Below are 113494 nucleotides of genomic sequence, written 5' to 3' on the forward strand. Positions count from 1 at the left end.
GTTTTTTAATCGTGTGCTTTCCCTTGGCGGCTCCACTGCTCTGTCCGTTTGGAGGAAGGTTTCCTTCCTTTAAAAAACGACACTGTGGAAATAAAATCAGCCTTTCCGCTCCGTTACACATACACATCGTGTTGGTGTAAAATACAGTATCTGGAAGCGAAAGGACATTTAGCCTCGTTATTTACACTCTTAAAATGCACAACACCCATATATAAAGTAACCGCGTGCGGCATTTTAAGAGAGTAAATATTGACTCAAGCAAGATTTAAAAAGCATTACAAGTTGATCATGACCCTAATTCAGAAAGCATTAATTTTTTCCTGCAAAAGAACACAACCTCCAGGCTTTTTCAGCATTGTCAGTTTGTGCAAAGAATCATTTTCCACTACATGTACAACAGGTGAAAAACAAATTAAAATAAACACATTAAACCTCCCAAGTGTTTTTTGTTTAATTGCTATTATTTTTCATTTCCTAAAGATTAATTGAAAGGTCCATGGAGTTTGGAGGGTGAGGACCCAGGAAACCGCAACAAGGAGGAGAGGGACAGAAAATGGCAAGTCGCAAAGGAGGCCTTGGAGACCATGATGAAAATGTCCACCTCACTCAGGCTTTTTGCTTTAGACTTTCCATTCTGGACCAATCTATGTGCAGAAATGTGCCTAAAACCCTGAAAACTGTTAAACTTACCACAGATATTCACTTAGTGTCTATAATAACAACATTTAATAGTTTCATGAATTGTGTTCATCTCATACCCAAACCACCTTTATCAAATTCTACTCTAAATTCTGCTCTAATACAATACCAGTACTCATGACCAGAGTGCACAAATGCAACATTGTTTTTTCATACTTGACAACACAATAAAACACAAGAAAAATCAGAATATGTTTGAGATTAGGATTTTTATTTGATGGTAAATCAATTTTCTTAAAATTTCATTTTGTTTTACTTTGATGCTATAATGGATGATTTTAAAATTCAGTTAAATCTAAGATTATATAGCATCGCAGCAAAACAAGAGTCTCCTCAAGGTGCTTTATAATGTAAGGTGAAAACCCTACAGTATTAGCAGGAAAATACCCAACAATCAAAAGATCCCCTTTGAGCAAGCACTAGGCGACAGTGGGGAGAAAAAACTCCCTTTTAACAGGAAGAAACCTCCAGCAGAACCAGGCTCAAGAGGGGACGGCCATCTGCTGCGACCGGTTGGGGGTGATGGAGAGACAATATAGGGAGACAAGATGAAATATACTTCTGTTGGCCAATTACATTGTTTTTGAATAAATTATTAAATGCTTCGAGATCTTTAAAGAAGCATTGTAGTGTGTGTGTGTGTGTGTGTGTGTGTGTGGGTGGGGGGGGGGGGGGTGCAGCTGGTCTTTTAGTCATCGCTGCTGCCCCTACAGCAGCTCCTAAACGGCTTCATTAAAGCTTTTCCCACTGCTCGAAAGAACCTTGTAATTTTAGACTTCAGTGGGGGATTGAGTACAACCTCAATAATCATGTCCAGGAGATCCAGAAAAAGTTCATCAAAAGTGTAATCATCTGGTGTAAGAGCCGAATGTACAAACTGATCTGCAGAGTCAAGCTCCTTTATAAGGGCCTTACTCATTTTCTTTAGCATCCGCCGTTTGTTATTTTTAAGAGCACTCAGATATCCTGGGATTCTGACCTTATCTAGAAGCAGATCTGTAAGACGCCTGGTGATCGCTTCGTAATTTTCTATATTCAGATAGTTTGTGTCGAAAAGACATTTCTCCAGGAGCTCATCTAACAGACAGTTACTGAAGTCTCTGACAATTTTCTCAGACTCCTCCTGTAAGTTTTCAGAGGTTGATGGCTGACTTTGAGCTTCTGTAAGCCCAGCTTCAGTGATTGGTTCAGGCTCAGGGCTGTTTTCTGGGGGTGGGCCCTGCTCTAGTACACTCACGCAGGAGACTGTTTCATTTTTGGGAGGACAATCTGGACGTGACTCTGGTTCAGACAGTCTGTCATTTTCTTTTTGCTCTGTTGGAGTCAGTGCTCTTAAAATCACATCCTGGATGTCTCCCACGGCACCAGAAATCTTGTCACTTTGAACAGTTTGATCCAAAGCAACCTCAATAATCATGTCCAGGAGATCCAGAAAAAGTTCATCAAAAGTGTAATCATCTGGTGTAAGAGCCGAATGTACAAACTGATCTGCAGAGTCAAGCTCCTTTATAAGGGCCTTACTCATTTTCTTTAGCATCTGCCGTTTGTTATTTTTAAGAGCACTCAGATATCCTGGGATTCTGACCTTATCTAGAAGCAGATCTGTAAGACGGCTGGTGATCGCTTCGTAATTTTCTATATTCAGACAGTTTGTGTCGAAAAGACATTTCTCCAGGAGCTCATCTAACAGACAGTTACTGAAGTCTCTGACAATTTTCTCAGACTCCTCCTGTAAGTTTTCAGAGGTTGATGGCTGACTTTGAGCTTCTGTAAGCCCAGCTTCAGTGATTGGTTCAGGCTCAGGGCTGTTTTCTGGGGGTGGGCCCTGCTCTAGTACACTCACGCAGGAGACTGTTTCATTTTTGGGAGGACAATCTGGACGTGACTCTGGTTCAGACAGTCTGTCATTTTCTTTTTGCTCTGTTGGAGTCAGTGCTCTTAAAATCACATCCTGGATGTCTCCCACGGCACCAGAAATCTTGTCACTTTGAACAGTTTGATCCAAAGCATCATTCTCTAACCACAGAAGAGTGTTTTGCAAAAACTTTTGCACTGAGTCTTCTACAGTCACATAGAGGACCTCGGGCGAAAAGGGTAACTCATCTGTTGGCTCTGCAGACCTAGAGATGACAGAGTCTGAAAGACATTTTCCTGATAGCATCACAGGGAGTACATATCTTTCAGTTGACTGGAGATGGTCATACACTTTATCTGTCAACTCCCTGGAAAACATCTCAATTTCCTTTATCTTTTCCAGGGGGTTCCAGATACGGTTCAAATGTTCTGGCCCGTTTAATTTATTAAACATTTGTTCAAGAACAGGTTTGATGGTGTTATAATCAACTGGGGAAGAACTCTTAAACATGCTATCCATCACTGGTGTGTTTACATAGCTACAAAAAGAACTGTAGCTGTCCATACAATCTGCTCTCTGATCATCAAGAGACTTGACCGGTTCGTGGAGACAGATGAAGAACCTTTTGTTTTTCTTCACCAGGTGTTTTATCTCTCTGATCATTTTGTAAAACTGCTTTTTGGCAAAAGCGCAGAAGTGGTCTTTGTGCAGCTTTTGGTCATTGCTTTTTCTGGATGGGATGCATGACGTGAAAAAGTTTTTCACCTTTTGGATATTTAACTGCACATTAAAAGCAGATTCGCGTGAGTCACATTTCTCACTAGATGTGACATCTTCACCATCAAAAGACTGCAGATTATCAATTATTGTGATTACAATGTCAGCTGCAGCTATTTGTGCTGGCGTGCTGGGACGCTGGAGACTTTCAGCTGTCTCAGCATCTGTGCACTTCTCTATCTCTGTGTCATCTTCGGCATTCGAATACTTCAGAGTGTCAAGTATTGCACTGACAACATCAGCCACGATCACTTCACCTGTGGTGCTGGAACGACTTTCCGCCATCTCTCCAGTTTCACTTTCTTTTATCTCTACAGGCGTCATGTCATTTTCATCCTTATTGTCCTCTGTGATTCCTGTGTCTGTGCTCCATTTGGTGAGAGCGCTGCTCACCTCCTCAACAACCATTGCCTTCTCAGAGATCTTTGATTCAGTACTCTCTGAATTAGACGGGCTAGGGGAACTAGCTGCGCCGCCCTTTGACATGCACTGGCTGCTTAGCTTACCTGCACATTTTTCCAAACACGAGGCTGCGTGAGAGACCATGCGTCGAAGGTTTTTTGTGGTTGTCATTTTTCCACTGACATAAACGGCAGGATCTGACCGTAAATCCGGGTTGTTCAAGAGTAGAGTCACAGCTGAGTCGACCTTTTCTGAGATCTCCAATTCAATCAGTTTTGTCAGCTTCTTACTGGACTGACAGTTTTCATGGGGGATGTTAAGAGCGATGCCAATGCTGGTTGAAAGAGAGTCTCCCAGCGACGGAGCTATTTTTGCCACAGGTATGCTGATACCTGTTTGGGACAATTCGTCTGTCATTAACTCCTGAAGTGTGGGAAGTGCAGATTTCAGGATGCCGCTAGAAACTATCTGAATGATTTCGATTATCATATCAGCCAGTAATGCTTGGAGATCAGAGTCCCAGATTCCCTGTTCAATCATTCCCCATTGTACCTGGGAGAACTGATCGAAACACTTGGTTATAGCTGGTAAAATATGCTCGGGAATAATGGGGATAGAGCCTGTAGTCTGAAATTCAGCCATTGTGGACGTTTCTGTTTCAGTAAAATTATTTGAAGGACTTTGAAAATCTAAGATTCTAGAGTGCGAAGATCGCGGTCTGTACATCTCATTTACTTAACGCTAAGTAGATTGTGAGTCCTGGCGGGTTCTATATATAGGCTCAGTTGACTGTAACGTCACGGGCACGTCAAAGCGTTCGCTTACGTCACAGTCAGGCGATCAAAGCGTTCGCTACCTCACGTCACACGCATGCGCACTGTATGTGTTTTGAACTCCCACGCACAGGCTTCCCGACTTAAACCGCTAATAAATTCTTACAGATGTCACAGGGTGGAAAGGGACAAGTTATCTAAGTTTTTCTACTATGCATGTTTTGCTGTGTTTTACCTTTTTAATATTTTAATATTGTACACTGGCTTATTTTTATGAGTTTTACTGCATGTTTTAATGGTATTTATTTGATGACTTGTCCTGGAAAGACTCCGCCCCTACCTGATAATAAACTGATCACACCTGCGAGAGATCCCAGAGAGGCCAATAAGAGGGCCTGGCAGACCAAAGGAAGGGGTTCGACCGAGAGGCTTGAGAGACGGCCAGGAGTAAGTGATGCCAGGCGGCAGCGCCTGCAAGCCGAAGGGGCTGGTGGAGCTGGGCGTTAGGAAAGGACGGACAGCACCAGCGACTAGGGACGCGGAGCGAACAGGCGGACGGCAGTAGTAACGAGAGCCCAGCTTGTGCACTGCGGGAGAGCAGAGGCGGCGAGACAGCTGGTGCCGACTTGCAGTTTTAAAGAAGCGGCGGGCGGAGTTGAGAGCTCTGCCCACCCGGGGTAAGTCTTCGACTTAGCCCCTTTTATTGAATGAAAATTGCCGAAAAGAATAGTGACTGCCGCTCCCTCCCTTTCTTCAGCGTACCAGGACGCGGAATGCGGGGAGGAAGGCGAGGACTCCGCTGGGTTTCCCTTTTACATCACTTCGCTGGACTTTTTTAGTTCTTTGTGACTTTTATATCGTGGCGGATGCCACTGGACTTTTAATGTTGTGTTTTATTGCTTTTTATTGTGTTACCCCTTGGCCAAGGTTGTTTTAATTCATTTTGCATTTTTAACTATTTAAATATAATAAATTATATTTTAATTATACAGTTTTTTAATCGTGTGCTTTCCCTTGGCGGCTCCACTGCTCTGTCCGTTTGGAGGAAGGTTTCCTTCCTTTAAAAAACGACACTGTGGAAATAAAATCAGCCTTTCCGCTCCGTTACACATACACATCGTGTTGGTGTAAAATACAGTATCTGGAAGCGAAAGGACATTTAGCCTCGTTATTTACTCTCTTAAAATGCACAACACCCATATATAAAGTAACCGCGTGCGGCATTTTAAGAGAGTAAATATTGACTCAAGCAAGATTTAAAAAGCATTACAAGTTGATCATGACCCTAATTCAGAAAGCATTAATTTTTTCCTGCAAAAGAACACAACCTCCAGGCTTTTTCAGCATTGTCAGTTTGTGCAAAGAATCATTTTCCACTACATGTACAACAGGTGAAAAACAAATTAAAATAAACACATTAAACCTCCCAAGTGTTTTTTGTTTAATTGCTATTATTTTTCATTTCCTAAAGATTAATTGAAAGGTCCATGGAGTTTGGAGGGTGAGGACCCAGGAAACCGCAACAAGGAGGAGAGGGACAGAAAATGGCAAGTCGCAAAGGAGGCCTTGGAGACCATGATGAAAATGTCCACCTCACTCAGGCTTTTTGCTTTAGACTTTCCATTCTGGACCAATCTATGTGCAGAAATGTGCCTAAAACCCTGAAAACTGTTAAACTTACCACAGATATTCACTTAGTGTCTATAATAACAACATTTAATAGTTTCATGAATTGTGTTCATCTCATACCCAAACCACCTTTATCAAATTCTACTCTAAATTCTGCTCTAATACAATACCAGTACTCATGACCAGAGTGCACAAATGCAACATTGTTTTTTCATACTTGACAACACAATAAAACACAAGAAAAATCAGAATATGTTTGAGATTAGGATTTTTATTTGATGGTAAATCAATTTTCTTAAAATTTCATTTTGTTTTACTTTGATGCTATAATGGATGATTTTAAAATTCAGTTAAATCTAAGATTATATAGCATCGCAGCAAAACAAGAGTCTCCTCAAGGTGCTTTATAATGTAAGGTGAAAACCCTACAGTATTAGCAGGAAAATACCCAACAATCAAAAGATCCCCTTTGAGCAAGCACTAGGCGACAGTGGGGAGAAAAAACTCCCTTTTAACAGGAAGAAACCTCCAGCAGAACCAGGCTCAAGAGGGGACGGCCATCTGCTGCGACCGGTTGGGGGTGATGGAGAGACAATATAGGGAGACAAGATGAAATATACTTCTGTTGGCCAATTACATTGTTTTTGAATAAATTATTAAATGCTTCGAGATCTTTAAAGAAGCATTGTAGTGTGTGTGTGTGTGTGTGTGTGTGTGGGTGGGGGGGGGGGTGCAGCTGGTCTTTTAGTCATCGCTGCTGCCCCTACAGCAGCTCCTAAACGGCTTCATTAAAGCTTTTCCCACTGCTCGAAAGAACCTTGTAATTTTAGACTTCAGTGGGGGATTGAGTACAACCTCAATAATCATGTCCAGGAGATCCAGAAAAAGTTCATCAAAAGTGTAATCATCTGGTGTAAGAGCCGAATGTACAAACTGATCTGCAGAGTCAAGCTCCTTTATAAGGGCCTTACTCATTTTCTTTAGCATCCGCCGTTTGTTATTTTTAAGAGCACTCAGATATCCTGGGATTCTGACCTTATCTAGAAGCAGATCTGTAAGACGGCTGGTGATCGCGTCGTAATTTTCTATATTCAGATAGTTTGTGTCGAAAAGACATTTCTCCAGGAGCTCATCTAACAGACAGTTACTGAAGTCTCTGACAATTTTCTCAGACTCCTCCTGTAAGTTTTCAGAGGTTGATGGCTGACTTTGAGCTTCTGTAAGCCCAGCTTCAGTGATTGGTTCAGGCTCAGGGCTGTTTTCTGGGGGTGGGCCCTGCTCTAGTACACTCACGCAGGAGACTGTTTCATTTTTGGGAGGACAATCTGGACGTGACTCTGGTTCAGACAGTCTGTCATTTTCTTTTTGCTCTGTTGGAGTCAGTGCTCTTAAAATCACATCCTGGATGTCTCCCATGGCACCAGAAATCTTGTCACTTTGAACAGTTTGATCCAAAGCAACCTCAATAATCATGTCCAGGAGATCCAGAAAAAGTTCATCAAAAGTGTAATCATCTGGTGTAAGAGCCGAATGTACAAACTGATCTGCAGAGTCAAGCTCCTTTATAAGGGCCTTACTCATTTTCTTTAGCATCTGCCGTTTGTTATTTTTAAGAGCACTCAGATATCCTGGGATTCTGACCTTATCTAGAAGCAGATCTGTAAGACGGCTGGTGATCGCTTCGTAATTTTCTATATTCAGACAGTTTGTGTCGAAAAGACATTTCTCCAGGAGCTCATCTAACAGACAGTTACTGAAGTCTCTGACAATTTTCTCAGACTCCTCCTGTAAGTTTTCAGAGGTTGATGGCTGACTTTGAGCTTCTGTAAGCCCAGCTTCAGTGATTGGTTCAGGCTCAGGGCTGTTTTCTGGGGGTGGGCCCTGCTCTAGTACACTCACGCAGGAGACTGTTTCATTTTTGGGAGGACAATCTGGACGTGACTCTGGTTCAGACAGTCTGTCATTTTCTTTTTGCTCTGTTGGAGTCAGTGCTCTTAAAATCACATCCTGGATGTCTCCCACGGCACCAGAAATCTTGTCACTTTGAACAGTTTGATCCAAAGCATCATTCTCTAACCACAGAAGAGTGTTTTGCAAAAACTTTTGCACTGAGTCTTCTACAGTCACATAGAGGACCTCGGGCGAAAAGGGTAACTCATCTGTTGGCTCTGCAGACCTAGAGATGACAGAGTCTGAAAGACATTTTCCTGATAGCATCACAGGGAGTACATATCTTTCAGTTGACTGGAGATGGTCATACACTTTATCTGTCAACTCCCTGGAAAACATCTCAATTTCCTTTATCTTTTCCAGGGGGTTCCAGATACGGTTCAAATGTTCTGGCCCGTTTAATTTATTAAACATTTGTTCAAGAACAGGTTTGATGGTGTTATAATCAACTGGGGAAGAACTCTTAAACATGCTATCCATCACTGGTGTGTTTACATAGCTACAAAAAGAACTGTAGCTGTCCATACAATCTGCTCTCTGATCATCAAGAGACTTGACCGGTTCGTGGAGACAGATGAAGAACCTTTTGTTTTTCTTCACCAGGTGTTTTATCTCTCTGATCATTTTGTAAAACTGCTTTTTGGCAAAAGCGCAGAAGTGGTCTTTGTGCAGCTTTTGGTCATTGCTTTTTCTGGATGGGATGCATGACGTGAAAAAGTTTTTCACCTTTTGGATATTTAACTGCACATTAAAAGCAGATTCGCGTGAGTCACATTTCTCACTAGATGTGACATCTTCACCATCAAAAGACTGCAGATTATCAATTATTGTGATTACAATGTCAGCTGCAGCTATTTGTGCTGGCGTGCTGGGACGCTGGAGACTTTCAGCTGTCTCAGCATCTGTGCACTTCTCTATCTCTGTGTCATCTTCGGCATTCGAATACTTCAGAGTGTCAAGTATTGCACTGACAACATCAGCCACGATCACTTCACCTGTGGTGCTGGAACGACTTTCCGCCATCTCTCCAGTTTCACTTTCTTTTATCTCTACAGGCGTCATGTCATTTTCATCCTTATTGTCCTCTGTGATTCCTGTGTCTGTGCTCCATTTGGTGAGAGCGCTGCTCACCTCCTCAACAACCATTGCCTTCTCAGAGATCTTTGATTCAGTACTCTCTGAATTAGACGGGCTAGGGGAACTAGCTGCGCCGCCCTTTGACATGCACTGGCTGCTTAGCTTAGCTGCACATTTTTCCAAACACGAGGCTGCGTGAGAGACCATGCGTCGAAGGTTTTTTGTGGTTGTCATTTTTCCACTGACATAAACGGCAGGATCTGACCGTAAATCCGGGTTGTTCAAGAGTAGAGTCACAGCTGAGTCGACCTTTTCTGAGATCTCCAATTCAATCAGTTTTGTCAGCTTCTTACTGGACTGACAGTTTTCATGGGGGATGTTAAGAGCGATGCCAATGCTGGTTGAAAGAGAGTCTCCCAGCGACGGAGCTATTTTTGCCACAGGTATGCTGATACCTGTTTGGGACAATTCGTCTGTCATTAACTCCTGAAGTGTGGGAAGTGCAGATTTCAGGATGCCGCTAGAAACTATCTGAATGATTTCGATTATCATATCAGCCAGTAATGCTTGGAGATCAGAGTCCCAGATTCCCTGTTCAATCATTCCCCATTGTACCTGGGAGAACTGATCGAAACACTTGGTTATAGCTGGTAAAATATGCTCGGGAATAATGGGGATAGAGCCTGTAGTCTGAAATTCAGCCATTGTGGACGTTTCTGTTTCAGTAAAATTATTTGAAGGACTTTGAAAATCTAAGATTCTAGAGTGCGAAGATCGCGGTCTGTACATCTCATTTACTTAACGCTAAGTAGATTGTGAGTCCTGGCGGGTTCTATATATAGGCTCAGTTGACTGTAACGTCACGGGCACGTCAAAGCGTTCGCTTACGTCACAGTCAGGCGATCAAAGCGTTCGCTACCTCACGTCACACGCATGCGCACTGTCTGTGTTTTGAACTCCCACGCACAGGCTTCCCGACTTAAACCGCTAATAAATTCTTACATACACATCGTGTTGGTGTAAAATACAGTATCTGGAAGCGAAAGGACATTTAGCCTCGTTATTTACTCTCTTAAAATGCACAACACCCATATATAAAGTAACCGCGTGCGGCATTTTAAGAGAGTAAATATTGACTCAAGCAAGATTTAAAAAGCATTACAAGTTGATCATGACCCTAATTCAGAAAGCATTAATTTTTTCCTGCAAAAGAACACAACCTCCAGGCTTTTTCAGCATTGTCAGTTTGTGCAAAGAATCATTTTCCACTACATGTACAACAGGTGAAAAACAAATTAAAATAAACACATTAAACCTCCCAAGTGTTTTTTGTTTAATTGCTATTATTTTTCATTTCCTAAAGATTAATTGAAAGGTCCATGGAGTTTGGAGGGTGAGGACCCAGGAAACCGCAACAAGGAGGAGAGGGACAGAAAATGGCAAGTCGCAAAGGAGGCCTTGGAGACCATGATGAAAATGTCCACCTCACTCAGGCTTTTTGCTTTAGACTTTCCATTCTGGACCAATCTATGTGCAGAAATGTGCCTAAAACCCTGAAAACTGTTAAACTTACCACAGATATTCACTTAGTGTCTATAATAACAACATTTAATAGTTTCATGAATTGTGTTCATCTCATACCCAAACCACCTTTATCAAATTCTACTCTAAATTCTGCTCTAATACAATACCAGTACTCATGACCAGAGTGCACAAATGCAACATTGTTTTTTCATACTTGACAACACAATAAAACACAAGAAAAATCAGAATATGTTTGAGATTAGGATTTTTATTTGATGGTAAATCAATTTTCTTAAAATTTCATTTTGTTTTACTTTGATGCTATAATGGATGATTTTAAAATTCAGTTAAATCTAAGATTATATAGCATCGCAGCAAAACAAGAGTCTCCTCAAGGTGCTTTATAATGTAAGGTGAAAACCCTACAGTATTAGCAGGAAAATACCCAACAATCAAAAGATCCCCTTTGAGCAAGCACTAGGCGACAGTGGGGAGAAAAAACTCCCTTTTAACAGGAAGAAACCTCCAGCAGAACCAGGCTCAAGAGGGGGCGGCCATCTGCTGCGACCGGTTGGGGGTGATGGAGAGACAATATAGGGAGACAAGATGAAATATACTTCTGTTGGCCAATTACATTGTTTTTGAATAAATTATTAAATGCTTCGAGATCTTTAAAGAAGCATTGTAGTGTGTGTGTGTGTGTGTGTGGGGGGGGGTGCAGCTGGTCTTTTAGTCATCGCTGCTGCCCCTACAGCAGCTCCTAAACGGCTTCATTAAAGCTTTTCCCACTGCTCGAAAGAACCTTGTAATTTTAGACTTCAGTGGGGGATTGAGTACAACCTCAATAATCATGTCCAGGAGATCCAGAAAAAGTTCATCAAAAGTGTAATCATCTGGTGTAAGAGCCGAATGTACAAACTGATCTGCAGAGTCAAGCTCCTTTATAAGGGCCTTACTCATTTTCTTTAGCATCCGCCGTTTGTTATTTTTAAGAGCACTCAGATATCCTGGGATTCTGACCTTATCTAGAAGCAGATCTGTAAGACGCCTGGTGATCGCTTCGTAATTTTCTATATTCAGATAGTTTGTGTCGAAAAGACATTTCTCCAGGAGCTCATCTAACAGACAGTTACTGAAGTCTCTGACAATTTTCTCAGACTCCTCCTGTAAGTTTTCAGAGGTTGATGGCTGACTTTGAGCTTCTGTAAGCCCAGCTTCAGTGATTGGTTCAGGCTCAGGGCTGTTTTCTGGGGGTGGGCCCTGCTCTAGTACACTCACGCAGGAGACTGTTTCATTTTTGGGAGGACAATCTGGACGTGACTCTGGTTCAGACAGTCTGTCATTTTCTTTTTGCTCTGTTGGAGTCAGTGCTCTTAAAATCACATCCTGGATGTCTCCCACGGCACCAGAAATCTTGTCACTTTGAACAGTTTGATCCAAAGCAACCTCAATAATCATGTCCAGGAGATCCAGAAAAAGTTCATCAAAAGTGTAATCATCTGGTGTAAGAGCCGAATGTACAAACTGATCTGCAGAGTCAAGCTCCTTTATAAGGGCCTTACTCATTTTCTTTAGCATCTGCCGTTTGTTATTTTTAAGAGCACTCAGATATCCTGGGATTCTGACCTTATCTAGAAGCAGATCTGTAAGACGGCTGGTGATCGCTTCGTAATTTTCTATATTCAGACAGTTTGTGTCGAAAAGACATTTCTCCAGGAGCTCATCTAACAGACAGTTACTGAAGTCTCTGACAATTTTCTCAGACTCCTCCTGTAAGTTTTCAGAGGTTGATGGCTGACTTTGAGCTTCTGTAAGCCCAGCTTCAGTGATTGGTTCAGGCTCAGGGCTGTTTTCTGGGGGTGGGCCCTGCTCTAGTACACTCACGCAGGAGACTGTTTCATTTTTGGGAGGACAATCTGGACGTGACTCTGGTTCAGACAGTCTGTCATTTTCTTTTTGCTCTGTTGGAGTCAGTGCTCTTAAAATCACATCCTGGATGTCTCCCACGGCACCAGAAATCTTGTCACTTTGAACAGTTTGATCCAAAGCATCATTCTCTAACCACAGAAGAGTGTTTTGCAAAAACTTTTGCACTGAGTCTTCTACAGTCACATAGAGGACCTCGGGCGAAAAGGGTAACTCATCTGTTGGCTCTGCAGACCTAGAGATGACAGAGTCTGAAAGACATTTTCCTGATAGCATCACAGGGAGTACATATCTTTCAGTTGACTGGAGATGGTCATACACTTTATCTGTCAACTCCCTGGAAAACATCTCAATTTCCTTTATCTTTTCCAGGGGGTTCCAGATACGGTTCAAATGTTCTGGCCCGTTTAATTTATTAAACATTTGTTCAAGAACAGGTTTGATGGTGTTATAATCAACTGGGGAAGAACTCTTAAACATGCTATCCATCACTGGTGTGTTTACATAGCTACAAAAAGAACTGTAGCTGTCCATACAATCTGCTCTCTGATCATCAAGAGACTTGACCGGTTCGTGGAGACAGATGAAGAACCTTTTGTTTTTCTTCACCAGGTGTTTTATCTCTCTGATCATTTTGTAAAACTGCTTTTTGGCAAAAGCGCAGAAGTGGTCTTTGTGCAGCTTTTGGTCATTGCTTTTTCTGGATGGGATGCATGACGTGAAAAAGTTTTTCACCTTTTGGATATTTAACTGCACATTAAAAGCAGATTCGCGTGAGTCACATTTCTCACTAGATGTGACATCTTCACCATCAAAAGACTGCAGATTATCAATTATTGTGATTACAATGTCAGCTGCAGCTATTTGTGCTGGCGTGCTGGGACGCTGGAGACTTTCAGCTGTCTCAGCATCTGTGCACTTCTCTATCTCTGTGTCATCTTCGGCATTCGAATACTTCAGAGTGTCAAGTATTGCACTGACAACATCAGCCACGATCACTTCACCTGTGGTGCTGGAACGACTTTCCGCCATCTCTCCAGTTTCACTTTCTTTTATCTCTACAGGCGTCATGTCATTTTCATCCTTATTGTCCTCTGTGATTCCTGTGTCTGTGCTCCATTTGGTGAGAGCGCTGCTCACCTCCTCAACAACCATTGCCTTCTCAGAGATCTTTGATTCAGTACTCTCTGAATTAGACGGGCTAGGGGAACTAGCTGCGCCGCCCTTTGACATGCACTGGCTGCTTAGCTTAGCTGCACATTTTTCCAAACACGAGGCTGCGTGAGAGACCATGCGTCGAAGATTTTTTGTGGTTGTCATTTTTCCACTGACATAAACGGCAGGATCTGACCGTAAATCCGGGTTGTTCAAGAGTAGAGTCACAGCTGAGTCGACCTTTTCTGAGATCTCCAATTCAATCAGTTTTGTCAGCTTCTTACTGGACTGACAGTTTTCATGGGGGATGTTAAGAGCGATGCCAATGCTGGTTGAAAGAGAGTCTCCCAGCGACGGAGCTATTTTTGCCACAGGTATGCTGATACCTGTTTGGGACAATTCGTCTGTCATTAACTCCTGAAGTGTGGGAAGTGCAGATTTCAGGATGCCGCTAGAAACTATCTGAATGATTTCGATTATCATATCAGCCAGTAATGCTTGGAGATCAGAGTCCCAGATTCCCTGTTCAATCATTCCCCATTGTACCTGGGAGAACTGATCGAAACACTTGGTTATAGCTGGTAAAATATGCTCGGGAATAATGGGGATAGAGCCTGTAGTCTGAAATTCAGCCATTGTGGACGTTTCTGTTTCAGTAAAATTATTTGAAGGACTTTGAAAATCTAAGATTCTAGAGTGCGAAGATCGCGGTCTGTACATCTCATTTACTTAACGCTAAGTAGATTGTGAGTCCTGGCGGGTTCTATATATAGGCTCAGTTGACTGTAACGTCACGGGCACGTCAAAGCGTTCGCTTACGTCACAGTCAGGCGATCAAAGCGTTCGCTACCTCACGTCACACGCATGCGCACTGTCTGTGTTTTGAACTCCCACGCACAGGCTTCCCGACTTAAACCGCTAATAAATTCTTACATACACATCGTGTTGGTGTAAAATACAGTATCTGGAAGCGAAAGGACATTTAGCCTCGTTATTTACTCTCTTAAAATGCACAACACCCATATATAAAGTAACCGCGTGCGGCATTTTAAGAGAGTAAATATTGACTCAAGCAAGATTTAAAAAGCATTACAAGTTGATCATGACCCTAATTCAGAAAGCATTAATTTTTTCCTGCAAAAGAACACAACCTCCAGGCTTTTTCAGCATTGTCAGTTTGTGCAAAGAATCATTTTCCACTACATGTACAACAGGTGAAAAACAAATTAAAATAAACACATTAAACCTCCCAAGTGTTTTTTGTTTAATTGCTATTATTTTTCATTTCCTAAAGATTAATTGAAAGGTCCATGGAGTTTGGAGGGTGAGGACCCAGGAAACCGCAACAAGGAGGAGAGGGACAGAAAATGGCAAGTCGCAAAGGAGGCCTTGGAGACCATGATGAAAATGTCCACCTCACTCAGGCTTTTTGCTTTAGACTTTCTATTCTGGACCAATCTATGTGCAGAAATGTGCCTAAAACCCTGAAAACTGTTAAACTTACCACAGATATTCACTTAGTGTCTATAATAACAACATTTAATAGTTTCATGAATTGTGTTCATCTCATACCCAAACCACCTTTATCAAATTCTACTCTAAATTCTGCTCTAATACAATACCAGTACTCATGACCAGAGTGCACAAATGCAACATTGTTTTTTCATACTTGACAACACAATAAAACACAAGAAAAATCAGAATATGTTTGAGATTAGGATTTTTATTTGATGGTAAATCAATTTTCTTAAAATTTCATTTTGTTTTACTTTGATGCTATAATGGATGATTTTAAAATTCAGTTAAATCTAAGATTATATAGCATCGCAGCAAAACAAGAGTCTCCTCAAGGTGCTTTATAATGTAAGGTGAAAACCCTACAGTATTAGCAGGAAAATACCCAACAATCAAAAGATCCCCTTTGAGCAAGCACTAGGCGACAGTGGGGAGAAAAAACTCCCTTTTAACAGGAAGAAACCTCCAGCAGAACCAGGCTCAAGAGGGGGCGGCCATCTGCTGCGACCGGTTGGGGGTGATGGAGAGACAATATAGGGAGACAAGATGAAATATACTTCTGTTGGCCAATTACATTGTTTTTGAATAAATTATTAAATGCTTCGAGATCTTTAAAGAAGCATTGTAGTGTGTGTGTGTGTGTGTGTGTGTGTGGGTGGGGGGTGGGGGGGGGGGGGGGGTGCAGCTGGTCTTTTAGTCATCGCTGCTGCCCCTACAGCAGCTCCTAAACGGCTTCATTAAAGCTTTTCCCACTGCTCGAAAGAACCTTGTAATTTTAGACTTCAGTGGGGGATTGAGTACAACCTCAATAATCATGTCCAGGAGATCCAGAAAAAGTTCATCAAAAGTGTAATCATCTGGTGTAAGAGCCGAATGTACAAACTGATCTGCAGAGTCAAGCTCCTTTATAAGGGCCTTACTCATTTTCTTTAGCATCTGCCGTTTGTTATTTTTAAGAGCACTCAGATATCCTGGGATTCTGACCTTATCTAGAAGCAGATCTGTAAGACGGCTGGTGATCGCTTCGTAATTTTCTATATTCAGACAGTTTGTGTCGAAAAGACATTTCTCCAGGAGCTCATCTAACAGACAGTTACTGAAGTCTCTGACAATTTTCTCAGACTCCTCCTGTAAGTTTTCAGAGGTTGATGGCTGACTTTGAGCTTCTGTAAGCCCAGCTTCAGTGATTGGTTCAGGCTCAGGGCTGTTTTCTGGGGGTGGGCCCTGCTCTAGTACACTCACGCAGGAGACTGTTTCATTTTTGGGAGGACAATCTGGACGTGACTCTGGTTCAGACAGTCTGTCATTTTCTTTTTGCTCTGTTGGAGTCAGTGCTCTTAAAATCACATCCTGGATGTCTCCCACGGCACCAGAAATCTTGTCACTTTGAACAGTTTGATCCAAAGCAACCTCAATAATCATGTCCAGGAGATCCAGAAAAAGTTCATCAAAAGTGTAATCATCTGGTGTAAGAGCCGAATGTACAAACTGATCTGCAGAGTCAAGCTCCTTTATAAGGGCCTTACTCATTTTCTTTAGCATCTGCCGTTTGTTATTTTTAAGAGCACTCAGATATCCTGGGATTCTGACCTTATCTAGAAGCAGATCTGTAAGACGGCTGGTGATCGCTTCGTAATTTTCTATATTCAGACAGTTTGTGTCGAAAAGACATTTCTCCAGGAGCTCATCTAACAGACAGTTACTGAAGTCTCTGACAATTTTCTCAGACTCCTCCTGTAAGTTTTCAGAGGTTGATGGCTGACTTTGAGCTTCTGTAAGCCCAGCTTCAGTGATTGGTTCAGGCTCAGGGCTGTTTTCTGGGGGTGGGCCCTGCTCTAGTACACTCACGCAGGAGACTGTTTCATTTTTGGGAGGACAATCTGGACGTGACTCTGGTTCAGACAGTCTGTCATTTTCTTTTTGCTCTGTTGGAGTCAGTGCTCTTAAAATCACATCCTGGATGTCTCCCACGGCACCAGAAATCTTGTCACTTTGAACAGTTTGATCCAAAGCATCATTCTCTAACCACAGAAGAGTGTTTTGCAAAAACTTTTGCACTGAGTCTTCTACAGTCACATAGAGGACCTCGGGCGAAAAGGGTAACTCATCTGTTGGCTCTGCAGACCTAGAGATGACAGAGTCTGAAAGACATTTTCCTGATAGCATCACAGGGAGTACATATCTTTCAGTTGACTGGAGATGGTCATACACTTTATCTGTCAACTCCCTGGAAAACATCTCAATTTCCTTTATCTTTTCCAGGGGGTTCCAGATACGGTTCAAATGTTCTGGCCCGTTTAATTTATTAAACATTTGTTCAAGAACAGGTTTGATGGTGTTATAATCAACTGGGGAAGAACTCTTAAACATGCTATCCATCACTGGTGTGTTTACATAGCTACAAAAAGAACTGTAGCTGTCCATACAATCTGCTCTCTGATCATCAAGAGACTTGACCGGTTCGTGGAGACAGATGAAGAACCTTTTGTTTTTCTTCACCAGGTGTTTTATCTCTCTGATCATTTTGTAAAACTGCTTTTTGGCAAAAGCGCAGAAGTGGTCTTTGTGCAGCTTTTGGTCATTGCTTTTTCTGGATGGGATGCATGACGTGAAAAAGTTTTTCACCTTTTGGATATTTAACTGCACATTAAAAGCAGATTCGCGTGAGTCACATTTCTCACTAGATGTGACATCTTCACCATCAAAAGACTGCAGATTATCAATTATTGTGATTACAATGTCAGCTGCAGCTATTTGTGCTGGCGTGCTGGGACGCTGGAGACTTTCAGCTGTCTCAGCATCTGTGCACTTCTCTATCTCTGTGTCATCTTCGGCATTCGAATACTTCAGAGTGTCAAGTATTGCACTGACAACATCAGCCACGATCACTTCACCTGTGGTGCTGGAACGACTTTCCGCCATCTCTCCAGTTTCACTTTCTTTTATCTCTACAGGCGTCATGTCATTTTCATCCTTATTGTCCTCTGTGATTCCTGTGTCTGTGCTCCATTTGGTGAGAGCGCTGCTCACCTCCTCAACAACCATTGCCTTCTCAGAGATCTTTGATTCAGTACTCTCTGAATTAGACGGGCTAGGGGAACTAGCTGCGCCGCCCTTTGACATGCACTGGCTGCTTAGCTTAGCTGCACATTTTTCCAAACACGAGGCTGCGTGAGAGACCATGCGTCGAAGGTTTTTTGTGGTTGTCATTTTTCCACTGACATAAACGGCAGGATCTGACCGTAAATCCGGGTTGTTCAAGAGTAGAGTCACAGCTGAGTCGACCTTTTCTGAGATCTCCAATTCAATCAGTTTTGTCAGCTTCTTACTGGACTGACAGTTTTCATGGGGGATGTTAAGAGCGATGCCAATGCTGGTTGAAAGAGAGTCTCCCAGCGACGGAGCTATTTTTGCCACAGGTATGCTGATACCTGTTTGGGACAATTCGTCTGTCATTAACTCCTGAAGTGTGGGAAGTGCAGATTTCAGGATGCCGCTAGAAACTATCTGAATGATTTCGATTATCATATCAGCCAGTAATGCTTGGAGATCAGAGTCCCAGATTCCCTGTTCAATCATTCCCCATTGTACCTGGGAGAACTGATCGAAACACTTGGTTATAGCTGGTAAAATATGCTCGGGAATAATGGGGATAGAGCCTGTAGTCTGAAATTCAGCCATTGTGGACGTTTCTGTTTCAGTAAAATTATTTGAAGGACTTTGAAAATCTAAGATTCTAGAGTGCGAAGATCGCGGTCTGTACATCTCATTTACTTAACGCTAAGTAGATTGTGAGTCCTGGCGGGTTCTATATATAGGCTCAGTTGACTGTAACGTCACGGGCACGTCAAAGCGTTCGCTTACGTCACAGTCAGGCGATCAAAGCGTTCGCTACTTCACGTCACACGCATGCGCACTGTCTGTGTTTTGAACTCCCACGCACAGGCTTCCCGACTTAAACCGCTAATAAATTCTTACATACACATCGTGTTGGTGTAAAATACAGTATCTGGAAGCGAAAGGACATTTAGCCTCGTTATTTACTCTCTTAAAATGCACAACACCCATATATAAAGTAACCGCATGCGTGCGTGACGTGAAGTAGCGAACGCTTTGATCGCCTGACTGTGACGTAAGCGAACGCTTTGACGTGCCCGTGACGTTACAGTCAACTGAGCCTATATATAGAACCCGCCAGGACTCACAATCTACTTAGCGTTAAGTAAATGAGATGTACAGACCGCGATCTTCGCACTCTAGAATCTTAGATTTTCAAAGTCCTTCAAATAATTTTACTGAAACAGAAACGTCCACAATGGCTGAATTTCAGACTACAGGCTCTATCCCCATTATTCCCGAGCATATTTTACCAGCTATAACCAAGTGTTTCGATCAGTTCTCCCAGGTACAATGGGGAATGATTGAACAGGGAATCTGGGACTCTGATCTCCAAGCATTACTGGCTGATATGATAATCGAAATCATTCAGATAGTTTCTAGCGGCATCCTGAAATCTGCACTTCCCACACTTCAGGAGTTAATGACAGACGAATTGTCCCAAACAGGTATCAGCATACCTGTGGCAAAAATAGCTCCGTCGCTGGGAGACTCTCTTTCAACCAGCATTGGCATCGCTCTTAACATCCCCCATGAAAACTGTCAGTCCAGTAAGAAGCTGACAAAACTGATTGAATTGGAGATCTCAGAAAAGGTCGACTCAGCTGTGACTCTACTCTTGAACAACCCGGATTTACGGTCAGATCCTGCCGTTTATGTCAGTGGAAAAATGACAACCACAAAAAACCTTCGACGCATGGTCTCTCACGCAGCCTCGTGTTTGGAAAAATGTGCAGCTAAGCTAAGCAGCCAGTGCATGTCAAAGGGCGGCGCAGCTAGTTCCCCTAGCCCGTCTAATTCAGAGAGTACTGAATCAAAGATCTCTGAGAAGGCAATGGTTGTTGAGGAGGTGAGCAGCGCTCTCACCAAATGGAGCACAGACACAGGAATCACAGAGGACAATAAGGATGAAAATGACATGACGCCTGTAGAGATAAAAGAAAGTGAAACTGGAGAGATGGCGGAAAGTCGTTCCAGCACCACAGGTGAAGTGATCGTGGCTGATGTTGTCAGTGCAATACTTGACACTCTGAAGTATTCGAATGCCGAAGATGACACAGAGATAGAGAAGTGCACAGATGCTGAGACAGCTGAAAGTCTCCAGCGTCCCAGCACGCCAGCACAAATAGCTGCAGCTGACATTGTAATCACAATAATTGATAATCTGCAGTCTTTTGATGGTGAAGATGTCACATCTAGTGAGAAATGTGACTCACGCGAATCTGCTTTTAATGTGCAGTTAAATATCCAAAAGGTGAAAAACTTTTTCACGTCATGCATCCCATCCAGAAAAAGCAATGACCAAAAGCTGCACAAAGACCACTTCTGCGCTTTTGCCAAAAAGCAGTTTTACAAAATGATCAGAGAGATAAAACACCTGGTGAAGAAAAACAAAAGGTTCTTCATCTGTCTCCACGAACCGGTCAAGTCTCTTGATGATCAGAGAGCAGATTGTATGGACAGCTACAGTTCTTTTTGTAGCTATGTAAACACACCAGTGATGGATAGCATGTTTAAGAGTTCTTCCCCAGTTGATTATAACACCATCAAACCTGTTCTTGAACAAATGTTTAATAAATTAAACGGGCCAGAACATTTGAACCGTATCTGGAACCCCCTGGAAAAGATAAAGGAAATTGAGATGTTTTCCAGGGAGTTGACAGATAAAGTGTATGACCATCTCCAGTCAACTGAAAGATATGTACTCCCTGTGATGCTATCAGGAAAATGTCTTTCAGACTCTGTCATCTCTAGGTCTGCAGAGCCAACAGATGAGTTACCCTTTTCGCCCGAGGTCCTCTATGTGACTGTAGAAGACTCAGTGCAAAAGTTTTTGCAAAACACTCTTCTGTGGTTAGAGAATGATGCTTTGGATCAAACTGTTCAAAGTGACAAGATTTCTGGTGCCGTGGGAGACATCCAGGATGTGATTTTAAGAGCACTGACTCCAACAGAGCAAAAAGAAAATGACAGACTGTCTGAACCAGAGTCACGTCCAGATTGTCCTCCCAAAAATGAAACAGTCTCCTGCGTGAGTGTACTAGAGCAGGGCCCACCCCCAGAAAACAGCCCTGAGCCTGAACCAATCACTGAAGCTGGGCTTACAGAAGCTCAAAGTCAGCCATCAACCTCTGAAAACTTACAGGAGGAGTCTGAGAAAATTGTCAGAGACTTCAGTAACTGTCTGTTAGATGAGCTCCTGGAGAAATGTCTTTTCGACACAAACTGTCTGAATATAGAAAATTACGAAGCGATCACCAGCCGTCTTACAGATCTGCTTCTAGATAAGGTCAGAATCCCAGGATATCTGAGTGCTCTTAAAAATAACAAACGGCAGATGCTAAAGAAAATGAGTAAGGCCCTTATAAAGGAGCTTGACTCTGCAGATCAGTTTGTACATTCGGCTCTTACACCAGATGATTACACTTTTGATGAACTTTTTCTGGATCTCCTGGACATGATTATTGAGGTTGCTTTGGATCAAACTGTTCAAAGTGACAAGATTTCTGGTGCCGTGGGAGACATCCAGGATGTGATTTTAAGAGCACTGACTCCAACAGAGCAAAAAGAAAATGACAGACTGTCTGAACCAGAGTCACGTCCAGATTGTCCTCCCAAAAATGAAACAGTCTCCTGCGTGAGTGTACTAGAGCAGGGCCCACCCCCAGAAAACAGCCCTGAGCCTGAACCAATCACTGAAGCTGGGCTTACAGAAGCTCAAAGTCAGCCATCAACCTCTGAAAACTTACAGGAGGAGTCTGAGAAAATTGTCAGAGACTTCAGTAACTGTCTGTTAGATGAGCTCCTGGAGAAATGTCTTTTCGACACAAACTATCTGAATATAGAAAATTACGAAGCGATCACCAGGCGTCTTACAGATCTGCTTCTAGATAAGGTCAGAATCCCAGGATATCTGAGTGCTCTTAAAAATAACAAACGGCGGATGCTAAAGAAAATGAGTAAGGCCCTTATAAAGGAGCTTGACTCTGCAGATCAGTTTGTACATTCGGCTCTTACACCAGATGATTACACTTTTGATGAACTTTTTCTGGATCTCCTGGACATGATTATTGAGGTTGTACTCAATCCCCCACTGAAGTCTAAAATTACAAGGTTCTTTCGAGCAGTGGGAAAAGCTTTAATGAAGCCGTTTAGGAGCTGCTGTAGGGGCAGCAGCGATGACTAAAAGACCAGCTGCACCCCCCCCCCCACCCACACACACACACACACACTACAATGCTTCTTTAAAGATCTCGAAGCATTTAATAATTTATTCAAAAACAATGTAATTGGCCAACAGAAGTATATTTCATCTTGTCTCCCTATATTGTCTCTCCATCACCCCCAACCGGTCGCAGCAGATGGCCGCCCCCTCTTGAGCCTGGTTCTGCTGGAGGTTTCTTCCTGTTAAAAGGGAGTTTTTTCTCCCCACTGTCGCCTAGTGCTTGCTCAAAGGGGATCTTTTGATTGTTGGGTATTTTCCTGCTAATACTGTAGGGTTTTCACCTTACATTATAAAGCACCTTGAGGAGACTCTTGTTTTGCTGCGATGCTATATAATCTTAGATTTAACTGAATTTTAAAATCATCCATTATAGCATCAAAGTAAAACAAAATGAAATTTTAAGAAAATTGATTTACCATCAAATAAAAATCCTAATCTCAAACATATTCTGATTTTTCTTGTGTTTTATTGTGTTGTCAAGTATGAAAAAACAATGTTGCATTTGTGCACTCTGGTCATGAGTACTGGTATTGTATTAGAGCAGAATTTAGAGTAGAATTTGATAAAGGTGGTTTGGGTATGAGATGAACACAATTCATGAAACTATTAAATGTTGTTATTATAGACACTAAGTGAATATCTGTGGTAAGTTTAACAGTTTTCAGGGTTTTAGGCACATTTCTGCACATAGATTGGTCCAGAATGGAAAGTCTAAAGCAAAAAGCCTGAGTGAGGTGGACATTTTCATCATGGTCTCCAAGGCCTCCTTTGCGACTTGCCATTTTCTGTCCCTCTCCTCCTTGTTGCGGTTTCCTGGGTCCTCACCCTCCAAACTCCATGGACCTTTCAATTAATCTTTAGGAAATGAAAAATAATAGCAATTAAACAAAAAACACTTGGGAGGTTTAATGTGTTTATTTTAATTTGTTTTTCACCTGTTGTACATGTAGTGGAAAATGATTCTTTGCACAAACTGACAATGCTGAAAAAGCCTGGAGGTTGTGTTCTTTTGCAGGAAAAAATTAATGCTTTCTGAATTAGGGTCATGATCAACTTGTAATGCTTTTTAAATCTTGCTTGAGTCAATACCTACTAGACTGCAGCACTCTAAACCTTCATTTGTGTAATTTAAAGTACCACACAGGTTGACACACTGAATCAAAACATTGATTTGAGGAGAAATGTACAGCTTTCACACACATACAATTCCACCTGACATAACTCTCACGTTATTTAATTTTTTTTAAATCGCCTTTTAAAGTATTAACCTAAAACAACAAAAGGAACGGGAGGCAAATGTATATGCAATGAAGTGTCAATTCCATGTGCACGTAGCAGAAATACAGCTGGCCTGTAAACCTGGACCTGCATTTTAGCTGAGCCATATGTTCCAGTAACAGTTGAGGTCTTTCTTGAATGCAAGGTACATTTGGGGTGGTATGCACGCACAAATTAACTGATCCGCTGTACAAAAACCACTAAAAGATCCCGCCACATATCATTTTGGGGTGCAATAAGACACCACATGCACGTCTTTGTACCAGATCTCTTGATTCTACAAATGCTATGTGATCTGCTCTGTGATCTTTGAGAGTGACATCATAATGAAATGGCTGCAACCCTGCTTCTTAAACAAACTGACATAATGTGCTTTAAGTGACACAAATAGTAATACTGGGAAAATGTTGGTAGCTGTGATCATATGCTTGTCCATACCTGCTGTGAAAACATCCATTCTACACTCATCATAATGTGAGTACGCAGGGGGCTTCTTTCGTTCTAAATTGTTTAGTTAGTAGGGAAGTTACGTCTGTGTCAAGGCCTTTGTCGTTCTTCAGAATGTCATTTAACCAAGTACAACCGAAGCCCCCTTTCTCTTAAACAACGTTACTCCCTCGTTATGTCATTCAAGCTTTTGAAAACACATTACAGAATTCCAGGCAGTGTTTTATGTGATCTGGGTCTGAGGTGATTCCGAGGAGAATGCAAGCACATTATGGAGCCACTAAAAATGTTAAAATTATCAGCATTTTGTGAGCATGTGACATCTTCGCAAAACAATCGTAGAGTGGATGGGTTGTTTCATAAACACACACACACACACACACACACACACACACACACACACACACACACACACACACACACTGGACCTCATACTCATACGGGTATTCTGCAATTGATACATGATTAACGTTCACATACTCACTGATATATCACAGCAGGGCTGTTGTAGAGTGAATGACCAGCAGATGTCAGTATTTCCAAATGAGCTGTTGAATGGGGCTTTGTGTGATCTGTGTTTTGGCGAAGCAATTGGCCGGACAGATTCGACATATTCACAGGGTTTTATCACAGCATCACTAGTACTGTAGTTAGTGTAATGACACCCGATTACAGAAAAAGCAATGTGAATGAATGTGAAACACATAGTCACATCAGACTACAGCAAAACAAATGCAAAAACAAAACAAAACAAAAGATCACGTGAATGTTTCCACGACGAAAAGAAGAAAAGCTTGTTCAGTGATCACTCGAGAGATCCGGGAGTGCTTTACTACTATTGTTTAGTTCATAACAGATTTGGTAAATCAAACTTTGTTTCATTTTTTCTCTCTAGGAGTTTATTCATCTCATATACCTGTTTTTAAGAAACTCTCATGTAGCTTTGGGTTTATGTCCAGGCTCAGTGGGTTTTATAAAAGATCCTTTTCTTGTATTTAAAGTGATTTCATGTTTGTATGCCAGCTTTACTCACAGGAGTGTTCCAAGATTAATTTATTAAACCAACAAATTGTGCAAAAAATTGTATAAATAGTTTTGTGTATTAGAATGAATACAAATCATACTGATACAATGCTTAAAACATTTATTAGACCAGCAGTCATTAATAACAGGAAAGCACAAATATTGTTTTTAAATCTGGCAAAAACTTGTTAAAAACTAAAAGTCAAAGCCATGGAACTGAATTCATCTTTTTATACCCATATTTTGGCCTGCACACCGGACCAGTCTGAGAATTCAGAAATTAATCAGACATAACATTCAATCATTAAAAAAATTTTTTCCAAAGCAAAATAAATAACTTCCTTAATATTTTTTCCTTTTTTTGTCAAATAGTAAATGTGAAAATTTGTACATTGTATGAGGAGCTTATGGATGCCAGTAGATGAAATAGATACTGTACACTTTTTTTTGCTGTGAATAAAATCTTGATAGAGTTTCTACCAAATCTGAAAATGTCCACAGTGTGTCAGAGAATAGAACTGAACTGAGATGTTTTGTTTAAAGTAAAAGAAGGAAAAGCATCATCCTCTTTCCTTGTAAACGTGCAGCTCAAGACCAAATAAGGCTGCAGCATTGTCCCCTGTAGTGATAGCACTAATCTAATGCATTTGAAAAAGAATCATAATATGACAAGATTTAGCATCTCTTTTTTCTAATTCATAAAGAGGTTAATGGTTGTGTGTCTCTGTCATGGTTAATCTATACCATAAATGAACTGCTCTGAAATTCATTTGTAACTGCACCAAGACCACTGTCTCAAAAAGCCCCTTTTACATTAGTAATTAATCAGATCGACTCGCCACAGTTTGCCACAGTTTTCAGGGTTTTCCATTATGTCACAGTACCTGGTACTTGGTACTAAATGGTGCCTGCTTGGCCGGGCTTCGAAGAGATCTGAGCAGGTACTAAAATGTGATGAAGTCAGACTGCATGCCACCAACTGATATGTGTATATATATATATATGTATATGTATGTGTATATACACATACATATGTATATATAGCTTGGGAGTCATTTGCAGTGACTCCCAAGCTAGGCTAGTGGCTCCAGCAGATCCTGGGAACAACATCAGAGATCTCTGTCCAGAAGAGCGCAGTCCTAGGAACAGCTAAGATCCCCTCAAGCTCCCAGGCCTCTGGTAAAGGACCCGAGCTTGAAGGATTGACCGCCCGCAGGGGCGAGCGGGGAATAATATATGTATATATATACTTCAGTTAACAGAAGTTGCATCCGATGTGGTTTCCTTCTTGGAGTTACTGTTGCTTTCTTTTCACCTTGAAGCAGTCTGGCCTTCTTCCTCTGACCTTTGATATCAGCAACACATTTTCTTCTGAAGAACCTCCGTTTACTGGATATTTTCTCTTACAGATGACTGTGTGGGAAATGCCAGTGGATCAGTGCTTTCTGAAATACTGAAACCAAAACCAACAACCACGCCACATTCAAAGTAAATGCTTGGTTTAAACTTAAGCAAGTATCCTTAAATTTTGACTGTACCATCCAAATGTCTCAGCAGAAATATGTTTTCTCAATACTCTGTTTTCCAGCTTTGGTAAATATTTGTTTTAATGTGCAATATTTTTGGCTCATGTGCAATTAATTTGGTCCCAGTCTGTTTCAATGTTTCCTACACATACACCATGTATATAGTTCCACTCACATATGTATACATATACACTGTTTTTTATTTTATTATATTTATTTATTTAATTATTTATTTATTTATTTATTTTCCGCCTTTGTTGTATATTGGTTTCTCTTCTTCTTACTTTACCTTTGTGGTCCAGCTACCCAAGAAAATGCACAATGAGAATAAAAAGCTCTAAGTAAGTCTAATGACCTCACAAAGTCACTGGCAGGCATAGTTGTAGTTTATGACAGTATAACTTGTTAATGGAAATCACAGTATATGGTAAAATCTTTTAATAGTATTGGAGGCTGAATCACTCACACACACACACACACACACACACACACACACACACACACACACACACACACACACACACACACACACACACACACACACACACGATGTAATAAACACAAATGTTGCATCAGAAGTGAACTAGTTCGGTTAATCTCCTTGTGTCTTTGTCTGTGCAGTAAAATAAAATAAAGCTACCAGCATATGTTTCATGTAGTTGGTTTTATTTTATTATTGTAACCATATAAAAAAGCAATAGTACATTTTGTGTTTTGCAAGATTTTAGTCATGCAACTTAATGAGCTGCTAAAGCGATCACATTCTTGTGTAAATGCAAAACTATGAGACAAATGTTCGCTGTTGGATATGAGGTGAAAGCATTTTCATATTTCTTTTCCAGTGATATTGACTCTCCATTGTCCATTTCCATTTGTGTCCATTTCCAATATGCAGACACATAACACAGTCCAAAAAAGAATCAGCCACAGAACTGTTGTGCCACAGACGTGTCCAGCAACAGTTCCCAAAGCCTCGTGAGGAGCACGTCTTTGACAACTTCCTCTTCTTTCCTCTTTAGGAGGAGCCTTCAATCCTGCAGCAAGAATTCAAAACTAAAACTGTCCCAAAGTGCTGAGAATTAGCGAGCATCACAATGAAGATGAAGTTTTCCATTGTTTTTATTCTTTTAATAGGTATGAAAAAAAAGGCTATTCCACTTTTTCCAGTATTTGAGAAGTTGTATTGACAGCTGTTTGTTTTCCAGATATCTGTCATCTAAAAGGCCAGGAGAGGATTAAAGAGTTCGAGCACATTTTCCTGAGACTCTCCTTTCCTTCATTTTACAACAGTTACAACAAGGCTTGCTGTAAACTGTATCCGGGAGGCTGCTACAGGCTGATGGACAGTTCAGGATATACCTGTGAACTTTTGAAAGGAAGAGTGACCAAAATAGAAAATGATGGCTGGATTGAATTTAGAATAGCAAATGTGCAATTTGTAGATGGAGGCTTTTACAGGTGTGTCGTGCTGGGAGCCCCAAATCACATCTACAGGGACTATTATGTAGAAGTGTCTGGTGAGTATTCTTATAAAACTTTTGACAGGATGCTCTAAATGCATTTCATGCAACAGTTGTTACTGTCATTGTTTATTAGCTGTATTTAAGCATGATTTTTATTTGACTTTGTTATATCTGAAATTTGCAGAAGTTTCAGATCACTTCAGCCATTCACAGCCTCCAATCACAGGGACCACCAAAGCCCCCGGCACATCCACAGCACTCCCAGAGTCCACTAGACCTGCTTTAGCAGAGGACCACGGTGACAGCAACAGGTGGTCACTCTGCACATTGCTCGTTTTTGTTGTTGCTCACTGGTCAAATTGTTCCTGTGTCTGAAACATGAATAGTTTTTTCATTTTTGTGCTCTGCTCCTCTTCAGAGTCTCCTGGAGTTTTAGTTTGCCGCTGGCTGTCATTGTGGCAATTACAGTGATGATGTTCATCAGTTCAGTGATTGGTGTTGTTTGCTGCAGAGTCAGGAGAAAATCCAAACTGCTAGGTAAGCAGTTCCCTGAAAACTGCTGTCGCAGAGCTCAGACTGTCTGCCAAAGTTTATGATAAAATATATTCTTTTTTTTCCTCTTATAGAATGGGTAAATGATGTGAAGTTCTGTTGTTTTTCTTTGTAGACAAATATGGACAAACTCACCGTGACTCACTGAACCAAGAAGCTTCGGTACGTGCTAAACAGGGAACAAGCAGTCGCTGTGACTCACTATCATGTTAAATTGGAGACATGTTTATACTTTAAACTTCCTCTAAAATACTGTCTCTTGGCAAAATGTGTCTCTACTAGGAAACGAGCAGCGTAGTTTACACAATGGTGGACTTCAGGGCTCTGCAGAAGCCCGAAGAAGTGTATGCAAATGTGAGGATGCACAACGCACCAACAGGAGCTGCCGACGAAGAGCATGCTGGGATGGTGGAATACTCCATACTGGCAATCCAACCGTGAATTTGAGTTACAGATTTTAATGTCTGATCCACTTTAATTCTTTTGTCAGTGTTTTGTTGGAAAGTTTTTATGTATATGTCAGTTAACTGCTTAAATACTAAAAGATGTTTAATGATCAAGCAGAGACTGATCACTTCTACTTTGTTTTGATTATTTTGTATCCCAAACCTTGAATGGACTGTAAAATCTGAAATCTGATGATGTTTATAATAATGAGCTATTAATGGAGAAATGTTGACAGCATAAGAAATGAAATTAAAACAGTTAACTCTGTCTCTGCAGTAAATGTGTGCTTTGTCTGTGTTTGAGACTTCCCCATTCTCATGTTCACAGGTTGAGATAGCAGCAGAGTTGTGAAATCATGTCATCAGGTTATCATCTGTTCTATCAATGTTTGTCCTTATCAGCTTCTTCGATGTCAGTGGCAACCTGCCCTTTTTTCTTCTGAGAGCAGTTGGGTCATTTTTTTCTTAGCCTGTTGTCCTTACCATAAAAAAGTGAAAACTTTCAGATCCTTTGTAAAAGGTCGAGTGTATAAAAGAACACACTGGACTGATTCTTGTTCCTGTGACATTTCAGCACAACACAGAAACACTTTATTCTACTGATGTGCGATAATAGTAGATAGCCATGCAAGTCCAGTCGACACAGATACACACACACAGAGAAATGCTATGCGTTGCTATAATCTGTTTAATGTAAAGGCAGCTACAACATGTTCACATGCACGTTTTCCACAAACTCCTGTTTGCATAAACTCTCCCATTCCATTAAAATACATGCTTGGAGTATTTATGAGATTACTGATGTCATTAAGCTGACTTGGCCAGACCAATGTTCTGGGACTGGGCATTAAAGACGGCATAGTATTCCCGGATGAAAACATCTCCCAAGATCCAGAGCTGCATGGTGCCACCCTGACCAAAGCCAGTCATACAACCAGAGGAGCTCTGTGGACAGGGGAGAAAGAAAAGATATATTTCTTCAAATCTTCATTATTGTATTGTATTATTTGGTGCTGTGGTTGGCAGGATGGTCTTACTGACCTGAGAAACATAGGCAGATGCAGGGACTGTGAAGGCGTTTCCATTGAGAGTGAAGGTGACATCGGGCATGCTCGGGATGTTCTGGCAGTTCACTATAGCCTGTCAGCAGAACAAAGTCAGAGGCCATGAGGCAGAAGAAAATCTGTTTATTGGTATTTTACAGTTTTCCAACTGAAGCAGCTATCCGAATCCCACTTAATTATTTTTATTTCAAAGTTCTGACGTCAGGGTCTTAAATGTCTGTTTACTCTGGGTTCAGAAAAAGGGGAAAATTTGTGTCACGATGGTATGACTCACATCTCCTGACTGGTCGGTTGAGGCTCCAACCCAGCTATTCAGATTGTTGATGTCAGTGGTTGGACCAACAATCTGGGAGGTGCCAGTGTCGATGATGGCCTGGCACCCGCCAGAGCAGGCTACAGTCTGCCCGTTGATGGTAACACTGTGAAGTGGAAAGTTGAATTACAGTCAAGCCAAGAAGTTTTATAACCTTGTGATTTTTTGTGTCTGATATGAAGCTGTAAGCAAAGATGTTGGCTATGAAGAAAACAGCTTTTGGATGACTTATTGGCACCTGTCCATGTTGATCTGCCAGTAGGTGGCAGAAGACAGGGGGATCCAGGTGATTGTTCCAGTGTAGTGGGTGCTGTCAGTACCACCAAAGACCACCTCGCTGCCCTGTTCACTATTGCTAAGATATTACACACACACACACACACACACACACACACACACACACACAGAGAGAGAGAGAGAGAGAGAATCATATCATAAATTCACAAAATATACTCAAAAAGAAAAACCCAATAAAGATTTTCCAGCCAACTGAATTCCATTTCATTTCAGTACCCGCTCAGGTAGACTGAGAAAATGGGCTCTGACACCAGCCCCTGAGTGATCATGTTGTTAAAAACTGGTACAACATTGTCAGAGGCGATGCTCTGGAAGGCCAGTCCTAAGATCCCATCAGCCTGCATGTAAGTCATGAAAGAAGCCTCTGTCTCACTCAATCCAAACACCTGCTTGGCCACAGAGATGCCGCCCACCTGGACATGCAAAACAGCTGTCACTCACAGTTCAGCAAACCACAAAGAGATGCCCATCTGAAGTCTAAATAGACTAAGTTTTTTGTTCCACGGGTTTTGGTTACCTCAACAGTGTCGCTGCCCAGTAACCCAGTCATGCTGCCAGTCCCGTACTGGATGGACAGAGACTGGTCACCCCACTGGAAGGTGGATGACTGTGATGGGTTGAATTGATTGTGGTTCTCTGCAGAGGAATGCATTTTTAAGTTTTGCAATTTTATACAACTTGGATGTCTAGCATTTCAGTGATGGCAATGAGTGTTGTTCTGCTGGTAAAGTTACAACTAGAACAAGCTAGAAAGAATGTGCTACCAAAGTAAACCAATTCATTATGTGGAGAATCAGAGTTGCAAGTGCAAATACTGCAGAAATCTCAAGTCACTGTGATAATCAAACTGTGCTGCTCTGTTATTATTGCTAAATGACTTCTACTAATGCTCGAAGGATTCCAGTGTTGCTAGCGGTCAAGTTCATCTAGGCTTGTATATTGATTTCGCCTCACGAGTTAAGAGCATATTTTCTGCTGGAAAAAAGTTACATTATGGATAAAATTCATGAATGAAAAAGAGCCTAAAATGAAAAAGGGATATTTTTGAACAGTATCTAATAACAGAAGTACACATTTCTGTATGTTCCAACCATACTGGCCAGGTTGTACCATGTTGTCTGAGCTTCGGCAGTCATCATAGTGGCACTCACCACAGGCTGAACTGTTGCAATACACTGAAGGGACCCACAAGTTGGAGGAGCCAGTGTCAAAAATGACAGAGAAGGACTGAGGAGGGGTTCCAATGGAGATCGTACCATAGTAGGACAACTAGAGGGACAGATAAAGAAGGAACAAGTACACAGATGCAGATTTAAAAAGACAATTTTGAAAAAGTAAAGCAAGGTATGTTTTCAACGACATGAACAAAATCTAAAGCTTTTTACTAATCTGGGCTTACGTCAGCGTCATTGGTCATGGACTCGGTGCCACTGCTGTAGAACTTGGCTGCTGGGTTGTATGGGTGACTCTTCCTGTACTCCTCCCACAACCCTTTCTCTTTGAGGGTTTGCCTGGCAGATTTTCCCTTAATCAGGGGCATCCTACATGTAGCAATGTGAGCAGAAAGTCATGCAATGAGCAAGGCAGGCCTGAACTTTACAGCTGGAGAAATGTCTGTGCGATATTCAGGTGAGCAGGAGGACCTTTAGATCTCCTCATAGGAACACGGAGAGTTTCACAATTTTTTATGTATTTAATGTCAAATACATAAAACAAATAAAGAAACAACCAATCAAGTCAGACTTACTTATGGAGACATTCAGCGAAAGCCACGAGGGCAGCCAAAACGACCAGCCACTTCATCATGTTGCTGTCTCTACAGGTAGACTCAGATGAGTGAACGTCCAGTTGCTGAGGCCAGCCCTTATATACAACTAATCAAGGTTGTTTTTCCGAAATGCCCTTTCCTATAAGCTGATATGAAAGATGGTGATAAGAAGCATATGATTTAGAAAACAGACTCTTATCTGGGGACAAATATCCCATTAAGCTTGTGAACACTGAAAGTGTTCAGGAAGATTGTAAAAAAAATGTTTTGTATGAACTTAAAAGTTGCAACTCTAAAAGTCAAACTTGTATTTACAGGGTATCTACTGAAAATGACAACTAACTTCCAAAGGATTGACTTTATTATTCGTCACATCATTTAAATACACTGTAAGTGCTAAACAGGTACACCAATGTGTTGGTGTGCAGTTCAGGAGATATGATGTCCAGACCTTCTACTTAATACCAGTATGCAAACTTTCCTCAAGGTTTCCAAAGATGTGAGCTTGAATTACTTGGAAAGGTTTATCTGATAACAATAAAACAAAGGTAGGACAAGCAAAGATGTAATCATGTGAAAGTGTGAGCCGTAAATTACAGAAACTTGTTTCCACCACTGTATTTATTTGCTTATTTTGCCATCCATAAGTCAAAATTTCTCATTATTATCTCAAAGTTTTGACTTAATAAACTGAAATTAGGGTTAGGTTTAAGATTTAGACAAACACTTTTTCTCAATTTTCATAAGTTCACTGAAAAACAATAGCTGTTTTTCTGTACTACGCTGCAGTAACATTTAACAAATTGGTAGCATAAAGTATTCACACCCAATAGAAGTAGCAATTATAGTACTCCAATCAAAACATACTCAATTACAGTTAGCAAAATGTAATCCTACATTAAACAAATGATGTAAGTGGCTAGTCTTTGAATTTATTCTGGTTTATTATTATTTGCTGTGCATTTATGTATAAGTGGTGTTTTATGCTGTAGCTAAGGCTGCAGCTCTTTATATACTGTAACGGTGAGCTGTATTTGATGAGCATTCTAAATGTTTTCTATGTGGTAACTCGACCTAAAAAGTAAGTAGTTACTGCAGATGTCAAATAAATATAAGTACAAAGGACAATATTTTACACAGATGCAGTGGAGTATAAATATAAAGACCAAGTAGAGTAAGTAAAGGACAGCACAAGTACCTCACAGCTGCAGGGTAATACTCCCAGTTCATAACATCTCTGGTGATCTATACTACTTTTTCCCTTAATGTTTTCCTGTTATTAATTTTTTATTAGTTAAAGCTTTTGAAGTCCACGTGTCAGGTCATGATTTCACACTGGACACGGTACATTTCAATTTAAGACAGAAGAAACAAAGAACTACTAACGATTTAACATGAGGGAATTTCACCTTGACTCACGTATGCACTAATCAAATATATTATACAAGGTCAGTTTGCGTGTGAAAGTATTTGCACTAAGATTCTGTTTATGACCGTTATCACACCGTGATTAAAACCAGTTGACATTTCCATTCCATACTGAACATAATGTTTTATGCAACAATATTAACTGAGCCCTCTATAAAACACAACTTTATGTATATGTTTATTGACAGTAATACTCGAACACGTCTCATGATAAATTAATATAAAATGAGCATGAAAGAAACAGCAGATGTGCTAAAGGTTCACAAATAACTCTCGGGGTAACATTTGGCTTGTTAAATTAAAGCTGTCTCATGTTTATTGTAGATCTTGTTGGTTACACTTCCCTGTTTCTTTTTATGTGCTTGTTGTGTGCATCAGTAGAACCTATACATTTTAGTGCATAGAGTACACAAATGAAGAATAAAGTCACTGAAGAAGATTTTGATCCGCAGGCCGTTCAGATTTCCACTCTGTTTGCTGTTGTGCTTGCATCATTCTGGGTGTTCTCTCGTCCGTTAAAAGTCCATGTTTTTGAAGTCCTCAGTACACCTGTACTTGCTGTCAGCATACCTGGTGCACACCAAGTGGGGGAGACAGGGGCAGGTGTGATGTTGCCTTTTCCCTGGATAGGGTACCTGGAAGCGTGAAAAAGGGGAAAGGGAATGTAGCTTTGGGGTAATCTGACAGCTTAAATCCTTTATGAGCTGACAACTGGAACTGCAGGCCCTAAAGCTTCTCTTAATCAGTCTGAGTTTCAGAGATGGATGTGGTGTTAGTAGAAGTAATCGTCGCCTGTTCCAGATAATCAAAGAGATATATGGCTCAGATCTGCTGAGTAGAATCAATACCCCCTGCACTTATCAGCAGCTTTTCTAAGGCTTCAGCCAGCTTGACAGCAATCAGAATTTCTTAAAACAGGAAAGAAGGATAAACGTGTGTGTGTGCCTATGTGCGCGTATGTGTGTGTAACACTGGAAGATTATTATAACTGACATCACATTTATCCCCACCTTGTGGCTAAAGGGGTGGCACTCATCCCCTTCCACACCTCTTGGGACACACATCCTCAGACCCCTCAGCCATAGACTGACAGCACAGCAAAGGCCAAAACCACACTGCACATCTCTCTCACAAGCCTGCAGGAAAGATAGAAGGACAAGGTGGCAGAGGTCTAGACAAAAAGTAATAAAATCAATTCTATTGTTGCCAGTAAATCAGTTTCATCTTCATATATGGTAATAGATATAGAGTTTATCTTTTCATATATATAACTTTTACTTATTGTAATAGAGATACCCTCCCATGTTTGGCGAGTGAAATCCATTTGATTTATTCCCTGTCCTCTCCCTAACCCATTTACAAATGAATAGCATTCAGGGGGCTGAGATAATTTCCTCTGATTTTTCCAGTTAACTTCAAGCGGGGGAGGATATGATCTGTCATTAGTCATTTGTAATGAAATTTAACAATATTATCCAGAGAAGTGATGTGTTCAGTTTTCATCCACACACAAAAATGTAAGTTAAAATAATTTAAAATAAAACTAAAAATTTATATATATATATATATATATATATATATATATATATATATATATATATATATATATATATATATATATATATATATATATATGTGTGTGTGTATATATATATATATATATATATATATATACATATAAAAGGATTTTGTGATGATGAAAATATAATGATAGAAACAGACATTTTAAATATTTTTCTTGATTTTTTAAAAAAAATTTTGAATATACTAGTGCCCCATTCCACTTGGAATGGGGCACTGAACTGAAGCAACAGTTACAGTTATGATAGACACAATGTAAAATGCACTTTCAATATGACAACACACAGATTGATGAGTTGATTAAAATATTGCTTTAGTCTGATAAATCAAAAACCTTAACATTGAGTTGCTCCATTAGAAATTTCCATCTTACCCCTGTGATAACAGCTCCTCTGCACCAGCTCCCAACAGACAACAGGAGGAAGGACAGCAGCACCTCCCTGAAACCCATGACAGCAACAAGAGAACTAGACTCTCTCAGCACCCCCAGCACCACACAACAACTGTGAACTGTCTCTGTGGCACGTCAAGCTGGTTCCCCGACTCTTCAGCCACTCCTCAACGTTTACTCAACTCCTTAGAGAAGGCAGCCTCCCTTTCTCCTTCTCTTTATCCACCTGTGACCCCCCCACCCAACACTCTCCCCTCCCTCTCTTCTTTCCTCCCTCCTCATGCCAGAAAAATCCCCCTTACACCCCTTCTGCCTGTCCACTCAGAAGCTCTGTCATCTCACCTATCCAGATGATGGCTTACGAAGACTCACTTTAGGGTTCGACTACATCGTCTCTGGACCGGAGCTGTAAGAGTTTCCACCAAGCTAGCAAAAACAAAAGAACCAATTCAGGAGTTGACAAACTAAAATAAATCTGACATGTCTGTGGAAGAAAGGGCACAAGTCCTGAGCTATTTGTCAATCAGAAGTGATCAAGACAAAACAAATAAAAATCAAAGCCATCTAATGAGTTTACTGACATTACCACATTACTGACTTGTGGGTTGGTCTTCTGGTAAAACAGAAACAAGAACGCAATATTTCTTATTTATCACATTACTGTATGGCAGGGGTAGGCAACCTTTCTGATGACGAGTGCCATTTAAAATTTCCTCAGAAGTCAGTGTGCCATATGATTGCATTAGCAATAAATTTAATAACGCTCTACATGAACAGTTACGCACTATATAGAACCACTTTATAGAATTATATTTGTTCGCAGATGTTGGCAGCTATCAGTGAATAGTTATCAGCTATTTTGAAACAAAAAAAGACTTTTTATCCATGACAGCAAATGAACTGTACAACAGAAAATGCAAATGCTATTTATGGTCTCCTCACAACAATGATAAGAACAATAAACTGGGCCAATATGGCATGTCTGTTAATACAGGGAAAATGTGATCTCTGGTCTCCCACTCAGAGACACAGGTCTCCGAGTGTCCAGCATTCAGACGGCTGCCTGAGGACTCATGTGAGAGAAAATCCGCTCACACAGATATGTAGAGTCAAATACTGTCAATAAGGCCTCTGCAATGTTCTGAAGACAGTTAAACTTGTCAGGTAGTGATGTCCAGCAGGTGAAAATGCAGCTCCATGAACTCGCACAGCTGTGGATTCCAGCTGCTTCGATGTTGCATTAACTGGCATTAACTCAGCCAGTTAATGTGAGACAAATCCAGCTGCTCATTAAAGATTTCTGGTTTGATCAGAAAAAAAAAATTGGTCCATACACCTGAAAGTCCCAAAAACGCCTTGTGTCTCAAGCCTACGGATGTATCCGTGTATTTCCGTGGTGCTGATGCTGTGCTGAGCGGACAGCTCCTGAAGCTTTTGAAATGTCGGAATATGGAAAGCTAACAACGACCCTCTCACCAGTAGGCTAAGTTGGGGTTGTTAGCTAAGATACCGTCATGAAGAAGCAGCACAACTAATGTGTCTATGAGAGCTAATTTGCGATGTGCACCGCTGACGCGGCCATTTATTTTTTAATGCACCTTCTCATATTAATTCACTGCGTGTCGTGCCCAGGGCTGGACTGGGACAAAAATCGTCCCGGGCATTTTGACTAGAGACCGGCCCACCAGGTATTAAAGCCATTAAGCCTTTAAATGAAAACAAACGCTGTTGTGACAGTGATGTACAGTCTTGTTGGTATATATATGATTTCTATATATTTTACGTCAGATAAAAACTTTGGTTGTAAGATTCAGATAATTATTTAATAACAGACATTTTAAATGAGAATAAGAAAGTATTTCTTTGTGCCCCCCTCTCCCTGTTAATGCCCTACCTGCCCCCCTGGCAAAACTTTGCTAAACCCGCCCCTGCACAGTTACCAGCTGTCAGCTAAGTAAAAAAAGGATCCTGGTGTTATTTGTCTCTCAGAATCAGTTCATAACTTCCCTTCAACTCAGTCATGTCACCTAAAAGGTAAACCTGTTTCTCCATCACAGCCCTGATGATTCAGTAAGGACATCTCCTGGTTTCCTCTTCATGTTTCCCTCTCACCAGATAACCAAACCGACATCATGACCAGCAGCTTTACAGCTGTGGCTCCAGCAAACATCAGCTGATACTAGAAAGTAATATTAAATACATTCTAACAACAGCTGATCAAGCTTAAACGTGCTGCTGTTGTTTAGCGCGACATCCGGCGGTTTCCTCTTTCTGGCACAAAGTGGGCGATAAACAAACAAGAGAGAAAAGCCGATCAGCTGATCATTGATCAGTTTCATAATTGAAGTAGCAACAGGAGAGGGAGGGGCAGAGAATGAGAGGAGAAGAGGCAGCTGCAGCGTAAAGACACAGAATAACTCCAGCTTTGTGTCTTTTTCATTGTAGCTGAAGTCCGGGACAAACTGCATCCCTTCTCAGCTCAATACGAAACACGTAATAATTTCTCTGAATATGGACGATTCGTCTTTTTACTGGACAGTTGGCAACTCTACTAACTAACCTTATGAATAAAATAAAGTTCACTATCAGTAACATCATAGCACCCACCCAGCTGTATAGAAACTCCGTCATGCTAGCTAGTACGCAGTACGAGTTATTGTAACTGATTGTAAAAAGTCAGCACAATGAGAATACTCGTGCCATCAGTTAACCCTTTCGCGTGCCAACTGTGGCACGCGTGCCTAGGGTTGCCGACCCCTGCTGTATGGTGTGTGTCATGATGCTATGTGTTTTAAAGAGGTTTAAATGAATGATTAAAACCTCGCACCACTCCTCACTGAGACGTCGAAGCTACAGTGCCACTAAAGTGATACGAGAATAGGAATAATGAGTCTTAATGTCTCTGAATTATGGTAGTGAGGATCGCAGTGATACATCGACTCTGAGTCAGGTCTCTATTTCAGATCCAGCTCATTTGCAGATTTACTGCAGCTCTAATGTATAGGTCACGAATAACTGGATTTATACCAACCTCTGGTTGTACAAGATTAAAGATTTCCTGTGTGTGTGTGTGTGTGTGTGTGTGTGTGTGTGTGTGTGCAGGCCTGTTCTACTATCTTTGGAGGACAAATTTTAATTTGAAATTAGGGAAAAGACTTAGATTTAGGGTTTCATTGAGAATTCAGTAAGGTTAGAGTGACTGGCTTTGCTGTGACGGCTAAGGTTACAGCAATGGGCTTATGGATTTAGTATTTTATTGGCTGTCCTCATGAAGATAGCAGGAGTTACTGTGTGTATGTGATGTGTACGTGATACATGAGCATGCATGTATGGCATAAAAAGCAGGCTGAAAATTGTTCCTTATGCACAGACTTATACTTTTACATGCGTCTGTGAGTACGTGACTGCTTGGACAGTGATGAGCAGCTGGTTGTCAGAGAAAACGGGCAGACTGTGATTTAAGTTGCGAAAAGAGAAATATGAGCGAGAGAAGACGAGAGCCAAAGACAGAAAAAAATTAGAGGGAAGGAGGGAGGGGGAGAGCACCCCTTGGGTTACTCAGCAGGACATTACCCTGCTGCTGCACAGGTGATGGATTCCTCCAATGCAGTGGCCATATAATTACATTCACCCATTTTTGCCCTGTCAGCAGGAGCACTGAAGCCAAGCCATCCTGGGACAGGCAGCAGAAATCATGTGGAGGTGTGCCCAGAGGCCTCACACTAACTTCTAAAGAAATTGCATTAACAAAATCTGCCATCAAGAGGGTACAAGAAACAAGATTTCTGTTTTAAACCCAAAGTATTATTGCTATATTTTACATGCAATAAAAGCCATTGTTACCGTCCTTGTATTTATTATGCTGAGTCATTCTGTTATGTTACATGGATGGTGAAGATTGTGTTTGAAGGGGTGATTTTGCTTCTCAGTACCGAGGAGCACCTTCGACATTGGAGTTGTTTTAGGCAACCTCAGCTTATTTGTGGGTGTCGAGTGACTGCTCCATAGGAATACATTGGGAAGTGAATAATCAATAAATATATTCAGAAGAAAAACTAAACTAATCTGATTTTATATTTATACACCTCTGAGTACCAAAATCAATTTCTAGTGGAGGTGGGTATGAAGAGAGTAACAGATCAATGATGAAATATAGAGGAGCAAGGTTTCATTACATAACCTATCTAGTGTAGACAGTTACTTCAGTGAATGAGGACCTCGGGACACGGAAAACTGTACTGAATATTATACTCATGAATCAAACACTTTTCGCAGAGTGGGGAATATGAAATCTCATCATGATGTAAATGTTACGGTCCTGTGTTTTGTCCACTGTTTGTTTTTTGTTCAGTGTTTGGGTTTTGAATTTTTCCTTTTTATATTTGAGTCTATTTGGGTTTTTGTTTGTTTGTTTATTCATGTTATGCAAAGTTGTTGTTTTGTTTTTTTTAATTTTTTTAGTTCTGGCTACTGTTTAGTTTTCATGGTGTTTTGGATGCCTTTTCAGATGGGTAACAAACTGCTTGTTTTGGATCCATGATCTTTATTTAGCTTCAGTTCCTAGTTTGAGTTATTTCTCATGCGTTAACTTCCTTCTGTGCTTGCCTCTGTTATTCCCTTCATCTTATCTTTCTGTGTCCTCCAGTGTTCCCTTCTCCAGCGTTCCCTTCATTTTTAATATGAGCTTTCCTGTCTCTGTGTTTATTTGTAGCTTTTGGATTGTTTCCTGCTTTAGTGTGATTTATTTCTCTCTGATTTCCTGTTTTTGAATCGTATTTTCTGTCTGTTGAATTGTCTTGATTACTTTCATCTTTGTCATGTTGGTGTTTTGTTCCCTGTGCATGTGCTTTTGTTGTCTTCAGGTCTCCTTGTATTCTTTGTACTTTGTGCTTTTGGACTTATTATCAGCTTTCTATTGACTCCTCTGTGTTGTGTCCTGCATTCTGGCTTCATTGCACACAAAACTGTGACATACACTCACTGGCCACTTCATTAAATATGCAAGTTTGATGACTCTTTATTTAGGCATTGAGATAGTCGAGATGACATTTTGAAATTCAAACTGAGTATCAGAATGGAGAACAAAGGTGAGCTGTTCTGAGTTTTTCAGAAACTGCTGATCTACGGGGATTTTCCTGCACAATTAATTCTCTAGGGTGTAAATATGGAAGTTACAAAAGTGTATTAGCAAATATCGATCTATCTAGTCACAAACTCTGTGCTTTATATGAACGTAAGAACGGCCAATATATTATGAATTAGATAATATGGAAGTTAACCCCATAGAAAACAGAAAAGGCGAATGCAAGCAGGCAATAGATTTTAAACTGGGGAGTGTGAATCATCATTTTAAATGTCAGAAATACATTTGCATTTGTAATTGATTTTTTAAATCCATTTAGTGATGTCTCTTTTAAAAATTGCATTTTTTCAAAAGGGTTTTGAAAAAATAGTTTTTAAATTTGGCATTAAAAAATGTTTTTTTATTAAGTTTTTATTTGTTAGTTTAATGCCATTTTATTTTAAATATTTATTAAATTAATGGATTTATAGTTCATTTAGAAATATTTATTTATGATCAGTCCTTTTATTTTCGATTGAATTATCAAATAATTATTGACTTTATTAATGCCTGAATGTCCAATAAATGAATGAATGAGGGATTGTATTTTGATGCATCATTCATCATTAAATCGAAAACGAAACGCTTTATTTCAATGCGCATGACTCACTTGGTCCTACAATACTATTGTATATTTCCGCGCTTGGCATATTTTGGTCCTCATATGGACCCTTAGTTCATGTGACAGTCAGCTGACTCTACCCGGAAACGTTGAGGTAGCAGACAACAACAAAAATACAGCTTCATTGAGCAAACTTCGATTTAAGTTATTCCCGATTGATAAGAATGGAGTCGACCCTCGAACAGCATCTCGATGATACGTAAGTTAAAACCACTCTAGCACTGAGTATATGTTTTACGTTTTTGTGACCTTTAAAGCGACTTTCGCTCCTTCTGTGTGTTTGTTTGTGGCAGCATGAAGAATCCAGCAGTGGTTGGTGTGCTCTGCACGGATCAACAAGGACACAACCTGGGCTGTAAGTGAGGAAACCCCAAACTAGTTCACGTTAACTGGCCTTTTACTTGTCAAAGTGCACTGGTGTCACTGCTCAGATGCTCAAAGTTATGGGTTATTTAGCCATAAGTCATTACGCTTTGGATGGGAGAGAGAGTACCGAGTGGTGTTGTTTTCACGAAAACATTAAGTTCTTATTGATCAATACTGGTCTACAAATAAGCATTTAAAGTAATACATAAGACAATATAAAACAGATTCAAGAGCAAAAGAATAATTCAAATAAACAAAGTAAAAACACAAGTATTAATTTAAAAAAATCCACGTTAAGCTCCTTCATAATAAAAAGGTTGTGGGCATTTCTTTGGAAATGTGGGGATTTTTTTTTTTTACCTGCAATCTGTTAATTGTTGAAGCTCAACGGCCATACTAAAATTTCTACCTAAAGCATTGATCATAATGGGTTAGTGACGTTTGTCACTGCATGAAACAGAAAGACGCACTTACATCATTATGAAGGGAAAAAATATTCAAAAAGAATAGAAGCTTCTCAACTTAAAATTGTAGTAAAACTATATTGTATACTGATCTGAGTATTAGCATTGTACATACTGTATTTGTAGTCAAATGTAATCATTAGTTTTAGAATAATAAGTTCTAAGTTGTTTTTAAACCATCCACTACTAATACATTATTCTAATACAATAATAAAATACAATAATTAAAAAACTTTAACTATGTTGATGGAGAATTAATTTTCATTCTGCATATAAGTCAAGTGAGAATGAAAGACAATTAATTATGAAAGCTGAAATTTTGGGAATTTGGTGGTCTGCAGGATTCAGGTGTGTGTTAACACACAATGCCACAATCTTCCCATGAGTGGATGTCTCATGGTAAATGTGTTAAATGTTAAACATCATGAACAAGATGGCTGCAGTGTGCTCCACCGAGTCCCGTGAAAACATTCTTTTTTTACATGACTGAGAGTCAGCAGCCTGCTCCTATGCTTGCTCTATCAAGGATTAATAAATGTTTTAGTGATCCCTTGATTAACTTTGATGTAGTTCCTGTAAAAATCATCCAAACATGGGTATAAATGTTACAGATGGTATTTTTCAAATGTACAGTGGTCCCTCGTTTATCATGGGGGTTACGTTCTAAAAATAACACGCGATAGGTTAAATCCGCGAAGTAGCCAACTTCATCTATAATAATTATAAAAAATAATCTCCAGTATTATAGAATGAAACCAAAGGCACCCGCGGTCGCCCTTGACGGTGCAAAACGTTTCGTTGACATTGTTGTGTTTGTTGGGGAGAAAACATACAAACATACAGTACAGCACTTCAGAGTCACACTGCTAGCGATTGAAGATTTATGTAAATTTGACAAGCTGAACGATTGATTGACAATGGTCTACAGCCAATCAGGACGCAGAACACAACGCGCTGTAAAAATAAATAAATAAAATAAAAACCATGCAAAATTGCACAAAAAAAATCTGCGAAACAGCAAAGCTGCAAAAGGTGAACCGCGTTATAGCGAGGGACCACTGTAAATGTAAACGTTTTACTAGATTTTCTCTGATACAAAAAATTGCTGCTCTTTAATAACAAATTGTGTGTTGTGTATCTTTCATTCAAAAACATAATTAGCATATTGATAGTGGTATAACTCAGCTGGAAGGGTTATCACTTACACCAGATTATGTGCTGCTTTATCAGCATTTGCGGATTTTATTACATTTGACCAACAGACTTTCATATCATTGAAATACAAGTAGACTCTCTACTCACAGGCTCACTTTTCACTGCGATGGAATGTCCACTGTGTGATAGTTGTGTGTATTTGAAGTATATGCTTCAAAAGAAGTTCATTAAAATATTATGAATAAAATCTTACTGGCCAAACAATTTTGCTGTCTGACTCTCTGACAGCTTTCTGTATTGATTTGACTTCTTCCTACATTTTAGTTCAGTAGATTCACAGCACTCTCATGTCTGCGTAGTAAAGTAGCAGCCACTCAACTTACATACAGACTGTCTGTCCTAACGTAACAAAATCTACAGACAAATCCAACTAATTATCCACATAATGCTGTAAAATGTTCATTTTTGTTCATCTTACAAAAACTGAAGTGCAGAAACAGCAAATTGTGTTTTCCAGGGTTTTCTTGACCAGGTGCAGAAACTTTCTGGATTGTTGCTAAGAGTAGGCCTGGAAACGCAGTGAAGTTAGTGTGCTTGTCCAAAACCGTGGATTTGTTCCTTCAGGTGTAGCCTGGTTTTCCTTATCAACAAAGAAATGTGTTAAAATCAAAAAATGTTGGTTTGGCTCCTCAGCTAGAAGCTAGACAACACGAGTTTGTTAGATGCACGATGACCTTAAAGAGAAATTAATCAACACTGGTTTGAGTGTTTTTTTTTCTTCTAAAAAAAAAGTCTTTTATTTCCAGGCCGCGGGTCCCTGTCTGATGAACATGGCGGTGTTGTGTCCGTTTTGGCCAAACAAGCTGCAGCTCTCACAAAAGACCCAACAGACACTCCAACCGTATGCCTGGAGTCCGAGTCGGGGTGAGCACTGACACGACTTTTGTCTTTTTGGTTTTTGTTTGACTGACTTTCATCTCTCCTTTTTTTCTCCATCTCAGTGAATTCAAGCATTGCACTGATTAATATGCAGGGAGATGAGTACTGTTACGAAATCAGTTTCACCCCAGTTCTTTTTATTCCTCGGGCATCCAGAGACGGCACCGGAACTCATAGTCATTTTCACAAAACCTTTATTCATCTTCATTCATCTTCAGTTAAGCATGCATCTTCTAGAAGGGAGGACGTGCAAGGCCGGTGTCCCTCTGCAGATCTTCACTCCTTTGTCTGTGAAACACAGTTTTGTAGAAGCGACTCCATCATAAAACCACCATGGTGTGCTGCAAACTCTGTGTCTGTGTGTGTATGCACGAGCATGTGAGTGCCTGTGTGCCCGCGTACCTGTGTGTCTATGTGAGTGCACGTGAGTGACTGTGCATGTAGGTGTGGGTGCGTCATAACAGTCAAAGCACTGTGTGTGTGTGTGTGTGTGTATTTGTGTACGTGACTTCCTGCCGGTCATAAAAGTAATCTCCTCACCTAAGCTACACCAAATTCCTCTACACAACAGAGAACACAGAGTTAACATATTACAAACACTGAGACCGCCACCCAGGTCTCACCTGGGGAATTTCCACTCAACATTAACTTCTCTTTGTCTTACTTTCACAGCTCAAGTGGGGGAAAGTCTCCTAGAAATCTACTCCTAAGTTTATGACACACTCAGGCCTTTATTACATCGAGGGCAGTGTTAGTGTCTCTACAATAATTCTACATTTCTGAACTCTAAAGTAGGCTAAACATATCTTCAGTACCTCCAAAAAACATCTGAAAACAGGCCAAAATCAAATGATTAATTTCTCTAACTGATCACAGGCTTGACAAAAAGACTTTATTTTTGCAGCTCTGCTGCCCCCTTCTGGTGTACCATTAACATCAGCTCTCAAAATACTTGTGACCATAAAGGAGAAGTTATTAAAAATAAAATTAAGACTTTAAAGTGATAGGATAGAGACAATGGATGAGCCTGTTTTTTGTTGTTATTGTTTTTTAACTGTTTCCTTTTTAAAGGTGGTTATTTATTTTGTTCTGATTATTTCTAGAGTTTGATCATTTGTAACCACTTGATAAGAACAAATTTGTGGTTTTGTGATGAAATCTAGGAAGTGGTGCTTTCTTTCTGTGCTAGTTTACCTCGTTTACTGAAATTTGTGGTAATGATGATGACAAAAAAATTTTTTTGAGTAATAATCATTGATTGATTGCTCATACTGATCATCAGATTAGCAGTGTACGACTGACAGGTTGAAAAAGATTTATCAGTCAAAGGTGAAAACATGTCATAGAGAAAAACAGAGCATTTCCTGAACTTTGTCACCTTTGACTAATCCCTGTTTGTCAGTACAGTTTTTGTTTATCAGCTCAGAGTTTCTACATTTTTTTTATCTTTATTTGTTCTTTAGGAACATTCTGGTGAGGAGTCACGGGACCATCACAGTAGCAGTTCATAAGATTGCATCTTGAAGACAACCGACTCGCTGAGGATTTTTTTTTCTCTCTTTTTGTAAAGAAGTGTATGCACATTAAGTTTATTCACGCAATCCAAAAACTGATTTGCTGCTTCTGTATATTCAGACTCCATATTTCAATAAGAAGATGCTTGTTCTTTAAATTGAATGGTAAATGCTGATCTGAAAGTAATACTGTTACTTTGATATCGTTTCCAAAACCAGCTCCGTGCTTTGTTATATCAACGCTCTCTGTTCCTGTGTCTTTTTGATTTCAAGGCTGTCGTACACAGAGTAACAACCCCTAATAAACTTTAACTTGACTTTGAGATTGCCTAATGTGTGTTAAGTATTCATTGTTTTCTCCTTTGCTCAGTCTTACATGGTTGAGCCATTTTCTTGGAAGCTGGATGATATTTGGTGCAGAGGTGAGAACAAACTGGTTTCAGTGTTTGCAATCATTAAACGGAGCTGCTATAAAGCCCCAGTCGTTTTGAGAGTAGGTGCAGGTGGGAACAGGTATCATCTGGGTGCTCTCCTCTCTGTAAGAACTTGCACTGATTTTGTAATATTGCTTGCAGATGGCCTATTTTTAGATATAGTTCCCGCCTATCCTGCTTTCTATAGCACATGGTCTCCTATTCACATACTAGACCGTGTAATGTGAGTAAAGTCTGCCTCGCTCTAAGGTTCTGACCGCAGAGGGGATTTTTTTTTCCTTCCTAGTCTCCGAGCTTTCAGATTGGGGCTCATTGGTGCTACAGTCACGTGGTTCTCCTCCGCGAAGGCTTTGCCCTCTGCAGCTCCTCGGCACAGAGAGCGATGCTGAGGCTGAGATGTGAGATGCAACTTAGAGGGTCCCGCGCATAGAGGCAAAGTTATGGCACGATCATCCCCGGAGAAAAACGTCCCGCAGCAGTCTCTCTGTGCCGAGAAGTCCCTCAATGGTGACGCGCACGTCTTTCATGGGCGCAGAAGCTCTGAGCGAGAAAACCCCAAATTACGCGTCAAAACAAACTAGTTCAAAGCGGGACAGAAGCAAGTCGACGGCAGGGGGAAATCAAAGGTACGAGCAGCTTTTTCTTTAACTGCAAACACGTTTCAACTTACTTATTCCTCAGATGAGTAAACGAAATGTTCGGATTACATTTTAACCGGATTTTTCTTTTATTGGTAAAGATCTATGTTCTCCCACACACAAAGCTCAGACACGGACAGAAATATAACTGTCCAAAAACAGACCGGTATCCTCGTTGACCCATGAAAGTTATTTCGGGGTTAAGAGAGTTTCACCTAGATTGCGTCAGTCCAGGTTCGGGCCTCTTTTTTTGGTCTGGTGGATAAGAGATATAATCTCGTGTCAGTGCCATCCCATGTCTGCCTGAATTTTCACATCTGTTTGAGCGACCCTTCTCTTCACTTCGCAGCGGTGCTGAGTTGAAGTGAGCGGCGCAATGCAACCGGCCTGCGAAGTGAAGATAAGGACTGGCTTGCAGCTACACAAGGTAAGACCACCCTGTTTTTTCCTCACTATAATACGACTGCAAGTCAAAGGCTTGCGCCATAATCTCACTATTCCTGATGTAGAAGCAAGACTGCTGGATGATATGGGTTATTTTGATTGATGGGACCAAAAGTCATAAAGACAGTGTCACCAAGCAATAATAAACGAAGTATAATTAAATTAACTTTTTTGTGAGTTTTAGCAAAGTCGTAGTTTATGTAATCTCCTAGGAGATGTAAACTCCCATTTAATCTCCCAGGAGAAAAAAAAGTTCAGCTATCGATGCATAATCCACACAAAAGTATGTCACTGGCAGTGAACAGGCCTAATTACTAATACTTGTGCTTTGTTAACACTTTATGTTGACTGGAGTACTCCAAATAAAACATGTTATGATGAAGTGGTTGACTTGTTCCTCTGCTGATCACCTGGAGACTATGAATAGGACTTTGCATCTCCGGTCCAGGGGCGATTCCGGTGTGGTTCCAAAGCCCTGTGTGCATATGAAAAGTAGCACAGGTGACCACAACTATGTCCATCACTATTTTTTATTTTCACAGGTTTTGCATACAAGGGCATGCCTTTTACTTTTAAGTGGAATTATAAACAAGCAAGTCTCAGGTCCCAAGCTGCACACGAGGTGATAAATCTATAAGAAGAAACTTAATGCGAGATAATTAATAGGGAACAAGGTTAAAGGTTGATCTAGCATGTTTAAGGGTTTTAAATAATCTGAGTTGTCTTTCTCACTAATGCAGCTATAGAACACTTTTGGACCGGATGACTGTTTTTCACTAACCTAGTACTTTTAGGTCTTCTATAACTAAATATTGTTATTTACTAAGTCTGCATTCACAGAACAGTGTTCTCTTAGTTACTGATGGTGACTGTAGCTAGGATCATTGGAGTGAAAGATCAGATGCCGAGGCTCACTAATCGCAGGTTTGACATTATGCTGTGCGCAAAGATCACTAATTTAATCATTCATTCATTTAATCTTGAGTCTATAACATCATTAATCTAGTAAATACCTCATCCATACCTGAAAAAAACTGAAATAATTCTTGACTTTTTATGTGACCTCCGCCTGGAAAATGCATCTTTTCCAGCCTGAGGAAACACAAATAATGAACAATCAAATCTATGCAGTGCGTGTTGGATAAGCCTGTTAATGACAGAAGGGAAACTGTGAAACTTAAAGTGCAGGACACAGAAAGTCAAATCAGGTATGTTACTTATCAACTAAAAGCAAAACGTCTGCTCTTGCCACACCTCTGTGTGCCACACCTCTGTGTGCCACACAGAATCTTGGTCGGATAGGACGCCCATCATAACAGACACATTCACAGGATGTTCTTACTGAGGTTAGCGCTGTGTTCTTGTTACCTATTTTCCATCAAATAGGTTGCAAGCGAAGAAGGCAAACATCTGTGTAAAAGCAATGTATTGATGAGTGCATCTTTCACATTGAATTGGTCAAATGCACTCTATCTTTGCTACAAACAGCATTTCCAGTGAGGGTGCAGTGGACTTTTGACTTTTGGCTTTACAGTGTTGGCCTGTAAAGCTAAAAAGTCCACTGCACCCCACTGCACAAAGCGTCCCTTTCCATTATGAAAATGCTTTCAATCCCCAACGAGAGCATGCTGTTCCCTGCCGAGTTAGAGGGACACGTCTTCCATCAAATCGAACCCACCTATGCCCTATTCACTCCACCTCTAAAGAACTGCCCCAAAATTCATTGGGTTCTCATTTGCTCATGTCCCCTCTCCCCTTTATCCCCCCCCCTTCCCCCCCCTCCCCCCCCCCCCCCCCCCACCCCTCCAGTTTCATGAAATTGGATGCAGGGGTGGTTGCATAATGCTGCAAGCAAAGAAATGGCAGCCCAGCTTTTCTCATTGGCTGAAACAACTTTAAATTACCCATTTTTTTGTATGTATGGTTAGTCTACAATGTTACTAAAGCATGTAATGCTGTATTAGTGACACTACAAAGACTGTCATCTATTTTTCTATTGTTGTGATAGTGCAAACAGACCTGCTAGTCTGGATACTGTTTTAGTGACTTCACCTTAAACAAATATGGATATGAACCTGCTGCAAGCCACTTGTGACTGCTTGGAATAGGTTGTGATTCTGCCATGGACATGCCAGTTTATAATTACTTTGATAACTGTGTTGTCTTACTGTGAGCATTTTACACTTATAGACCTGGTTTAAAGACTTAATGTATATAATTAGATGCGTTTTTCTTATTATGAACAGGCCCCGAATTAATGTAAGCTTAACGTTAGTCTGATGTATACAGTTATACAGTATCCAACCAGCTACATTTGTTGTGCCTGCCAGCAACTTATTCTTGTCCTGTTTTTTTTCCTTTTACATATAGCTTTTTGTGCATCATAATGAAGACTGTCCTACTTTTTTATATGGATTGGCTGCTGTCTAGAATCACTTAAAACAATACTACAAAGGAAAAGGAATGCGCGTGACTACTTGATGCCACCTAGTAAAATAGCTATTAAAGTTATACTGTATACATTATTGTATGGACCCTCAGTAGTTTTCCTACCTGTTGCTATAGAAGTTGAATAGCCCTGCTGTCAGTCAGCACTGATAACGGATATCTCGATTGTGCCCCTGTTTTCTGTAAACAGGTCCTTAGAGAACTGTACAACCGAAGGTTTGAACATACGTCATGCATACATAGGTTGCATCCTCATGAGTTTTGGGTAAACCTAATGGAAAAATAATGAAAAAAGATCAATTTCATTAGTCAATGCTAAAATAAATACAGGTTGACCTTTTTTGATCAAGTATCGCTTTTTATTAGGGGCCACAATTAATGGCATTTGGGCAAGGTAATTACCCAGCTAAGGGTGGAAGAAGGCAAAGTCACACAGGTAGGGGACGAGGAGTAGGTGTCAGGCAGGCACCCACTATAATGAGGGGCACAGAGATCACGTGGGCATTTCTTTGTGCACAGAGACACCTGACACAGCAGCTGAGGCCAGCCGTGGCTGGGAATTTGAATCGGTAGGCTCTCAATTTAAAATATTTTTAAAAGCATGGCATTAACATTGAAACTGTAGAACCATTCAATAATTATTTAAGTGCATAACTTTAAATGATAAAAGTGTTAAAAATGTGGTTAAAAAGTGTGTTTGGTGAAGGAACTTTAGAACCTTGGTCAAGAATGAAAAGTTTGGTTAAGTTTTTTGAGAAACAGGTTTTTAGTTTTTTGATGTATTATCAAAACAATTCCTCTCGTCTCTGACAGAAGAGAGGAAAGCGCTCCAGTTCAGCAAGTTTTAAATCAGAATCAGAATCAGAAAAGAGTAAGGCGTTCAGAAGCGGAGACAGGGACTGCTACAGAGAGGCCAAGTACAAGTTCACTAAGGAAGTGGACATTGCCAAACATCAGCACTCTGAGAAGATGCAGCAGCAGATCTCAGAGAATGACTCGGCCTCTGTGTGGAAAGGTTTTAGGAATATTACAAACTACAAGCCTAAAACCCCCCACTCCACTGACGACTTGCTCTTGGCCAACACCCTCAACGACTTCTACTGCCGTTTTGACGAGCCATCAGGCAGCCTTCACACCTCCAACGACCCCAACAATAGAGGCACTTTGGACACTCATTCCCCCACCTCTCCCCCCTCCATAGAGCCATCACCACCTTCAAACTGTTCACCTACAACACCCCCCTCCTCACCCCACACAAAAGAGGATTTCACACCACCTCCTCCGACCACAACTCTTCATATTCATGAAGCAGATGTGAGGAAGCAGTTTAAGAACCTGAATGCTCGGAAAGCTCCCGGCCCAGACGGTGTGTCTCCTGCCACCCTCAGACACTGTGCAAACGAGCTGGCCCCAGTGTTTTCTGGCATCTTCAACTCCTCACTGCAGGCATGTCATGTGCCTGCCTGCTTCAAGTCCTCTACCATAATCCCTGTCCCCAAGAAACCTAGGATCACTGGACTAAATGACTACAGACCCGTGGCTCTGACATCTGTGGTCATGAAGTCATTTGAGCGCCTAGTTCTCTCCCATCTCAAGACCCTCACGGCCCCCCTCCTGGACCCCCTGCAGTTTGCATATAGAGCCAACAGGTCTGTAGACGACGCCATCAACATGGCCCTACACTTCATCCTGCAGCATCTGGACTCCCCAGGAACCTACGCCAGGATCCTGTTTGTGGACTTCAGCTCTGCCTTCAACACCATCCTTCCAGACCATCTCCGAGGCAAGCTTTCCCAGATGAATGTGCCTGATCCCATCTGCCGGTGGATCACTGACTTCCTGACGGACAGGAAGCAGCACGTGAGGCTGGGGAAGAATGTCTCGGACTCCCGGACCATCAGCACCGGCTCCCCTCAGGGCTGTGTTCTTTCTCCTCTGCTCTTCTCCCTGTACACCAACTGCTGCACCTCCACCCACCAGTCTGTCAAGCTAATCAAGTTCGCAGATGACACCACCGTCATTGGGCTCATCTCTGACGGGGATGAGTCTGCCTACAGGAGGGAGGTTGAACGTCTGGTGTCCTGGTGCAGCCACAACAACCTGGTGCTGAATGCCCAGAAGACAGTGGAGATTATTGTGGACTTCAGGAAGCACACAGCCCCACTCCCCCCCATCATCCTGACTGACACCCCCATCACCTCTGTGGACTCATTCCGCTTCCTGGGTACCACCATCACCCAGGACCTGAAGTGGGAGCCCACCATCACCTCCGTCATCAAGAAAGCCCAGCAGAGGATGTACTTCCTGAGGCAGCTGAAGAAATTCAACCTGCCAACACGGACGATGATGCAATTCTACACTGCAATCATCGAGTCCATCCTCACCTCCTCCATCACCGTGTGGTACGCTGGAGCCACTATCAGGGACAAACAGAGACTGCAGCGTGTTGTGCGCTCTGCTGAGAAGGTGATTGGCTGCAGACTCCCATCTCTACAGGACCTGTACACCTCCAGGACACTGCGGCGTGCAGCCCGGATCTCAGCTGACCCTTCTCACCCTGGACACAGTCTGTTTGACCTGCTCCCCTCAGGCAGGAGGCTCCGGTCCATTCGCACCAGAACCTCTCGCCACAAGAACAGTTTCTTCCCCTCTGCTGTTGGACACATGAACAATAACCACATGACTGTCCCCGCCACTAACACATGACCCTACGCTGTGTCACTGCATCATTTCATGTCTGGCACTGATCACCACCTGCACTCATGTATATATCTTTCAACGCAGCACTCTTAATTCTTATTCTCATGTATATATCTCATGTATATCTCATGCACATATCTTTCTTTCTACATAGCACTTTAATTCTTATTGTTTGCACTGAAGCACCGCAGCAATTTCCTAATGTTGTAAACCTCAACATCTGGCAATAAACCCATTCTGATTCTGATTCTGGTTTTAAATGAAGGCACTATTAAAGAAGCCAGTTGTTGTTTTTCCCACACTTGATGTGCCTTTAACTGATTAATAAATGGTAGTTTATGTGTAGTTATAAGTAACATACCTCCTCCTTTTAAGACATTTGCCCTTTTTAACATGAATTCTGCGCTAACCTGCTTTTCATTTATACTCCATCCCTCTTTCATTATGGCCTACATATGGAGCTCGGTGCTACCCAGTTCAATAGAAACATCCTTTGATTTTTTTTTTAATCAAAATCTTTATTTTTTTAGAGTACTTTTTGGATTCAGTTGATTTTGGATCTTGTGGTCAAATGAAACCCATTTTACAGGCTCTATCTGACAGTAGGAATGCAGCACAGGGAGATCATTTCACCAATTTCAAATCATGGTACTATAAATATTACAGTGATAGAGTATGTTCTCAAACTATCCTGTTTTTCAGACTCCTACCCAATCAAATGTTTTGCCATATGTGAGTAAAGTGTGTTACTATTTTGGAAGTGTGATCTTTGTTTGACCCACTTTTTGTACAATTGCTGCACCGTGAAGCTGATTTTCCTGTATTAGCCCTAAGCCTTTAGACACAGCCCACTTAAGTAAGAAAGTTATTATTCGCTGTTTAGCCTGTAGCTATTCACCACAAACTACACATAGTTAACTCTAGTCTTACAGAGCTTTATATGTCTCTTTCAGTCATAGTTTTTGTCAAAATGCTGACATGCATGACTTTAAAAGGACCACGTAACCTCCGTTTCACAACCTGTTAAACAAGATAGGCTACCTGTTTTGTTTTGTTTTTTAAGCACAAACTCCTCTGTAGGCGTTTACACTTCTCTCAAAGTCATAGTTTAGAATTCAACAGCACAGGAACACATGGATAACTTGATTTAGACTTTTTTGTAGCTCGGGATGAGAAAGGTAAGACACTTCTCTGGGTGAAATAGACACATTTATTTATTTATTTTACCTTGTTCTAGATCTATCACTACATCTTGATGGGTCTTCTTTACGACTGATGAACAATAATGCAACTAGTTTGCTTGTATTCTAATGTAATGGATTTCCCTACAGGCTCTGTGGTTTTATTTATCTTTCTTCTTTCTAAATGGTGCCTCATTGACAGGTGCTAAAACATATGCTTCAACACAATGATTTCTTCTGTTTTTATTTCACTTATATTTGTAGGTTATGAAGCTGATCTTGGTGCAGCTGTAGTTCCAAGTGCCCTTCAATCATTCTGAGGGTGGTACTCAGAAACTAGGACTTCTGAGATTTATCTTCACCTACAGTGCCTTCAGGGCTTCTACCTACAAAACATAACAGGTAAGCTCTACTAAAGGAAGATTTTCATCTGAATAAGAAATCGATTTAAACATCTTAAAATGTAATTCGAATTAAATAGTCATTCACAGCAGGTGAAAAGAGAACTGTTACTCTGCAGGATGGTGGAACAATAATGGAATAATAATTATATTCTGTCTCCATTTCAGTTATTATGCATATATAATTAGTGGAGCTTTGATTTTTTTTTCTTTTTTTGTATAACGTTGATGCTTTTTGAATATTCTTTTTCTGCAACCTCTGAATATAAGACCTCACTGAAGAGATCTGATATCTGCAAAGGTTTCCTTGATCTCTTTAGTGCCATGTGTTTCTAGAACTAGTGTGTGTGAGTGTGTGTGTGTGTGTGTGGGGGGGGGGGGGGGCAGTATTGGGGTCACAGAAAATGCTATTAAGAGGATACACAACTTTCTGTTAGAGTCTGACATAATTTCTAGAGACAGACAGTCTTTGAGTTTACTGTGCACAAGTCCAAAAGACAAGAACTTGTATGAGTTGGGAGTTTGAAAACCACGGTGCCTGGTTTTTTTTGGTGCCATCAGAACTTCAGCTCAAGCTGGAAGAAATTTATACTGTTATGCTATAGGAACCTCCTGATTCGAACCCTCCAGCTGCTAAAGTCTCATATTACTCTTAGCACGTGGTTCTAAAACCATGAGCCGGGCCCCATAAGTGGGGTGCAGAGCTACATCAATTGGGACACAAATAACCAGGTGAAAGATTTTGTGGGTGTTATTCTAATGATATTTGTAACACTAATAATTTTTTTTAAGTGTGTTAATGGAGCACTTTTTTTTTTGTTATTTTTTAAAATTTGACACAACATTTTTGGGAAACTCTACCTGAAGCAGAAAACTCAAGCCTCTGTGGGCAAGAACTTCCAACCAGAGCAGAATAAACCTGCATGTATGATTCTAAAATAATGAAACATATCACATTTTAAGATGTGTACTTAATTAATCTGTTTCTCACCTCTCCTTCAAACTGTATTTGGCTTTCCTCGGGTTTGGATCCAGTAGCGGCCAAACCAGGCTGCTTTTATAATCAAGATCCCGAAGTAATGTGCCAACTGCAGTACAAAGGAGGGGCACATTTGGGAAAGTGTTGGGTGATGTGTTGATTTTAAACAGTCTGAGATTATGTTCATTAATATGCTTTTTGTTAAACACTGTTTACCTATTTACAGTTTTCTTTTGGATAACAGATGAAACACAGTTATGAAATATTTCCTGGAGTGAACTTGAGGATACATAGAGACGAGTTTAGCTTCTTGTAAGGGTCAGACAATGGTGTCAAACAGTGGCTGTACTTCAGGGGCCGCCCTGAAATGAAGTTGTTTTTGTCTTTTGTTATATTTAGTTGGCAATTTGTCATATTTAACTTCATAAGTTATTTTCTTTTTTCTCTAGTTTGGGTTGTTTTTCTTAGCCTGAGTTTATCTGCAGGTTTCGACAAACTGACCTGCAGGCTGCACTAGTCCACTTCTGTAAAGGAAAAGGAGAAATAAATAGAAACTTAGAATGCTGAAGAGTTAAAAGACCTTTTATTTTTGCCGTCATTTCTAAGCAAGGTATTAATAGAGAAAAAAATGTCAATACTCAAAATCAAGTGCTGTCTAGATTGCAAATTGGAAATGCAAACTCTTGAATGCGATTGCCTTTTTTGCATTTTCATCTCAAATAAGGTTAGTCCAGTCACCAGTGATTGCCATTGTCCTGTTCACAGTATAAAAAGTTTAGTCCAATTCATAAACCAGAAATATTATCCCACAGATCAGGTTGCCATAGATACTGCATAGTGGAGAAAAGAAACTGTTGAAATGAGTTAATTGAGCACAAAAGGGGGTTAAGTGTCTCCCCTGTACTCCAAAACATTTGTCTTTAGAATCAGGTGAATTAAAGTTGACACATTCTTCCATTAGATCCCTGAAGACCCCATACCTCTTCTCAGAAGTTCATCCTGGTAGTAAAGGAAATAAAGCACGTCATTTTATTTATTCAATTAGCTCTCCCTTCAGAATGAACAAAATGTGTCTCTAGTGAGCACTAAACTGGTCTAATAGGTGTACTGTCATGGTTGGATAATTTGCATAAAGGCCTTTGGATATTTTTAATATTCTATACTTCAGAGTTTGAATTATCTCACTGGTTTAGACCCCTGTTTAGGCTAATTGTAACCAGCTAAACTTAAAGCAGAGTGCTTGAGTGTGTTCAAGACACGGTGACTTAACATTAATGTTGGATCTTTGAATTTTGATTTTATAGCTCCAGTTTGCTCTCAGGTTAGAGAGAGGCTTGCATGCTGAGTTAGCATGAAAACTTTGTTATTGCCTCACAACAACAATAGCTGGCTGATAATAAGTGGGTTTATTTTGAATAGTACAAAGCCAGGCTAGGTGTGTCTGCCTGATTTGACCTTAAAAGGTGCTCTAGGACTCGACTCAGCTGTTACTCTGTGAAAGGTTTCACAAACAAGGTCATGTTATGCAATGTGGAGGTTACATGCAAATATTTATGGTGATTTGCCAGTAAGGAAGCGGGAGACTGTAATTCGGTATATATGAATGTGCTGAATTGTTAGATGGATGTCATAAATACTGGATTTGCCATACTTAAAAAATATAATTGCAATATAATTGCAAGTGTTTCATGGGAAAGTGCACAAGTTTGCTCAGTGTGGATGTCATGTAAAGTCTTGCACTCAGTGGGTGGAGCTGCAAAATATTTGTTCTCATTGTGTTTTGGTGGGCAGTAGTTTCACTGATAGCAGTATGAAGGAAATGTAGGTGCGGAACAGGTTTTGGAGAACATTACACACACAGTAACCTCAATGAAATGCAGTATTAGACCAGATGCACATATGAAGTCTTGCAAAGAGAAGGTTTGCATGAAAGATCTGCGGTAACACAGTGTGAACACCACACTACAAAGTGCTGGACTCCAGTCCCCTGTCGCTCAAACCCTGAAACTCGGCACATTCACAAACATGCGCTCAAGCACTCTCTAAGGACAACTTGTTAACCGCACATAGGGGGAAATACTTTTCTTGCACTACACTGGCCCAATTCATTCCCATTTAATCCGCTCTGTGTGCTCTCTCTCTCTAGTTTGGGCCTGGCTTTTTATACATTTCTAAGTCAGACTGAGTTAGCAATGCTGGCTACAAAAGACTTAGGGTAAACAGGTGGTTAGGACTGCTCTCTGACAGCAAACAGTTTCGAATAACTGCCTTTATGTCAGTAGTAACCGATAGTTATAGACTGCTGTTGTGCCATTTGTTTAAATGCAGCAAAGGTTTAAAGTTGTTGTGATGCTCATATGGTTCAACTGGTTTTGGGTGGTCCTTTGAAGCTGTTGGTTTTTAGTAAACCAAGCGGGGAACAGCTGTGAACACCAAACACAGCTTCACCTACTGTTAACTTTAAAAAAAAAAAGTCAAACATGGATTTTGTTCATTAGTTGTTCATAACATTATTAATCTCATATGCTTCTTTACCATATAAACTTGTGTGCTCTGTAGGTTTTATCCAGCAATGCAGTGTTAAATGACAGGTTTACAGATGAGGTCAGACAGAAGTCTACATGGGCTAAGATGTTCAGACACAACATCGTGTTTTGTAGTGAGAGTAGGGAACAGGTGGAAGAGAGTGTTGAGAGGTGGAGGTATGCAATGGAGAGAAGAGGAATGAAGGTCAGTAGAAGCAAAACAGCTGTGTGTGACTGAGAGAGAAGGGTGTAACAGGAAAACTGCAAGGAGTGGGGGTAGTGAGGGTAGATACCTTTAAATACCTGGGTTCAACCATTCAAAACAATAGACAGTTCAGAAGGGAGCACAGGCAGGGTAGAGTGGCTGGAGACGAATATCAAGACTTTTTACAGAAGTGACTAGAATGGACAGGGTAAACATGAGTATGTCAGAGGGACAGCTCAGTTTGGAGACAAAGTTAGAGAAGCAAGGCTGAAATGGTTTGGACATGTGTCGAGCAGAGGTAGCGGATATATCAGTCACAGGATGCTGAAAATGGAGCCTGATTAAAGAAGAGGATCTCAAAGAAGATTGGTGGATACTTGACTCCCACAATAAAAAGTTTGGAAACTTGAAATACGAGTGTTAGGTCCCCTTTGACTCAGCTGCTACATCCATCCATCCGTTTTCTTAAGCCAGTGTAATTTAGGGTTACCCGCTACATGACAAAACTTGATGGAACATCTGTGTCAATACAATATAATTCATATTAGAATTCATCATATTGTAGTTATCATAGAAACATCAGTAACTTGGTTACTCACTAGCAAACGAATCATCTGAACAGCTTTAAAAAAAAAAGTAAGGTTATTGGAGAGTCAGCTGCATGTGCGGTGCCCTATCTGTCTGTAGTCACCACTCAACATCAGCTCTTTACTGCAGTGTGAGAAATGCTCATTAAGAATGTATGGGATGCATCAGGCAACAGTGGCAGTGTTGAGGAGCAATGACTTTGGCTTCTGTCCAGCCGGTGCAGCTGCCTTGTTAGCCTGAGCCAAAACCCATCTGTGGTCAGTATGGAATCACTTTAGAGTTGCATTGTTTAGACTTTAGGATAGCTCTGTTCAAATATTGTCTTTACATTGCACACTGGAATCCTGCTTTCACGTCCTCTTTTTCAGAGCTACGTGAAAGACAGTTCTGCCCTGTGTTAGACTGTCCGGTACCCCTGGCACAGGACAGGCAGTTACAGCTAATACTTTGGTAAACTTGGAGTTTGCCCCGTGGTTTTACAGCTTTGCTCGTTTCTTGAAGTACCGTCTTCTTATACACATATTATCTCTTTCTGCAGAACTTACGATTAATATTTAAAGTCACAATCCTTTATTCTGCAGATACAGCAGAACCGAATGGCTTACTTATTTATTAAACCTTCATCGACAGCGTATATATCTCTGGTCACAAATACGAGGCAATCTTATGTAACTGACTGTCAAACACTGAGCAGGGACGCGTTAGTATTTTATTGGGATAATTTACCATCATGTATTCTGCTGCAATCACAATGGACAGGGGGCTTTATAGTGTAAAACTTGCAACAGTTGCTGAGATATAATAACAGTTATGTTAACGAATGAATATTGATTTATTGTAACACACAGTTATTATAACTTTCTGAAGATAGCGCTTTTCAAGGCACCCAAAGCACTCTACAATGCCACTATTCATTCACTCTCACACACTGGTGAAGGCAGCTACAGTTGTAGCCCTGGGGCAGACTGACAGAAGTGAGGCTGCCATATTGCACCTACTGGCCAACACCAGTAGGCAGGAGGGTAAAGTGTCTTGCCCAAGAACACAACAACCAGGACAGAGAGCCCGGGGATCGAACTGGCGACCTTCCGGTTACAGATCCGCTTCCCAACCCCCTGAGCCACTGTCGCCCCAAGATGAGGTAAATTGTGATTTAACCCTTCAGTAAGATCCTAAATGCATGTCTTTGCCAACTTATGAGGTAGTTGTTTGGCACCTCGCTGCATGTTTCCATTGGCTGTGATGATTCAAAGCTTTTAAAAATGAACACGCCATATGATACATTTGGTGAGGTCTAAAAGGTCTTCGTGTAAAGGATAGCTTTGCCGATTATGGTAAGGACTGCAAAAAATAAAGGAGCTTTTGAACAAACATGTAAAACTTTTCAAAAAATCCAATTTGCTTGAGAATCATGGATTGCTTTGAATCCAGGCTGATCCAAGAGATCACCGCAACTCTTGTTTGAAAATTGGGCATATCGTTCAGAAGTTAGGCGCAAATCCAACTTCAGCCCATTAGTGGTGCTAGAGTGCCCAAGGCCCAGACATGAAACTTTGTAAAAACAATCAAGGGACTGACCCCAGTCAGCTCCAGCTGCTGCCATATTCTTCCATGGCAGAAGAAAAACAGAAGAAACATTTTGGGGGTACCTAAGCGCTTTTATTGTTTGGTTGCTAAATAACATGTGTGGCTGTCAAAGCTATGGGTGGATCTATGGGTGGAGATGGCAACTGTAAAGATATGAAGTTTATCAGTCAAGGAGTGTCTAGAGCGCAGTTTGGAGAGGAAGCTATCACAGTTTCTCCACACCAGTAAAACAACAGTTACAGGTAAAAGAGGATGTTAAGGATAAACCATCACTACGAAAGCTAAAATGCACATCCTTCTGTGTCTTGGATCTCAACACAGATGCTTAACTTTAAACGAGTTTCTAAACTTACAGCTGAGTTTGTTTACTGCTGTCTGCATTGTTGTTGAGATGCATTAATCTGTGCTGCTGTTTGCCCTTGTGTTTTATCGCTGACCCTGGCACAGCCTGCATTCAGCTGCTGACTCAGTTTGTCATTATTCCTTATTGTGAGAAAGTTTTCATTTGGTTTATTTAAACTTAACTCTATCTAGCTGTTACCTTTTCACCTAAAATCACTTTTGCCTTTTTTTGCCTCCATGGATGAATTTTTTTGTCTTGTATTTTCAAATAAGGGTGATTATATATATATATGTTTGCTAATACAAGTCAGCGTATTTGAAAACATGTTCCAACAAGGGCCCGAAGTAATTCAAGGTCACATGTTGCCCGTTGGGAGTCAAACTGCAGTGAAGCTGGCTCACAAAAGAGCAAGTCATTTCTGAATCTGTTAACAACAGAGGCATGGGTTCATTTGAAATAAGCCAAAGTCTTACAGCTTAAGTCTTAACTTGTTTAGTTACACATAGACCACATAGACACACACACAATACGTGTGTGTGTCTATGTGTCTATTGTGCTACACGTATTGTGCTACACGTAGCACAATACGTTAAAAATCATTTCATTATTAAACCACTCACTAATCCATTATTATCCTCTTTCACCTCTTCTGGTATCGGCCAGTGAGGACATCACTACTAGTATAAGTTCATTTTATTTTAATGCTGCATTTCTGTTTTACATTTCTACTTAATTACCAGGTTATCATGTGCATCCCTTTGAATTCAAACAGGGAAGAAAAGTCAGTTCTGTTTAAGCTACAAGCCAAAAACGATAGTTTGACAAATGTTTTTTTTAACAAATAACTCTCTCACTGAGCTAACGTAGCCAATCCCTCCACATGTTTGTACTCTCTGCTCATATTACCTTTATATTAAATCATTTTTTGCTTTTTCAAGAACTTATTTTAACAGTGCATGCAACAACAAACAAATCCTCCCCAACAAAAAAGCCAAATTGCATTATCTTTCTTCATGTCAATATACGGGCCGCAAGTAGGGGTGATGTGGTCCACAAGTGGCCCCCAGGCCAAGTTTGAGACCCCTGCTTTAGAATGTGTAGTTTAAAATTGTTGAAATGTTGCTTTGTAGCTGTAGGTTTACTTTGCTGCTGGTTTAAGACAACTACTTCTCTTTTAGCTGCCCAACCCAACGAACCATTTTTTATTACATAACAAAGACAAGAAATCATCTACCAGGTACACACAGGACACAGTGTTAGTTCTAACAGGGACTTAGAAGATGCTGCAGTCAATAATCAACACTTACACATTACACATTGGTAGAGACAATATCTCAGCAGTGTTAGCATTATATCCAGTCCAATAGCTGAATAGGGTGCAAAAGAGATGTTACCAGGTCTAGTAGTACTGAGGTCACCCCACTTCACAGCTCAATGAAATGAAAAAGTAATAGAGTATTACTCTTGAATATATCTGTCTGTGTGGGTTCTCTCTGTGTACTCCCGTTTCCTCCCACAGTCCAAAGATATGCAGTTAGTGGGGTTATGTTAAATGGTAATTCTAAATGTGAAATTGCCCATAAGTGTGAATGTGAGTGTGAATGGTTGTCTGTCTCTCTATGGTAGACTGGAGACCTGTCCTGGGTGTACCACGCCTCTCGCCCTATGGTACCTGGGATGGGCTCCATCCCTCCCATGATGCTGAATTGGATAAGCAGAAGGAAATGGATGGATGTTTTATGTCAGTATCATATATAATATCAGACTTTACTTTTATTGATTCGAAATGATTTAACGTTTTGGCTTGTGGGTTTCTGTAAAGTTAAATCAAAAAGCAGAAAGTCACAGTTTTATTTCGAACATTGTTGTTCTATTGTTTTATTTTTTCATGTCTGTTTGTCTTTACTTGAAAAAACTCTGAAAGGCTTCTTGGTCTTATGCTGAATATAACTTCTGATATGATATCCTTTTTCTGCAGCTTTGAGGTGATTGATTTTATCTTTCTTCTCCAAGTGAAACCAGGGCCATAATGAACCTGTTCAGGAAGGATGCCATGACCTCGAAGAAGGACAAAGAGAAAGAGATCCAGTATGAGGACCCTCCAGATGGGGGCTGGGGCTGGATGGTCGTGCTACATTGCTTCCTGGTATGCGTACCTCTGTTCTCTATAATCTCCTTTTTTTCCCCACTGAACCATTTATTTATATATAATTAACTGGAAAGTTTCTCTCAGAGAAAATATATCTGTCATTATCTGTATATTCTCATTCGTGTCTGTGCAGGTAAATGTCCTCGTTATGGGCACCCTAAAGAGCTTTGGGATCTTCTTTGTGGCGTTCCAAGATGAGTTTGGTGGCTCAGCAGAAAGTATCAGCTGGATCGGTTCCATCATGTCAAGTCTGCGTCTGTCTGGAGGTTCAAACTAAAAAAAAAATCTTTTCCTTCTATTGCATCACATCTTTATCGTCATTTTCCACAGTTTTATTTTCTTGTGACTTACTGTCTCTCCTTCACAAAATGTATTTAATAGCCTTTTGTGGTCTGTATGTCTGCATTTAGCTTTTTGTCGTTGTGTTTCGTCTCCTCTCACTTCTGTAGCGCCCCTCGCCTCTGTGGCATGTGCCAAGGTGGGAGCCAGAGTGACCTCGATCACCGGTGCAGTGCTGGTTAGCGGAGGCTTCCTGTTGAGTATATTCGCCAACAGCGTGGTATTCCTCTACATCAGCATGGGCGTGATAGTTGGTGAGTTTAACTAATTGCTGAACAGTAAAGTACCTTAATGTTGCTGTTTCCACACGAACTCTAGTAACAAGACGACTTCTGTGTCGTGTTATTAATTCGTAAAACCAACCTGTGTGTCCCCGTGACTGACGCAATGTCAGATAATAACATTGTTTGCTCCTCTCAGGAATGGGGTTTGCACTACTGTATCAGGCCTTCTCAGTGGTCACAGCACTGTACTTCAGAAAAAGGTTAGCAACGGCATATGCTATTGGACGCTCTGGTATGGGTTTGACCTTTGCTCTCGCTCCCTTCACTCAGCTGCTTCTGGACCGGTATGCTTGGCAAGGTAAGAAGGAGAAATTTTGTGCCTAAGTGTAGAAATACAGGCCATGGAGTGATCTAAAAGTGATGTTTTAGATCCTAAACTCTCACTGTCATGTTTAGGAGCCATGTTGATTCTCAGTGGTCTCATGCTGAATCTGGTGGCCTCTGGCATGCTGCTGCGACCCATCAATGTAAAGCCACCTGTTTCAAACCCTACCTCCTCTGCCATCCAAAAGAGTCCTGCTGTTTCTCTCAAGAGCTCCTCAGAGAAGGAGTACTCCAAGAACTGTTTGAATGGGTCCACTCACGTTTCCAATGGCGTCTCCAAATCAGACTGTCTTCAATCCCCTCCTCCCTCTCATAGGGACACCGTGAACGTGGGGGGGCAATGTACTCAGGGACTCCAGGACCAGTCAGTGAACCCTGAACTGACCAGACTGGTCCTGAATGGAGTAAATGGCCATGAGCCCCATCATGACCTGGGTCAGTGTAAACCCACAACTCCAGATTGCTCAGCGGAGCTCAATGGCAGTATGAATGGGTCCACGATTGTTGGATTTTCCTCACATGCAAGCTCGCCAAGTGAGGTGACTGTCACAAAAGCCAAAGTACTGGATTTCTCTTTGCTGAAGGACCCTTTCTTTTGCATATACACTTGGTCTTTGGTCTTCAGTCAGCTTGCCTACTTTATTCCCTATTTCCACCTGTCTGCCCGAGCCAGAACCCTGAACATTGATGCCATGGATGCTTCCTTTATCATCTCTGTCGCAGGTAAGGTTTATGTTGGCTAATAGATTCTCTGTGTTACTCCAAGCGTTTAATGAGCAGTGTGATATGTTGGAAAATAGAACTCTCTTGTTTTTTTTTCATCTGTGCTGTAAATAATTAGCTAGAGCAATACAGCTTATGGCCTTCATGTGGTCTGCAGTCATGGTGAGAAGTTTGGGCAGTGGGACAAATTTTGTTTTTATACACTTTTCTGCTTCCTTTGTTTTTGCTTCCTTACATGTTTCTGTGATGTAGTGATGAACAATTACAAAGATTTGATAAGTTTCAAAAACATTTATTTGAAAATACATTTTTAAAAATATTTTAGCAATAGTATATAATATAAAATTAATATAAAATTAAATTAAATTATTATGAAAACACAATTTAAATAAATACAAGCCATCTAAAGTCATCTATAAAGTTTATCAAAAGCTAAAAATATTATAGGGTTTCTGGGGTCCAAGCCTTTTTAACATCACTGTTGAATTAAAGATACTTGCAGATTACAAGATCACATCTGTAATCTACAGCCAGTGGCCCCCCTTTTTAAAGAAGAGTCATCAATATCAAGCTTGTTTCCAACTTAATGATAAATATTCATGTGTAACTTTTTACCAAAAATGACTGTTTCTAATCCACTTAACTCTTGTGCCAATGAGAGAAACATTTGCAAGCGTCAGTTAATTTGCAACACTGTTGCACTGTTGCATGACTTCTAACTCGTTTAAGCTGGATCAATGTGGAAACTTATTGTCTGGTTGTCTTCTGGAAACAACTGGCAGTATTTCAGGGCGTTCCAGAGTGTAGTTACAATATCTAAGCTACGCTGGCCATGTTTCAAAAGCATTTAAAACAAAACAAATAAAATTGCTGATAGTTTTGAGGTGGCTTTTCGGGAAAGGTTTCCCTTCTGTTGTTATCCACATGGATTTTAACGTACATGTGACCAGTGCCAGCTCAGCTGCTCTGTAGTACTCTGACTACAAAAAGAACTAAGAAAGCTTTGGTTTCCAAAAATGTTGCTATTTGCTTACAGGTTGTGCATGTTCATATGCAGAATCTCTGTATGTAGATTAAAGTAGAAGTGAATTTTTGGCTTGATTCTGCAGCACTAGAGTGCTCAGACATCCTTAAGTTTATGACAGTAAGAGTTGAAGTAGTTTCACAGATGTGACAAATTTAGAATTAAACAGCTATGTCTTATAAAAAATAACCTTTAGTAGTGACCTTGAAGTATAAAGATGAAGTTCCAGTTTAGTTTAGTTTTTTCAGACTGAGTCTGAGGAGGGATGCAAAAAAGTGTTCAGTCAACCTCTAGCCATTAATTATTTGTGAGCTGCTCAGACTCTGCAGTCTTATGTAATGGATGTTCTTACATAAAAGCTGAACTTTGGTCTACTGGCCAGGGTGGGTGGGTTCAGCAGTGTGCCACTGATGAGGCCACTCCATATGAACAGAGAACAGCATTAACATTATGCACACCATGCATGTAATTCTGTAGATTTATGAATAACTGAAAAGCTCCATGTGTGGTTGTTTTTAACCACTTTGTTTTATAATCTGTCCACTGATAATCAATAACTGTTACCCGATAGAGACTGTATTAATATTAATGAAAGGCATACTTTAGCTATAAATAATGACACATAGGTACATCTATTATTGATTGGTGTAGTAGTGATAAGGGGTTTGAGAGGAAAAGGGGGTATCAATAAATCAAACTTCTATTATATCACAGCTCTTATGTGATAGCACAACAAAAGTGCATTTGTTTGTTTGAATTAAAGCAAAACTTTTTGTGTACAATTTTTTTATTAGTGTCAAAATCATGCATTTTGTGCGTTCAGAAAAAAAGCCCATCTTTTTGGTTTTAAAATTGCCTGTAGCCAATCTGTGTCAGCATTAGTGGGTGGGAGAAAGGATCTCAGAATTAAATCACAGGACATCTAGAAAATGTGATGCTTGCAGCTTGCAGGCAATCACATTAAATGTAAATTTTCCATCCTTAATCAGTGAGCTGCTGTCACTGATAACCTAATTCGAAGTGTGACTATACTATAACAATAATGCAACAGCAGCATGTAGCCCAATAACAGTCACTCAGCTTTAATGAAATATCAGTGTTGTGTTTTTCCTGGATATTTTAAGTAAAAGTATAAATAATAATTGCTGAGCACATAGTTTAACAATAACTAAAGTGATGTAGCTTTGTGACTCATAAGGAGCTGCATAATATTATCACAGAACATTTTCTATCTAAAAGTTTTTTATCTTGGCTCAAACTTTTTCACCATCTGCTTAAAGCCCTGCTCTTCCACCAGGTAACCACATCTGTAATTTCCATCTACTGTTTGCTCTTCGTGTCATATGGAGTGCAGCTAGCAAGTGGTCCAGTGACACTCACTAGTGCTGAGTGATACTGCAAATTTTGGTATTGATCCAGTATCAAGTAAATACAGGGTCAGTATTGCCAATATCGACACCGATTCTGATACTTTTAACCTATAAAGGCAGCTTATGTATGGGCTAGCAGTTCATAACTTCCCTTCAACTCAGTCATGTCACCTAAAAGTTAAACCTGTTTCTCCATCACCTGTTCAGCTCTGATGATTCAGTAAGGACATCTCCTGGTTTCATCTTCATGTTTCCCTCTCCCCAGATAACCAAACTGACATCATGACCAGCAGCTTTTACAGCTGTGGCTCCAGCAAACATCAGCTGATACTAGAAATTAATATTAAATCAATTCTAACAACAGCTGATCAAGCTTAAACGTGCTGCTGTTGTTTAGCTCAACATCCGCTGGTTTCCTCTTTCTGGCCCAAAGTGGGCGATAAACAAACACGAGAGAAAAGCCGATCAGCTGATCATTGATCAGTTTCACGATTGAATGAGAGAAGAAGAGACAGTTGCAGCGTAAAGACAGAGAAAAACTCCAGCTTTGTGTCTTTTTCCATCCTAGCTGAAGTCCGGGACAAACTGTGTTCCTTTTCACCTCAATACGAAACGTGTAATATTTTCTCTGAATGCGGGACAATTCAGTTTTTTAGGGGACGGTTGGCAACTCTACTAACTAACCTTGTGAATAAAATAAAGTTCACTATCAGTAACATCATAGCACCCACCCAGCTGTAGAAACTCCGTCATGCTAGCTAGTACACAGTACAAGTTATTGTAACTGACGGTAAAAACTCAGCACAACAAAAATAAACTCCACCTAAACTTGGTTTATATCTGACCCAGATAGACTGCAGGTCATAACTTCTTACCTGAAGTTCAGTTCACCTGACACTCGGACCAGCGGCCGCTTCGGATCTCTGCTCCTCCTGCCTCCCCTCTCCCTCATCCACCTGGCCTCTTGTGGCAGCTCCGCCATAGCCACCACCAAACAACTGAGTTATTTTTACACATCTGCCAGCTTCTGGCCAATCCATCACCTTTCATTGTTTATACTGTTATAAAAAAAAAAAAGTCATCGGCCCATAAAAACGAAAAATCACCATCAGCCCACTGGACAAATGCCCGGTATGCCCGATGGCCAGTTACTATAGTAACGTGGCGTTACTATAGTATTGTTCTCCTCATATAACTTTTAAGTCTTGTCGCAATTTATATGGCGATCATTGTGGACGATATGATGTGGCACAGACCGAGGCAGTATTTGTATGGAACAGCAGCATTTGAACTGGAGCCAGATTCATGCAATTACAGAATATATGAAGATTAACTGTCTGTTGTTTCTTAAAGCTGTAAAGCCAGAGTATAATAGTCTGTGGGTTTACTCAGAAGAGCTTCCAGAAAGCAGCAAGACAGGTTCTTTTTTGTCAGCCACGTTTTTTCTGTCACTTTCTCTGCTCATGTGCTGTAATGGTGGAGAAAGCGAGACAAAGTTAAAGAGATGGGGTGCTGCTCACACCACAAAGCCACCATCCCAATGTCCCGCTGTCCCTCTTTCTCTGACCCAGTGCTTGTCATTGAGGCCCATTAACTTGGCTCGGTTAGAGAGGCCACTATCGTCCGGGTCAGTCTTTTCGTCAACCCTCAGTCACCAGCACTGGAACAAACCGGAGTCGCTAAGCAACAGCTAATGGAGTAAAGTTGTTGGCGTGTTGACAAGTGGGGCTCCCAGTTTTTTGTTGTTGTTGTTGTTGTTTGTTTGTTTTTTAATTTTGGAGCCCAGTCCTGAAGTAGCTGATACTTTGCAGAGGAGCTCTGAGGCAGAAGTGTGTGCAGAAGAAGAGACGAGACGAGAAGGAAGCAGTTTCATAGAAACTGGGAAAACCAACATGCCCCTCCCCCCCTCATGATCTGTTAATTCCCAGAGGCATTCACAAATGTCTGTACCTGGTAGTACTACTAACAGAACTGGTCAAAACCAGTGTACCACATGAACTTGGCATAAGGTGCTACTTGGTGAAGCCTAATTTAAATAGCAATGTGCTGAGTTTGAACAAGGACAGCTGCAAAGCTGAATCGACCTGCTGAGGCTAAAACACACAAACAAACTCACAACTTGTCAGTATGCAAGCAGGAGACACTGCAGGATATGTCTTGGATCACAAGAGGAGGACACATAAACAGTGAACAGCTGCCTCATGTCAATTTTCTAACCTCCATGGAGAATGCTGTCATATAAAGAAAGCACAGATGTTCGATGATGAAGCATTTTATAGTCTATTCTTTTACTAATTTACTGTTGTTACTTGACATCTGCATGTTAATGTAGATTAATGTAAGATTTATTCAAATTTGCTATGAAGAGCGACACTGTAAAACATAAAGTGGGAATTTAGACTACGTAAGCTCATATTCAGCAGGATTTTTATATCATGCATTGAAGTTGAGAGTTGCCTACAGCCTGCGGAGTTGTGCTGCAGAGGCTGTGCAAAGGATGGATAATTCTGAATCCGTACCGCACCAGTTTGTTTCATTGATTAATTGCTCAGCACTGCCTGCTTGTAGCTATTCCTGCGACGCTCAATACACCACTGCAGTTTCCACATCACCTATCGCATTCCAGTTGACCTCAGCAGAGCGCAGTCCATATCTGCCCAGTCATCATACCCAAGTAGAGCAAACAATCAGTCAGATGAGAAGAAATGCTTAATAGGTAGTTTGCTTATTGTTGCTGGTGTAATGCAGATGTTAACAGGTCGGTGTGTTGCCACCCACTGTGCCGGTTACACAGTATTCTTGTGTCAAGAGAACAGGAGCAACAGGGAAGTTAGGTTGGATAATAGTGACCTATTTTATTTAGTTCAGTTTCCTTCTCCTCACAGGCTTTCTTTACCCTTTCCTTACACATCATTTATCTGCACAGACACCCTTCACATTGAGAAATGTACTCACAGTTCCTCCTGGCGTTGTTTTCGTTAAGCACATAATAACTGCATCAACCTGTAATCCTAATTCTCAACACCAGAGTTAGCCTCGAACCAAGTTCTAAAGTAGTAGTTGATGGATTTAAATTTGAAATGTGAGATCTCAATTTCATGTTAATCCATCTAGTTGTTGTCAAGGTATTTTACTAAAAACACAACAACCTTATTGTGGGAATAGAAGAAAGATCAGGAGATACAGGGCTGTTCAAAACGTCATTTATTTATCTGAAAAAGTGTTGATAATGACCGATCATTAAATGGCTCAAAGTGTCAGTGTAACAGACTCGAGGATCATCTAGTTCTGCCTGGGCCCCTTCCTTTCGAAAGCTGAGCTTGTAGATGATTTAACACTAAAATGTTTCATAGATGTCGAAACAAACACACTTGAGGAATGCAGTCCAACATGAAGCTGCTTCTTATAGCGTTAATACTGAAATTGCAATGAAATGTTGCATCATTTTTATGCAGCTGTTATGCATGTAAGTAACAGCTAGTGGAATATTTTTCATGTCTTTGTGCACTAGCCTGTATATAAAACTGGTGATCATTTGGTTTGTGGACTGTTACAATCCTGGTTTTTGGTCATGATCTTTTTGGTTTTTTTGTGGGATTTTTTGGCATCTTTGTTTTAAACTGAACATAATCATTTTAGAGAAGAATGTAGAGCTAGGAAGTTCCATCAGCTCACAGTCCTGCAAAACTAGCTAGATTAGTGCTTCACCTTGATATAAAATGAATTGAAAGCTTATTTAATTAGCAAGACAGGAAGTAATGCACTTACAAAAAAACCTTAAAGGTTTTATTAGAACATTGGAAAAAAAAACATTAGTTACCTGAGAAGTGGCCACACCCGTATGTATGCAAGATTTGCATACTAGTTAAATGTGTAAATTGGCTGGAATTTTAATAAGGGTGCCTTGAGACTGAGTTGCTTTTAAAACTATCTTCAGCTGGATCTTTGTGAACCAGAGAAACTTCAATTCAATTCAATTTTATTTATATAGCGCCAAATCACAACAACAGTCGCCTCAAGGCGCGGTGAACTTCTGTGTTACCTTTATTTTACAACCACAACATTCTAAAATGTGAATCGTTTTATTCATCGTAACACTCTCTGCTGTAATGAATTCATCAGTATAAATGCACAGATCAAAAATGGCCCTACACACATTTATATCAAAATTTAAAGTCATATAAATATATATCTTTCTCATCCAGTTGTCTGTCCACCTTTGCCTGTTACAGGTATCACAGAGACCATCGCCCAGTTGGCCTCGGGCTGGGTGACAGACAGGAATCTTTTCCACAAGTACCATTTCCACAAAGCCTACCTGATCCTGTGTGGCTTGGTCAACCTGCTTTCCCCACTGGCAACTTCTTACATGCTGCTGATGGTCTACGCAGTCTTTTTCGCCATCTTCTGTGGTGGCTACATGGCTCTGCTGCTGCCTGTTTTGGTAAGTGGGATGCATGCATCTCTTTGGAAACAAACAACCTCAATTATCTGTTCCCCATGGTTTCAACACTTTATAAGTTTTTTTTGTAAATATATACAGTGTATATAATAAAATGAAATATATAAATACATAATTCAAAATACCATCCCTGGAATAGACGTGTCATTTAATATATGTTTAAGATGAAAAGGTTCAGTTGGTGCATGTGCAAATAATCAATTCTAGTGTCCTTTAGTCAGTGAACAACAGGTCAGTCTGCAAGGCTGTGCAGGTATACCATTTAAACACTAATGTCAGCATGCTGATATGACCACGGTGATAACAGCAATGCTAACAAGTGTATGTTTTTAAGTCTTGAGTATGAACAGAGCAAAATTGTCCAAAATACTCCAAAAACACTTGGAAATGACAGAACCAGAAAACTAAAATGTTAGTCAACCTCGATGAACAAGTCACGAGGTTTAGACAATGTTTCATCCATGCAATAGGATTAAAATTGTTGCTTTGTTACACCATGCAGGAAAAGATTTCTCAGTGTTTTTCTTTTTAAAAGAAAATGCATGAAAACTAATAATGGTGGTTAAATGCTACATATTCAGTGGTATCTTTGGAATGAAACGCAGGGTGCTCTCTTAGTGTTGTTTGACTTTTTACCAAACTTGCCGCTATCACCCTCACTATACTGTTAGTCTGTAGTTCATTCACCTTGCAAAGTCAGCAATATCAGATTTGTCTGGCAGTTTAAGGGCCATGTAAAGGTGAACTGGCTTAGTAATTAGATTATATCCCACATGGAAAGAAAAACTTTGAAGCAGGTGGTATGAGATGTTTCCTAACTGCTATTATGGGTGGATCAACACATTAAGTCAGTGGGTATCCAGTGTCTTGTAGATATATCACCCCTCAAAACAAAAGCATGAGGACACACGTTTGACCTCACTTGCCAATGGTATGGTCTCAAAGGTCAGGATATATCTATGGGCTGAAGGGATGACGTCCGATTCGTCTTTTTTTTTAGAAAATCTGACTGGAAGAACCAACAGAAAGTGACAAACAGATAAAACCAGCCTGCTGATGGAAATTACTTATTTTCCAGGCAAAGGTTTTCTAAGAAAGGAAGATCATAGCAGTAATCTGTAATTTATTGATTTATGAACTAAGAGTCTCTCCAACATAAAGTGCTTATGTGAAGAATGCTGTCACTATTAAACTGAGTGGTTTATCAGCGCAGCGGCAGGGACTATACAACAACTAAATGCAGCTAAAGCTTTTTTTTTTTTTAAGATCAATAATGTTTGAGGAGCAGAATCATGCTGGGTTATTACAGATATAAAGGCACAATGCGGGTTTATCTTTATACATCTACAGTAGAGTGCAAAAGTCTTCAAACAGCATTTATTTCTGTGTCTTGAGCAAGTTTTCCATTCTTTCTGAAGGTCTTTCAAAGTTTTTCGTGGACATTGGCTGTTTTTAACTAATTTTCAGTCCATTTTGATCTTTTTTTTTTATTTCTTTTAGTAACAAAAAAGAAAACAAAATTATCTACAGCAGATAAACAGTAACTGATAGTCATGTCCTTAAGAAATAAGAAAGAAAAACGGGAAAGACCTGACACACAGCCAGAGAGATGCATCTAGCTCTTCTGTTCACTGAGGCCTCATCAGGAATGATCTCTATGGCATGGTGCCTATCAAGAAGCCATTCTTAAGGAAGTGAAAGAGGGAGGAAAGGCTGAAATATGACTAAATACGCAAGAACTGTACTGAAAATCAATGTCATGAGGTCTTATAGAGTGATCAATCCAAATTTGAAATTTCTGGTGCAGAACATCACCAGTTTGAGGTCAGGAGAGAGGTACAACAGTGAAACATGGTGGAGGCTCTGTCAGCAAAACTTTATCTTGATAGAAAACGATAAAGTCAGAGTTTGGACTCCCAGATCTCAACATTATTAAAGTAGTGTGGGATCATCTTGTCAAATAACAGAACCAAAGGCATCCAAAATCCAAAGAGGAGCTTTGAATATCCTTTAGGAAGCCTGGAGAACTATTCCTGAAGAATACTAAAGAAATTACAAGAAAGCTTATGCAAGCGTATTCAGGCTGTGCTGAAGAAAAAAATGTGTTCTTACCAAATATTGAATTTCAAGCTTGTTAGAACTGTACAAACTGGTTTTGCCTTATGTACTGTATTTGATTTATGTTTTATGTTTTTTCATATAAAGAAAAGATGGGGGCTCAAGACTTTTGCACAACACTGAAGGTCATGTTTGCTGTACATGGAAATTAGGGACTGCAGAAATAAAAGTGAAGCATTTTTTAAACACATTTAACACATATTCCATTATTTTGAACTGGCTTTTCTATCGTTATCGGGCTAAATTTTTCCAGTTTCTCGCTTTATTTAAAATTGTTGTGCTCTCAAATGTTTGTTGGAAAACCTGTAGTAATGTTCATGGTTTGTAGTGCTGCAGAATGGGCTGTTTAAAATGCAAATAGATGGCAGTGACAAGTGCTTGGTATGTTGTTTTGCCCCGCAGGTAGATCTCGTGGGGTCGGAGAAGCTCAATAACTCCATGGGCTTCTCAATGTTCTTTGTCGGCCTGGGCTGCCTCACAGGGCCTCCTTTGGCAGGTGAGTGATTCACATCTTGGAAAACATTCAAGCATGTTCTGTCTCACTTTTCCAAAGGTACATAATGAGAAACCCATACTGTAACACATAACCATATGTACTACATCTGTATGTGATGTGATGATAGCAAAGATGTTACTTTTGTGTGTGTCTGTGTGCTATTTCTGACATGGAGTGAGTGAATGTGTACATATATATATATATATATATATATATATATATATATATATATATATATATATATATATATATATATATATATATACATATATATATATACACACATATATATATACACATATATATATATATATATATATATATATATATATATATATATATATGTGTGTGTACATATTTTCCTGGGGCCCTGAATTCCTTGTGGTGCTTCCCAAATGTGTGTCAGCCTGTCTGGGTGTATGCAGTCACTGTGGAGTGTGAAAACTGAAACACAGGAGAAAAACAACCTACAGTCAGAGCTCGCCTGGAGACATCGAGACTAACTGGAATTTCAGTTTAAGGAAATGTATACAAAGGTTACAGGGTCAGATTGCATTCTTCATGTCAAACCCTTTGAATAACAGCGATGTATCCATGGTAGGTTTGAGAGAGCTGCTTTGTAAACGGTATTATTGTTACACTGATTTTGCAGCGTAAGATTGTTGCAGAAGTAACATCTGCCTGTGTGCTCAACTGGCAGGCTGTCTCCTTAAATATACAAAATGCTGAATCATAATACAGATATAGTGCCCTAGATTTTTTTCGTCTTCATATGTGTGAGCTACTTCTAGGAAAAATAAATGTATCTGGTAACATTTGGCCCACATTAAAGTGAGAGGCTTTGAACCCACTCACACTGTGTTGAGCAATCCCCACAGAGGAGCTTATGGATTTCGGGAGTTTTAAACGTGAGTAATGGCCCCCTTTATGGCCGTATGGAAATAACGTGTGGCTCTGTTTACTATCCCTTCTGTTTAAACGTTTGGCAAGCCATGGCCCCTGCCTCGGGCTGTAGGGCATTAAAAAAATGTTTTCAAATATTACAGTCAGGATAAACGCTCAAACTTCAGATGGCTGTGTAATGTGTTTACACCTGCCTTTCTGCTCCGTCTCATCTGCATTCGCATGCTTGTATCAACACGGCTTGTGTAAAGGAAATAAATAGAAATACAGGAATGAAGAAAGTAACAGTTGAGTTGCTTTGTAGTTTATCGTGAAGTCATGACCCTGTTTTTAAAAAGGGAGTGGGGGTGGCCAGAAGAAGAAAACATAATAACTGTATTCACAGATGAACACACAGGCTCTTAACGCATCCTTGTGATCTTTGTGCTTTCTAGGGTTCTTATATGATTACACTCAGACCTACGACTGTTCCTTCTACCTGGCGGGGCTCTGCTATCTACTCTCCTCCCTCTCTCTGTTTATGGAGCCGCTGGCTCAGCGCTGGAAGGCCAAGAGGAAACTGTCCCAGGCCAAAAGAGCAGAAAGCAGCTGTAAGACCAATGGCTGTTTCACCCCTGAGCGCCTGCAGAACGGCGCTGTGTAGGAATTAACTCCAGGGTTCAATCTGGAACCAACGCGCTCACGATGACAGACCTGCCCACTGTTCACCTTGGACTCCAGCTTGAAGTCGGGACCTTGTCCGTTCATTTCAGCGGGAGCATAACGCGGGCTGCACAGCAACACGATGTTTAAGAACTTACAGTAGTCGGGATGTCGATGAGGAAAAAAAAAGACTTTTCTGAACCTTCAAAGCCAAAATGTTAGTGCTCTTCAAAATACTTTATCCCCCGGTGTTCTGATGAGAGGCACACCGATTCAAAACTGGAGAAAATCCTTGCGTACAACACCTGCCACAATTTATTATACGCACATATGCAAGCATAACTTATTGGGAGAGAAACATAAAACTGCACTGACTGTGCAGAAATGTTTTGTTGCTTATTACACTGCTCGGAAAGAAGCTCTGCAGTTGAACTCGAAATACTGTCTTCTGTTGAGTTTCCTTTCTTTTCTTTTTTTTTTTGTTATGATCCATGGAAGCACGCATCCATGATAAAGTACTTTTCACCTGATGTCTTTGGGAAGCTTTTACCTGTATCTGGTAAACATTACTCACTGATATGCACTTTGGGCCAGCTTGTGATTATGCTGCATGACATTCTCTCAAGATAGCCGAGATACCGAGCTGCCGTATTATTTCAGCCTGCGCCTGTGAAACAATACATAATCTGTAATACGAAGCCAAAAAGCCTGCATTGCTTCTGCAGTTTAACCGAGAAAATGTATCTCTTTGCTAAGTTGATTATTGTAGGCGTGTGGTTTACTGGTGTACTCACTTTGAGACTCGCAGTGGCATTCTTCATTTTTCCAAACACTTTTTTTGTCCGTTGAGTATTTCAGCATCTTTTTATGATGACACAAAATTCAGTCTTGTTGACCTTTTTCTCAGATGTTTGAGCATCATGCTTTCAGGTTTTTTCCCCCCACAGAAATTGTTCTGCTGTGCCTGTCACCTCTGGATTTTTTTTTTTTTTTACCACATTCATACTTATTTTCAGTTGTGCACAGATGCTAATGGTGGCATTAGCTCAGTTTTTCATACCTTTCATGGCTTTCCTGGAGTCACATGAGAAGTTTTATGCTTTTTAGAGCCCAGGAGTTTTCATGGGTGTGCATTGTGCCGTGGGAGGGTCTTCAGACAGCTTGAGCATTTAAGGGCTGCAGGACGTTTGCATGAAACGCAAGCTGCTTGTGGGGCGTTCACTTACCCCAGCTCTTTCACTGTTGTCATGCAAAGTAGCCCTTTTAAAGCTTTTACACATCGGCTCCTTTTAGCAGTAAATGCATCTGCTGAAATGTTTGTCCCTTATTTTTAACTGACATTTAGGCTGCTTTCAGCACTGCAGGCTGACACTTTAACTGATTCTACTCAAATGTCTATTGAACTATTTTAACCGACATTCAGCTGCTGACATTACTCACCTAATACTTTCACACCGTACTCTTCAGCTATCTTTAGTGCCTCAATTTATTTTATTTTTTACCGCTTTAATCACTCACTATTTGCTTATAACTTTCTTATGTAACACTGCAAATTATTATTCAGTTGCTTTCTCCTGTGAAGTAACTTGTTTTACTGGTCAGTAAACTGAGAATTCAGTTGCAACACTTTGAGTTCGCCTAACCTCCTTTCGGTGCTTCAAATACAGTTCAGACTTACTTCATCTTTTTTGATCACATAGGATATTTTAATCTTTTACACAGTGATTACAGCTGCAATCTTCTGAAGTATTTTCTTCAGATTTTTTAAAAATGTATTAAATTAGAACCTTAGGTAGTTTATAATTATATAAGGAAACAACTTTCTCCTTTTCTAGGTCACTGATGATGACGACAAACATTCAGATGTCAGTTATCTTTAACTTGTCAGCACACGCTCATGAGCTGTTCTATGCAAATGCACAGAGAGAGAGATTTTCCTTTGGTAAATGCGCACATAAACACATGTTTCCTTCTCTGCAACTATCACCAGCTCCCGAAAGCCTGTTGTTCAGTTAAGGTTTCAGTGTTTTCTATGTCGCAGTTAGACTGAGGAGTGATGGAGCCGACGAGCTCCCCTGAACAGCAGCATTTTGTTCTTGTTTTGTTTGTTATTTTGTCATCCTTGTATGTCTCTGACCAACTGTGTTGATAGTGTAATGTTGACCATGTAAATGCACAGTGCCACAAGTGGACTGTTTAAAACTGTTGCCCAGTCTTTACAGTGCCTGCAGGCAGCCAGTGAATGGCAATGCAACTTCTAATGATATTGTATTTGTACATGGGAGTCTTAAATCTTTTTTTTTTTTTATTGTAGAGAGGGTTTTGTTTTGTTCTTTGTTTTCAGTGGATTCCTTGTTTTTCACCACTGTTTGCCTTACAAGGTAATGTATCTTTTACTAACTTCCTCTGATATCAGCCAAAGATCACATTAGAAAAAACCTTCAACTTGAAGCTTATTGCTGGTTAAAAATGTACGTATTTTAAACCACTATGACCACCCACTATTCAGTTATTTTTAATGTCTTAATTGAATCGTGCGCTTTGTTTTGCTGCCCTCGTGTGGCTGAATGAGGCTTTTGCTCAAAGAATGCTGTCTCAATTAGTACCAAATTATTCCCCCTCAACTCTTTTTCACAATACTGAGCGAGGTTCTTTGTATTGTTTCTATAACAGCAGTCATGCACAAAGGCTCTTTTGGCTCACGAGTTGCATTCACCATCAGTATGCTTTTGTGATTTAGTTCCACTGACTATTTTGTACTATAATGCATCTTTTATGAAAAGTATTTGATGCTTTAAAGGTAGATTTGGGTTAGGGATCATTTTACTTGCTAGTTATCTGGATATGTTAAGAAGCTGTACGCTTAAACAATATCCATGTGCCGTTTGATGACATTTGATTGGATGCTTTTGTTGCAGCAAACACATTATTCGGTAAGGTACTTATTTTAAATTCCTGACTCTCACTCCTGGATTTTTTTTTTAACTGATTGACTTTAGGAGATATGGTTAACCAATCATAGATTTCTGGTTCTAAGCCAGTAGAGTTCATTTTTAAGCGCTGTAACAGTGTGCAGGTCAGCTGTAATAAACTGATGTGTACCTCAGTCTGTTATTGTGTGATTCAGATGACAAACTAACACCAGGCCAAGAAACACAAGTTTTAACAAATAAACTTGTTTTATTGACACATTATCAGGACGTGCTAAATAAGAATTACACTCATTTTCCTAAATACCAGATATTCATCTACAGCTGTCACAGATTTCATGCTACAGCTACTCACAACATACGGGGTACTTACTGCAGATGACACCTGGTGGTGTGTCAAGTATCCTGGGAACAAAGAGCTGTCCAGCTGAACCCTGAGAGGAAAAAAAAAATACAAACATGGTTTCACTCATAAAAAGGTGCAAAATGATTGCAAACTTTAACACTTTAAAGTGTGTCAGGTGAAAAAAAGAAAAGAAAAAAGTTATATTAGAAACACTTATCAAGAAATAGGAAATCTCACCAGCATAAAATGCTAATATACAAATTGGTGCTTAACACTACAACGAACTACACTGCAGTCAGCATGGATACTACAAGCAAGTATGAATATGTGGTTTTTGTGGCCATAACAGCAAATCAGATCATCTTTTAACAATAATGTATTAACAAGGATATCATATCGTACCTCGGTCTTAGAGATTTATTTCACAGTGTTATACTTCGCTTCAGATTATTTGCAAAAATACTTATGTACAAAAAAGGTGTTTGCAAACATTGATTGCACAAAATCATGTAAGTAGTGACACTATAACCAGAGTCAGTATAGTTGGATGATATGCAGTGCTTAACAGATTTTTGACTGCACGTGATAAAAAATGAGAAAACAAATATTTTAGAAATCTGTCTAAAAAACGTTTTTTAAAAATTATGTCTTGTTTGTTTTTGTTAACAAACTGAATTCATGTTTTTATGTCCAAATTTGAGAAGTCAGAAATTAATCAAGTATAACATTCAACCACTAAAACTAATTTTTCTTAATCAAAAGTTAAAAAATAACATCATGTGCTTAATTTTTTGAATTCATGGATAAAAATAACAGGTACATTTTAACTATTAAAATATTTTGTGCATACTGATGGATTAACCATTACAGAAACATTTAAAAAAATATTATGTTAATTACCAAAACTGTTAATTTAGTTGTGGCATGAACCTTACACTGGGTGGTGGTCTAATAAGCTGCATCGGTTTCAGCAAATAATCTTGGAAATGTGTGAATCTGCAGAATTCCTTCTCTCAAAAAGTTAAAAACTTTATACAGCTGTGATTTAAATAATCTTTCTATTTGTGTAGATTTTTCTATAATTGGGAACATTTAAAAAACAACAACAACAGAAGAAAACATTACCAGCTATGATCTTGCTGCTGACCTGTAAGATACATCAGTGTACAGTGATACCTAATAACACTACTGCACTCTGCTTTCCATTAAACAGTGTCCTATTTGACAGTATCTGAGCTCACTGTTTCTGTTTCTATTTACACAGCCTCAAAAAAACACGCACTGAAGTTCTGACCACAGATTGGACTTTTTATTTTTACTAGCTTCAGCTGCTCTATGTTGGATTTAGAGGATCTGGGACTAGATCTCTGCAATCAATCAATTAATTTTGCTTGTTTTTATTAACTGGAGACTATAATAAATTAAAGGTTTCTGCATGCATAATCATTAATATTATCTATGACAGAAAATACTCTTAAAAGGAACTACAGTGATTTGAAACAATTTTGGAAGAAGTATTTAACAACAAGTATTATAAAATACAGATTATAATTACTCATTCACTAGTGTCTGCATCTCACTGGTAAAGGTGGGGCTTACATTTAGTTATTTTATATTCCTATACATCAATAAAGTGTTGTTTCACTTGTAATTTAGTCAGAGTAATTAAGATCTGCACAGGAATCCGCAACTACAGGTTACAAATGCAGTCGAGTGAAAAAAAAAAAAGGTCTCTAAATCTCGTATGAGCATACTGATACATACTCAAAGCACCTCAAATTTCATACTAAAGGATTTGTTCAATAATGCATTCATTTATCACCAATGCTTAAAGCCATCTTTTGCCACACAATAAAAGAATGAGATCCTTATAACTGAATTTATACCAGTAACTTCACAGAGCACAATATTAGTGTTGCCTTTAGTGCCTGACAATCAGTGACATGATTGATCTCTGAAAGAATGATATTGACCTGAAAGCTGCAGAAACAATACCCAGGATTTTGTACGTGATCTAGAGGTGTGGCAGTTGCAGTAGCCTAACAAGCAAATGTTTCCACATAATTTATTAAATTTTAATTTGCAATTGTTGATCATTTGGGACAGTTTATCTTTTTATTTAGCTTAATCTTAAAACTGGCGACGGTCAGCGCAGTACTGTATTCTCATTCTGTCCTACATGCCCTTTGGGATTCATGCCAATTGTCATTAAAGAAAAATAACCCCAGTAATGAAAATCACCGTGCTGCTGTCCATTTGTTATTGGAAAACGTGAGGTGTTGACACTCAATACTCACCACTGCTGCCAAAGCCAACGATACAGACCTGGCAGGCAGCGCTCGGTCACCTTACTCACCATCGTGCTGTCTCTGTACAGCAGTTTTAGTGATAGCAGCTCTGTATGGTGTCAGGTAGATGGTGAGAGAGGAAAGCAGGTGCTCCGTGGTCCTCAAGATGGCAATGTTTCTCTAGTGAAGCAAGGGCTCATCCTCAGCACAGAACACAGCATTTGCTTTCACACTAACATGACTATAACAGGTTGTTGGGGGAAATGGAAGCTTTCTTTCCTCTTTTTTTGTCTACAGCGGTCTTAAACTTATAAAAGGGAATTGTCAAAATAAACAAGTCTCCTAGATGAATTTGGGGAAGTGGTGAGGTGCATCGTAGATTCCTTCCAGCGATGCAAAAAAAGGGTAAAGGATTAGGCCTGCTTGTGTTTCAGCTCCATGCAGCAGCAGCAGACCTCAGGTGACGACTTCAGAAAAGCAAACGAGCTTCCTCACTCGTCTCCTCGGAGAGAGTTCAATCAGAGGAGAACACAAACAATATTCCTAGCTGAGGTTTGGCCCAATCCTCTTCCCTGATACAAACATTTAGTCAAATCAACTCATATAACTGGGCAAAGTGTAATAAAGACAATCAGCCCAGTGGTTCAGCTTGGCCTCTGCAGTGAGAGTGACAGCATGAACTGTAGATGCTATGGAAATTTCAGAGCGGCGTCGCCCACAATCTCCCGAGTGGAGTGTGCGACGGAGGTGATGAGCTTCCCTCGCCTCGTATTCAGACCCAGGAACACTGCACATGAAACCTTTAGAGTAACGATCACAGGAGACAACAGGATACTGGCACGTGCCGCCACTGCAAACTGGACTCTGGCTCCTCGATCCTGATCAGTCATTCGCATGCCAACAGGAACAGTTGAGGACATAAGCAGGAATCGTGAGGGAGGAAGTAATTTAGGCAACTGAGGAGGTCAGAACTGGCCTGCAAGTAAGCAGCAATCCTCACTCGAAATGGGGGTCTCTCTTCACTGGTGCTAAAACTGCAAATCGTCTCCCCTCTCGTGTGCAGAAACAAAATTTCAAGTGACAACTCCTTTTTCGAAACACAATAAGGTACGGGCAGCTCGTTTCTTCAATTCACTTCCATCGAAGAAACATGTTTCCCTTCAAATGAACAATTTATTGATAATCGGTCACATTAAGTGCCCAAATGCACTTGCAGGTATGTGAACAGCTTCGCATGGGCTCTACGGATTTTCCTTCCCCATGACATCAAAGTGTACATTGCTCAATTTTTCCATTTTAAACAGAAGTCATCACAGGTGCAGATGGGCTACACAACTTAAAAGCTGCCTCATCAGTGAGGACTCACAACCACCAGGGTGCCTTCTCTGCAGAGGTTTTCAGCTCTGTGCTCGTCTCCTCAAGAGTCCAAAGCCGCAGTGGGTGTGATGTTCACATATACAACAATTTTCTTTTCTTTTTTCCCCCCCCACATATAAATGTTTTCAATACATATTAAACCAAATTCAGCAAATTATAGTGCATGGCAGGTTACTACTACATGGCAAAACTACACTGGCAAAACAAAACAGGGTAGGCCTTGGGGAAAAATAAATAAATGTTGGCAAGCGTGAGTGAAATACTGTCAAATTTAGACTGCTAAAATAAAATCAACATTAACTGTTAAGATACCTCTAAAACTATAAAATTGCACAGACCTACTTACTGTACAAATATTAGGTTTGTACTGGCATATTTAATATTATTATTATTATTGAAGGACCTACTGGTTTTAGGGTAAATAAATGAAGCAGTCTGTCAAATCAACACAAAATCCTCTAAGCTTTTTATCCATTACTATTATACTTTTTCATAGTTCACATTTTCACAACCATTTCTAAAGACAGGGATGCACAAAATAAAATATTTTGTGAAAAAAAAAAAAAAAATGTTAGTAGCTGTTTTTTTGTTTTGTTTTTTAAACTACGCTATGTGTAATGGGCTGTTCCCTTGAAAATAAATTCTGTTAGTATTCAGCATTTCATACAGAGTTGACATGACCATTTAGCTTTACCAGTGGACTCACACTGAGTTCATTGTCTATCTTGCAATTTTGGCGTTCCAATTCAGAGGAGTACAAGACAAATACACCTAAACCCAAACAACAAGCCTGAACATAATCTGTACTTTTGTTCCAAACTGAATTTCTAATGCAATTAAACTGAGCTGTATCTAGGAAAGTTGAATCTGCTGACCTTCACAATGTTTTCCAGTTTTCAAAATCCACAGCGACAGACAAGCATGAGCATCGTAACACTTAAAAGGCATTGCACAACTCTTCCTCAGTGAACCACACTTCATTTGCCTGACTTTTTGTTAAGGATGAAAATAAATGAGAGATGGGACAACGCTGTAATGTGGTGGGTGAGAGAAAAATTGTGCAACATGTTTTGACCTTGAAATGTAACCAGAGATAGTTCACCGACCCTCTAACACAAAAAAAGAAAAGAAAAACAATTCAAATCGCGTTTGTCTCCCTTCATCAAAAAGTGGTAATAGTAGACATATTATTGCACTGTAATTCAAAGCTTTGAAGAAAAAAAAATTTGTATTTTCTGAAAGCCTGGTGCAAATATCAGGACACAATAACAGCACCTGTTTGTCTAATGCATGACATTATAATAGAAACATTTCTTCTGTTACTGTTAGCGCCCTGTGGAAGGTGAGGTTTCAACACAGAGTTTGTGGTTCGATTTTAAATGGAGCTGTTATTGTGTCCCCTTCTTAAACTTCTAACGCTCCTGCTTTTTCTTTTTTCCTTTTTTCTGTTGCAGACCTGGATGGCTAACATTTTAAATCTGCAAATGAACTACAAAGAAAAATATAGTCTGCATGACTTCTCTGTTCATAAATTAAGCTTACTAAACTTTAACCGCTTTACAGAATTTTGGCTAAATTACTGCAGATTGATGATTGTGACTGACACCTCTGAAAAGTAACTTCAGAAACACACATACTTTTAGCTTTGCAGGGGGGCACTGTTTGTCCTTTAAGTGGTTTACATGGTAACATAACACTCAATAACCATACTAGTGTACTCCATGATGCAGAACACACAGCATGCAATAGTTACTGACATACAGCAGATCCTTTTTTTTTTTTTTTTTTAATTCCATTTGAATTTAGTGTGTTTTGTTTCTTTAAGATGCTCCGCGGACCACAATCATGACTAGATAGTCCTCTTCACTTTTTGCCAGAGCTTTGGCAGAGGAATCCAGGAACTGCTGGGAGAAATCACAGGGAGGGAAAGCATGAAGAACCCCTGTGTTGTCTTTATCTCTGCTTCCTCCCACAGGCAGGCTGATGACTCCAGCCGCTTGTTTTTGGTTGAGGTAGGACACCAGGTTGCGAAGCGGCCGCTGAGTTGAAGCTGCAGGGTCAGATGAAGATGCATCCTCTGTGGTGCCGGGAACCGCCAACAGGATTGCGTAGCCGCCTGGACCTGCCACCTTGATGCGCCGAGACACCTCGTCGAGCTTGGGCTGGTCCAGCCGGAGTCGCTGCGTGATCTTTAGCTCGCTCACTCGCCTTCCTGTAGCGCTGTCGACAAGCAGGTCGCTGGCGACGTTGTGGTCTCCCTCTAACAGGTGCATGTTGGCTGGAAAGTTGCTGTTCTTCAACAATAGCATACCATGCCAGGCCAAACTGAGTTTGGTGCCATCCAGCTTGGATGGCTGGCCTCCCTTTGAGCTGCTCTCAGAACGTTCTCTCTTGGCTGGTCCTTTGCCACCATCGATTGCCTTGCGCTTGCGCTCTCCAACTGCTGAAATAATGTTGCTTGAAAGTCCCTTATCAGACAGACTCTGGCTTTTGGGCCTTCGGTCTGACACGCTTCTTTCAAGGCTGCTGTGGCGTTCTGTCGCAGGAGAGGCTCTCTCGCCCCGCAGGGGGCGTTCTGAGTCACTAAAGCGCCCCCCATCTCTGCTGCTGCCTCCAGGACTGGCATCTGGAGAAGCACGTCTGCGTCTTACTGTCCTCTCAGTGCTGTCAGGGGAGTGGTCTATGTGGCGTCCGTCCTCCAATATGCGCCGCTTTCGAGCAGGCTCTCGCCCCTGCAGCTCTCTTTCCAAAGACCAGGGCTCACGAGTTCGCCTCTCACGGTCCAAATGCTCCAGAGGCTCAAAAGGTGAGGCACGTACTCGCTCGCGAATAGCAGGATTGGGCCAGTCAGTTCCAGGAAACAGCTCTCTCTCCCTGAAGTGAAGCGGCGGTGGAGTTCGTTCCCTGACCCTCAGTGGTTCAGGTGTGGCACGGTGGACAAATGACTCAGCCACCATGTCAAATGGTGGTATTGGGAGAGGCTGCAGGAACTGCTGCTGATAACGATGTTCAGTGTCTGCAAAGTCCACTCTAAGTCTTCTCTCTGGACCTCCCAGTGGGAAGCCTCTCATGTGTGTGCATGCTGCTTGTGCAGCATCTAAACTTTCATACTGAATATAGGCCCAAGTGTCCCCTTTTCTGTAGTCAATGGTCCTTATAGTGCCAAAGCGATCAAACTCTCTTGCCAAGGCAGCTAAGGGAACCCAAGGTCCAAGACCACCCACCCACAGGCGCGTGGTTGGTGTTGCTTTCCCATAGCCTATTTTTATGGGATTGCGGCCCACTATTTTACCAGACATGCTAAGCTTAGCACGATGAGCCATGTCAAGATTCTCAAATTTCAGAAATCCATACGTGCTGGTTTGCCCCCGTGTTGGTCTCTTAATGTCCACTTCTGTTATGACTCCAAACCTGTCAAAGGCCCTCCTGAGGTCTGCTTCTGTGACAGTTATATCCAGATTGCCTAAAAACAACGTCCTGTTAGCTCTTTGGTCATCTTCTGGAGAAATAAAATCCTCTTCTCGGAAAGCTGCCCGTTCTGCAATGAAGGCTGGGCGTGCTCTGGCTTCAAACAGAGCGAACTCCCTATCCCGCTCCAGTTCTCTCGGCAAAGGTGGGGGTGGGGGTGGAGGAAGCCGTCCCAAGGCTAGCTGCTGCAGCCGGTAGTCTCTATATCCCAGCCCGGTGGGCGAGAGGGGTCTCTGCAAATGTCTGTGGCTTTGAGCCGCACCGTACACGTCTCTCTCCACCGGAGACCGACTTCTCCTCCGGTTGATGTAGACCGCCTCGATTTTCAGCGGCCGGTCGTACAGCACCAGCCGTCCCCTGGCGTGCTTAGCCGCTCTGGCGTCCTCCGGCTTCCTAAAATTTACGAAGGCTATCCGCTCGTCGTTGCTACGACCTATCTTGACGCTCACATCGCCAAATTTTTTAAATTCGTGAAAGAGTCCGTCCTCGATGTCCTCGTCGCTAAGCTGAGTGCCGAGGTCGCTGATTTTAAGCGTTTTGTACTCACTCTCTGTGCTGGGTGGCTGCAACCGCGGCTCACCCCGAGAGGTGGTCCTTGGTGAGGCTAAATCCAGCGTCAGGCTCAGGTTGTGGTTTTTGCCCACGGAGCTCGCTGCAGCGGCGGCGGCAGCTGCAGACTGACAACTGTGATTATTTCCAGTCCGGCTGTGACCGTCGAAATCTCGGTCTCTTTTTTCCCCGAGGAGACTCCGTCTTGTCGAGCCGCCGTCGCCTTTGGACGAACTGTTTCCATTATTACTCCCACTGGAAACGGACAGAGCCCCCATTTTCTTGCTGGTCGGATGGCATCCTCCCCTGTCTCGAATATCGTCCAGGGCCCGGGAGCGTTTTTTAATCGGCGACCGCTCTTTACCTTTCATTTCGGCCCACTCGGTGTCGACCGTCGGGACACTTGCTCTTCCTTGGTGCGATTTTTTTCTGCAATTTAATGCAGAAATTTACTGAAGTGAAAAACAGGTTTATTCACTGACCCTGCGGCAAAACAACAACAGTCGCCATTTTGTAAAGATTAGCTCGAAGACCCACCCCTTCGTTCTGATTGGTTAGAAAGTGGGTGGGAAGCTTTAAAGCGCACGTCAATCACCCAGCGGCAGGCACTATATTTTTTATATTTTCTTAATAAATTGAGTATAAAATAAAAAACTAATAAATAAGTTATCGAAATTGTTTGTGTTTGTTTAAATATAAACGTACATTTTACTTTATTTGTATTTTGTATTCCTTTGAAATTTCAGAAAAGCTTTTACCTTATTAAGACACTTGCATTGTCATATTATATTTTTATTTTGTTGAGCTGTATGCTATTCTACTTATTTAAATAAAAGTGGCCTATTTGTTAGGTCTAAATGGCTGCACCTTAAGACTTAAGATAAATCTTATTGCTTATATCACAACGCCAGTTTCTGCTGTCCATTCACTGTTAACTGTAGCATAATACTGTGGGCAGGTTTTGTAAGAATATTATTCATTTCGTTTTTCCCGGGAGGTGAGACTTAATTATGGTGTCGGGGCCAGCAGATAATCCTTTTATCTTCAATTAGATCCAATACCACAAGATGGCAGTATTGAACAGAAAGTGCAGCAGCCCACTCCCCTTAGCGTTGAGCGGAAAGGGCCTTTCCTGGCAACTATATGAGCAAATCAAGCTGCTGATATTGACTAATATCTGCTACAGTGTAGGCCACATGTAGCAGTAGATATTACAGCCTTTTCATGGAGACGATTAAAACACTTTAGTTTTTAAGTTGAAAGCATCACAACCTACTAATGTCTGCTCTTTAATGTCTCACAGTATTTCCCCATTTTTTACAAGTCATGCTTTGGCTCAAATCAAGCACTGCTGTTTGCACTTCGGCACAAACATTTTATATTCTGAATATTTGATTTTCTCGAATGAACTGCCAAAACATTTTTCCTAGCGATAAAATTTTGGAAGCAGCCTTGACAAACTGCTGAAACCGAGTCAATCACACAGTGCACTACTTTGTTTACCTTAGTGGGATATGTTAAATAAAAGTAGCTTATCTGTTGTGTCTCAATAGCTGCACCTTGAAGCCAAGATCAATCTTGTTGAGATCAAAGCTCAGAGCAGTGGCCAGCAGTCAGCTTTACAGACTTTAATGAGCCTTAAATCATATTTTTTTAGTCAAATAATGAGGCCGAGGGTATACTAGCTTCCAGGCTCTTGTGACAGTCTACAGCTAGCAACCCTGACATACTGAGTGATGATTAGCTCTAGCATTGTGCAGCGATGACTCATCATTTTTCATTTCTTTCTGAAAAACTCATAGAGGCTCTTTGGATCCTGATACATTGATTTAACACAGATCAAAGCCAATGCAACAGCATGATAACTTTAATGAGAGCTTGATGAAAACCTATGGCCCCCTATAGTGAAATGACATCACCGTGTGTTCACTCTGAGACATTTTTGAAGTAGAATAAGCCAAACTATGATCATGAGCCCCTGAGTTAATCTATTACAGCTGTTCTGACTGTTTTAAGGAATAAAAATATCAAAATCATTAAACCACCAAGCTTCCTCTTTTGTTTACGGGTGGATTTGATTAACCTGCTCACACTGTAAAAATAAATATCAAAATTAAGCTCTGATCCACCATCTGCTATTTCTCTAGCTTTCCTAAACACAGCAATCTCCTCAATCCCTTATCCCTTCTGACAGGTCTTCTTATCTTCTCCTCTTAATCTGGGAATTAATCAGGGGGACTATGTGACAGCAGTGAGAGCTGCCGTCTCCCAGGGACTGGCTGGAATTTGAAGCTGTGGGTGTGGAAAGTGTTTCTGATGGCTTTCTGCATTCTTCTATTGGAACCACATGTTAGTGGCTCTCAGGAAACTCCGGCACAGACTTAGGGGAAGGCAGCTAATCCGCCCCTGCATCGCTGTCAAACCGAAGCAGGCAAAGACAAAGGGGAGCCAATATATTCCCCTGAAAGCCATGCACACTCCCGGGGAGTGAGTTCAGCTTGGCGGGGCTTTGTCCCGCAGTGAAACTCTTTTTCTCAATTCACATCAGTCTCACAGATTGAAATGTTTGCCAGTTTGACATGAATGCACTGGCATTTAGTAATTCACACCATGTGGGATGTACCGTGCAATTCAATGTTTCCTTGACAATAACATAAATTGTTTGGGGAGATTTTTCTGAAAACGATTATTAGGACAGCATTCAGGATAATGTGAGTATATTCTGTTCTATTCTGCTTGTACACATGGATGCAGAAGACATTTGACCTTGACCTGGCCTCAGCATACAAAATGCTGCGAGCCACAGTAATCGATTAAACACCTCACATGGTAGGACATGCATGACAAATACATAACCATCTGTGGTTATCTACTTTATTATCAGTAGTGAAGTGTGGTCACCAGGTTAGTTTTTCCATTATGAACCTGCCACTTTCCCCTGATGCATGGAGTGCAACTTGAAGTGAAGCCTAGCGGGCTGCACATTCACTCTGTACACTTTCCGCACAGCAGAAACCTTTTTTTTCTCCACAGTCTGTAAAGTATTTTTACCTCATAACCACATTGCCAGCTATATTTGCATCGCAAACATGGCTATTATTTTGCAAAAGAGTCATGGCTAAAATAATTATAACTGAGATGGTTTTTGTTCATTTTGAAAAAAGAAAGAAAAAGAAAATCCATCTTCCCCAAAATAGTTTGCTGCTGAATAAGACAGTTAAATTTACATGGAGCCCTTTATTACTCACGCACAACACAACAGACATTAAAAGGGATTAATATGATACATTTTTTACATGCTTAAATAATTCTCCTCTTTGGTCTCAGCACTGTGATACAAAATAAGAACTGGAAACAAGAATGTTTGTATTAATAAGTTGGGTTTTGTGCAAGATTCTCAAGTTGGCCTTATTGTTTGCAAAATGCCTGTTCCAACAGTTCTGAATAGCAACACGTCTCTAAATTGATTTATATAAATGTTTGGAGGAAATATTCGAGTCAAATCCACAAATGTACATCTGGGATTGTGTATGGGTGACGACTGTAATATGCTGCGGCTCAGTCAGTGCATAATGGGGAGCTGGCATTATTATGGTCATGTTGGCCAGGAGAGAATGCTGCCTGGTTCTTTGGCTTTCATCCTCAGCGCCACCAGGCCTGTTGGCTTGTATTCGGTCTCGGGGCCCTCGATGGAAGGCGACCCGAGGCCTCCTGGGAAGCCGTGGAGAGAATAGAGACTGTTGATGCCTGGATGGTGAGGCGGGTGATGGTGATGGTGCGGGTGGCTGGAGGATGTGGGCATGCCCATGAAGCCCTGCAGATTACTGTGGGGGTGAGGGTACGGACTCATGCAGGATGAGGAGATAGAGTCAGCCCCTAGGACACAGCCTGCACCTGAACCACCGCCTCCTCCTGAAGCTGCCCCCGGCCACAGATTGCTCTGCATCTGGATAGGAAGAGATTTAGAATGATATCAGCAAAAGTTTTAATATTGTTCAGTCCTGTACAGTGAAAACAAAAAGCAATCTCTCAGCAGGTTTTATGATGTTAAGTTTACGACTACAACATGCATGCCATGTGAGAGCTACATTGGCCTACCTGGTATGCGTCATGGCGAGGAAGAAGAGAAATGTCATATGTAGCAGCAAAATGGTTGCGAACCTCCTGGATCTTCCCATAGCGTTCTCGTTTCCTCCATTTGGCTCTGCGATTTTGGAACCAAACCTTTTAAAAATAAAATATATTATAACACAAAATAGTATAACAGTAAATTTCCAGAAGACAACTTTTTGTTAGGGCATCATACTTTCTTCTGATTACATTTAGAAAATAAAAAAGCTGTCAACTGTGATGGAGTTGCCCTGGCATACCTGAACCCGAGCCTCAGTGAGCTCCGTCCGCAGCGCCAGCTGCTCCCGGGCGTACACGTCGGGGTAGTGTGTCTTTTGAAACACTTTCTCCAGCTCCTCCAGTTGAAATGTGCTGAAGGTCGTGCGATTACGTCGCTTCTTGTTTTTGCCAGATAAGTCAATGGAGTCAGCGATAGAATCTCCTTGTAAACCACTGCCTGGCTCTTTGAGCTTGCCACAACAGTCCGTGACAATCCCAGGATAGCCCATGGTTTTTGGAGTGTCTTTGTCCCGAACTGAAGCAAGGCAGGAAAACGCAAAGGAAAAGTTACACATCCACTAAAAAAATATAAAATCATATACAAATTCTAACAGTTTTTTCTAAGTCCATCTGCATCAATATATACACTGAAATTTAATCATTTGAGACTATCATTGCCTGAAGATACAGCTTAAATGACTTTTTATGGAACGCCAAATTTTATTTAGATTTTACAATTGTTTAAGTACAAATCTCTGCAAACATAATGAATGATCTGGTTTGTTTGTCTTGCTGCTGCTCATTTTGGCCTTTATGACCTGTTGGTCAGAAAGAGTTGATTTTGTGTACTTTCCTTTTTCTTTTCACATAGTTTATACAAAGTTGCTGAAAGCTTTTTCAGGCCCTTGTGCAAAGAAATAGAGATGAGCAGTCCTTTTTAAACCAGCACAGCTCACCTGGAAACAGCTTTGGCCCACATGGACACATTTTAAAACCAACACACTGCAGTTAAAATAAACACAAATTGTGTATCACATCAAAAGTTTTGTCTGTGATGTATGTGACTATTTTCTCAGTTTGAGAAAATAGTCCCAAATTATACTAAAAACTGTGAGCCGCCAGAGAAAATGCACAAGCAACACAAATTCAGATTTACTCCGATTAGCCAGACGAGCCATATTTAGGTAGAAAATACTCAAAAAGCTGGCTAAACTTTAACCTGCTGATTAAAATATGCAGAACAAAGGGCATTTTCAGGGTCACCTACACTTGATAGGAACTTGTTGAAATATGTCACAAATATCTGAAGAGAGGAATTAACTGTTATTTATACAGCAGCAATACACAGCAACAGTCCCGCCCAGGCTCTTTACATTGCATGTAGAGAAAGTCTAAGAGAAACACAATTTTTTTTATCTGTTAAAGCACATGATTGTTTTGGACTAATTCTATATATTCTGCCATTTACATTCAGGAGTGAGGGAAAATCTCAAAGCGTTACTTTCCTTCCTGTTAACAGACCATGGAAAGGGCTCCTCCTGCAGTGTTTGGATGTTGTTGTCCAAGTTCATTATGTTTAACCCTGAGCTACGAAACAAAACCACTTTCCATCTTTCAGGAGGCACTCACTCACTCTGGGCAGCTGAAACACTACTTTGCTGTGCTCTTAATTCAATATAGGGCCCAACAGAGAACACTCTTTATTGCAACATTAATTTCCTCAAGTCCATTAGTTCCAACCTTACACCACATGCTGAAAATATACTCAACTGCAGGAAAAAAAAAGGGGGCATTGAGCTTTTACCTTGTCAAGCAACCATATCCGCTATGACTATACTCAAGTGTAATTGGAGATCTATATGAAATGCAGGAAAAGGCAAAAAGGAGATAAGTTCAAAATGAAAAGGCAGGAATATCATGCTGCGAGCACGATGAGCTATTGTTTTGCGACTGTGGAAATTTAAATGGCATTTTTCCAGGCATTTTGCTATGGATTTTAATGTTTTAAATTTGTCTTAAATTTGGACAAAATGTTACTCCGAGGTTTTAAAATATTCTGAATTTGTTCAGTTCTGAATAAAGAATATTTATTAGCCGTGATTGGTGTAGTAAGTTATTAAGTTGCACAGTTAAAATATTAAGTTATTATAGCACATGGTATCTGTGGAGTATAAGAAGGTTAAACATGATTGGAAAAAAATGAAGGTATGTGTGGCATATTTCTGAGGAGTAAAATAGGAATAATAAAAGAAATATTAAGCCTGTGCATGCAGTTTATCTAAAAAAACTCAACTGTGGCAGCTACGCCACAGTCACAAACACAAACAAACAGACGTAAAGAAAATGAGTGTCAACGAAGATGAGTCTAATAAATACAAAAACAACGTGCAATCATTAAAACTGAATTTTTCTCTTTTCACCAAAAGAATTTACATCTTCCCAAATAACAAATGAAAGAAAGAAAAGCAAAAATAAAGGACTGCTTTTGCATTTCAGAATCGTTGGGTTTTTTCTATATAGTATTTTTAAAATTTTAATCTTTTAGTGCCCGACGATAAAGCCACAGATCGGCTAATCACCATAACTGAGTTAAAATCTGACCGTTCTAATTTTTTTCAACTTTTATAGTAGAATATAGCTGGTTGCGAAAAACTAGAAAATATTACAAACCAATGTAAAAAAGTTTTGGGTTTTTTTACGTTAAACTTTCCTCTCACTGCAGACGAAACAGGAAGACGCGTCTGCTTTTGAAAGTTTAAAAGAGAAAACGTAAGAACACACACGCGCGCGCACGTGTTCTGCACGTACATGCGCTGGTTTACACACTCGCACCAATAAGCATTAAACTGCAAAATAAATCAAACTATTTAAGTAGTTATGAGTGGAAATCTTGCGCATGTCTGTGTGCGCGCACGAGATAAAGACAGAAAAGGAAAAGGGGAAGCACGCACACCTCATTTTCCTTGAGCAAGAATTAAAATAAAAGTTAATTTCGAAAGAAGCCGGCTGATATTATCGTGTTATCATAAGTAATTGTGCAAAAGAAAATTTAATGAATGTGTTCGCTGTCTTTGGCATTAACTTGAATGAAACTAATGTATATTATTCTGGACACTGATATACCGAGAAGCTTATCGGGGCTGATATCCTCTGCTGCTTTGCAGAATCATCAGCACCAATAAACAAGTGAAAGACCACATAATTTCTTCAGGCTTCAGTTCAACATATACAGCGGTTGCTTTCCTTCCCAAGATGGACATTTGTGGGCGATCGTGTCTGACATTTGTGCAACTCCGTGCTTGCAAAACAAAGTCAGTTCTGTTTTGTGTGACCAAAAAGTCTGCAAAAGAAGGAGAAACTGAAAGCGTGAGCGTCTGCAAAAACACAGAGATACCAAGCTGAGTGCTGGCCTGAAAAGAAGAGTAGTAGTCTAATGACACACCCAACTTGCTGTTAGGCTGACCTTTAACCTCTGTAACTTCACATCAAGGACTGTTAAGTGAAAAAAGAAAACTTGGTGACATTTTTATTGCAACCACACTTTTCTTTGCATAAATGCACTTTTGTTTTATTTTTATTACTATATGAAAAGTACACAAAATGCAGCATACTAAAAATTATTTGTAAAAAGGATCCACTGAATTGAATAACCAGAAAAAAAAGTGTAAAATGATTTCCATATTTGATTTTCCCATTTACTTATTTTTTTCAACCAGTTGCCAAGTGAATGATGGCGAGCATTTTCTTTAGAAAAACCTAAGTTACAAAAAAATTTAAAAAGGGGGTGGGGCAAATCAAACGTAAAGTACTTTTAATGATTCTTATTTGATCCAAAGCCCGCTATCAAGCTACTGCACTTTGTTTTAGTTAAAACTGAGATAGTTAAGACGCGGCTAATTCCAGTAAATGTTCACTCAAAAACTCTTTAACTCACCGTCCGTGTTGTTCTCATAAAACGACGGTTTGCCGCTTATTGCCACCCCTTTCTGGTCCTGGTTGATACTGTCCAAGAACTTGCTGTGTTTGGACGGTGAACCGGTCGGGTTCGCTGGAGAAGCGCCGTGCGTAAAGTCCACCGCAGCATCACCAAACCTCCCCATTGCGGTCGCGTAGAGATCCCCTCTCAGGCTGAGACGGTGTGGAAGAGAAGGCGGAGGAAGGTGCGATTTCTGGAGCTCATCGCAGGGGAGAAAGGAGCTGGAGCCGCCGTGCTCGAGTCCCGGAGAGTTTGTTGGCGTCCTCCTGCTGGTCTGCGAAGAGAAAGGCAAACAGCTCTCCGTCTCCATCTTACAGGTCCAGCAGGCTGTGTCGACAACAGCAACTGGGTGCCGTTAACGTGGGCGCCCGAGTGAGAGATTTTTTTTCTCCTCTATGTTCATGTCAAGTGGGTGGGATTTAACAGATCAGAAACAAAGACCCGTGAAACCGGGACTGATCGCGCGCTCGCGCACATGTGTGTGTGTGTGTGTGTGTGTGTGTGTGTGTGTGTGTGTGTGTGTGTGTGCGAGAGACAAACAGACAGAGAGAGAGAGAGAGCAAGACAGAGAGAGAGAAAAGGAGCGAGGTAGGGGGAGAGAGAGAACGTTTCTCCACAAGTCTGACATAATCCGCCAAAAATTCAATCACGTGTGGTTTCTGTCCTTCCAATTAAGCATTTAATTTCTGTTTCATATGCTGTTACGATCCTAATCACGAAATCAAGCGAGACAGGAGAGGCAGGCATCAGACGGTGCAGTTTACGCACAGAAAAGTGACAAGATAAAATAATAATAATAATAATAATAATAACGATAAAAATGGCGGATACCATAACTCTGCCCGTTAGTGTTTTATTTCATTGAACTTTTTTTTTCATTCTAATATATATGTTATATGCATTAAAATTATATATATTATAATTCTGATCTATATGAAAAACAGGTATGAAGTATTGAATACGTAGCAACGTTATTTTCTTTCTTTCTTTATTTTTTTTGTACATCCTATTGATGATACATATACAAACTTGTCCTGTGACCAGAAAAGGTGACATATATATCTTTTTAGATAAAAGAAAACAATAGTATTCGCTGTTTTGTGACTTTTATTTGTGATATTAAAATGACTTTTAACAAATGGGGAAAAGCCCTAGTGTTGCTTTTGGTGTCTGCGGTGTCCATTCAAATGAATTCCGACGTCGCTGGGACGATAAAATTGTTATAAATGATCAAATAAGGTAATTACTGATAAAAACATTAAAAGTGGGGTTTTTTCCACTGTGATAACCTTTTTTTGTTTGGTTTTGTTTTGTTTGTTTTCTTTTATTTCTTTTGTTTTTGCTTTTTTTTAATAGATCATGAAAATTATAAAATTGTGTTCGTTAAAAATACGCTGTCGGTGACAAAAAAATGTTATAAATATATATTAAAGAGTACATATCCTTTCCAGGAGCTCGTTTGTAAAGGACGAGATTTTAGAGGCGGTATGAAATGCTTTTTTTAACCGCAAGAACATTTCTAATCCACTTACAAAATGGGAGTAAGAAAAAAAAAACACCTCAATAAGCAGCCATCTCTGAAACAGTAATCGGCCGAAATATCGGTAATTGTTACCGTAGAAGTCAGACAGATTAAATGCAAAATACCAACTTTGTTGCATGTGTGTGTGCATGAGTCTTCAGTGTGTCGTTCTCCTCTAAACTATGAAGCCGAGTTCATGCGGCTGTGCTAAATAATAGTGAAAGAAATAATAAAAACAAAACAATAGTTATGAGGCTCATAACATTTCCCTGCTGATACACAGTTTTAATTATGCCATTTTATTCTTAGATTGTGCGTTTTTTTCTTCTTTTTGTCCTGTTAACTACGTGACATCGGCTTTAATAAGAGTCTTCTACTATAAAACAGCGATATCAAAAATAAGGTCATAAAATTATATTTTGTGCACTAGATCAATGTTTCATTTTTGCCCTTTAGATGAAAACATCCTCAGAAACAGACTCAGCATTAACTGGAAAGGCTTTTTGATTAACACCTTATCTCTGATCTAGACAAACCTCATGTAAACACTGTGCACTTACCAGGTTCTGCCATGGTGCTGTTGGGTTTGGGGACATCTCTCTGGATACCTGAGGCCTCACACGGCTCCAGTGATGGACAAGTGCGTAAACAAGGGTCCATTTGGCCAGAGAGGCCACATGAGCTTCCTACAATTCCAGTTTATGCTCTTCAGTATCAGCGTATCCACCTTTCGGCTGAGTGTGGGTAATTCTCTGCAGAAAGAAATTTGCTCACAAAGTGAGCTACAAAAAAATTAAAGAAATCTGAGAAAACTTGCAATTCTTTCTGTAAAAAGAAATAAAACAAAAAACAAATCCGCCAAATGAATCAATGAGAAATATATTAATAACAATCACTGTCCATTATGGAGTGAGCAGATGATAAAAAAAATAACCTCCCTCTTTTACCCATTCTCTCACAAAAAGTGTGTTTCTGGAATAAAACAAAACTTTTTCTGGACTCGAATCTCAAAGACAATGCTGCTTGTATTAAAGAGAAGAGCCCCTTAAAGTTTAAAATGATTAGTGACCTTAGATATAAGGCATAATGACATTTATGAGTAACATGACTTAGATTAACATGTGTGGGTCAGTCGAGTTGTCATGTTAATCACAACCACAGAGCCACCTTTTATCCTCCCACACTCTAAGTGTGTTCCTCCTCATAAATTTAAGCTTAGGTGTAGTTGCCTACTTGTCTGGCTGACCACCATTAAAAACCTCTTAACACCGTTAGAGGTGTACAAGTTTTAAGATGTACACATTGCAGCCACGTATATATGCTCCTCAAATCTCATGATAAGCATGCCCTCAGTGGCCCGAGGCAGCAGAGCTCTCTTTCACAGACCCAGCTGAGTAAATGCATTCCAGAAATGTGGGCAAGAGGAAGAAGGACCATGCTATGATCTCTGAGCTGCCCCAGGTTACAGTGTTTATATGAATATTGCATCAAGAGAGCACAAGATGCAGTGGATTGTGTGGGTATGTTAGATTTGTTGAGGAATCAAGGTCTTCTTTAGGTCTATATAGAAATTCATGTGTGCTGTGGCTTGGCTAATCAATCTTGGTGTTGTGGAGGATCCATTCATTCAAGAACTTAAAGCTCCTACTTTTAGACTAAAATAGATGTTGAAATTCCAGCCTTAAACCAAGTACTGTACTTTTCCATTATTAAACGAGCACATTATGTGCAAATCTGAGTAAATCAGACAGATATGTATGTATGTAAGTATGTGTTGGTTAAAAACACTGAAATAGCAGAAAATAGCATCAACTAGTGCCGCTTGCTACTCCCTGCGGTCTTAAACCCTTGTCCTCCAAGTCTGTCCTGGGCATGACCCTGTACAGGAAATCAGTTCAGCCTGTTGGGAGTCCTACAACTCCCCACCACCACCCCAACCTCCTTCCACTGCCTTCCCTGCTCTGGGCACAGACAGATAGGATAAAGGTGACCCTGCACTCTCACTGCACACTGTGCAGCCCTCAAGCTAAAGTCACTTCCACGTCTACAGGGCGACCTGTGAAACCTTACATCCTCTCACTTACACACACACACACACACACACACACACACACACACACACACACACACACACACACACACACACACACTTTAATAGTCTGCTGAGTAAAATATTCAGGCTCTAATGCCTTTAAGACGTACATGCAATAATTTATCAGTGCAATATGAAGGTGAATACAGTTTGTCACATGTGACCTAGTCTTTCTCAGTAACCCCCCCCCCCCCCCCCCGCCCGCCCGCCCCCCAACACCCAGACACACACAAACACACCCCATCCCACCCCAAAAGCAAGCAAGAAGATGGAGGGGTTGCTACGATCCACCTGCCACATGGATACCATCACAGACTGCCAGCTAGAATGAAGTACAACTTTGGCTGTCTTTGTCCGGGTATCAGTGCCTGGGGCCTTTCCTCTCACGTTCAGGGTGGCAATTCAACCTGAGGTTTGCATTAGAATAGGAGAAGGATTGCTAATTTAATTAGGCACCATGAATGCACAGAGATGATCCCATATGCAGAGCCGGGGCTCCTCTCAGAGGCCTCCCTCACATCCTCCAGTCAATGTCCAGAAGCTGTAGAGCCAGCTGAGGCTAAGATTGACAGCTGCCGACCTTGGGGTCAGTTGGCTAGAGAGGTGCATTATGGGAAGCTAAAGCTTAAGTTGGTCTGCTGTAGTGGTGCTTGTTTGGGGAGTGGGGGGGTGAAGGAAAATGGGAAGTAGGACTGCTGTCCTCTCTCTGACCTCATACGAGGCGTCATAGTGCACACTGGAACCCAGTGAGTGTTAGCAGCAAAAAGGACCCACAGCCACAACACACAGTAGAAGACCTGTCCACATCAGTGATGAAGGGACACAGACTTACGCAGACAAATAAACTATAAATGTTTTGTTTTTTGTTTTTCTGATGAATTTGATTGCATGAAACAAAACTATTTTCCATAGAACTTTGCAGGAGCATAAATCGCTGAACAGAAACATTTTTCCATACTTCTCCGCTACAAAGATCACCTCATACTAAACTGCTCAGTCAGCCCCCTGATGATTTTCAAACCAGAAGACACCGTGTGACAGTCTGCACTGACAAATAGTGCAATATTTCAGAACTAATTAGAATGGAAATTGGCATTAATATGACTAATATATCAATCAATCAATACATAAATAAACAAAATAAAAAGACTTGTTGCAATATCTGCTCAGTGTAGTTCTCTCTGTGTTTTAGAAATGAGGGATTTTTTGATTAAAATTCAAGGCAGAACTACCATAAAGGTGCATATAGGCCACAGCAATACTAAAGTTTATGAAAATTGTCAGTTCTGTCAGTTTAAAATAAAAATAATCACAATGAGAACTTTTATGTTATACATTTTTAGCTTTTTGGCGCAAATGCACAAAGGAACCAGTCTCTAACAGGCCTAGTTTAACCAAAAATCATTGATGTTATCTGAAACATTTGCAGCTGAAGGGTGCAGTCATACAACAAGCTAAAGGCCCCTTGCAGGCGTTATCTTCAACTCTAACGTCTCAGCACTTTAAAAGGAGCATTTAACATCCTCTCTATCGGCCATGAATGAGGAGGCTCGCTCTGCACAGTAGCGCAGACACAGAAACGCTGTGTGTCCGGCAACATGTCGTTATGAAAGCGCAGTCTGTCGTGATAAAAGCCTCCATGCTCTGAGTGGCTTAATGAAGGACAGACCGGTGCAGCCTCACTCCGCACAATCTCCAGGAATCCGTAAACATACACTTCAGCAAAACCATCTGGATGTATCGGCAAGGCCTCGATACAGCGGACACACGCCAGAGCCAAAAATAAATAATCCCTAAATGCGTTTAAAAGCAGGCTGGGGACTGTTGGTAAAGCGGCTCTGATAGGCGGTGACGCATGCGTAACGGAGACTGAAAAATAGCCTGCAATTTCCCGTAAAACAAATCTGGGTCGTTTGTCAAGTGTCAATTTATGTAGCCGCATATCAATTCTTATTTTTATGATTTAAATGGATACTTTGCTACTCTCAGCTGGTCCATTTCCCCCGAATGAAGTCAAACATAAACTAGCAGACAATCAACGTCGCAGGTTTAAATAAGCATTGGATTAGAAATGGTCAATAAGGCTGTTTCCTTGATGTCGATGGATTTTTTCTGTAGGAGATTTGCGTCTGATATTTGTTTGCTTTAACCACTGGACAAGTTTTTTTGAGTTAGCATTTTTTTTGAGGTAATGGTTTATTTCTGGGGGAAATATATAATATAGGCCCAACATCGGACAAATTGCTCCTAAGCGCTGGCTCTTGAGGTGAGTAGCCCAAATTTGATTGATTCTGGTTTAAATCTACCCACGACCAGAGTCTCGGAATTGAATTAGATGTGGTGACCAGCAATGAACCGCACGGACCGGAGATCATGGGATTTTCATTATCCAGTGCTAGAAAATAGGAACCTCCCCAGGTTCTCCTGTCCTGCAGACACTGCGGGTTTCCGGTGAGATGATTAATAAAAAGGTCCAGATAACCGGTGCTGCTAAGTCTGGAAATGGATAAACAGCACGCAGAAAGCAATGTCAAGTTGGCTCTGACATGAGTTTCAAAAATATGTAGGTCTAAATAAAATAGTTTTTAAAATGCATATGCAAAACCTGACGATGACAAACGGAAGCATAAAGCCGATTGGTTTATCGCCACTTCTGTGACATTGAAATAAAATCGCTGCTTTAATACAGAACTCCAAAATAGATTTTTAGAGACGTTTTTTATATTAATCATTTCTTTGAAGAAGCCATTAAAACGTATTTTCTCACGTGTACGAACGTCTGCTTTAGATATTTAAAAAATATTTATGGTAAGTTGTATTTTTAAAAGAAAATCGGTAAAAGAAAGAAGAAAAGGGTTTATTTTGTTTTCCTTTTTAAAAAACACATTTTCGTTGCGCGATAATGAATTGTAACATAATCAAAGAAATACAATTTATTTCTATTTGTTTATTGAGTTCGATTTTTGTAAAGAAGTAGAATAATATATATGTAAAAAATGCCAAATACATTTCAACGAACGAAATGAGATATTTACCCTGGAGTGACGCTGAAATTTAGTGACATTAATTATGAACTACACGAAAAGAAAATAGAAGTTATACTGCAACCACTTGATGGTCAAGTCTGTGCAGATTAAAACATCGAAAACATGTCTTATTATTTATTACATCATTATTATTTTTTAATTTAAATCAATATAACAGATTTGCAGCTCTATTTGACGGAGAACGTCAAATAGCTGTGTTGTTGAGTTAATGTTCCTCGTCTCATCTTCTTCTTCTTTTTCAAGATCGCAGCTTCCATTTTACCGTGTGACAGTCTGTATGATTTGTCTGGCACTGGCACAGATTAAACAGACGCACACAGGTCTGTAATCCTGAGGCTCCAGACAGGACCTGCGGGTTTGGCAGCGGCTTCCGTCTCCAACGCATCAAATGAGAAAACTGACGCACAGGAGGTCTCCGGTAGCCCAAAATCTTTCAGCTATATATTCTGGACAAATACTTGTAAAAGTCTCCAGAAGAAGAACACGAATTTTTTTGTTTTGTACTTTTTTTCACGGAGTGTCTCGCAATAAATCAGCCTGTTTGGGGAGTTCAGGGAAGGGAAGGGTTGACAGCTGCAAAAATGATAACCAATTAAACGTGATAATATTTCTCTGTTGCTGTAATAGACTATAATAGCATACCAAGCTAGATAGATAGATAGATAGATAGATAGATAGATAGATAGATAGATAGATAGATAGATAGGAAATGTTGCCTGATAATAAACATTCAAGTGAACAATTCAAAGTAATGAAAAATTTAAAAAATTGCATTTTTTATCAATTTTTCCATGTAACCTTTTTTTAAATCAATTCATAATAATCAGATTAGAGAGCAGAGATCACTGCCTGATGAAATATATATATTATACTGATGAAATATTGATGAAAATATAGTTCTGATTCAAATCAGAAAACAATCAGTTCCTATATCTGCTGAATTCCAAACCCCCTGCTGCAGCACATCCCTTTGTTCCTGTCCAATCAGATACAGCTGTACAAGCCAAACTCCACAGGGATAGCGGAGGTCAACCTCCCAGCGGATGCTCTGGCCCATCCTGCTACTGGTGCCCCGAGGGCCTGGGCACAGTGCACGACCCCCAAGACAGCCACCCAGACACACCATTCAACCACTGAGTTCATTGAAGCCAACATGGTGGCTCTAGCTTTTTGTGTCAGCTCTGACTCAAACACTTCACATTTGCTTTTATTGTGTGTCAGAAGATGCTGCCGATCAACATACATGACATGCAGTGGACACAGAGATTCACACTTTTACATTTTCCCTTCTCCAACCTGGAAAAGATTACTTAAGAAGGGATCTTTTTCCATCAATGCACAAAGTCATCACTGTGTGACCTGAGCGAAAGGCTTCATGCCGGTGAAAGTGGTCCTGTTTTTTTCTCAACAGATGGCTTCCAGAGAAGGATGAGTCTGTAAATGAAAAGAACTGTGACACATCTGAATCAGACTGTCACAGCTCTGCTGGGGAAGAACAGACCAGCGTGGCAAATTAGACTGAGTGGAGTTCCACCAAAAAGGACATCTGAGAATTCTGCCTGTTTATAAAGAGAAAACGCAAATGACCTTGGGGGCTGAAGTGGCTGGATAGAAAATAAACTGTTTGGAATTACTCTGCACATTGAGGAATAGAAAGCAGCTGCAAAAATCTGAACTTACTCACTTGATTTCTCAGTGATTTGGAAAAGCTTTCAGCGGGCATATTACACTAGCCTCTAGGCTTAAAGTGCAAAAGCATGAATCGTAATGTTTTCAACATGTTCTCCACATTCTTAAAGCATATAAATTGTGCTGCTGGTGTTCCGAGGTATGCTCAAATAGGGGTTTTTTGGCATTGAAATGTAGGGAAACAGCCCTGCTACAGACAAAAAGAAAATAAAACTAGCTGGTTGCAAACTCAGATAAGTTGAGTTACGTGACAATGGAGCAGCAAAGTTTAAGGGGTTTAGGTAATGATAATGAAAGCTGCCGTGGGTGAGTGGTGCTCGAGCAGTCCAGTGAATGACACACTGGAGGCTTCGCTTGCACCAAGTTTCAGAAAATCTAATTTATGGCCACTTCGCAGCAGCTGGATTTTCACTTCCGACCAGGGGATACTATTACCAAACACCACGGAGAAGGCTGATGGATATGCAGAGCGTAGGAGTCTTGGTCTTGTTATTTTGCCTTTTTCTGACACACAAATACACTGTATATTTACAGAGACGTTCACTCAAGCAGATATGTGCTCACAAAAGTGCATGCTTGTCTAAAGGTTATGACACCTCAACATATTGTGTGATCTTGATTTGAATTTTTCCCATTAAATATCCTTGCTCTTACTTTCCCCACTATGTGTAACTAAATTCTCAGTAAGTGGGTGGCACTGAAAAGGAAATAGCACATATTTATATGCAACGTGTCTCACTGAGTAATTTAGAAGTAACCTAGAAAGACTTAGTAACACTTAGATCTGTGTTCTGGGGATACCCTAATGTCTATAAATTGAAGACTGACTTTGAAGTCTGAAACGTACTAAAAACTATCACTGTTTAGTGCTATTTGGTGAAGAATCTGACCTTTTTCCCTTCCTCCATTCATTATTCAGGGGAATTTGACAGTGCTGATTATAGGTATGAGTACTTTTTAGTCCAGTCCATAAAATATTGACTCAATGGTGTATCACAGTAAGGATTTTAAGCCCTGCCATGGAAAGTCTAGTCAGCTGTGACCATAATTTGTTCCCCAAGAACCACCGGTCACTGCCTCTGTGAGAGTGTAATCTTACAATAGACCTTTCTACGTTTGACAGTGTTGTTCTCCAAGAATAATATGTATCACCGGCGCTAAATTTATTATCCGATGTGCTGAGGTTTATAAGTTTGTTGATCAGATAATCCCCCAAAAGACATGTACAGTCATCATTTAGTCTCAAATTTCAAATGTTCAAAACATTTCACTCCTCAAAGCAACAGTTGTTGCAGTTTTGGACTGGTTAATCCTCAGTGTCTTCAGTGGTACTTTTAGTCTGATGGTTTGTTGGTGTAGTGTGGAAAACAAACCCGCTACACTACATATTTGTCAAAGGTCATTTGACGAATGCTAGGCTAGTGGAAATGGCCACTATGCTCTCGGTTTGGAGACCTGACAATGAACTCGGAAAGGTCAACCACCCCCCAGACTGCTTCCCCTCTGGCCTCCAGTCTCCACTATCCAGTCATTGCCTGGGGACCAATCACCCCGGCTGCCCTCTCTGTCTCTCTTTCCCCCTTTTCCTTCTTGTTCGCTATCTGTCTCCCTCACTCTCACTCTTGCAGTCCCTCTTTCTCTCATTTTCTCTCTCTCCAGGCTCTCTTCACTTAGTCCTTTCAAGAGCTCCCTGTGTCACCAGACTGATTAAAACAAACACTGACCCTATTTTGCTATCTAATCCAATTGTGCTCTTTTTCTTCTCACCGGCCCTGGAGCACGCAGAGTATTAGGTGTCCTGGGAGCCACAGGGCCCCCTTCTGTGACTGATCTTAGATTTCAAACACTCAGGAACATCACATATGGTGGGCAAAGAGTAAATAAAGTCTTATTAAAATCAATTTTAGCACTCGTGCAAACAGGATTTTGCGTGTATCTTGAGTACGATTCTTTAATTGTTGTAGTTGGTGAAACTGTGTCTGACTGTATACATTTGCATAGTTAGTTGCAACTGAGGTAAAAGTAATGAGATTCAAGCCTTGGTTTGAGCCCTGCTGGTGAGGTTTGTTGAGAAAAGACTGCTGCTTATTGTTTTATTAATAAGGGCATGTTGGTCTCAGGTCAGGGCTTTACCTTTGACCCTAAGGAAAAGACTACAGAGAACCAGCTTTTGAGAGTCAAACAGGCCACTGTGCTTACTGAAGTCTGTGTGTGTCCACGAGCTTTAACAAACCATTACATTTTTAGGACACTATTAATTCTTATTGCTTTACTTTTAGGACTTCATGTATAAGTTTGCTACTTGTTCTGTCGAGTTCCTCGCTCTTTCACTGTGGTGTCAGAAAATATTTCTTGCACATGAAAGCCATTTGACTTTTTTTAGTTAAATTAACTTTATGCTATCTATAGAGACAGCCTAGGAGTGTTGTTTGTTTTGTTTGGCTAGCTTCAGCGCTATTGTAGATATTAGATATCTCTGTGGATTTTAATCATCATGCTCTGAAACACAAAATGAGTCTTCGCAGTCAGCCTGAGCGTTAAGAGCCACGTCACAGTAAAGTAAAACAGGGTTTATGTGCATGGAAATACTGCAGGATCACGGTAGTCCATCTCACGGAGCAGCATACAGCTTGTGTCTCCAACTGTTGGGAGCCCGCAGCAACATGCTGACACTTGAAAATGGGTGGACTCTCAAGCTTCAATTTCATTACATCAGATCATCATCCACAGTGACATTATTGATACCATCTAGTGGCGATCAACAGTTATGTCAACTATAATTTAATGTCTTTTCATTTCACCATTCATTCTGTGCTTGAGGGCTAACATAAGGTACTGCACTTTACCTTAGTTTAAAATATAAACATTGAACTTTTGAGTTTATTGCATTGATTCAGGAGCTTTACTTAGAGATTACATTACATATTAAGAGGTTACATGGCTTAATGCTTCACAAGGACTCTTTTCTGAAATGTGTTTAGTTTCACTGGTAATACCGTTTTATTACGTTTTCAGATCAGCCCTGTTACTAGTAATGAAGTGATTTTTTTTTTAAATCACTCTACTGTATCTTTATTTTGTGTCTTTAACACATTCGTATCCAGTAAATATGTATAACATAGTTGTGTTAAATGTTAAACACAGAATGTGCCTTTACACTCTTAAGTAACGATGAAATTATATCATCAAAATTCTGCAACTCCAAATTATTTTGCTCTTAAGGTCGGCTCATATATCGAGAGCTGAGAGTGTAACAAGCATGCAGCCAGACAAATGGCCTGTCAAACAGGCACCTTCACTGTATGGAAACCAGCTTTGATTATGGCCAGAAAGTCTTTCGTGGGCTTTGTGAATTATGGCCAATTACCTTTACTCTCTTATAATAATCATTTGTTTTCCCTACTGTCACAAGCAGGACCTTGGAGTTGCTATTACCTAAAGCTTCAGTAGGCGACTACAGGTTGAAATATATGGCCATAATCATTCCCACTAATGGTCGTGCAGCTCAAAGCAAAGGCAGTATTTTTTTTTCTTACAGAACCCAGAACTGTACATCAAACTCAGAGACCAGCAGGATTTTATGGCCAGGTCATTTCTCCCTTTACTCTGTTGTTTATGGTTTTAATGGCAGACTGTTGCCAGCTTTCATGGCTGCAGTGGGTGATTTTAACTCAAAGGCAAAGTGCTGCTGACCCCAAAGTTAAGCATCTTTACAGCAGGAATGACACTCTTGCTTAATCACTTGAATCATTCTGTCAAAGCAGCAGCTTGTGGATATAACAGAGTTATAACCAGCATTCAGCTTGGTAAATGAACTGGTACTTATTTGGTGCCTTTCTACTCAATTTGAGCACTCTAACCTCATTTACCCAATCACACACATTCATACAGTGCTTTTATCTTTATCTAAGCACTTTTATCGAGCATTCACACATGCATCAGGGGCAACATGGGGCTCAGGTTCCTGCTCAAGGATGAAAGGAGGAACTGGAGAATGATCCACTGACCCTCTGATTGGTAGACAAGCTGCTCTACTGCCTGAGCCACATCCACCTTCTTGTTTATTGCTGGTCAAGATGCTAAATAGGAGGAACACTTATCAGTGAGTACTGGTATTCTAATCTATTTCTTCTTTACGATCATATCCATTATGTTATTTAACATTTGCTATTGAGATCACTATTTGTCTTCATTTTATAACAGTGTGCATATGTGTGTGCTTGTGTGTGTGTGTGTCTTCATGTCAAAATGGGCTGCTAGAGACACCTACTGTGGCAGAAAATTACTGCAAATATGGTTTTAATTAATTTGTCAGGTGTTAATATGTGTGTCTGAGACTTTGTCAATTTCATGGTGCAGCAACCATGCAGCATCAGCAGCAACAGTCACAACGATTTTCAGGTCTGTAGTTGAGATCACAATAAACACTGAGTTTCAAGGTAAGAGTGGTCTGACCTGTGAAAACGGAGTGAACGTTAAAGTGAACTCACCCCCACCTTATGAAATTCTCAGCACACCAGCTTTCTTTAAAAAGCATAGATTACGTTTATAGACTCTGTAAAGAAAACTGGTGAGAGAGATATATATCTAAAGACCCCGGAACAACTGCTAAGACACTCATGAATGACAAACGAAGAAAAACAGTTCTGCTGAAGAGACACCTTATAACCAAGCTGAAGCATGCTAAAGTTAAAGAGAAAGATTATGCATACTGGAAGCATGTCCTTTGGTGAGTAAACTAAACTAAAACTCGAGCTCTTTTGCCACAGAAACATTGCTTGTGTTTAGAAAAGGATGGGAGAGGCATACAACAGCGTCCCCACAGTGAAGAACAGCGGTACACTGTAATGTAATGTAATATAAAAGTATTTTACTGTGTATTTTACAGTTTTGTACTATTCTTCTAGAATATTATTAAATTTACATAAATAGACTGTGATTTTACATTTCAAATGTAAATTAACGTAAGATCACTGTAAATGTAACAAAACATAATTTTCTTGTTTGTTAAATGTATTTGTCTGTACATATGCATATTGAGATTGTTAAAATACATTCACAAATGTATCATAATTTCACAAATATTTGTCCATTATTTGAAATTGAACTGTTAAATTCAAATGTAATGCTATGGAAAAATATATAAAATGATTCTTATAAATTTTTTTACATCAAATAATAATAATAATTATTGTTATTTAGGGCGATCGCGGCTCAAGAGTTGGGAGTTCGCTTTGTAATCAGAAGGTTGTCGGTTCGAGCCCCGGCTCGGACACTCTCGGTCGTTGTGTCCTTGGGCAAGACACTTCACCTACTGGTGATGGCCAGAGGGGAATTGTAAAGCGCTATATGAATGCAATCCATTATTATTTAAACTAACTGTATATTTAAGTATTATTATTCATATTGCCGCATTCATTGACCTTATTTATAGGTAATTTCATTGTTTAATCACATTAAAATGTTCCTAATTTAATGTTTAAAAGCACTTGAAAAAGGCAAAATCCCATGTAAATTAGGGCAACAAACTGTATTGTCATTACTGAAAATAACCGTATTTTCATGGGAAAGTTATTTTCTGTTATTTTATGGTATTATTTTGGCGCCCCAGCTGTTTTTTTAGGATTTTCTTTTTTTTACGGTGTAGGAGTATTATACTATGGGGCTGAAACTGGGAATCTCATCAGTGTGGAAGGAATGATGAAGAAAAAAGGTAGGTGAAGATTTTGAAAGAAAACTTCAAGCAGGCAACAGCAAAACTGGGTCTGGATTATCCTTTGACCCAAAACATACTTTGCTTCTTGTCAAGAACTACCTGCGGAGGACCAAAGTGAACATTGTTGACCAGCCTGCACAAAGCCCTGACTTGAATCACATTAAAAATCTGTGGTGTGAACTGCAGACCAAATTTCATGCCAGAAGACCCTCAGTTCTGGAGCAGCTCGCTCACTGAAGAAGAATGCACCTGAACTGCCCAGGATGTGTGAAAGACTTCATAAGAAAGTACAACTGCTACAAGTGTAGCCTGTTACCAGGAAAAAGGGTACACAATTGGTGATTAGCGTCAGGGTGGCTAATATATTCTGAACCTGGCAGTTTTTGGCTTTTGTGCAACGTTTTTGTTTCTGTGAGCAAAATAAAATAATGTAAGCATAAAAACAAACAAACAAACAAACAAACTCAGATGTTTGGAATTTGAAAATACTTTTTAAAAATGAAAATTTCATGTCTGCCTAATAATTATGTCCTCATTTGTAACTTGTAACTCTTCATGTGAAGCATCTTAACCTGGCACAGACTAGTGTGTGTGGTCTGTGAGCTCACTGACTTCTCATTGCTCCATTATCTTTGCTTTTAACCTTTGCAATGACTTTAAGGTCCAACTACAAAAGAAACACCAGACTGCAGTAGAGACATCAAGATTTTGCCACCCTGCATTCCAATCAATAAGGCAACGAGGGGTGAAGAAAACAAATTAAATGAGGTATAAGAAGAGGGTGGGGTGAAGGGAGAGTGAGACGGGAGCAGTCATAATCGATGGCGGCCGCGGTGGGATGACAGCGATGAGGTCGTTTATCTTTGTGAGAGGGAGAGAGAGCGACACACAGAGAAGGAGGGGCTAATAGACAAACCTGTCTGCTGAGAGAGCCGGCAGCTGGCCAAGCTTTGTATGAGGGCATCTGAACAACTGCGGTATTTGTCACAGTGACTGTTGGCCTTGTTACTGATGAAGACATGCATCTGAACAAGGACAGCGAATCAAGCCGAAGAGGCGGGTACATCAGACATATTCTTGGCTAAATATTCAGACGAAGCACCCAAAAAAAAAAACAACCCAAAAAACATTTGTTCATTTCCTATTGCAAGTGTATATGCCTCGTTTGTGTGGCACAATGTGCACACAGATTTGCTCATTAGTGTCATAGCAGATCATGGAACAACACTCTGCTGTAGCCTTCTCTCCTATTTGAGAATCACTGGTTTTGGTTCTTGTTTTCTGATTATATTACCATATTAATTCCCCTCTAATCCAAGCTTTTTCAGATGCACTGTTTTTGGTCACTATGTGCAGTAAACACATCCCTGATTTGAGCTGTAACATGCTATAATCCCAGAACAGTTTGCAAAAAGGCCTTGAAGCTGGATACTCTGCAAAGCCTGGCATCTAAAGCCAGGCTTTGTAACTGCAAATGGTTTTAGAGATGATGTCTTTGATTTATGCTATGGCCATACCTACATGCCATCTTGGTTATTTTGATGGCTTTAGTTTTTTTTTTCTTTGTCCTTTCCGATTATCCTCAGTTCTAAGCTCTGCAGAAAAACAGGCTTTTATTCACCCATATCTGGGGTACATTTGCTGGTGCTGTCTCGGTTGCCACTCCCTGCTGCAGCCCAGATGGCAGTGAAGCCCTCCCTCCACAGCAGAGGTCTCACCAGCCTGCCTCGACAGCCGGAGAGGAGATGGAGGGAGGAGCGAGGATTACGATGGTAATCGTTCTGAGACAAGAGGAGAATTGCGCAAACCTGTGGAAAAACACCAATCAATATTTGAACATTTCTGATGTTGTTAAACAGCAGACTCAATAAAACACTTTAAATCAAACAGTGTTAAAATCATCTCTTGATGATATTGCATTAATATGTGTAATATTTTCTCAATTCACCCTCCCATTTATTCAACAATGCAGACATAACAGGACACTAGCTGTATTGTAGTTATTTAATTACCTAGTTTATCTTTTCACATTGCATGGTGCTTTCACAATTTTAACCAACAGAGGGCACAACAATATCACAGTGGCTCTCCCAGAATCACGGAGAACACACTGGTCACTGGTCACTTAATTAAGTAAAACGTCTCAACTGTGTGTTAAGGCAAATATCTAATCAGCCAATCACATGGCAGCAATTCAGTGCATTTAGGTATGTAGACATTGTCAAGACAGATAGCCAAAGTTCAAACCGAGCAGTTGGGGAGAAAGGTGATTTTGGTGGCTTGTTTGTTGGTGCCAGATGTGCTGGTCGGAGTATTTCAGAAACTGCTGATCTGCTCTACTGGGATTGTTCACGCACAGCAATCTCAAGAATTTATAGAGGATGAAAGGAAGAAAATATCCAGGCAAAAATGAAAATCCTTGTTAATGTCAGGTGTCAGGAGGAGTATGATCAAACTGCTTCGAGCTGATAGGAAGTCAACACAAGAACATATCTCAATACACAACATGTCAAATCTTGAAGTAGATGGACTACAGCAGGGGAAGATTACACCTGGTGCAACTTTTGTCAGCTAAGAACAGAAAACTGAGGCTCCAATTTACCAAGGCTCAACAATCTTTTGACGGAAGTCTGGAAAAACATTAGATGGGCTGATGACCCTTGAATTCTGCAGCAACATTCAGGTAACAAGTAAAATGTTGATGTAAAGAACATGAAAGTATAGCTCCATCCTGTAATGTGTGGAGGATATTTTCAGGGCAGAGAATCAGCTAGTCATAGTATCATTTATATGTCACATCCTAGCTTAGTATTTTTACTAACCATATCTATTCCTTTGTGACCAGAGTGTACCCATCTGATGACAACTGCTTCCAAAAGGATAGTGCACCATGTAACAAAGCTCAAAATTATCATTACACAACTAAAATCAAGGAGAGCAGAATGATGGCACAAAAACTATGACTTAATTGATAAGAGACAATACTGCACAATGTATTTTAATAATTTAAGGTATTGCCCATTGAGTAAATATTGCACTTGGCTGGAACATTACACCGGAGAGAAATTATTGCAGGAAGAGGAAGTGGAGGTAGTGGTGATGGGGAGGAAGAAGTGAGGGTTTCATTGTTGTTATGGCACTTGAGAACAGCCTGTTTCTTAGTCTGCTGTCCTTTATTTTAGGAGCCTGTAGTGCAACAAGGGGGCAGCAAGTTGAGCAGGTGAGAGCCATGCTTTCTATGGAGGAGTGGAGAAAGGTGACCAGCAGCTTTTCGCTCAGGTTATTCTTCCTGACCTCTCAGGAAGTGAAGTCACTGCTGAGCTTTTTCAGTTACTGCTAAGGTGTTTGCAGTCCAGCAGAGATGAAGATAGCCCAGAATTTGTTGGTTGGGTCCCAGTCTGCAGCGTTCTTCCTTAACTTTGCTTTCCTGATGTTCAGTGTCAGGTTGTTCTCTGAACACCAAGCTGACAATTTTAGGATCTCTGTGAGCAATCTCGCATTCTAAGTCACTCAGTGCATTGGAGAGTTATGGCAATGGCATCCTCAGGAATATGTGTTGAATGTGCATGTTGAACATAGGAGGTTTGATATGATGTGAAACCAGCCTTTCAAAGCACTTCAGCACCAGAGATGTAAGTGCTATTGGGGTATAGTCACTGACATTGTCATTTTTTTTATTTTACAGAAATGATTTTTGCAGTCTTTTGTTGGTGAAGACGTGATAGTTGGTCAGCACACACTTTTAGCACCTTCTCGGTAATCCTGTCAGGACCAGTCTTCTTTGTGTTCCCTAACCTGAGGACCTGGCTCATTTACTGTTGTAATTGTATAGAGAGTCTGGGCTCTGGAGTGTGGAAGTGGCTGAAGGAACGAGACTGGGTGCTGCTGTGATTCTCTCAGTGTCTAGTTCAGTTCCTCTGTCAGTGGGGTTGCCGAATCCACGGATGTTGTGTTGCAGCCACTGTGCAATATCCTCCCTTCCCTCCCACAATCACCTCCATTCAAATTGCCTCCACAGGACCAGATCTCAGTCCAACAGAGTGTGTTTGGGATGTGATGGAATGGAGATTTACATATCATCTGACATATGTGCATTTTTAAGCATTACTCTGAAACAGCACTGGCTTTACATAAGCTTAGAGTATTACCCACCACAGTTGACGCAAATAAGAGCCTGGACTGTGAAGCTGAGGAGGAAAATAAGGATTTCTTATATTGACCGAATCCAAAAATCCTTTAGGACTTTGAAGAATAATGTCTGATGGATTTAAAAAAAACACACTATTATCTGTAATAATAGTAAAACAACTTCCTGTTTTTGTGACATCTTTACTTGACAGCTCATTTAAAGCACTGTCGGCCATGCAGACCAGAGGCAGCGAATCATGAATCACCCGGTGATCTGTTTGTAAGCAGTGACCTTTACAACAGGTCCATTAGGTGTTCGTTCATGAACAAAATAAGCCATAGGTTTTGATGCTAGAATTGAGTAAATTAATGCCATGAAAAGCTGAATTCATATTACTGATGTGACATATTGACAGCACAGGAAGTTGATTATGAAACCTTGATAGAATAAACAGTTGGTATGACATGAATCCATTTGGGTATATCACTGAAAAAATGACAAAAAAAGAGCTTCCTGCAGCTTACATTCTTAATTGTCCTACAGCATTGACTGTGGTTTAGGCTGG

At 40.4% G+C, this 113494-nt stretch overlaps 7 protein-coding genes across 8 annotated transcripts; 3 read left to right on the forward strand and 4 right to left on the reverse strand.

The window, feature by feature from the left end:
- Positions 1-27591: 27591 nt before the first annotated feature.
- Positions 27592-29563, forward strand: LOC146684064 (uncharacterized). The gene is made up of 6 exons (XM_085444425.1): positions 27592-28032; positions 28104-28415; positions 28546-28672; positions 28780-28898; positions 29029-29075; positions 29196-29563. The coding sequence occupies exons 1-6, from the start codon at positions 27993-27995 to the stop codon at positions 29352-29354; spliced, it is 804 nt and encodes a 267-aa protein (XP_085300551.1). The 5' UTR covers positions 27592-27992; the 3' UTR covers positions 29355-29563.
- Positions 29564-30029: 466 nt separating this feature from the next.
- Positions 30030-32851, reverse strand: LOC146684065 (pepsin A-like). Its single transcript, XM_085443770.1, has 9 exons — positions 32781-32851; positions 32433-32574; positions 32185-32302; positions 31551-31669; positions 31250-31446; positions 30975-31091; positions 30698-30842; positions 30401-30499; positions 30030-30304 (listed from the first exon to the last, which is right to left on the reverse strand). The coding sequence occupies exons 1-9, from the start codon at positions 32837-32839 to the stop codon at positions 30167-30169; spliced, it is 1134 nt and encodes a 377-aa protein (XP_085299896.1). The 5' UTR covers positions 32840-32851; the 3' UTR covers positions 30030-30166.
- Positions 32852-34545: 1694 nt separating this feature from the next.
- Positions 34546-36373, reverse strand: prok1 (prokineticin 1). Its single transcript, XM_085443932.1, has 3 exons — positions 36184-36373; positions 35240-35365; positions 34546-34864 (listed from the first exon to the last, which is right to left on the reverse strand). Exons 1-3 carry the CDS (start codon positions 36259-36261, stop codon positions 34745-34747), a joined length of 324 nt encoding a protein of 107 aa, XP_085300058.1. The 5' UTR covers positions 36262-36373; the 3' UTR covers positions 34546-34744.
- Positions 36374-41993: 5620 nt separating this feature from the next.
- Positions 41994-46706, forward strand: lamtor5 (late endosomal/lysosomal adaptor, MAPK and MTOR activator 5). The gene is made up of 4 exons (XM_085444430.1): positions 41994-42144; positions 42239-42300; positions 44737-44854; positions 46333-46706. Exons 1-4 carry the CDS (start codon positions 42110-42112, stop codon positions 46391-46393), a joined length of 276 nt encoding a protein of 91 aa, XP_085300556.1. The 5' UTR covers positions 41994-42109; the 3' UTR covers positions 46394-46706.
- Positions 46707-46895: 189 nt separating this feature from the next.
- Positions 46896-78796, forward strand: slc16a4 (solute carrier family 16 member 4). 2 transcript variants are annotated; one of them, XM_085445044.1, is made up of 11 exons: positions 46896-47443; positions 47805-47882; positions 54493-54630; positions 62870-63002; positions 63139-63271; positions 63455-63598; positions 63765-63926; positions 64025-64675; positions 71302-71513; positions 74052-74145; positions 75483-78796. In XM_085445044.1, the coding sequence occupies exons 4-11, from the start codon at positions 62886-62888 to the stop codon at positions 75689-75691; spliced, it is 1722 nt and encodes a 573-aa protein (XP_085301170.1). In that variant the 5' UTR covers positions 46896-47443; positions 47805-47882; positions 54493-54630; positions 62870-62885; the 3' UTR covers positions 75692-78796. The 2 variants fall into 2 exon arrangements, with proteins under 2 accessions (XP_085301170.1, XP_085301171.1); XM_085445045.1 differs by lacking the exon at positions 46896-47443 and having other exon boundaries at positions 47450-47882.
- Positions 78797-82407: 3611 nt separating this feature from the next.
- rbm15 (RNA binding motif protein 15) lies at positions 82408-87263 on the reverse strand. Its single transcript, XM_085445043.1, has one exon. It carries the CDS (start codon positions 87017-87019, stop codon positions 84452-84454), a length of 2568 nt encoding a protein of 855 aa, XP_085301169.1. The 5' UTR covers positions 87020-87263; the 3' UTR covers positions 82408-84451.
- A 2980-nt stretch (positions 87264-90243) lies between these two features.
- Positions 90244-95044, reverse strand: alx3 (ALX homeobox 3). Its single transcript, XM_085444419.1, has 4 exons — positions 94693-95044; positions 91019-91293; positions 90747-90872; positions 90244-90594 (listed from the first exon to the last, which is right to left on the reverse strand). The coding sequence occupies exons 1-4, from the start codon at positions 95042-95044 to the stop codon at positions 90244-90246; spliced, it is 1104 nt and encodes a 367-aa protein (XP_085300545.1).
- Between the last annotated feature and the right edge of the window lie 18450 nt (positions 95045-113494).

The sequence above is a fragment of the Copadichromis virginalis genome, linkage group LG20 (assembly GCF_057382275.1).
Source record: "Copadichromis virginalis isolate Kocher_CV1m ecotype Utaka linkage group LG20, C_Virginalis_male_GT1.1, whole genome shotgun sequence".
NCBI lineage: Eukaryota > Metazoa > Chordata > Actinopteri > Cichliformes > Cichlidae > Copadichromis > Copadichromis virginalis.

Coding starts and splice junctions, on each gene's coding strand:
- lamtor5 (XM_085444430.1), top strand. CDS start 42,110: ATGGAGTCGACCCTCGAACAGCATCTCGATGATAC. Junction 42,145..42,238: donor GAACAGCATCTCGATGATAC/GTAAGTTAAAAC, acceptor TGTTTGTGGCAG/CATGAAGAATCCAGCAGTGG. Junction 44,855..46,332: donor TGCCTGGAGTCCGAGTCGGG/GTGAGCACTGAC, acceptor TTTGTTCTTTAG/GAACATTCTGGTGAGGAGTC.
- alx3 (XM_085444419.1), bottom strand. CDS start 95,044: ATGGAGACGGAGAGCTGTTTGCCTTTCTCTTCGCAGACCAGCAGGAGG. Junction 91,294..94,692: donor TTATGAGAACAACACGGACG/GTGAGTTAAAGA, acceptor GCCTTGCTTCAG/TTCGGGACAAAGACACTCCA. Junction 90,595..90,746: donor CTCGCCATGACGCATACCAG/GTAGGCCAATGT, acceptor CTTCCTATCCAG/ATGCAGAGCAATCTGTGGCC.
- rbm15 (XM_085445043.1), bottom strand. CDS start 87,019: ATGAAAGGTAAAGAGCGGTCGCCGATTAAAAAACGCTCCCGGGCCCTG.
- LOC146684064 (XM_085444425.1), top strand. CDS start 27,993: ATGAAGATGAAGTTTTCCATTGTTTTTATTCTTTTAATAG. Junction 28,899..29,028: donor GAGAAAATCCAAACTGCTAG/GTAAGCAGTTCC, acceptor TTTTCTTTGTAG/ACAAATATGGACAAACTCAC. Junction 29,076..29,195: donor CACTGAACCAAGAAGCTTCG/GTACGTGCTAAA, acceptor TGTCTCTACTAG/GAAACGAGCAGCGTAGTTTA.
- prok1 (XM_085443932.1), bottom strand. CDS start 36,261: ATGGGTTTCAGGGAGGTGCTGCTGTCCTTCCTCCTGTTGTCTGTTGGG. Junction 35,366..36,183: donor GAGGAGCTGTTATCACAGGG/GTAAGATGGAAA, acceptor TCTTTCCTGCAG/GCTTGTGAGAGAGATGTGCA. Junction 34,865..35,239: donor GCCACCCCTTTAGCCACAAG/GTGGGGATAAAT, acceptor TCACGCTTCCAG/GTACCCTATCCAGGGAAAAG.
- LOC146684065 (XM_085443770.1), bottom strand. CDS start 32,839: ATGATGAAGTGGCTGGTCGTTTTGGCTGCCCTCGTGGCTTTCGCTGAA. Junction 31,670..32,184: donor TTGCAACAGTTCAGCCTGTG/GTGAGTGCCACT, acceptor ATTCCTCTGCAG/AGAACCACAATCAATTCAAC. Junction 30,305..30,400: donor CATCTGCCTATGTTTCTCAG/GTCAGTAAGACC, acceptor CCCTGTCCACAG/AGCTCCTCTGGTTGTATGAC.
- slc16a4 (XM_085445044.1), top strand. CDS start 62,886: ATGAACCTGTTCAGGAAGGATGCCATGACCTCGAAGAAGGACAAAGAG. Junction 63,927..64,024: donor GGACCGGTATGCTTGGCAAG/GTAAGAAGGAGA, acceptor TGTCATGTTTAG/GAGCCATGTTGATTCTCAGT. Junction 71,514..74,051: donor CTCTGCTGCTGCCTGTTTTG/GTAAGTGGGATG, acceptor TTTGCCCCGCAG/GTAGATCTCGTGGGGTCGGA.